The sequence below is a fragment of the Harmonia axyridis genome, chromosome 5 (genome assembly GCF_914767665.1).
Source record: "Harmonia axyridis chromosome 5, icHarAxyr1.1, whole genome shotgun sequence".
NCBI lineage: Eukaryota > Metazoa > Arthropoda > Insecta > Coleoptera > Coccinellidae > Harmonia > Harmonia axyridis.
This window is the reverse complement of record NC_059505.1, coordinates 42260397-42374356: the sequence shown is the minus strand read 5'-3', so window position 1 is coordinate 42374356 and position 113960 is coordinate 42260397. Positions and strand designations below refer to the sequence as shown.

Sequence of the window (113960 nt, the reverse complement as noted above, 5' to 3'; positions counted from 1 at the left end):
CGAGCTTGATTTTCGAGTCAAGTATATAGTTGGCTAAAATGTCTAGCTACTTGGCTTGATGAATCCCTAACGGTAATGTCCATTTCATCCATAGATGAATTGTTGTATTGTAGCCGTTTGTCGTTCAATGCTCGGTTCCAATGCATTAACTGCGTTCGACTACGATCGCCTGTGATTGTTCAGTCGCTTTCAACAACTCATAATACACTACTTCGAGCTGGTCCCACCAAATACTGACCATGAGCTTGGAACCGTGAATATTCGGTTTGGCCATCTCCTTTCTTCACTGTCTTACCAATTGTACGTTCAGATGAACGATTATTTCGACCAAAATCTGCCCATAATGTACAAAATATAGGTACTTACTACAGAATCATAATTTTTGAAGTCAGTTTTCACAATTTTCACACATTCAACAGTAGATGAAAGATCCGTATTTTTTAATGGCCAAACTTCAACTAAACATATGACGCTTCGGATGACAGTTCTAGTTGACATATGTCATTGAAAGAGGGCTGTAAACTCCGTACTACGACAAGAATAACTCAGTATCACAAAGCTTTTCCTAATCTTCAATTGAATTCTCCTAGCTATTAACCTATCCTAAGCCTTCAATAATGAAACTTCGGACAAATCTTCATCCATCAGCCTCGTATAATAACTTGTTATTAGTTCCTCAAACACAGACCGTCCATCTACAATTTCCAACGTCTGAATATCTAAAAACGTAGAACAATCACGATAAGTCAATTCTCCCATTATCCATTAATCGAAAAAATATCATCCTACCCTGCATGTTTCCCAAGCAGGTGTATTGCCGCACACAAACGTAGAAATTACCTGAAATTGAGCCCTATACAAAGACAATCGAACAAAACGTCTAATGAAGAAGACAGATAATTTGTGCTCGTGAGTGGATTTTCCCCCTTTTTTGAAAATTGAATGCATTAACGAGTTATTTCATCGGCATTTCTGACCTATCGGGTTCTGATCGTCCCCAGGACGTTTTTTTTTACTGGCGACAGGCATTTGTCACGCGATTAAAAGACAGACGTCGAAATTGGTCTCGGTTGTGCGCTATCACGACACAGGAAAGTTCTTCGATATGATGATGTGAAATGTCGTTCATTTAAATTTTATTGGTCGGATCTAGGAATTGTAGACACGCGGATATCGATCCTATAGTTGATGGGTTTGCTGATATGTTGATTATGGATGATTTACGTCGCTGGATAGAACGAAACTTCTTCGAAAGTTGGATAATTCAAAGGTGAAGGGTGTTTTTTTTAGAGTTACAGAACTTTAAATTGCAATAAAACAACGATGGATTATTCGAATGACATGAATTTTATTCATCCGCAGGATAATCTTGTGGCATTACATTTTAAATATGATTTCTGGCATATGACCGCCACGGCTGGCTCGGATGTAGTCCAATCTGGACGTCCAATTTTCGATGACTTTTTCCAACATTTGTGGCCGTATATCGGCAATAACACGGCGAATGTTGTCTTCCAAATGATCAAGGGTTTGTGGCTTATCCGCATAGACCAATGACTTTACATAGCCCCACAGAAAGTAGTCTAGCGGTGTTAAATCACAAGATCTTGGAGGCCAATTCACAGGTCCAAAACGTGAAATTAGTCGGTCACCAAAAGTGTGGCACGAGCTGTGTGACATGTTGCGCCGTCTTGTTGGAACCACATCTCCTGGACATCATGGTTGTTCAATTCAGGAATGAAAAAGTTAGTAATCATGGCTCTATACCGATGACAATTGACTGTAACGTTCTGGCCATCATCGTTTTTGAAGAAGTACGGACCAATGATTCCACCAGCCCATAAAGCGCACCAAACAGTCAGTTTTTCTGGATGTAACGGTGTTTCGACATACACTTGAGGATTAGCTTCACTCCAAATGCGGCAGTTTTATTTGTTGACATAGCCATTCAACCAGAAGTGCGCTTCATCGCTAAACAAAATAAAATGGACGTAGTGCGCGATACGTATTCCGCACAGAACCATTATTTTCGAAATGAAATTGCACTATTTGCGAGCGTTGTTCAAGCGTGAGTCTATTCATGACGAATTGCCAAACCAAACTGAGAATAAATCACTTGACAGCTGTTAAATCGATCGCCATCTTGAACAGTAATGACAACTTAAAGTTATATACCTCGAAAAAAAAACACCCGTTAGATTATAGCTAGTAAAGATGTTCTGCTGAAACTGAAAATTCTAGTTTCTCAATTTACCTATACATTCAGCCAGCAAAGATCACACAAAAATTTCGTCTACCCACTATTTCCAAATTCAAAAACATCGAAATACCACCCAACCTAAAATAAAACCTTATTCAAACTCTCTCCTCATCCCCACGTGAAGGACCAAAACTGATCGAAAACGTGTCAATTAAACTGCTGTAAAAGAACAATCGGTCCCAAACACACCCCAAATAATTGGACTTATGGCAATTGCGCCCGGCCTACTGCAAATCTCTGGGGCATTTTCAAACACCATAAGTTCATTAGAAGGCAATCGGCTAAAGCGTGAAATCCAGCGTATGACCTCTCTCCCGCCCCCACTTCAATTCGAGGCAGACCAGCTAGCATCCCTCTGGACCATATGCACACCCCAATTGTGATTCAATTTCTCTATCGTTTCATTTATCACCGATGGGGTGGTTGTCTATATTATATGACGATTATGTTCGTGTTTTTATGGTGGTTATTGTTGTTTTCATATGGAAAGAAGAGATTTTTTAGTGCGCTGCTTATCTAGTTTAGGATTTTCGAATAAAAGGTTTCATTTTTATATTCAAAAAGGGGTATATTCTAAGAATTATTAATGGATGTTTTTTTCCATGACCACAATTCGCAGATTTTCAGTTTTGTGTCCTTGATAACTTCACGAATTCCATCTTTGAGGTCTTGAATCGATTGTGGAGCATTGACTTGGCTTGAGCTTGACTTGATTTCTAGTTAAGCTCAAGTGAACTAGCTTGAAAATCAAGCCAAGCACTAAATCCCTACTAGATAGTTTCTTTGGTTTTTCAATCTCAAGTCGAGTCAAGTATTTATTTATCAAGTACTTGATTAATATCAAGCTTGATTTTTAGCAGTTTTATTGTGTAGTGTCATGACAATAAAAAAATGATGAAATGAGAAGGAACCTTGCAAAAAACAGTTTTATTTATTAAACTTATTGTATAAAAGAACCGAAAATATCAAGTTTTTTTAAATAGTAACATAAATCAAATCACTATAAATCATAAAAAAATAAAAAATAATAAAAAAATAAAGTTTCTTAATATTGAGAAATGAGAAACCTCCAGGCTTTGTTTGATTTCATAATTTGCCATCCAGGATCTAAGACACTTGAGGTATCTCATATATTTGTCGCCTAACCTATTGCGGGTTTTTGTAACTGTAAGAGCAGCTCTGGAAAATTGTCTTTCAACAGTAGCTGAAAATGCTGGCGTTGATGAAAAATCCTTGGCAATTTTGGCCATGTTTGGAAATATATTTCTGAAACTACCAAAATCTACCAATAGATTTCATAGAAATGTGAGAAAACTATTAATAAAGTCACACTGGCGAATGCTTCAGTCTCTCGGCAATCGAGGAATCCCCTTATTTAGTCTAAGCGCGCACGAGATTGCAGAAATATATGCCATGCGACGCGTGCATATCAAGCTCAAGTAATATCAAGTAGCTGGATATCAAGTAGAGCAATAAATATCTAAATCAAGTCAAGCTCAAGTAAGTAATTTTTCACGAGCTTGATTTTCAAGTCAAAAAATGTCAAGCTACTTTGCTTGATGAAGCCCTACGTGTATCGTTTTTTATAATTCTTTATTGCAATTTTCAGTAATGGCTTAGTTTCTACTTGTCATATCTCAAAAAAACACCTCTTCAAAAGTGCTAGCGGGATATCCAAAATGAGAAGTCTCATTGAAAAACCCCTTTTTGTAAAAGGTGAAATTCATTGGTTTTCCTTCCTTTTTTTTCTGAAAAACGGTAAATATTAATATTTCCTCTTTAATTCCATTCATTGATTGATAAGAGTGAAAAAAAAAATTTTCCCGATAATATACTGTTTAATAATATAATATAGGTAATCATTTTTGTTAAAAACTGCTGTTTCAAGGAAAAACAGTAGATTTCGGTAGAAGATGATAAAATGTGTACAACTTCCGTTTGTGTAACTTATGAATCGATAATAGACAGGGTCTTCGATTTGGAATAGGAAATATTCTAAAAATTTCCATAAAAGAAATTTGGCAGGCTGTTTTTTCATATCCTGTGGCCTGTATATCACTGTTCCATTTCAAATATACTAATCGAGACAATAATTCATGTTTAATATTCTACTAGAAATGAATTCCAATAGGATTCACCGCAACTTTTGTGATATCAAATACCTACCTATTCCAAATGACTAATACATATTAAAAAAACCTGTTATGCTAAATATCTCGAAAACCGACAATACTGTCGAAGTGATTGGTATGTATTACATTTTATTTATCATGTAGAACCAAAAAGTGAAAAAAAACAGGTTTTGAGCGCAAAAAATTTAGAATTCAAGCTATATAAGAAACATCCGGATACTTAATCTGGAAATTAGAAACATGTATTATTACAATGATACTGAATACAATGTGTTTACGCTTCCTATTATAATTTCAACAAATTACGAAGGAATGTATAGCTTTTAATTTACAAAATCACCCAATTCTTGTCTTTTTCTTCTTTGTGAATGTGTCTCCCTCTTACGGATATCTAATGGTACTAATTGAAAGTACACTAAATTATGTGATACATCAAAAACTCCATGTCCACAAAACTTTAGCTTCTTAAACTACAACCTTCAAAGTAATATATATGAAATTGTAAATAAACTGAACAATTTATGCAATTAATCGTATTTGATTTTCTTCAGAAAGTGATCTTCCAATATCAAAACTTCAATGCAGAAAACTTATCTAATTCAAGCTATCAAACAGAAACCTGTAGTTCCCCTACCCATTCAACTTCGAGTTCTAACCGCTAGATGACTACCTCCCAGTATGACATCCTTCACGGCTGTCACTTTTCAAGCGATATCCATATATCCATTCATTCTATCAAATTATATTTTTCGTGACTCATTTTATCTCATTTCCGAGTTTTCCTTTGGTGTAGTGCTTTTTTTGAACGTCAATCTACTTTTCTCGGACATCATTATCTTTCACGGTAACGGTAATTGTTCCCAAACAATGACCGATTCTTTAACGACGTGGTTCTCGAAGTGTTCCATTTATTGTTCGTGTGGGGAAATACACAAGATGGTTTCATTCGGTAGGAACCAGTGAAATATGCACGTAATTGGTTGTGATTCGAGACTAGAGATTCATTTTTTCGAGAAGTAATGTTTCCCGATTGACAGTGGAATTATGGAATCAATAAGAAAATGGTTTTACAGACCTAAGGTCAGTATCTTGTAGGAATGTTCATTGTTTATTGAATGTGTATGTGTTTCCGGACTTGAATGATTTATTACTTTTCCACTTGACATTGCAATTTGTGTTGCAGGTACTTATACTCCAAATTTGGTTAATGTTAAGATTAGCATAATTCAAGCGTATCTCGCATCATTCAACTCTTTTAACCCAATTCTCAACTTGAAACAACTTTCTAAAGTGCTGAAAACGAGGAAACCATCTTATATGATAATTCAGATGATCAAATTTAGTGTTTTCTCCTCTTGGTTTCACTAGTTAAGCGGTTATCAGTGAAATCATGCCCCGAAACTCTGAAAAAAATATATTCAACACTATCTGTGTATCAAAGTATGCGAGATTATAACTCGGGAGATTTCCTATTATCATAATATCAATAGAGCGATAGTTATCTTTTGAACTGTGTATGTTTCCGAAATTATCTCCTGCTTTGTTATTGTTATAACCCTTGTTTTTGAGATGAATATTATCTTCAAAACAGGAAGGAAATATCCAGGCTGACCTTAGAAAACAGACGTGTCTTGAGATTGTTTCTTTGTTCGCTCATTCAATATTATCATTTACATGTGTGTTTGTCGCTCCAATAAACATAACACCTATTTTTATCTGCCATAAGGCATGGTGGTTAAAGTTTTGATTAATGTCTTGGGTTCACTGGTCCAATTCAGTTTATATTATTGAAAATGCGTGACTAGTGGTCACATGTTGTGGGGATACTGAACTTGATCCACCTTGATCGAAAACATCTGAATTTGAAGTTATCAAAACACAATAAGCGGTAATGAAGGTTGATTGAAAATGAAATTATCAGCTTTCAACTCTCGGTTCAATCTGAGGTTGAGTAAACAATCCACAGTTGAATGGATCGAATTGCAATAACCTTCGCGATTTCTACTATACTTCAAAACCCACCCAACAGAAATAATTTGGCAGAGATTTCAACGAAAATAAATGTGCGTGAAGAGACAAATTGTACGGAATGGAAAACAACTGTTAAAATTCGCTTATTAACGTTGCCAAGTTCATCGACACCGTTGTTTTTGTTTGAGCAATAATTAGATTCGTTAATGTGCCAGTCTCTAATCAAACTTGAGATTACGATGTTTTAAATCTGGTCAAACTTTTCTTAATGCTCTAAGGTCGAACAAGATAAAAGTATCAATTTGAAATATTCTGGAAACAATGTCTCTTGATTACTCAAGATTGCACAATTGACGAGATTTTGATAATTCAGCTAAATATCTGCAATAAAAGTTGATGAATTTAATCGTGTTCTTGTGCAAACATCTGGGCGATTAGTTACGCTGTAAAAAGAGAGAAATTGATGGATATTGTAAGCAGTGTAATCGCTGATTACATATCTTGCATTGTAATTAGTGTTATTAATAAATGTAATCATATCCAATACTGTTGAATGAATACCTTGCAACGCATGGCGTAAATGCAAGGATATGACGAGAATATTGCCAGATTTTCTGTGATTGAAAGCCTGAAAATGTGAAAAATAAATCGTAATATTTGAATGACTAGGTTTTTCTTTTCTTTTTCTTTAATTTCACAAATGTTTATTGACTCATATTGTTCATAAAAATGTAAAATGATATAGGTAGGATGATGTTGTTCTTTTACTGAAACACGCAATAATTTTCATTAGATTATAGATCTAAATGAATAATTTTGAACAATTTTTCACAAATTGTCAACTACTAGTTTTTTAAGGTTAGGCAATCATAGAATATTTTTGACATAAATCACTGTTCTAGCAGTTTTTCTTCTTCATTTGCATTTTTAGCCACAGAGTTGTGTAAATTGTCAACTAGTGGTTCAGTGATCATAGAATCTTATTGACGCAAGTAAATCAACCATTGTTTTCGCACCTTTTTCTTCTTCTTTTCATGTTTGGCCACAATTTTCTGTAAATTACTCTTTATTTCTTCGCAGAAGGATGACACGTCCCTCTTGGCCCAGTTTTTCTACGCCGACGAGGCCTTGAACATAATCGCCAACGAACTGGACAGCTTCGACGGTCGCAAGGACCCTGAGCGATGCACCACGTTGGTGAACCAGCTGAGGCAGTCGCAGGACAAGGTGCTCACCATCACCAACGCCATTATGGACGAACTAATCGGTGAACAGAGGGCGGACAGGGACTTCAGGGTCAAATTCCCGGAGGACGTCTTGCAGGAGAACCTGGCAGGGCAGCTTTGGTTCGGAGCTGAGGTAAAGAGAAAAACACTGTAGATTTTACGCGTTTTTCTTCATCTAGTGATATTTGGTGAGCTCGCCTGTAGTCAGCAGTTTCTGAGCTCTCGTTGGAGAATAAATAACTGTATGAAGGTATACAAAAATTACAAAGTGTGCCAAGTTCTCCTCTAAAATAAAGGGTGTTTTTTAGAGCTATAGAAATTTAAATTGCAATAAAACAACGATGGATTATTCGATTGACATGAATTTTATTTATCCGCAAGATAATCTTGTGGCATTACATTTTAAATATGATTTCTGGCATATGACCGCCACGGCTGGCTCGGATGTAGTCCAATCTGGACGTCCAATTTTCGATGACTTTTTCCAACATTTGTGGCCGTATATCGGCAATAACACGGCGAATGTTGTCTTCCCAATGGTCAAGGGTTTGTGGCTTATCCGCATATTCCAATGACTTCACATAGCCCCACAGAAAGTAGTCTAGCGGTGTTGAATCACAAGATCTTGGAGGCCAATTCACAGGTCCAAGAATTAGGCGGTCACCAAACGTGTCTTTCAATAAATCGATTGTGGCACGAGCTGTGTGACATGTTGCGCCATCTTGTTGGAACCACAGCTCCTGGACATCATGGTTGTTCAATTCAGGAAAGAAAAAGTTAGTAATCATGGCTCTATACCGATCACCATTGACTGTAACGTTCTGGCCATCATCGTTTTTTAAGAAGTACGAATTAATGATTCCACCAGCCCATAAAGCGCACCAAACAGTCAGTTTTTCTGGATGTTACGGTGTTTCGGCATACAATTGAGGATTAGCTTCACTCCAAATGCGGCAGTTTTGTTTGTTGACGTAGCCATTCAACCAGAAGTGCGCTCCATCGCTAAACAAAATGAAATGGACGTAGTGCGCGATACGTATTCCGCACAGAACACTTATTTTCGAAATAAAATTGCACTATTTGCAAGCGTTGTTCAGGCGTGAGTCTATTCATGATGAATTGCCAAACCAAACTGAGAATAAATCACTTGACAGCTGTTAAATCGGTCACCATCTTGAACAGTAATGCCAACTCAAGGTTATATACCTCGAAAAAAACACCCGTTACTTACTAAGATATCTTTCATAAGGTGTTATTTATCTTCCAGTGCCTTGCAGCCGGCTCCTCGATCATGAACAGGGAGCTGGCCAGCATCCTGATGCGCCCGCTGGCGAAGGCCGTCACCAAGAGCCTGGAGCACGTGCGCAACCTTCTACGGCAGGCTTGCCTGCGCAACAACACTCCCAACGGCCCTTTGAGGCTGGACCAGAACGACCTCATCACCGAGATGCTGACCGAGAGCCTGAAGATCTTCGACAAGTTCTTCGCCGACTTCGAGCTAGCCTACGTCAGCGCCATGGTGCCGGTCAAGTCGACGTACGAGTACGAGCTGCAGGAGCTGATCAGCGTGCTGTTCTCGGAGACGCTCCAGAGGGCGCTGAGGACCAAGCTGCTATCGCAGGATATGGTGGATTCTTGCGACCCGGCCCTCATGTTCACCATACCCAGGCTGGCCATCGTACAGGGGTAGGTTACTGAAATCTCTGTTTCTCTTTTAGTTTCTATCTCAAATACATATTAAAAGTTCCAACGTTTTCTGACTACGCTGTTTTTCCAGACTGGAGAGGGTCTGTACCACTAAAATACTTAGGAATTCTAGTCAAAATAGGAGCCTAATCTCAAACCAAATTTAGTCTATTGCCCTCAATTGAAAGTCCAAAGGTTATTTAAGCCAGCTTAACATATTATTATTATTATTTTTTCTAACTGGAAAAGGTCTAAAACGCAGTAATAGTTAAGTGATTTCAGTCAAAATAAATGAAAAACCTGTAACTGTATTAGGTGAAGCTAAAAGTCAGCATAGCTGTTCTATTTAGTTCCCTCAACAACATATTCAAAGTCCGAAGTTTCTCCAAGCCAGCTTATCATTTTCCTATCTGGAGAAGGTCTAGAACGTAGAAATAGTCTAGGGATTTTAGTCAAAATAAAGGAAAAACCTCTGGCTGTATTATATAAAGCTGAAAACCAGCATAACTGGTCTATTTAGTCCCCTCAACAACATATTAAGAGTCCGAATGTTCTCTTTGCTGGATTCACTGTTTTCCTAACTGGAGAAGGTTTGGAACGCAGTTATAGCCTAGGAAGTTTAGGCAAAACCTCTTGACTAAATTATGTAAGGTTAAAAGTCAGCACAACTGGTCATTAAGTGTTCTCAGCATAATGTCTCACAATTTTCTAAGCAAGCTTCATTGTTTTCCTGACTGGCGAAGGTCTGGAAAGCTAGGAATTATAGTAAAAATGAAGAAAGAACCTCTGGCTTAATTATATAGAACTTAAAGTCAGCACAGCTGGTCTATTTAGTGCCCTCAGCAACATATTGAAAGTCCGAAAGTTTTCTGAGCCAGCGCTTCATTGATTGCCTGACTGGCGAAGGTCTGGAAAGTTGAAATAGGCTGAGAATTTGTAGTCAAAACAGAGAAAAAACCTCCAATTGAATTATTTAAGGCTAGAAGTCAGCACAGCAAGTCTATTTAGTGCCCTTAGCAGCATATTGAAAGTCTGAAAGTTTTTTAAGCCTGCTTAATTGTTTTCCTGACTGGCAAAGGTCTGGAAAGTTGAAATAGGCTAAGAATTTTTAGTCAGAACAGAGAAAAAGCCTCTAACTGAACTATCTAAGGCAACACAGAAGGTCTATTAAGACCTTCAGCAACATATCAAAAGATCTCAGATCCTTTCATTGATTCTTAGACTATTATCAGAATTTTCTTCATCTAATCGCCGCCATTTTCACAGGTTACTGTCGCCCCACGACCAACCCCTCCACCTGGACAGGCCACCGGAGCAGATGAGCGACATGTTCCGGCCTTTCAGGGTCCTTCTGCGCCGCATCAGAGAACTGATGTGGACGCTGGACAAGAAGGAGCTGCACCTCCTCGAACGCCTGCTCTGCGACAACGAAGACCTCGATCTGAGCGACGTCCGATCCGTCACCGACATGACCTTCGACGACGACCCCTGCGTCTACCTGGACCGTTCCGCCAGACTGCTCCGCGACTCCTACCTGGACCTGGGGGAGTCCGACCGGACGATAGACATACCCTCGACCTCCCAGACCCTCACCGACACCTCGCCCATCCAGCACCAGTCGCCGCCCAACGAGGACTCGCTGAAGACGATCTCCGAGGCTGCGGCAACCCTCTCGTCCATCCTCACCAAGGAGGAGAGCGGAGGCGAGAGAGAGGACAGCGACGAGCGGGAGGTCGACTCGCCCAACGACTCGGGCATATCGACGGAGACGGCCAGTCTGGAGAGGTCGCCCACTCTGGAGGGCGGAGACGGGAAGAAGTGCTGCAAGTCGGCGACGACGTGCAGGTGTCGCAGAAGGTCTCAGGCTGCCGGGAGGAGGGCCAAGAGGGCGGGGCCGCTGAAGACGTCGACGGAGGTCCAGGACGTGGGGGACTCTTCGAGCGAGGAGAGTTCGGGAGGGTCCTCCAGCGGGGCGTACGGGGACACGGAAGACGTCGCCACGGCCATTAGGGAGGCTAAGACGAGGGTCAGGGCGAAGTACAGGTGAGTCTAGGTTCCTTTTAGACTGTCATTTCGGTTGTCAGTTGCGCTGGTGGAAGAATATCAATGCCTTCTGCATTTGTACATGGGCGTACAAATTTGCTTCCGCCGTTTTTTTTCGAAATTCGTTGCTTTATTGTAAAAAACTGGTTAAACATTTATGATTTAAAGTATTGTCCATCTTTGGCCACTACTTTCTTCCATCTTTCGGGCAGCGTACGAATCCCGCGTTGAAAATTGTTCATCTTTTGAAGCGATCCACGAATCGATCCAATTTTTCACTTCTTCATAAGACCGGAAGTGCTGGTCAACCAGGCCATGTGTCATTGATCGAAACAAGTGATAGTCCGAGGGAGGAATGTCTGGAGGAAACGGCGGGTGGGGTAGAACTTCCCATTTAAACGTTTCCAACACTTTCGCAACAGGGCGTCGAGAATTGTCATGCTGTAAAATCACTTTATCATCTCTCTCGTTGTATTGCGGTCGTTTGTCCTTCAATACTCGGCTCAAACACTTTAATTGTGTTCGAAAACGATCGCATGTAATTGTTTCAATTGGTATTAACAACTCATGATACACTACACCGAACTGGTTCCACCAAATGCTGAGCATGATCTTGGAACCGTGAATATTCATTTTGGCCGTCGACGTGGAAGCATTGCCGGGATGTCCCCAAGATTTTCTGCGTTTTGGATTACCGTAATGAACCCATTTTTCGTCTCCAGTCTCAATGCTATGCAGAAATCCCTTCCGTCTTTGCCTTGCAAACAGCTGTTCATAAGCAAACAAACGCCGCTCAACATCTCTCGGCTTCAACTCGTACGGCACCCAATTTCCTTGATTCTGAATTATTCCCATGACTTTCAGGCGTTTGGAAATGGCTTGTTGCGTCATTCCCAATGATCTTGCCAATTCTTGTTGCGTTTGACACGAGTCTTGATCAAGTAATGCCTCCGATTCTGCATTTTTGAAAACCTTCTCTCTTCTACCGTCATACTGGTCTTTGACGTCAAAATCATCGTTCTTGAAGCGTTGAAACCACTCTCGGCACGTTCTTTCGCTAATAGCGGTCTCACCAAAAGTATTTGAGAGCAATCGATGAGCTTCAGCTGCAGATTTCTTCATATTAAAGCAGAAAATTAAAACCGACGAGAATTTGGCTCGTAAGCTGACATGTTCAATCGAGAAAAACTTTATGACGCAGACATAAATCGACTAATATTTCGATAGCGTTATGTTTTCAAATACCTTAGCTTATTGTATGGCATCTACGATCTATTTATTTCGACTACCTCTTACCGCTACAGCCATTTATTGCAAAACAGCAGAAGCAAAGTTGTACACCTAGATTAAACCTAACGATTGCCTTTCAGTTATTCTATAAAAAGTTACTTCCAAATCACCTGACATTTACCAATTTCTCCCTTGCAGATCGAGCGAGGACCTGGTGCACCGCCTCTTCGTCTGCGTGGCCGGCGTCGCCGACCAGCTGCAGACCAACTTCGCCAGCGACCTCAGGAACATCCTCAAGGCCGTATTCCTCATCAACACCACCTCCGACACTCAGGATCTCCAGTCGTCGACGACGACGACCACCACCATACCATCGTGCCTTGAAACGTCCACCACCTCCTCGTCCATCGAGTACCACCCTCCAGCCTCTGACGTGGTGGAGACGAACGAGTTCAGCGTCGACCCCAACATACTCGCCCAGGAGGCTCTCTTCGACACCAACGTCTACTTCCACCTGGGGGACGCCGGTGTCGGCGCCGAAGGCAGCTTCACCAACCGTCCGAGACGCCACCAGCAGGAGGAGACCGAGGACGGCGTCGGCGTGGACGCCGACGTCTCCGCCATAGAGGAGGGTCTGTTCAGGATCACGTTGCGCGACGACTATGGAGTGGACAACGAGGGCGGGGCTTCTGGTGTAGTTTTGAACCCGCCCATCTGGGTTCCGGACGTGGAGGCGCCACGTTGCATGAGCTGCGGGGCGAACTTCACGGTGGTGAAGAGGCGGCATCACTGCAGGAACTGCGGGAAGGTTTTCTGCGGCAGGTGCTCGAGCAACAACGTGCCCCTGCCCAAGTACGGTCTGAACAAGCCGGTCAGGGTGTGCAACAAGTGTTTTATCTACAATCTGACAACGCCGGTAGGTTTGATGCTGGACGACGCGTAGAGATTGTTGGTATCGGACAGAAGGAAAAACTGATAGATGTGGCAACGTGGTTCGTTAATGCCCAAGTTATACCTTCGAAACGATCGTGGTCATAACCTAACCTAAAATTCGAAATTCTATGGTTCGATACAAGAGCACAGACAAAGAGAAAGGACCAGAACAACCGACAGAAGTATTTTGTAATGTTGCGAAGGTGAGATAGTGACCAGACTTGGATGAACTGAATGTTTTCGGGAGTCCAAAATTCATCAATGCAGTAGTTGAAATAACCCGATAGTGGCTTAACTTTTACCATCGATATCCGAAAGTTTTATTATTAAGAGAAAAGTTGCGGTAGACTAACTGCTTTTCTGTATGAGAAGTTTACGTTTCTTATTCGATGGCAACTTTTACCCTCCTCCTTCTTGAGAATTATACGACGATGAACAGGATTTTTACATTCTTAAAGGATAGCCGGTTTCTTAGGTGTCCTATAAATTCTAGACGATACCACAAAATACTCCAAATGTTGTAAGCTTTTCATATACCGAACATATTCGTGCTAATCGAATTTTTGTCTCAAAAACTATCACGAAACGTCATAAGTTGAAAACAGCTAACCTAATTTAACCTCAAATTTTCAAATTGACATTTTGTATGTCATTTGTGAATTTGTTATGAAAGATCTTCAACAAAACAAGTGGAAGAATGCCTTGCGATTGTTATTAAGACAAAAAAGCGATTAGGATGGAAAACTTGTGTCTTATCCATTCAGTAGACTGAAATGCATAAGTACACGAAAATATTGTTGTAATTTTTCTGCTAAATACGTTTTACAACATTGAAACAGGTTGACCCTGTATAATATTACCCAATTGTGGCTTAACTTTTTATGGATCCACTGAAAATTTTGTAGTTTTATTATTCGTCATATCCAGGCCAAATCTAAAGCGGAGATTTTTGTTTAAGACTAAATTTTGTTATTGAGTGGTCTGCCTTTTTTTAGCTTTGGATGTTTTTTTTAATGAAAAAGGTAGTTTGAGTATATTCGATTGATTTTCAAATTTATTTGACGAAATATTCTATTTTGTAGTACTTTGGGATGACTATAATAAAATTTTACTGATTGACTCGAAACAAAGCAATTAAAATCTGATTTTATTCAAGAAAAACAGATATTCATAATGATTCCTCTCAAAAAAAAGAAACACTTGATGAGTCGCATAAAAATAAGAAAAAACACTTGATTCATGTTAACAGAAATTTGAGTTGCGTCAGAATATGATCCAAAATCTGCTCGAAAAAAGTGTTCATTCTGAATTTCTGTGTAGTTCAACAAATAAAGAAAGAACAATTCTTGAATTTGACTCGTTTAAGATTGAAATACTGAACTTCAAATTCATTCTTTTTACACCATTAAAGTTTTCTGTTAAGAAATTATAAATCTTTTTAATATTGATGCAAGACTTATTCTCTATCACTTTCCAGAGTTTCACACACTTTATAGTCTATGTATATTTAGCAAATATCTTTTCCTATATTCAGTCTAACCAAGACCGTTCGATGATTGTGTTCAGATATGTAAATAACGTGTGTGAAGTGTAAATACGTAATCGACATTAAAGGTTTTATTTTTTTAATGCCTATTAAGAAGACAGATGTTTAGTCTGACAAAGTGTGATTTCGGTGTTCTCAAAATGTTTCCATTGACCTCCTGATTTCTGATCGTACGGTAACTAATGTTGAAAATTATTTTTTGAAATATTGTACCGGAGTCTTGGAATTTTTACAAGAGTCTGTTTATGGACCTCGAGCTGGATGCTGGGAGTTTCAAGGCTCCGAAAGACTAGTATGGATATTTTAGCTTTGGCTGAAAATTATACCTAGGGTATGGTTATTTGTAATATTTTTGCAGTAAGTACAACGAGTGACTGTTTTGTCACTTTGTGTACTGAAATACTTTGTGATAAACTTGTACATTTATTTTAATCGGTTTTGGGATTAGCCATATCTCTTATCTTGTAACTAATAAAATCTATTTTCAATTCAAGATTGGATTTTTATTTATTTCCAAAATTTACCCCACCTTATTCTCCTCATACTTTTTTATTACTCAATAAATAAAAAAAAATACTTAAATTATTTTCCACAAATGACTGACATTGAAAGTAATACTGCAACTTAAGTAATTCGTGCAAATACTTTTGTTTTATTTTATTTATAATGAATTTCCATCAAATAAGGACGAAATTCATTAAATAAAGAACAAATTCAACCCTCAAAAGTTTTGAATATTTAATGAATAATTAACTTACTCTAATTTTGCAAAAAAAAAATTAAAGATCTGCTATCTTTCAGAAATAATAATAAGAGCTTACATTATATTTTTATGTACAACACAATAATTATATTGTGAACAAGAAACAAATATTCAAGATGCAAAATATAATAAAATGAATCCAGTGTTCAAAACAAAAAAAAATGTTTTGAAATCTCAGCAGTAGGAATCAGAAAAAATAAAGTAAAAAATAGGTATATGAATAAAGGAAAGGGAAGAATTAACATCAGAACTGACTCAAGAGCAAATAATATGATCTCAACATTTTTTCATATCATATAAGAAATTATAATATATTGTCCAATAAATCTGAAAAGAAATAACACAACTTCCAATGATATTTTGTAGCTTTCTCCCTCTAAATAACCAGAAACACAATCATAGAATTCGTTTGATCAATTCCATTTCTGTATCCAAGCAATATTATCTAACAAACTTCGAAAACTGATATTTTTCTTCTATTTACTGTCATTCAATTTTCACATATTTATATCGTTTATACTTGTAAAGAGGTCGAAAAAAAATGGAAGAAGACGTAAGTTTTATTGAAGATAATGAAGGCATTGCCGACGAATCAAGTCCAGATCCAGAAGACCCAGAATATGCTTTCGTTATTCTGGAAAGAAAATTTAACAAGGCAAGTAAGAGTTGAAAATAAAAGTAACTAGAGCAAGAACGACTATAGTAGGTATAGAATCTTCGGAGAGAGGGTCATTTTATTATTTGGTGCTTGCTAGAAATAAAACTCTTTAAATGTTTTCATTTTTTTTATTATTATCTTTAAATTCTTCAATAAAATACCTGGAGAAGTTCAGAGTTCTGATAATTATACTATGCTCTCCATCATGAGTGCTTACTACTTTTCGCCAGGTTGTCTCCGAGATGGAACAGAACCCTGCGGCAGCCCAGTATGCCGAGGAATTCACCAATCTCTTCGACGCTCTCTACAAATCCCACGAAAAAGAGTCTATGCTGAACGAGAGGTGCCAAAATGTGGAGTATGAACTAGAGATCAAGATGAGGAAGCTTGAGAGCGCAATCAAATTAACAGAAACCGACCAGATGGTGATAGACGACCTCAAAGATCAGATCCAGAAGGCGTGGAAGATGGCGGATGCGGCCCACGCTAGAGAGCAGACTGCTCAGGAGATAATAGAGAATCTCAGGAAGCAGGTCGAAAGCCTCAATACTGAGATTGAGCTGCGTAACAAGTTTGCTGCAGAACAGGCGGAGGAGTAAGTTTGTTGCCTTTGTTTTCAAAACGCATAACACCATCCTGTTGATGATACCTCTGAACGGTCTCGATTTCGTTTGCTAGTACTGGCGTCATGGGCAAGAAGAAGGAAGGTCTTCAGCGAGAGAAGGAAAGGCTACAAGGAGAGGTGATACAGCTGTCCCAAAAGTTGCAGAATGCCCTGGGTTATCAGGAAGAACTGGAGCACAAGAATTCGGCTGCTGATATCAAATTGAACGAGCTTACTACACAAGTAGAGGTTTGTACTAACTATTTTGAGAATCGTAATGACTAAAAGAATTGTAGAAATCCTCCTGGTGATTAAAAATAAATGTGTATGACCTTAAGTTTTATATTGTGCTCCCATCATCAGAGCTGTTGTCGCCAATGTAATGTATATCTCCTAGAATATTTGTCACTGACCCCTCGAATGAAAACGTTTTTGAAGATCGAGCTCTGATCTACATCATAATGAGGTTTCAAATCCGTCTCTTGCGTCCATAAAAGGTGGTAGCCTCGTAGTACCTAGAATTGCATCAAGAAGGTAACATCTTCACTCCTTTACTTGCAATGGTGAGGCTTTCTGTGGGCAGGTGATCACAAGAGCAGGAGGAAGAAACTCCTCTTTCTCTCAGGATCTACATTTGTCGATCTCTGGTAAACATTTTCTGATTAGGTGCACCTAATCCTGTAAGGAAGCTAGTGAAGATGTCTAGCATATTCTCACTGAGATCCATATACTTTTTGGATCTTGCAGTATTAAAACACCTTCCGACTACAAGTATGTTTGATAAAAAATACTTGAACACCTTCAGCATCTTGGTACTTTCTCAATAAAACCTATAACCTAACCAAAACAAAATGTTTACTTCTGATCTAACAGGACCAAACCTCGGAGATAGACAGGCACAAGCGCCAAACAGCCAAGCTAAACCAAGATATCACGGAAATGAAGGAAAAGCTATCTGAAAAGGAACTCCAGCTCAACGAGCTCACCGAGGTAGTTGGCTACCACATGAAACAGATTGCCAGGCTGGAGAACCAGGTCAAAGACGAGAAGACAAACTACGACAGGCTGTACAAGGAACACGAATCTCTGAACTCGAAGCATTATAAGATGTACGAAGACCTCCAAGTTGCGCAGAGCAACTATGACCAAACGAGGAAGACCCTCAACAAGAAAGAGCTGGAACTGAAGGTAAGATCTCTCTTTTGGGTCAAAATGGAGTTTATATTGTTCCTCCTGTAGAATTCCGAAGATACGGTTAACCATCTGAGGAACGACGTTACCAAACTGACCAAGATGAAAGATTTGTACGACAAGAAGCTATTGGCGATGGACTCGGACAAGAACGATGTCATCCAAGAGAGGAACAAGCTGCGACAACGTCTGATCATAATCGAGAAAGAGGTGGACGACATGAAGAAACAAGCTGACTCTGAGAAGAGAGCGATGGATTCAATTGCCAGGGAAAAAGATATAATGAATAAGAGCATCATGCGACAGCAGGGTAACAGATAACTCAATTTTTAGCTTACTTGAAGGCTCTAACTTCAAACTTAGAAAATACTTAATTGGTTGCAGGTTTGGCACAGGAACAACAGAAGCTGATCAAAATCCAAGAGCAGCAGAAGAAAAAGCTAGAGGGCGAATTGGACATGTTCTACCTTGAGACCAACAAGCAGAAGAAGGTGATCAGTCGTCTTGAGAGAGAAAGAGAAAGACTCGCAGATGAGCACTTGGACATGACCAGGCAAATAGAGGAGGCGATGGAGCAGATAAAATTGAAGAAAGTGGGTGAAACTAAATATTAACATGATTGTTACATATGTAATCGCTCCTTTTCGCTTTCAGACGCAAATATTCGAACTGAAAAAGATCCAGAGCGAGCAGGTGAACAAATACAGGATGCAACAGAATCTCTTCGACATCACGAGAGCGGAAAGGAACTCTCTGCAGAAACAGCTGCAAGAATCGAACGCCGAGTGCAACGAGTTGAAGAAGAAACTGAGAATTATAGCCCACCAAACGGAGCAGCTCAAAGAGGATATATCCATGAAGGAATCCACCTTGGTGAAGGAAGAAAACGTGCTTAGGAAAGCCATGAAGGACAAGGAATATCTGAAGTACTTTGCTCTATAATTCGGTAGAAGTTGAAGGGATTAACGCTGATATTTTCCAGAATGGAGCTGACCAACACGCAAGACCAGGTGAAGAAGCTGAAGGAAGAGATACAAATGATGTCCGAGGAAGAAAGGAGGCTGCATCAAAGTTTAATGGTGAGATTGAGGCAATGAAGTATAACCTAACTTAACCTTACAATTTCAGAACAACGAAAAACTTATCCGAGAACAAGCCAAGGACTTGGAGCAGCTGTTGAATGAAAGAGATATACTAGGCGCTCAGCTAGTCAGGAGAAACGACGAAATAGGTCTTCTACACGAAAAGATAAACATATTTCAGTCCACTCTTGAAAGAGGTAACCTAACCTTCATCTACTAACTACCGGACTTTGAAGTGAATCTCTCAACTTTTAAACAGGGGAGACTCAATACGATCAGAGGCTGGACGACATCAAGCTGTTGAAGATCGAGATCAAGAGGTTACGGCAGGAGAAGATCCTGCTTACTAAATCTGCAGATAACGTGTCGGATCTAAGGCAGGAGGTGTTTCACTTGGAGAGAGACCTGACAAGAGCTCGTTTGAAATGCAGAGCCTTGGAAGAGGAGGTACAGAATCCGTTGAACGTGCACAGGTGGAGGAAGCTTGAAGGCTCAGACCCAGAGGTCATGGATCTACTGCAGAAGATTCAACTTTTGCAGAAGTAGGTTGAGATGAGTATTTATCAGAATATTAAGGATGAAGATGTATACACATTATAAAAAGCTGGTGATTATTGTTTTGGTATATTTTAGGCGTCTCTTGCATCAATCTTCAGAAGCAGTTGAACGCGAGAGGCAACTGAAGGAAGTTCAACGTCTTTACCTGAATTTGAGACAGGTTTTAGCGCAGCAACCAAGTCCTAGTGTAAAAGAAGAGCTGAACAAGACCCAAAAGGCTCTAAGATTAAGGGGAAATAAACTCAAGGTTAAAATTTGAATTTATTCGAAAAAAAATTTTTTTTTTCAATATTATCGTTTACAGTGCTTGGTATCGGAATTGAATATGGCCGAATTTCAAGCAAACGAATACAAAGTGAGTTTGCAGAAGGTAACGGACGAACTGAAGGCGCTGAAGAAGAAGTATCTGACCGAAAAGAAAAAAGAAGAACTTCGGGCGAGCGCGCAGAACTCTGTGCGGGAAGAAAATGTCATGAATCAAGGTCAAACAAAATTCACCGGTGGCGGGTTCCGAGTGAAGTGATTTAATTCCGATCGAAAACGAAAAAATTAAAGCAGAAATAAGCACTGTGTCGATTTGTGTTCATCAGTATTTGTGTGGTTTGTAAGTAAAGTCTTGTTTCTGGCGAAATCATGTTGATTCTGTTCATTTTTAGGGGTATAATCTAATAAGCTATAGGTTAGAAAATGTCAAAGGTCTTGGAGGTTTGTGTTGATTCTTTGGATAGCGCGACGGCCGCTGTTGCTGGTGGCGCTGGTCGCATCGAGTTATGCGCCTCTCTACTAGAGGGCGGGCTGACGCCGACTCCCGGTTTATTGATCCAGGTTCAAAATTTGAGCGGGAATAAAGTACCTATATACTGTATGTTGCGATGCCGCCCAGGCAATTTCATTTACAACCGTCAGGAACTGGAGGTGATGGTCGAAGACGCGAAAATTTTGAGAAAATACGGCGCCAATGGCTTCGTTTTTGGAGCCCTAGACGAGAATGGCGCAGTCGATATGAAAATGTGCAGGGAGATCGTCAAGGCTTGCTATCCATGCCCAGTAACATTCCACAGGGCGTTCGATTTCTGCGAACGCCCTTCTATAGAGATAGAGGTGATTATCGACTTGGGTTTCGAGAGGGTGCTAACCAGCGGCAAGCAATCGAATGCCCAGCTTGGAGTGAAGCTGATCAAAAAGCTGATGGAACAGGTTGGCAGCAGGATAATCATAATGCCCGGCGGTGGTCTAAACAAGGAAAACTTCAAATTCATAATGGAAAACACGGAAGCGAAAGAATATCACGGTTCTTTCAGAAAACTGAAAAGTACGATCGAACAAGACGATTGCAATACAACCGATGTAAAAATTGGAGAGCACAGCGGACCTATGCACGTTACCGACAAGGAGTACGTTGCAGAAATTGTACATATGTTAACGAACTGTTGAGCCTTTTAATTGTATATTCTCTGACTGAATACCTATGTATCTAATATTTTGATGTTATTTGTGAAGATAAATTGTTATCTAAGAAAATATCAAGACTTGGAATTTCTCAAGTAGTTTGTAGGTGTTTCAAAGCAATGTTCAAATGTGTCAATGTTTATCTTGTGATTCAAGTGTTTCCATAGATCAATAAATTTATTTTAAGCAATGTACTTCTTGAATATTCCTAGATTAGCAATTCACTACCGAGAAAATGATGGGAAGATCAGTAAAGCTTAATTATATTTATTTCAAAAAGCTATTGGTAATTCCTCATATATATTGTTATAATTTATTGGATATATGTAATTCTCACTTACAAAGTAGATTTTACATCGATTATATTGAGTTTACTGCTAAATTTAATATTCATTCAAATAAAAATATAGTCGCCTCTTAAACCACCTAGGAGTGATTCTCTAAACTAATTTGAAGTACTCGATAATTTTTACAGATTACTCTAATCGTCTTAGAACACTATGCTTTCAATATTCTATGCGTATGTCAGATGTAAACATAACCTAATATCACAGACTAATTTGTACTAATATTTGAATTTTGTGTCAGTATCTTGTGTTGTTTTCCCATAAAATATGAATAATTTGGAACTCAAAGCAGAAAGTCCACCTGAAGATACTTCAGGGGACGAGACCAGTTTGTTAGTGGTAATTTTCGACAGTAATCCCGGCCAAAAACTACTCAGAGAAAACCCTCATATGTTGACCCATTGCTTAGATTCTATAATAGCATTCTCTAATTCACATTTGATGCAGAAGGCTCATAACAAATTAGCAGTAATGGCATGTCATTCCAGAAAAAGCGATTTTATTTATCCAGGCACAGGAAAACCTTTGGATTTAAGGCAAATCGATGGTCAATATGAAACTTTCACACTGGTAGAAAAAACGATTAAAAAGAACCTTGCTAAACATTTAGCGTCAGAAAGTACTGTTCTTAATACTGAATCTCTCCTAGCTGGTGCTATTGCCATGGCCTTATGTTATATTGCAAGGTTACAAAGAATAAAATCAGCAGGTTGCAAAGTAAACTGTATTTGACCACAAATTATATTCTTACTAACAATTTTTGATTTCAGTTAAATTGTAGAATATTAGTCGTAACTGGAAGCAACGATTCTGCATCACAATATATGAATTACATGAATGTGTTTTTTACGGCACAAAAATTAAATGTTGTTATAGATGTTTGTGCGTTAGATCAACATTTGAGTTTACTACAACAAGGATGTGATATTACCGGAGGATTATACTTGAAAATACCACAACTTCAAGGTTTATTACAATACCTGTTGGTTAGTATTTATCAGCTCAAAGATTTGGTTTTTTCTAATTCAATTATTTTTCAGTGGGTTTTCTTAGCAGAACCTCCCATTAGACAAAAACTAGTACTGCCACCTCCCACAAAAGTTGATTATAGAGCAGCCTGTTTCTGTCATCGAGAATTAATTGATATTGGTTATGTTTGTTCAGTATGTTTATCTAGTGAGTATTTCATTTTATTGGAAAATGTCCTTGAATCTAATCTTTTTTTTTTTTAGTTTTCTGCAAATTCAGTCCAATATGTACAACTTGCCAGTAAGTAAAACTTCATTTCGATGAAGGCAATATTTTCATAAATTTATCACTAATTCATTAATTTTTTTCAGCACTGTATTCAAGATTCCCCAGCTAGCCGTAAAACCAAAAAAGAAAAAGTTCAAATTACAAATGTAAACTTATTTTGTTGACAATAAACAATCGTAAATCTAAGTTGGGCAATGAATGAAACAATTAACAAAGAGGTACAGTATCAATGTCAGTAATAAAGTCATCATCGGAACTATCGAAAGTTTCTTCAGTAGTTTCAATATAGAAATCGACAATCAGACTATTGGATTTCACGCAGCAAAATTCTGTACAGTTTCTGTTAGTAAAGCCTATCCCACAATAAGGCCTATCTTCATTCTTCACCTCATAAATGCAGTCCCACTAGAGAAATTCAGTAATATGAATTATTAGAAAAGTAAAAATTGAGACAACTTGCCGTCCTCTGAGATTCGTTCACTTTCCATGCTCTGAAAAACAGATCTTCGGCAGCTGTTAACAAGATTTGTTTATTGGAGGAATAGTCGATAGCAAGGATTTCTCCGTCATGCATTTTCTGCTTGATTATAACATTTAGATTGGGGAACGACATCAGGCTCAATTCTCCTGTATGGTGACCAATGAAAAGATTGTCGTCGAATATTTTCAGCACGCTGTATAATCTGAAAAGACCGCCTGTGTTGCTTCAAGATATTTGTGAATTGTTTTAAAGCAGTTTCCTTCAAAGAAAGCACTTTTTGAGTGCTTGTTCCATCGTTAGAACCGAAATTTTGAAATTGGTCGCTAAATAGTGAATTGATCAATTAATTTAAAATTCAGCTATGTAGCTTTCAGAAAGTTAAGAAAAATTGAGTTATTCTGAACTGATAACTCTTGTAAGTGAAAAAATGGATACGAATTTGAACAATTACGCAAAAGCTCATGCTTCTTTCATATGAATAAAGAGCCTGTTTTCTCTGAAGCAGACTGCATAAAATCATTGATTTCAAATTGCATACAAGAGACTCTCCTTCAAAACAGCCACCGGATTCAATTCTCCATCCTCTACTTTGTACGATTTCATCTCTTCCCTACCAACCGTCACGAGACAATCATTCGCTCCTTCGAGATACAAAAATGGGGACACTTGCAAATGATTTGTCATTTTCACACAATCGTCCATACTTTTGAACATCACTATCATCCCCATCGCTGTTCCTACGAACAGTGTATCACCAAGGACGCACGCACCTAAGGGCAGGGCTGAAGGAAGGAATTTTTTTTAAATTTTAGGCTTCTATTTTCAAAAAAGCAGGAATACTCACATAGTCTACCATTGAGTTCTTTGAAATCGAACTCAAATTGAACATCGGTTAGTTCGATATCATAAAATTGAATTCCGATAGTCGATAAACAAACAAAGTAGGTATCGTTGTTTATTTTCACCCATCTCATCTGGAAATTGATTATTTTAAAATGGGGCGGAAAAGCTTTTGGTTTTTTTGGAAAACAATGTTTTTAACTTACAACAAATTATTGTATACCTTTGCGCAGTATTTGAAATTGAATATATTAATTTTGTAATATATCAATTTTTCCTTGTTTTAAAAATTATAAGTCTTGGAATCTGTATAGTTTGTTTTTTTTATTTATTATTTTCACAATTTACATTTGGAATGTTTTGAATCTAAAGATCAGATAGAATAGGAACTATTGGTGCTTTTTGCTTGAAATTTTGTACAAAATTGTAAGTTATAGGATACAAGCCCTCTAAAAATATTCTAATTAATTAAATAGCTCTAACATTATCGAGAGATTGTTATCTTTATTCCTGAAAAATCTGATTTTAAAGTTTCTTTTCTCTCTCAGAGTGAATTTCAGTCCATTTTGAACAACTTTTGTTTGGCGTCTGTCTGTGTGTCTGCAAACTCTTGTAACGGTCATAACTTCTACAACTCTTACTCGATTTTGATAGAATTTGTTGTGGACATCCTATTTGGGCTGTAGATGGCCCCATACGGATTCAAGCACTTTTGAATATAGTGTATTCGTGAAATTCACGGTGTTTCCATTTTTTTATTGATTTGCGTATTTTACGTTTTTTTCGCATAAAAAGACGTTTTCGAATACTTACCCATTTGATTATTCCTTTACCTCTATCACAACCACCGCATATAGGAACATACTTGCACCTCCTCAACGTGTTCACCAGAGGAATATAATTTATATGACCCTCGTGCGCCACTGCCAAACAGTCAGCTTTAAAGTAGTCTTCCGTATTCAACAGAGCCAAATTTTGTGTCAAATAAGACGCATTTGTAACCAAACCGACGGTATGATTGTATTTGTAAAGCTCGTCGTTTTTCTTTTCAGACATTTCAGTTTTCAATGTCAAAACAAAAAGTTTTTGTTTTACCCGTTTCCTATTGAAGTATATTATATTTGTTTTTCCTCCCGGAAGGGGGCGCTCCAGGTTTACATAACCTCAATCAATTTTCTCTGTTGCTTGAAATTATTGAACAATAATATGCTGATAGGCAGAATTTTATTGTTGCTACCTCATTTTTGCGATAATCGAGAAAAAATATGAGTATTCATAATTATCTTAAATGATTATTCCACACATCATTAGCGCCACGCTGTGATATAGCGGATTCTTGTGGAACTATAACACTGAAGGTCAAGAGTAGCTTTAGCTAATCTTCGCCTTTTCAGGGCAAATGTATGTTCATTTGTTGAATAAAGTCGATTTATCCTATTGAAGTATATCATATTTATTTTTCCTACCGGAAGAGAGCGCTCTATGCCTACATAACCTCAATCAATTTTCTCTGTTGCTTGAGATTATTGTAAAATAATATGCTAATAGGCAGAATTTTATTGTTGCTACCTCATTTTTGCGATACTCGAGAAAAAATATAAGTATTCATAATTATCTTAAATAATCATTCCACACATTATTAGCGCCACGCTATGATATAGCGGATTCTTATGGAACTATAACACTGAAGGTTAAGAGTAGCATTAGCTAATCTTCGCCTTTTCAGGGCAAATGTATTTTTTTTTTAATAAAGTCGATTTACTATTATTATTTCAAGTTGAGAACGCTGCACAATTTTGTTGTCTCACAACTCTTCAGATTTTCAGCTACAAACCAAATTTACTGAGGTAGCAGTCCAATATTCTAAATAAGCTGAGGAAAACTAACACAACTTGATATTGTTGAATCAAGAGAAGGAAAATGTTCAGCCAATTTTGAAGCTAAAGCCTTCTCAAGTGACATTTTTGAATGATATATTTTTTTGTGTAGCATGGGAAGCAAAGGAATCGGTAGAAAATCAGCATCTCCACCTTTTTGGGCTTCAAGGTTAATTCAAACTCCATCTCTTCACAATCATGTAATCAACCACATCACAATATCGTGCAAGACTCCAATCAACTTCTCTTTAACATATTTAAAAAATAAGCATATTACAAGGATATATCCAAGATATTTCCAAGGGTAGTATTAAGATTACTTTGCACTCTATCTAATTTGATTGATATTTAGGAAATTCCACCCTTCCTTGGATACACCCCTGTCACAAATGTATGTAGTGACTGCTAGTTCACCCTCAATATAAATGTCTCAACTTTTTAAGAAAGTTGAGAGCCTATTATTGCTTGATAACTTTGAAAAGTGATTTTCACTAAGATAAATCTGTCGCTTTGTCACTGTGGTGAAGATTTTCAGAATATGTTTAAGAAATCTTCCAGTACTGATCTTGACAACCAAGAGAGACTCGTTGAGTTCTTCAAGTTGATGGTGTTTTTCTTCGGTTTCAGTTGAAGCCCAAAGTCTTGATCTGAAGTCTTCGACCAGACCAATATTCTTTCTTCAAAAGAGTTGATTAAAACACTCTTGATAGTTTGCGTAGCCGATTTCAGAGAAATAAGCTTGGGGTTTCAATTTCTTAAACATACTTCAAATTTCAATCCCAAGATCTTGTTGTAAAGCCTTTTAAAGAACAAACAAAACAGTGTTAGTTTTAGTTTACTATTTATTACAACTTAAAATAATATAATTTGTCATATTCAAATGCAAAAATTTACAAGAAGTCTAAACTGAACATAACTGATCTTTTCCCTATCATGATAGGAAAAAAAAAAAAATGATACAAGGTCAAAAAACAGAAAGGAGAACATCTTCATCGATATGTCTCGAATGTTTCAATGAACGAAATATTTCCAATAAACAAATAATCAATCACTTGGTGATCATGTATCAATGAAGGACCTCCTCCTGAAACTTAACTCTAGAATTATGAACCGCCGCAAATGACTTCGTTCCAACTGCCTAATAACGACCTGAAAGTAACATTAAAAAAAAATTGAATTAAGGCAACAGAAAAATCAATGCACTGTGTGTAGGTATTAATTCCAAATTTGACAAATGTTAGATACAATTCCCTGAAAAGGGCAACCTTCTTATGTGATTCCATTATTTCCTACCGACAGATGTCGCGTTCGAAAAAGATGGAAGGTTAGTAGTCATGGCCTTCTAGATTACAAGCCCGGAACACGATGAAATGGGAGGTTAAGGTTAGGTTAAATCAATTAGGTTAGAAGTTTAGGGGTAAAGTTTTAGTACATTTTCTACGGCAATAGATAGCCCTACACCTAATGGTTCTTTGTGAACAATTAATTGATTAACAATTTAAAAAAATCCTCTCCGATTCCAATTTTTTTACGAGATTATTGTGCGCTCAGATAATTAATTTATCTGACTAGGTAGGATTCTTTTTCTTCCAGCAAGAAATTGAAGACTAAATTGATGATTTGAACTACTACTAAATCATGATCTAACGCACCGAAACATAACACCTATCGTTAATGTTGGAATGCGACGTTGCCAGATTGTTATGGTGAGTTATCTTCTGAACGTTAAAATGGTTGAAGTGTTTTCATTGCAATAATAATAGTATATTCTAAAACAAGTTGCAGAATGGGCTCCTATTCCAACACGAATGCGAAAGAGTGTCGGAATTGCCTTCTGCAACGAGTATTAGACGATATTTTCTCTATTTCAGTCAAGCTTTGTGAAATATTGTCGGAATTCAATGAAAAATTCAAATTATACATCCTAGTGACTTTTGTATTGTATCTTGGCAGTTGGTAACTGTTACGAAAATTGACAGATTACGGAATTTGAATTGTACGTTTTGAATTTTCAAATAATTTTTAATTACGTATTAAATTCATGAATTATATGTGACGAAATCGATTAAACACCACCTGAATTAAGAGAAATTGCGAATAATGCTGCAAATCATTTCACTATATCCAAATTATACATTATGTTGACAATTATTGACGTTTGTTGAAATTTGATAGGATTGGAAGGCAGTAGAGACAACCACAAAACGAAAAATATTACTTGATAACGATGCTGTAATGAGTTCATTACAGCACTGTTTTTAGAACTGTAATGATCTCATTACGATACTGAAATAGAGAAATGTATTTTACCTCACCTCTATCAACAGTTTCATCTACAAAATCTATAAATGAAAAGTGACAGTACATTTCAAGACATTTTCTAAAATTCTTCGATTTCTTATATCTTCGAGCAAAATAAGACATTAACAAATTCTTCGATTTCTTATATCTTCGAGCAAAAAAGAACTTAACAAATTCTTCGATTTCTTACATCTTCGAGCAAAATAGACACTAACAAATTCTTCGATTTCTTATATCTTCAAGCAAAATAGACATTTTCGCAAATTCTTCTATTTCTTATATCTTCGAGCAAAATGCAAATGTTTGAAATACATCTTCCTTGAATATACCTTATCTTCGTAACCTCTTCAGTTTCTAGATAGTTTTCAAGGTAGCGAGCACCGAATGTGAAAAAAGTCGATTACCGAGTATTTTTCTCAGGGAGGGGGGTTATATTTTCTATTTTCGCTTCTTGAAAAAACAAAAAAAAGGGTTCAACGTCTTGCTATAAAAATTTCGTACTTTTTTCTATCTTGAAACAACCACTTTCTTCCTTTACCATAGGAAAAACGGAAATTTTCAAAGTCTAACACCTGTAATTATTAAAGGGTCTTCAATGAAATTACATAAGAATAGATTACAGTGGAACAATGGAATCATAACAATATAACGAAAAAAAAAAAAAAATATATATATATATATATATATACATATATATTTTTTTAATATATAACACAACACAAATAAAAATGAATAAAGTTTTAAAAACATAGAAATGCTAAACAACTCCAAGACAAGAGTTCTGCCCATTTTGCAATAGGCTGTTGAAAGAATCTTTCGGAACAAAAACTTCGGAACCCAACTTAAGGGTACATTTGTCCCAGCATCCTTCAACGAAGATGGAAAAAACTGAAACGAAAAATGTAAAAGCTACTTACGAGGACTGTAAGAACGAGATCTAGATCGATCAAAGCGCCTCCGCCTGAAGAAGGGCGACGAGGAACGTTTGTGTTTTCTGGATCTGCTGCCATCATAATGATCACTGAGGAAAAAAAAATACATTTAATATAAAAAAATTGACACAAAGATATTTTTTTTGCTTACTCTCTGTCTCGATGATCTCTTCTTCTTTCGTATCTGTCGTATTTTCTAAAAACAGAAACGAAAAAATTTTAAAAACATAACCTAAAACGATTAGACAAACAGCGAAGAGAGCATCGAGAAATGGTCAGTTGAAACGTTCGTTATGTCATTGTAATTTATTGTAGCAAAGTTGGCACAACTGCCTTTGAAACTCGAGTCAAGTTCAGACCAATTCCCGTTGCTTTCTCGACAATGCGTTAAGAAAAAATTCGAATCAATCGGCATGCTTATGAAGATTATTTAAAAATTCTCAGGGTGCACATCTGCTGGAGGAGAAAAAAGACTTACTACTAAATTCTTATTCTATAAAGGTGAGTCAGTAATATTTTCGTCAGTTCATCATCAGTTTCTTCATATAACACCTACATAGACGACAGATAAAGTATATTGGTAACACCGAAGTTAGCAAGCAGAAATCCTACAGCAGCAGAAGAATTTTCTTCAAATATCCCTAATAAGTATCTTCTCTTTTTCTTTTTTGATCATTTTTCGAAACATTAGCTCCGAAAGGAGCTAATGTTGGAGCTGTAACATTGGACATTTAATTTCGAGCTGTACAGGATGTTCCAGAATAACTTCTGGAAAATTTCATCAATTGCTTTTTCCCGACACAATCATGAAAGAAAAATTCACGAATGTACCCTCAAATACTACCACACCACCAAATAAATTCATTTTGAAAAAAAAACATTTGTTATTAGTATCTTGGAAAGTGCAAGAGATGTTAAAAACTATCTTCGAAGCATTGTTATAACATTTCAAACTAGTGTTGAAATTCTTCCAAATAATAGCTATAACTAGTTTCCAAGTTATTAGTTTTTTATTCTCAATATTTGAATTGTACCATTTTCGATTTATCATTATTTTACATTATCTTCGAAACAATGTTCAAATAGCTTTTTATACTTCATATATATAATTATGTTCTCGAATTCACTGAATTTTTATTGAAATTAATGTAACATTTCCATCAATATTGTTTAGTGATTTTTACATTGAAAAATGTTGGTTAGGAGTAAGATGTATAGAATCCCTAGTGTGTGTACTGATTCCATTTTGTTTCAGACTTTCCGAGATATCCACCTGTTGCTTTGGTGCTCTGCTTCACCGGAGTTCTGTAAGGTGGCGCTCTTCAGAAATTTTCGAATTCCCGCTATCTGCCTGTCGCCGTTTAAAAGTGAAATACTGATTTTAGGCTTCGCAAAATTTCACAATAAATTACAATTCAGTTCCTATCGAATTTTTAATGAAATGAATGGAATATAATGACAGAGTATAGAAGATTGTTACGAGCATAGAATATGAAATATTTGTGTTCTATACTCAAATGTCACGTGAGCCGAGAATCGAGAGAAATGTCAAATAAATACGATGTATGCGCCATCTGAAACAGACGCGATCCCTCGAAATCAAGTAGGTATAAATCTGAAAAATCTCCCGTTTTGTCTGAAAGTTTCACAGGTATAAGTAGACACACCAGGTTTTCTATGCATCTTAGTTAGGCGAACTACTTTTTGTGTCACAAATATGACAGATGATAGATAAATCCGTGACAGGAGAATTCCAAGTGCCAACATATAATGATGAAATGTAACCATGAAATCTCTGTGAAACCTGCGCGATTTAGTTTCTACCAAGCATGGCAGAATGTCATATGAAAATTGTGTCGGTGGGTCGAAACTCGATCAAATAGGTACAAATGCAAACCATTGAGATTAGAAATAATGTACGGAAGGCCCTTTGCACATAACTCTTCTCTTCACATCATGTACCACTAACCTTTCGCTGGGGACGTATTCTCGACAAGTGATCTTTCAAAACGTATACGTGCATTCAGTGTTCGAAGCACTGAAAGTACGTATACGTTTTGAAAGATCACTTGTCGAGAATACGGTCCCTGGTTCCCTGTACCAATCGCAAATATTTCAAGTTCCACCGGTCTTGGAAAATGAAAATTTTGCAATTGGAGTCGAAATTTCAAGAAGTTTTACACCAAATGAAACACTTACGTTGTTGGTTTTCCCATGTATATTCCGGGTGTGGGAGTATGAGCCCTTTCGGTAATGGAATAATCAACTCTGATATTTTTTCCGCTTATTTTCATCCCGGCAAGTTGCTCCTTTGCCTGTTTGGCGTCGTCTGTATTTTTATAGTACACAAAGGAAAAGCCACGGGAACGTCCGGTCTGAAAAGGAAATAGAAAAATTTTCAATTTCAATAATGCTCTTCGAATTTCGAACTGACAGCGGTCTCAATGATGAAATAATTGAAGAAAAATCTAGGGTCGGAATCAATTCTGTCTGTCCGTACATCTTGTCCACAATAACTAACAAAAACAGCACGCTAAGTTTAGAATATATCTAAAAAAACCCACTGTCATAACGCAATTCATTCATAAAAAAAACTTTCGGGACTCACCTTTGCATCAATCACAACTTGAACTCTCTCAATTGGTCCATATTCAGCGAAAATGTGGAATATTTCTTCCTCTGTTGTGTGGACGCTGAGGCCAAATACACCCAGACAACGGGAAGGCTTAGGATTGTCACGAGTGCCAGTGTGACGTCTACGACTAGACATGGGACTGCGTGAATGGCTTCTATCTCTTCCATAACCACCTGACCTGGACCTACTACGAGAGAATCGCGAACTCTTATATCTTTTCCCTGAACGGGATCTGCTTCTAGACCTGCAATAACCATCAATAAAATATGCACTGAACGTTATGAAACTGTTTCAAAAACAGAAAATATATCCCATGAAATTAAATAATAGATACATATAATGAACATCTAGCTTCTTTCAATTATAATAGATTATTTATTAACCTTACAACACTTTTAACACAACAACACTTTTTTAACACACTGAAATTCAGCTTAAGGCAAACTTACAATCAATCAATTTGTTTTAATCTATTTCAAATGGTTAAAATAGCTTACCTGTTTCTATTGTCTCCTTTGTCTCTACGCCTGTCATCATCTCTAAACATTTTTCCTTTGCGGTTAGATGGTGGACTCCTAAATAAAAAGCAATGAAATTAAAATTCAAGATACCTAATAATAACTTTTTCAAAACAACAAAATTGAATACACTTTCCTCATGATTCTCTGAAACAATAGTAAGGCTGTGTACTGCAAGAAGGACAACACCATACAAAATATCAACAGTAGTTTCCTAAGAAAATGGTTATATTGTCACTTTCAACAATACACACAAATATGTATTGATTGGAAGGATCTGTACCACCTTGTACCACTTACCCCTATACTTCCGAACCCCGAGATTCAAAATGAAAATAATAATTAGTTTGATCAACCAACCAATAAAAATGATCTTCGTTCATGTGATATTGAATTCAACATTTGACAAACATTTTAGAGGTTAGGAAATAAAAAATATTCACTGAGAACCAGTGTTTGGTGTTTTTAATGAGATTATAAGTAAAAAATGTATCCTCATGTATGCTAACTGCATTAACATGAACAAGACATTATAACGTATTTCTGACTTACCTTGAAAAACTTTTGTCCTTGTGGTTCCTTGGAGATTCTTCCCGCCTTGCGTGTGGTGAACGATCGCGAGCCATGCCTTTACGATCTATAGAACGACTTCTCTGAAATAAAATATTTAAATGAAATAAGCTACTTTGGAGAAATGCCACTCTTGGCAATATATAACGAATTTAAGGGAAATAAAGTTGGCTCTGCCGGTTTAATTTTGACATAAAACTATTTTTATATTCTTACCTCCCTATCACTCATAGTACGATAAAAAACAAGGGTAACAACTAAACTCAGGAACTAGAAAATAATCGAGAAAAACAAATGTTTTCAACCGTAGACAACTCAGGTCGAATAATGTACCTTACTTACTGATAACAGTGATACTGATAACACAAGTATCAAAATGGCGTTCGTAAGAGATTTCGATCACAGAGCTAATTGAATTTTGGATTTGTGTATACATAGAGTTTCATAATCGAGCAACTTATTTTAGAGCAAATGGTATCAGTAAAAATTATAAATGAAAATTAATGAGAAGAAAATGATATACAAATTTCAGTTCTTCATGTGATAATATTTTTCAATATCCTGAAAGATATTTTATCATTATTATTATTATTATTCATAAGTGATTTTTATATTAGTAATCGCAACTGCCGTTAGGGGCGCTTTAAGCTATGTCGTTGTTTTTCACAAACATGTCTGACATAATCGTGGTAACGTTTTTTATCTTGAATGTGAAAAACGTTCTTTAATAAAGGAACATCAATTCTATATACCAATTACGGATTTATTAGGTGGTTAAGAAAATGATTACAATTCAAAACTAGAAACGCTATGCTTTTAAACAAGCTGTTTGAGCAGACCACTAAACTTCACAGTGAAATGTATGTTTCAGGAAAAGAATCCTCACAGAAAAAATTGTGTACTAATATTTATGTGAAACATAATTAATATGAACGTGGAACAAACTTGCAATATGATCTTTACTTATTAAATTCTTAGTTAATTTGTGGTAGTTTCTGAGAAGTGGCAGCACTGTAGTTTCCGCACTGTAGTTACTTTCTATCTATAATAAAATTACCGTTTATTTAAAAAAATATCAGCAGATACATGAATAGATATCAAAATATCGCAAAATTAAATGATATTATTCAATGAAAGTAGTCTAAGTAGAATAATTCCTTTCAAAATTTAATGTTGGCAGTTCTTACTGGTATGGCAGTTAATTCCTAGCTAGCCAAGTCACCTATTGGAAAATTGTTGTTAATCTTAAAATCCTTTTTTCTTATCAAATGTTTTCAGTGTAGAATTTTATGTAAAAGTAACATTAGTCGAAATGGAAAACTTTTTTAGTATGTGGAAAGTGCGAGAACTCGCAGACAAGGTGTAAGTAATATCCTTGAGATCTCATTACCAAAACAGATGGTTCATTTATTAATTCAACCAGAAAAATGCAAGATTCTTATCATTTTCTGGATAAAAATCAATTATCAATTGGCTCCTTCCTAATTTCAGTACAAATGTTGTTATGAATTACACTGAAATTGAAGCCAAAGTAAGAGAAGCAACTAATGATGAAGCTTGGGGCCCTACTGGCCAAATTATGCAAGAACTTGCTCATTCCACTTTCACCTATGAACATTTTCCCGAAGTAATGTCTATGTTGTGGAAAAGAATGCTACAAGATAACAAGCAAAACTGGAGACGAACCTATAAGGTGTGGTACTCATTCAGAGTGATTTTTTTATTCACTAATCCATTTGACTTGTGAAAGTTAATTTGGTGAATTTTTTAGTCACTTCTACTACTGAATTATCTTGTTAAAAATGGTTCAGAGAGAGTTGTCACCTCCGCCAGAGAGCATATTTATGATTTAAGGTCATTAGAAAATTATACATTTATGGATGATAATGGAAAAGATCAGGGAGTTAATATTAGGCACAAAGTCAAGGAACTGATTGAATTTGTTCAAGATGATGATAGGTTGAGAGAAGAAAGAAAAAAAGCCAAAAAGAACAAAGATAAATATACTGGAATCAGTTCTGACACTTTTGGCATGAGATTTGGTGAGCAATTTGTTCATATTGAATTCAGTTATGAAATATTTCACTTTACATGGTTGCAATAGTTATTGCTATGATTGCAGTAATAATTATAGGTTTGGATTTTAATGAAATTATGTAACATGTACCTTAACTCATTCATTTTATTTTTAATGGAATATTCTTTGTATATTTGGGTTATAAGGCATTTAAATTATGAAAAAATACAACTAGAGTATAGTTTTAGATATAGATATGATAAAGTTTATTTCTGACCTGAAATCAGTTGTCATTTTTAAATGATTTTACTTCTATCTGGAATTCACAGGCTCTCAAGAAACTTGGGATGAAAAACCCTCCTATAATAAATCTCGAGAAGATTACTCTGGCGAGAAGGAATGGGATGACACATCAGGGTATCCAAATAGTTACAGAGACTATAACTATGAAGAAGAAGCTGAGGGCAGAGGTGATAGCGATACAGAATCACAAAAGAATCAGAATCAGAGGCATACGCCTCCAAAAAAATACAGTGATAACGACTTGAATGCCAGTCAAACGAAGGTGGAAAACAGAGTGAATCTGAATTTTAACGCTTCTATAGTTACATCACCAAAGAAAATAGCTAAACCCATTAAAAAGGTACCTATTTATTTATTAAACTCTGCTTCAATTTTTGAACCTTTCCGCACAGAAAATTCGAGTTTTATTGATTTCCCTGAAATTCTTAGGTCGATTTAGGTGCTGCGGCAAACTTTGGTAGGGAATCTGTCCAGAGTCCGATAACCGTGAAAAATACCACTTCCGATGATCTTCTCAACGATGATTTCGATCCTAGGGCAGAGGAAACGACAACATCCGTTAAACCGGCTTCGGATTTGTCTGATTTGGAGAGTGCTTTTGGGGGAAACACTCCTCTGAGTACTACCGAAGAATTTGCGGATTTCACTTCGGCTTTCTCCACGCAAACCAGTACAGCTCAAGGTGGGGATTTGTTTATGCCAGGCAATAATTTCACTTCCTTCGACTCCTTAACTTCTCCAACAGGTAAGATTAACTGATTTAAACGCATTTTTACCGATGCACTTTGAGCCTGCTTAATTCACAATTAACTTTAACTTATTTTGGAAGCACTAGTGTCAGTTTTTCAATTGATCTGATAGTTGGCAACAATGCGCCTATATTTTAGAAGTGTTCTGTTTTGACATTCGGAGGTTATGGAAGTTTAAAAAGAGAAATATAATCTTTTATTAATTATTATTCCAAATGTTTGCATCAAATAAAAGATGCATTTGCCAAAAGTAACATGAATGTTTTTAAAAATTCGCGCCAATTAAATGAAAAAAATTTTCTCAATTTGAAACTGTCAAATAAAAAGTCTTTATCTATCAGTGTTGCCAATTTACTTTATCTGTCAGATATGCGACTTTCATTGGTCAACAGTCAAGGTTCAAGTTAAACTTAACTGACAGCTAGGTTATTGAAGGATTCAAATGAATATTGTTAAATTAGCTTGAATGGTAAATCCGTTGTTCTCGGATTCCTCATTTTGACTTTATCTCTGCAGTATCTCAACCTATGATCTCGCCTCTCGGTCAACCCATGCCGTCTCAAGCTATGGTGCCCCCGATGTCTCAAAACTTCATCCCACCTGTGATACCCACCGCCCAACCCACGATGCCGTCCATGGTTCAACCTAACCTGTTCTCGTCTACCACCGGTGCTGCTCCTTTGATGGGTGGTTCTTTCGTCCCCCAAGGCAACGTTATGGGACAGGGTATGGGGGTGCTTCCTGCCCAAGCCGCTCCCAGACAGAGTAATAATGTTAACGATCTTCTGAGTGACTTTGGAAACTTGGATCTAAATTCGGGGACTCAGAACAATAACCTACTCAATAGTGGTGAGTACTTGATGAACTTTATTTTAATACCGCTTGATTTATTAAAAACAAAAAAATTGCGATAAAAGTTGCCACATTTTTTTATACTATCTTCTCTTAACCCCTTATTACACTATGTCTTTTTGGTGTCTATTTTAATCTTTTTCTATATATTTCTTGGATTTCTCATAGACGTCTGGCATGCTTTTTTTTTAAGTTGTCAGCAGTGCTAATTTCGGAGCTATAACCTCAATAAATTCGACAAATTACTTTTGAGGTTATGTTTATGTTCTGAAAGATTTATTCTTATCAACTTTGTCAAATTTAAATCTATAAACACGTTTGTGGAAGAGAAGAAACTTATAAAACCTTATTTTTTTCTCGAACCCTGATAAAGTAGTAGTGTAATAAGGGCTTAGCATATATGTCATAACCTCACTTTACCCCATCTATTTTACCTTGCGTACAAAACGCCTTTTTGGCGCTTTAAAATGAATAATATTAAAACCGAAACACATTTCAAGTATTTACAGCGAAACCTCGGGTGAAAACTCCCTACCGACAATAGAAAATTTGACAGGGGAAACTCATTCGAGATTTCCCGTTACAGATGGCAATACCGGAAAGCCGGATAGAAGAGAATCCAAATTGGGAAAGGAAATTCGTAGCGAATTCTCGAAGGCCTTGACCGAGTTGCAACGGATCGAAAAGATCACCAGAGACATCGACATACGGAAGATCCTGGATATTCTGGGAAGACTGTTGGTGTCTTTTCCGGGAACCTTGACGGTACAGAAGGTTCAAGGGATCGACGAAGTCGTCGAGTACCCTACGGATTTGTACGGTTTGGTTCTGGAAGATCTGATGTCGAAGTTCGACGAGAGTTTCCCAATTTTAGAGGGAAAGCTGTACGAGCCCGTGCTGCAGGTGTTTGTCGTTGAAAACGGGGAGTTTTTCACTGTTGCGCTGAGTAAAATCCTGGAGACGATCAAAACCACGAAGGTGAAAAACAAACAGTCTGTACTTGTCATTTTGGAACATCTGCTGAGTAGCGAAGGAGTCTTTGCGGCAGCTCTCGGTTGTATCATCGAAAACGAGATGCTAGAGTACAGGGAGAAATTCGAAAGGAACAACGAATGGAATCTCATCGTTACAAACTTGATCTCTGTTCCAAATCGCGTGGCTAACGCTTTCGAAGGACAAGTACAGGACTTTTTCCAGCCTAAGAACTACGTTGGATTCCTATACTTCAACGTTGTGAAAATTATCGAGTTCTTGACCGATTCTCCTAACTTTAACGAATTGAAAATCTACTACAAGAATTTCGGGATTCTCCTAAACAAAGTTTTGATCAGTTTTAACGAGCAAACTCAAGAGGACATGTTGAAGGAGTTCTTACGCATCTTGGCCATCCTCACCAACAAAGCAGGACCCAAAACCAAATCTTACAGAAAAGTGATATGGAAGCTCCTGGAGAACTTGGAAAAAACTGGCGTGGAAGTTTTAGGAAAGGCTCTTTTGACCAAATTAAATCCCGAAGAATTCTACTTCCCCTCGGTTGTCGGCCTAGAACTAATAAGAGATCCCAATTGGAAATTCTTCCTCTGCGAAAGAATCCCCCTGTTTACCATGGTTCCAGACAACGAGTTCCTGATAAAGAACCTGGTAGTGTACTTAAGCAAAGTGTCAAGGTTCCACTTCCTAGAACTGCTCACCAACCTGATCCAAGCCTGGTCGACCAAATCATCCGTGAACTACACGAGTGTCGAGCATCATTTATACATTTCCAAGATGATAGTGTTGTCCTTCAATTCCCTGAGGAATATATTTTTGGAGGAGCAGGAAAGAAAGAGATTCGAAGAGAAAATCTATCTGGGACTTCCGGTTCACTTGGAGTGTTCTACGGAGGTCCTCAGAGCCATAGGAATGAAGACCGGGGAGATTATGTTGAACGTTTTGAATAAAGAAGCCGCAGGAAAAGAAGAGATAGAACTTAAGTTCGACTACGAGAATTTCAAGGAGGAAACGATGAAAATAGTGAAGGATCTTACGAATTTGGCAGGTTTGAACATGACAGCTTATTATAAGGAAAAGGAGGTATCCGAGGAGGTCTACAGCCATATCGAAGCTCTAGTCGGTGAGAAGAAGTGTAAAAACAGCGTTTACATCCCTCCAGAAAGGAAATTCAGGCCTAGAATGTCCGAAAAAGTTGTGGCTAACGAATTGGTAGCACCTAGTTTGAAAAGTAAAACTTACACCATCACAATCTTAGACGGGGCCCCCGAACTGGACTCCGACGACGAATTAGAGCCCTACGACACCTCCAACGACATCGAAGTGGCCAAGACACAGCCACCGGCTTACTTGAGAGACCTTCGGGATGGGCTTTTGGAAACTGAGAACCCAGACGTTTTCAACGTGAGCCTAGAAAGTTGCGAAAAAATCGTCGAGCAACAGTTGCCAGACGATGACCCTTCCATCGGCTTGGAAATCCTGCAGATTCTGCTAACGTTGGAGCCCAAATTCTACAACGAGAACTTCGAGAAGTTGGTGTTTCGGAACTGCGTGGCGGTAACCTGTGTTTATCCAGCTATTTACGCTGAATATTTATGCAGGGAGTTTCACGCCAAGATTGGCACTTACGCAATGTGTCACAGGATCTTGATGCTCAACGTATTGGCCGAAGCCGCTAGGAATTTGTCCAGCTTGAGGCCGGAGAAGAAGGAGGATACGAAAGTGATGAAGAAGGGCGGTAAAGAAAAAACTAAGTTGGAAAAAGCACAGGAGGTGATAAAACGGAGGTTAGAAACAAAGACCAGGTACTTTGGATCGTTGAAACACAGGAAAATAGAGAACGTTAACATATTCTGCGACTGCGCTGGGTATTTCTTCTTCCCTCTCATATACGGCTTCAACAATAACAAACTGCTGATCGAAAACCCTCTGAACGACAGCGACTTTATAATACTGATCAGTTTTCTCCAAACGTTGGGTTCTATCATTTGCTCTTCGCAAAACTGCCCGATAGTTCCGAAGATGGGAGTGGAAGCGTTGAAGCTAGCCTGGTACCTGAAGGGCCACAAGGAACCCAAAGTGAGGATCATGTCGATATCTCTGATAGCTGCTGTGCTGATCAACGTGCCCAAGCAGATCTTGATGACCGACTTTGTGGACCAGATATTGAAGCTTAAGTTGTGGTTGTTCGATGTGCTTAGTTTTAATGTGGACATTGGTGAGGCGAACAGTGAGTGTAGGGCAATAGCGACCAGTTGTTCCAGGCTTCTAGATTCCGTTATTAGGGTTGATGCGGAAGATGATGATGATTGATTCTGTAGAATTCGTATGGCTTTGTTTACTTGTATTTTTCACTTTTTATTTTTGTAAGAAAAATTTGTCAGTTCCTAAATTATATGATATGATTGATATTGTTATTTCTTTCTTTCTTAATTCTGTGTTATAACTTGAATATGAAATTTTGTAGAAAGTTTTGGTTTTCATCATTATTCATTTCCATTTCCCCTTCTACTTTTCAAGGTCATCTTGCAGTGCAACTAATTTAGGGGTTTTTGAATACAACCGAAATAGTTATTTATAATACAAGTATCGAATTCAAAATTCAAAAACTAGACACGAAGTGGCTAGTTTTTGAATAAGCCCTTTGTATGAGTATTATACATCATTTTCTCTAATTTCCTGAATTTTAATTTAAAATAATGGAATATTTCCATAGATATCCTTTAGTGATTTTTGTATTGTAAACTGTTGGTTGGCAGAACTGTTTACTGTATCACAAATTTGACAGATAAATAGCTCTGTGAAAGGAGAGTTCTGAATACGCTCTATTAGTGATGACGTCACACACCGACATTTTAGTCTCCTGTCAGTATTCGGAATCCAAACAAACAAATTGTCATTCAAATTAGTACGTTGTCGTTGAAGAAATTGGCTTATTTTGTTAAATAAGGTTATTTAAGGAACGATTTTACTATTAATTGATAGACAGAAGGCACAAGATTAATGCCAGTAAGTTCGAACTTGAAGTTCAACTAATAAACATGGCTTTTTACAAAATCTGGGGAATGATACAGGATTCAAACTTACTGGTATTAACCTCGTTCCTTCTGTCTATCAATTTATACTGAAATCGTTCCTCAAATACTCTTATTTATGAAAATAAACCAATTCCTTCAACGACACCGTACTAATTTGAATGACTATTCATTTGTTTGGATTCCGAACACTGACAGTAGAACTAAAAATGGCGGTGTGTGACGTCACACTAATAGAGCGTATACCAACATATAATAATGAAATATAACCATGAAACTTGTGTGAAACTAAAATAATCTCTCACGTTTTTTTTCTACAAGGTATGGCAGAATGAACGGATTTGCCATAGAATTAGAGAAACATATGTGCTCTTGAAACTAAGAAATAGCAACAATTATTCATAATTTTTTGTCCATCATTCTTCAAACGTCTTGTTAAGTTAGGTTGACATTGGGCAGTCCTAACTTAAAATATCAGCTGAACGAAAACAAAAAGTTTTGTAGCTTTTCATGCAAATGAGGCTAATGATTTAGTAGTCTATGCAGAGAATCAATAACTTTTATACAGTCATTCGCATAAACATGCTAAGTTTTTCTTTGGTTGAATATTTTCTATTTCTTGTAAATCAGCCATTTATGTCTCATTGTCCCTCCTCTCAATTCAGTCTGATACTTACATTTAATTTCAAATTTTAATGTACACATTCGGAAAACTCCACTATATAAACAGATCAACCTCCTGATTTGACAGCTGACAGCCCTATATAAGCTTCTAACCTAACCAAACTAAGTGTTTCGCCCATCGATAGCAGTTCAAAATATCCCTGTTTATTTTCAGGGTCCCTCCTAATGCCAACCTCAGCTCAAACATTGCAACCGATGTCTTCCACAACAAACAACAACAGTGATAAGCCCCAAAAGTCTCAACCGATAGGCCAGACATGGACTAATTCCGGAAACCTGAAGATAGACCTCGACAACCTGCTGGTCAGCAAACCTAAACAGGGTCCTTCGCCCAGCATGAATCAGCTGGCGAGCAATCCAACGTCTCCAGTCAACCAACCTAGGATAAGTCAGAAATCTCAAGCGTTCGAAACCAACCAATCGTTGAACAATCAGAACTTGTCGGGTTTCAACCAGCTGAATAACGATCTATTCGCTAGCTTTAAATAACTGAAGAGGGGGTAACTGGGTGTTATGTCTTATCTACACGAAGAGGAAAAGCTCAAATGAACTACTGCCAGATTGAAGTGATTGGTTTTGGTGGAATAAATGTCAAGTTTGGAGGTTATGTCTTCTGACAGTCGCAGTTGATTCGTTTGAGGCTATCTGTTGTATTTGGAGGAAATTGTTGGTGTATTTTACTCAAATTTATTTACTTTTTTTTATAATGAAGAACTAGAAGATTTATCAAGACTGGATCCAATTGTTTTTTGAAAATTTGACACCGTTATCTATGAAGAAATTTTATTGGTTTACAACATTCCGTTTACAGCATTTATTTGAATATATTTTCTATGTATTGATTAATTTTAATAGATATTGTTTTACAAATTGCTGCTAAAGTTTCTGGATGTCGATATGTACAATTACTGAACGAGCGTTTTGGGAATATTAGGGATAAGTCTCTTGAAATACAAACTTCTTAGGGTCTATCAGACTTTTTCAGATATAGAAAATAATTTGATGTGAATAAGTAAACTTCCTCTCGGTTCTAATGAGTGCGTCTTCATAAAGACTGATAAATTTTATGAAGATGACGAAAACATATCTGTCTTTGATGTTTGTATACTATTTTCGTCGATTTCACGATACTTTTGTGATTTTGATCGATATGAATGTTTATGGATAGTTTTCTTATTGATCAAGTAGGCTTTTCTTCCTCTCAAACTGCTACTAGAAACTACTTCGAATCCTACTGAACTATTTTATTTTTTGTACTTGTGGAAAAAGAACACAATGGAAAATAATAAGTAAATTGGGGCTTGAAAAATCCGATACTTTATTTTCGTTAGTACTAAGATGCATAGAAAACCTTGTGTGTCCACTCAAACCTGTAAAACTTTCAGACAAAACGGTAGATTTTTCAGATTTATATCTACTCGATTTCGAGGGATCGCGTCTGTTTCAGATGGCGCATACATCGTTTATATTTGACATTTCTCTCGATTCTCTGCTCTCGTGAACTTTGAGTATAGAACAATAATATTTTATTTCTATGCTCGTAACAATCTTCTACACTCTGTCACTATATTCCATTCATTTCATGAAAAAATTCGATAAGAACTGAATTGTAATCAATTGTGAAAGTTTGCGAAGCCTAAAATCAGTATTTAATTTTTAAACGGCGCCAGGCAGATAGCGGGAATTCGAAAATTTCTGAAGAGCGCCACCTTACAGAACTCTGGTGAAGCAGAACACCAAAGCAACAGGTGGATATCTCAGAAAGTCTGAAACAAAATGGAATCAGTACACACACCAGGGATTCGATGCATCTTAGTCAGTACTATATCAATCTACTCTGCAAACTAAGTAGATTTCACACATTCTTGTTTTATTTATTTTTTTGTTATCTTCTATTTCCGATCTTCATTAAAGCTTTAGTCAAATGGTAGTTGTTATCGTAATGTGTTGTATTGTTAATTTAATTAGATATTCAAACATATTTTCAGTGTAACAGAGTTAATAATGGGTGTAGTAACGTAACCTCAACTAACCTAACAATCCTGATAATGCAGTTTTTTCAAATCGGAAATAGAAGCTGAAAAATTTTATTGCTCTTCGAATATTACAGCATCTGTGTGATTTAACCGATGTGAATCCGTACTAATCCGAATTGTAAACCTTTATCATAATAGCTTGAGCCAAATGAAAGAAGTGTATAAGACATAATAAGTACCCAAATTTAAAAAAATTTAGTATTTTGCACATATTGTATTATTTTGTCAATAAATCAATGCTCATTGAAAGGTGCTGGGTAATATATATTTATTATTTTTATTTTCGAGTTAGGATCAATTTTGGCAAACAAGGTTAATAGCAATAGTTCGTTTTACTTAAATTTTAAAACTTGTATCAAAATTGAATAAATAAGTTAATCCAGAAAGACACATGTGCCTTAAAGTCATTTCGAAAGTTTGGAATTGATGTTCCAAAAAAAAATCTACCCTATTTGTAATTGTAAAAACTGTGTTGTAGATATATTAATGAATAATGAAAATTATTAAATTGTATATAGAACATTCTCTTTATGATTGTCGATTTCATCCTACAAACTACCTTACCATCGGACTGGTTATTAATAGGATCTATAAATTGAAAAAAAAAATGAGAAGAACACCGATGTTGATAGCTTTAGCGATCTTATTTAAATTTCGCATGAGAAAATTTTTTCTTAATCTTTGATTTCGCTAACATTTGTTCCATTATTTTGTATATGATTCCTGAATTTCTATTCAATTGGATGGATTTTTTTTTATTAATGAGCAAATGGAATTTCGAATAGATATAACATTGAAAGAAAAATTCTGACCCTTTACCCAGAAAATTTCAAGTTAGCGAATTGTCAAAATTTCATTAAGTCTATCTAGTTGATTTCTCTGAATCTTTCTTCATCAGAAGATAATGCTCTATTCAAAATTGTAAATAAATACTAATTTTAAATTTTTGTTTTGGATCTAGCATCACTTTGTCCTGAGCTTTATAATCGAACTGACGAACAAAATATATAGTAGCTCTAAGTTCTTTCAGGAAACATCTGATCCTGTATAGGTGATCAAGATTGAAGTTATATCAAATTTGATGCTGAGATGAACAGAAATTCATTATAGTTTTGTTGGAATATACCATTTGCCTTTTAGGCGGATGCGCTTAAATATAGCGCATCCACCAGATTTTTCTTCTAGGATTTTACTGTGACTTGTTTTATCAAGTATATGATAAGGGGAGGTACCTCATTACAAGATTTTATACACGTTTGGCCGCGGAAAAAATTAGTACAGTGAAATGCCGATAAATGGCTAACGCTCGATATCTTGGTTCACAGTGCTCCTAGGAATTATCTGATTGCAAATCGATATTGAGCATCGAGATTTCGTCATTTAATCAAATTTTGAAGCAGATCCGGCCATAAAATCTCCTAGTAAAATTTTCCCAAAAGGACTTTTTTTTAGGACTCGGTAGTGTCATCTGCGAAGAATAGCTCAAACAAGGATTTGGTGAGGGTAGCTAATTACAGGTTTCTATCTAAGTTCGGCCGCGGAAAAAAAATAGTTCCGTAATATGCGGACAGAGGGCAGACTAAACCCCCTTGATAATGTTACTACAAAATTCGAAATTACTCAATTTTGGGGGCGTCTAGGGTGGAACTGATTGCAAATAGGAATTCTGCATGGAAAATACTTCATTACATAAAATTTTGGAGTCGATCTGAATCAAAAACTTTTTTTGGCGAAAAAATATCCAAGGTTATAGTCTTGGTTTTTTCGAAAAATACGACCGATCGAATTTGAACTTTTTATGGTGTATTTAGATAGTTTCGAGGATGTTCATTCCGAATCAGACATCGATTTCGATCAGAAAAATTCTTATACACATTTAAAGCACTATTTTTCTACAAAATTGGCCATATCTCACCTCTGGGAAGTGTTAGAAAGAAACCGATGGTAGATGTATATTCAGAATCGAAAATTCTGCATGTAACCAAATTTTGAATGTCCTCCGCAGCCAATTTTTTTTTCAAGATAACTCCCTTAAAACGCTCGATATCTAGGTTCACAGTGCTCCTAGGAATTATCTGATTGCACATCGGTATTGAGCATCGAGATTTCGTCATTTAATCAAATTTTGAAGCAGATCCGGCCATAAAATCTCCTAGTAAAATTTTCCTAAAAGGACTTTTTTTAGGATTCGGTAGTGCCATCTGCGAAGAATAGCTCAAACAAGGATTTGGCGAGGGTAGCTAATTACAGGATTCTATCTAAGTTGGGTCGTGCAAAAAAAATAGTTCCGTAAGATGCGGACAGAGGGCAGACTAAACCCCCTTGATAATGTTACCACAAAATTCGAAATAACTCAATTTTGGGGGCGTCTAGGGAGGAACTGATTGCAAATAGGAATTCTGCATGGAAAATACTTTATTACATCAAATTTTGGAGTCGATCTGAATCAAAAACTTATTTTGGCGAAAAAATATCCAAGGTTATAGTCTTGGTTTTTTCGAAAAATACGACCGATCGAATTTGAACTTTTTATGGTGTATTTAGATAGTGTCGAGGATGTACATTCCGAATCAGGCATCGATTCCGATCAGAAAAATTTGTATACACATTTAAAGCACTATTTTTCTACGAAATTGGCCATATCTCACCTCTGGGAAGTGCTAGGAAGAAAACGATGGTAGATGTATATTCAGAATCGAAAATTCTGCATGTAACCAAATTTTGAATGTCCTCCGCAGCCAATTTTTTTTTCAAGATAACTCCCACAAAACGCTCGATATCTTGGTTCACAGTGCTCCTAGGAATTATCTGATTGCAAATCGCTATTGAGCATCGAAATTTCGTCATTTAATCAAATTTTGAAGCAGATCCGGCCATAAAATCTCCTTGTAAAATTTTCCTAAAAGGACTTTTTCTAGGATTCGGTAGTGCCATCTGCGAAGAATAGCTCAAACAAGGATTTGGTGAGGGTAGCTAATTACAGGATTCTATCTAAGTTGGGCCGCGGAAAATAATAGTTCTGTAAGATGCGGACAGAGGGCAACTCGATTAATGCCCCACAACTGAGGTTGTGGGGCAAGCATATCCATATGAAAAATCTCAGATTTATGCCACCAGAGGGCAGACTTAACCCCCTTGAAGATGTTCCCACAAAACTCGAAATATATCGAAATTGAGACCTTTTAGAGGCAAACCGATTGCAGATCTGTGTTCGCAGTGGTCGAATGCAACTTCTATCAAATTTTCAGACCAAAAAATTTTTTTTTCGAAATTCATCTAAGGTTATAGTCTTTGTTTTTTACGAAAAATACGACCGATCGAATTTGAATTTTTTAAGGTGTATTTAAAGGGTTTTGAGGATGTAGATTCCGAATGAGGCATCGATTCCGATCAAAAAAAATTGTAAACACATTAAAAGCACTATCTTTCTACAAAATTCGCAATATCTCAGCTTTGTGCAGCGTTAGGAAGAAACCGATGGTAGGCTAATATTCAGAATCGAAAATTCTCAATGTTTCCATATTTCGAATGTCCTAAGCAGCCAATTTTTTTTCAGAGAAAATTTCACAAAAATCCCGGTATCTCGGTTTACAGTCCTCTTAAGAATTATCTGATTGCGCATCGGTATTAAGCATCCAGTTTTCCTCATTATATCAAATTTTGAAGCAGATCCGGTCATAAACTCTCTTAGTGAAATTTTCCTAGTTAAATGAAACTACTAATTCACCGATCAACCTACTTCATGAATCATAATAACTCTAGTTTATATATCTATTCTCCTGAACCAAGTGCGCAAAGACAGCCATCTCTAGAAGAAAATACTTTTTTCAAACGACTATTCTTGAAAATTCCATCAATTTTTATCGTTAATTGATATCGACAGTATCGACCTACCAGCTAGATCAGTAGATCTATGAATTCTTTAGACCTATTGGTTGGTTGAATGAACTACTAGTTAAATGGAACTACTGATTTACTACTGATCAACGTACTTTATGAATTATGACGACTCCAGTTGAGATATCTATTCTTCTGAATCAAGTGCGCAAAAATAGCCATCTCTAGAAGGAATCACTTTTTTTTTAAAGATCGTCCTTGTAAATTCCATCAATTTGTTTTATTAATTGATCTACCAGCTATGTAGTTCAGTAGATCTATGAATTCTTTAGACCTATTGGTTGGTTGAATGAACTACTAGTTCAATGGAACTACTGATTTACTGATCAACCTACTTTATGAATAATGACGACTCCAGTAGAGATATCTATTCTTCTGAACCAAGTGCGCAAAAATAGCCATCTCTAGAAGGAATCACTTTTTTTTTTAAAGATCGTCCTTGTAAATTCCATCAATTTGTTTTATTAGTTGATCTACCAGCTATGTAGTTTAGTAGATCTATGAATTCTTTAGACCTATTGGTTGGTTGAATGAACTACTAGTTCAATGGAACTACTGATTTACTGATCAACCTACTTTATGAATAATGACGACTCCAGTAGAGATATCTATTCTTCTGAACCAAGTGCGCAAAAATAGCCATCTCTAGAAGGAATCACTTTTTTTTTTAAAGATCGTCCTTGTAAATTCCATCAATTTGTTTTATTAGTTGATCTACCAGCTATGTAGTTTAGTAGATCTATGAATTCTTTAGACCTATTGGTTGGTTGAATGAACTACTAGCCCAATGGAACTTCTAATTATCTGATCTACCTACTTTATGAATCATGATAATTCTAGTTGAGATATACAATCGATATTTGTATGGAAATTTCTCAGAAATTCAGCATTTGATTATCTTTTGAGTATAAATACTCTAATAACACCTGCAGGGAGGGGCATTGAATAAAAAACAAAGTAAAATTTACAAATTTCCTATACTAAAACAAAACATCACATTACCATCTATTAACAAAAATGTCATAAAATTAAACTTTTTTTTGAGCATACGAGTCTGAAACTCCCAGAAACTTAATTTCCAGCAGTCCCAGATATTGCTCTCCTTAATCCCAGGGCGAGAAAGAGAACTGTACAGAGTCATCAACTATCTTGAGCAACAGTCAGAAATCATTTGGTATACAAAAAAAATGCGGATAAATCTGAAGGTGGTGCTTCTTCTTTTTTTTTTTAGAGGCAAGTTCCGATATAAATTATGACTAAAACAACCTCACGAGGTCTGGACATCATTCATTCGCTTCGATCGGAGTCGACCTCCGGCAAATAAATAATCACATACAACGGTTCTGGACGAGTTCATAGAGCACTATAAGTTCACTGAGTTTGGGTTCCTCTTCTTCTTCACCCATCTGGTCTCATCAACCCCGCTTGAATCTGAGCACTATTAAACTAATTGTCAAGAAGAGCACTATCCAGACAATGGTGGAGATGAAGCCGTAGTAGACGTCGGGTTCGACCATGCTCCAACCCCTGGTGAGCATCGCCCTCAGGGAGGTGGTGGCCAGGGTGAGAGGCAGGAAGGTTGATATGTATCTGAGGATGGTCGGCATGCCCTCTATCGGCCAGATTACGCCGGATAATAGGAGGGTTGGGTAGAAGCTGCCCAAGGCCAGTTGGATGGCGTTTCTTTCCAGTTCGCAGATGGCGCTGATGACGAAACCGAAGCACATACCGCAGAGACCTTGGAGGATGGTTAGGATGACCACCCAGATTATGTCTCCTTTGCATTGGACGCCGAAGACGAGGATCATGAAGCTTAACACGAGGGCTGTTTGGCCGCACATGACCACGAATTGGGTGACCACGTGGGAGAAGAGGATCTCACCTGGAGATACACCTGTGGAAAGAGAGAAGACACTGTCTAAACTGTTCTGGATATACAAAAAATAATGGAAGCTTGTCCAATATCAATGATGAATGGTTTCGTTGATTGCAATGATGTTATTTTTTTAACTGCGTTATTAGTTTTTTTATTCTCAATATTTCAATTGTACCATTTTCGATTAATTATTATTTTACATTATCTTCGAAACAAATAATGTTCAAATAGCTTTTGATACTTCATATATATAATTATGTTCTCGAATTCACTGAATTTTTATTGAAATAAATGTAACATTTCCATCAATATTGTTTAGTGATTTATACATTGAAAAATGTTGGTTAGGAGTAAGATGTATAGAATCCCTGGTGTGTGTACTGATTCGATTTTGTTTCAGACTTTTTGAGATATCCAACTCTTGGTTTGATGTTCAGCTTAACCAGAGTTCTGTAAGGTGGCGCTCCTCAGAAAATTTCTAATTCCCGCTATCTGCCTGGTGCCGTTTAAAATGAAATACTGATTTTAGGCTTCGCAAACTTTCACAATAAATTACAATTCAGCACCTATCGAATTTTTAATGAAATTAATGGAATATAATGACAGAGTATAGAAGATTGTTACGAGCATAGAATATAAAATATTATTGTTCTATACTCAAAGGTCACGACAACCGAGAATCGAGAGAAATGTCAAATATAAACGATGTATGCGCCATCTGAAACAGACGCGATCCTTCGAAATCAAGTAGGTATAAATCTGAAAAATCTCCCGTATTATCTGAAAGTTTTACAGGTATAAGTAGACTAAGATGCATAGAAAACCTAGTGTATCTACTTATACCTGTAAAACTCTCAGATAATACGGGAGATTTTTCAGATTTATACCTACTTGATTTCGAGGGATTGCGTCTGTTTCAGATGGCGCTTACATAGTTTATATTAGACATTTCTCTCGATTCTCTGCTCTCGTGAACTTTGAGTATAGGACAATAATATTTTATATTCTATGCAGAATTTTAATTTATTGTGAAAGTTTGTAAAGTCTAAAATCAGTATGTCATTTTTAAACAGCGCCAGGCAGATAGCGGGAATTCGAAAATTTCTGAAGAGCGCCTCCTTACAGAACTCTGGTGAAGCAGAACACCAAAGCAACAGGTGGATATCTCAAAAAGACTGAAACAAGATCGAATCACTACATCCACCAGGGATTCTATGCATCTTAAAGAAGACACTCCAGGTGTTCTATGCTTTTTATTCTTGTCTATGGTTTGACAGTTGAGAATGTCAAATTGTGTTGACATCTCTGTTCATTAAGGTTAGGAATGAATCATTCAACGCTTTTAAATTGTAGAAATTAACTTTGAAAGTAGTAAATAAATGACATAAAACTATCTACCAGATGATAAGAATAAAACATTAATTCCAACAACAATATGTCAGACCTGTATTATTATTTAAAGTTCTCAAGATCTTAAAAAAGACACCCATCACATAAATCTGCCAGCAACTGCTTAATTATGACGTCATCAGTGACGTTAATTTATTTTTCAACTTACCAGCTACCCAAGACCTGTCCAAGAGACCTTCCATCCTTTCTATGATGAGAGCAGACGAAGTCAGAGCCACAGCCAAGAAGAACACAATCCTGTAAACGGTAAAGACAAATATTAACCTTAGAAAGCTCCACAAGCACCAGAACTCACGTTAGAATAACACCGGGTGCTACGAAATCAGTGAAAGAAGGCGTTTTAGATCCGTATATAGGTTCTTGAAAAGATATCGGTATCTCTGCCAGATCCGGGTTTTGCTCGCAAGACCCTAGCAGGTCCTTCGCGAAGTCCTGATACGACAGCTGTAGATCCCTCTGGAGAATTACACCTATTTGCTGATCTGAAAGGGTTAGATTGTGGTTAAGAGTTGGTAAATTTAGAATCAGCAGCTAGTGATGCAGAGGAAAGTGGATTCTTCTCTACTCTGATCATCCAGCAGTTAAGAGCGACGCATAATAAAACTGATGTGTAGGAATTTGAAGGTAAATGAAAGAGATAACAAAGTACACTGCGCAAAAGAATTAACGCACATTATGGAAATATCAAATTTATTCTACAACTGAAGGTGTTCTAAATGATAATTATTTTTATCAGAATTATGCATGCATGTGTTATCCACTTTCAACGTTTTTCTTCAATACAGATGTTTTTTCCCAGCAGGAATAAAAAGAGATGAGATTATCCGATTTTGAATGTATTGGCTCCATTCTGAAATCAGTTGTTCTCGATCAATTCTAGTGATCAATAGTTTTTCTTTCGTTTGATTTTCTACACTCGATCGCTATGCAACGCGAAACACGCAATTTGGCCCAAGAGGAATGTGCCCAAGCGGTAGTTTTGCGAGAAGAAGGGTGGACATACACAAGAATTGCAGAAAGGTTTGGAGTTTCCCATACAAGTGTGTCCAGAATGTTGCAGCGATTCAGGGAGACAGGTATGAATGTCCGAAGACCAGGACAGGGCAGATCACGGGTAACAACTGCCATTCAAGAACGTTACTTGAGTGCATTCCCAATCAGCCTCTTCCCAATGAATATGCTCTCTCGCAAAATCCAAACGCGCCATTCGATGGGCTGGGGTAAGAGCTGGGCCTCTTGCCGCGACACGAGGCCTCAAATCATATTCTCTGAGGCGATTTCTTATTGTCTGAGTGCTAATTTGCACCCCATGAGTTTGCTCAAGCTGATTTTGAAGGAGGCAAGCGGTTGCAAACCGTTGTCTCAACGAAGAAACTCTCAAGTAACGTTCTTGAATGGCAGTTGTTACCCGTGGTCTGCCCTGTCCTGGTCTTCGGACATTCATACCTGTCTCCCTGAATCGCTGCAACATTCTGGACACACTTGTATGGAAAACTCCAAACCTTTCTGCAATTCTTGTGTATGTCCACCCTTTTTCTCGCAAAACTACCGCTTGGGCACATTCCTCTTGGGTCAAATTGCGTGTTTCGCGTTGCATAGCGATCGAGTGTAGAAAATCAAACGAAAGAAAAACTATTGATCGCTAGTATTAATCGAGAACAACTGATTTCAGAATGTAACCAATACATTCAAAATCTGCTAATCTCATCTTTTTTTATTCCTGCTGGGAAAAAACATCTGTATTGAAGAAAAACGTTGAAAGTGGATAACATATGCATGCATAATTCTGATAAAAATAATTATCATTGAGAACACCTTCAGTTGTAGAATAAATTTGATATTTCCATAATGTGCGTTAATTCTTTTGCGCAGTGTATAAAGCAAGAATACTCACTAGACATGTCCAGCCAAACCCTGACCTCGCTCTGGTCCAAAGTCTCAGCGTCAGAGTCCTTACCAAGCGCCATACGGGCAACCAAGGCGTCAGTAAAGTTCTCCGTGAAGTAAAGTGCCCCCCAGGCGTCTCCTTTCCTAACAGCTTCCACAGCCGATTCTGGATCCGGGTAATACAGCTTGTCTATCGTTGAATTCTTCAGGTTCTGCAGGTACCTACAGCTCAGGTTGCTGAACTTGCAGCCGTAGGGGAAGTCACACTCTTGGTACGTCATGTTGGTGTAGTTCTTCTCGTGGTTGACGATGGCCAGCTTCAGACCCTGCGGGTCTCTACCGATGGCGAGGCAGAAGAGGATGACCTGCATGACCGGCAGGGCGAAGATGAAGAGCATTATTCCCACGTTCCTCCACATCCTGAGGAAGTTCTTCTGGAGGAGGGCCTTTATCTTGCCGCTGGTGGTCCAGTCCGAGCATCCGGTGCAGTCGTCGCAGGCCTCAGAGAGGCCGCTTTTGGAGGAGGATTCTTTTCCCAACTGTAACAGGATAGATAGAAGGTTTTGAGGATTTCATGGATAACTTCTTCAGGAGGTGAAATATTAATGTGTTGGGCCTCTAGAATGTAGAAGTCCAAGACTACAAATCAACTTGGTTGTCTTCACCATAGACGTAATTTAGGAGTATTTCTGGGCGCTTGAGAGATCTTGAAGTACCAAGGTTAGGTTTTTCCAATATAAACCTTGGTATCTTTTGTTTTCTTTCCCAAATGATCGTTTGATAAAAGACTGAGAAGATACAATGGTCAAATTCACTCACCTCAATATGTCCATTCGTTCCATCGTGTATAAGAACCTCTTTGCTCTGATGGAAATTCAAACCAACAACTCCACTCTCTTCTGTTACAGATATGGCGTCTTTCTTGTTCCAGTTCAGCGACGCCAAACTGATGTTGTTGCTGATGTTAGCGTCTGGTGGCACCTGGACGCCACCTATCTGACCTTGAGCCCTCGATAGCAACAGGAAGACCTCCTCCAGCGATTGACAACCGTACATGGAGAGCAAGACGTGAGGGGATTCTTCAGCCAATAGCTTACCACTCCTCATCAGCCCGATCTTTGAGATAAGGGATGATAAGTATACAAAAAAGGAAAAATAGACACCAAGAAAACGAACAGAGCAAAGTTAAAGTATAAGTAAAAAGTGTTTTTTTTCGAGGTATATAACTTTAAGTTGGCATTACTGTTCAAGATGGCGACCGGTTTAACAGCTGTCAAGTGATTTATTCTCAGTTTGGTTTGGCAATTCCTCATGAATAGACTCACGCCTGAACAACGCTTGCAAATAGTGCAATTTCATTTCGAAAATAATGGTTCTGTGCGGAATACGTATCGCGCACTACGTCCATTTTATTTTGTTTAGCGATGAAGCGCACTTCTGGTTGAATGGCTACGTCAACAAACAAAACTGCCGCATTTGGAGTGAAGCTAATCCTCAAGTGTATGCCGAACCACCGTTACATCCAGAAAAACTGACTGTTTGGTGCGCTTTATGGGCTGGTGGAATAATTGGTCCGTACTTCTTCAAAAACGATGATGGCCAGAACGTTACAGTCAATGGTGATCGGTATAGAGCCATGATTACTAACTTTTTCATTCCTGAATTGAACAACCATGATGTCCAGGAGCTGTGGTTCCAACAAGAAGGCGCAACATGTCACACATCTCGTGCCAAAATCGATTTATTGAAAGACATGTTTGGTGACCGCCTAATTTCACGTTTTGAACCTGTGAATTGGCCTCCAAGAACTTGTGATTTAACACCGCTAGACTACTTTCTGTGGGGCTATGTAAAGTCATTGGTCTATGCGGATAAGCCACAAACCCTTGACCATTTGGAAGACAACATTCGCCGTGTTATTGCCGATATACGGCCACAAATGTTGGAAAAAGTCATCGAAAATTGGACGTCCAGATTGGACTACATCCGAGCCAGCCGTGGCGGTCATATGCCAGAAATCATATTTAAAATGTAATGCCACAAGATTATCTTGCGGATAAATAAAATTCATGTTAATCGAATAATCCATCGTTGTTTTATTGCAATTTAAAGTTCTATAGCTCTAAAAAAAACACCCTTCACAAGTTAAAACACCATGGAATTGATTTGAACTCACCGTGTGTGCTTGTCTGGCCTCTTCAATGTAATGGGTGGTGATGATCACAGTCTTATTTCCGTCCTTGGTGATTTGTACAAGGTGATTCCAAATACTTTGACGCAGCAAAGGATCCACACCTACTGTGGGTTCGTCGAGGATCAAAAGTTCGGGATCGTGCATTAGAGCCACTGCGAATGATACTCTCCTCTGCTGACCACCACTAAATAACGAAAAATTGATATCAGCACAAGGTGAAACAAAGATATTTCTTTGCTTTGTGATCACTATTGGGATGACATTGTTACAAGGCAATCTAATGTGAAGGGCTGACTGTTTAGGAGCAAGAAAGAAAGAAAGAAAGATAGAGTATTTTTTTCGCAGATATTTATAAAAGTACCAATCTGACCCAACCCCAAAACGTGAATTTCACTGTTGGTTTAATTTTCCTTGAAATGATTTGAATATCGATTACGTAAGTGAAAATATCGAAATTTACTGGTGTGGAAAGAGAAAACTATATCAACGAGAAAAGCAGACAGATGATCTTTTCAACAATAATATTTCACTTCATTATGTAGAAACCGATGATAATTGGCGATAATATAATGTGCATTTCTCATTCTCTGTTCTGATTATTCCAAGTTATGAATTGTAAGAACTAGGAAGCCTATGAAATTCTAACTTATAATGGAATAGACTAAATGAGACGAATGCTAATGAAAGTTTTCGCTTTCAACCTTATTCTTATCTTATTATCTCAAAACATTCGCGATTAGTTTTACTGTGTTGGATTTTTTCGAGTTGCATATAAAGGTTTTTCCAATAAGAGGTTTCATTTTGATGCTATCTGGGCAGCTATCACTTTTGAAGCTTCTTTTGACTCTTTACAAGTAGAAACTAGGTCATTACTAAAAATGGAAAGATACACGATTCAACAACGCAGTGAAATTTCTAAAACTCACTGTAATAATGGTGAAAATTTTCAAATTTAAAGCAATTTAGGGTTGTTGTGAAGCACCCCTTTCAATGATGATGCCCATATTCACCTTGGAGGCTACGTTGATGAGTAGAATTTTTGCATTTGAAGTTTGGAAAACCCAAGAATGATTGTTAAAAAGTCCTTCCATCCTCAACGTGTCACTATTTGGTGATGGTGGTGGGATTGGAGTGGTTGGACCTTATAATTATTCGAAAGGCTGGTGCAACTGTTAAGGTGAATGGATTGCACTACCTAGCTATGATTTTTTGTGGCCAGACAGACAACGAAACAATGTCAATTTTACAAGAAAAGTTTCCTGGTCCGTGTTTTTTCTTGAAGAGATAATCACAATTGGCCACTGAGATCGTATGGTTCACACCTTTAGACTCTTTTCTTTGGCTACGTGAAGTATAAGGTCTATTCCAAAGTTCCTCGATCGATTCAAGACCTTAAAGCGATATGGTGTTGTAACAGAAGCCTAAGCAGATTTGTCTGATATCGTTTGCCATCATTAATGGCATACCTTCCTCTTCAAAATGAAATAAACATCCATTGATTTCTCTCAAAATATACTCGTTTTTTTATATCAAAATGAAACCTCTTTTTGGAAAACCTTTAATATTGTAGTTGGTTTGTAGTTTTATCTATTCGCGCAACTAAACTGATTTTATAAACGCCATCGGCATCCCAAGATTTTTTTGAATTGGGTGAACATAAACTAGCCTATATTTTTTTTCTAAAACAGCCCGGTATGTTATCTATAATGTTCACTAACCTGAGATTCTTAACCAGCCTGTTTTGGCTCGGCAAGTCCAAGAAGTTGAGTAAAAACTGCAGCCTTTCGTCGATTTCTGGAGAGAGCATACCAAAGATCCAACCGAAGTACATCATGGTCTCTCTGATCGAGAACTCACCATACAGGGCGATCTCTTGAGGCATGTATCCCACTCTCTTACCGGGAACTCCAGAACCTTTGGTGCCCGGTTTGCCTCCAAGTACCCAGATCTCTCCTGAGTTCAGCCTTCTCCTGCCCACTATGCAGGACAACAGGGTGGTTTTGCCACAACCAGAGGCTCCTAAAAGGCCGTATCTGAAAGCATGAAGTTTCTTTAAAATGTTGTTAAGGAGAAACATGGTCGTAATAACTTTTCATATTTTTTTAAACTACTAGAAACATATCATCCTGTAGATTTGCATTCAAAATTAGCAGATCACATGATAAAATCTTAAAATTGGAATGTTTATGGCAAATTTAAGTTAAATCTTTTGTTAAGGGAAGGTGTTATGACTTTTTGTCCAAGCGATGAACTTTGTGAATGTCTTGGACAAAGTCCTTTTTATGGAATACCGATGGAACAAAATCTAAAAGAGGCGCAGGTATTGAGATATATGAGCCTAAATCTAGGATCTCTAGATCCCTGGGAAGTGAGCCCTCTATCTTGCAAAACCGAGACACTAGCTGTCTACACTTGCGCCCAAGAGTGTATCAAAAGAAACTTCAAAGGGGCGCATACTTACACCACTTCGGACAACCAGGACACGCTGAGATCCCTAGAATCATATAGCCAGGGGTCTCTGCTGACATAGGAGTGTTGAAATACTATAAAGCAACTGGCCAAAGGAAATGAAGTAACTCCACTGTAGGCACCAGGGCATTGTGGTATTGAAGGAAACAAAAAAGCCGATGAACTTGCAAAAAGGGAATCAAGGTTAGCACCTGTTGGTCCTGAGTCCTTCTGTGGGCTTGGAAAAGACCAATGTAAGACAGCGGGCCAACAATGGGAGTGAGACAATAGAAAAACTCTCTGGAGGAACACTCTGGGACTTGCTCAGGCAAAGAAATTTGTGGTGCTTTCATCGACCTATAGCAGGAAGCTCCTGAAGCTACCACGAGCTGAACTTCTGGTAATAGTGGGAGTGCTGACAGGACACCGTCAGTGCAAATAACTTTTGTACCGCATGGGTAAGTCAGCAGATCAGATCTGCAAGCTATGTGGAAAGGAAATAGAAACAGCCGAGCACATAGTGTGCAAATGCCTGGAGCTGACTGGCCTAAGAATCACTCATATGGGAAAATCAGTTCTGGATACTCAGGAAGTAATAGCCAAGGCTCCTAAGGATGTCGTATCGACCTGGGTTTGTATGAATAGATAGGGTTAAGAACAGAAGATCAAATTGGTTGAAGAATAACAGAGCCGCAACAACAATACAATTTTTAAGGGAAAAATTATAATAAAGTGCTATGAGAAAAAAATTGAAAAAAACCAAACTTTTTTTCTTGAAATGATCTGAGGAATGTGTTATTTTCGTTTGTATCTCCAATTTAGGAAAATTCTATATGTATATACGAAATTGTATTTTGTCGGCTTGCTTGAGTTTAACCTCTTCGATTACGATTTTTGTTGAGATTTATTCGTTCTAATTGAAACTACATGTACATTAGCACTTAGTTATAACTATTTTATGTTAAGCCGTAATATATAAAAAAAATTAAAAATGTAAAATTGGTAAGTATTCATCATTTTCATATAACCTTTTCGAGGAAAACCAAGGTTGTTGAATCACATTTGTTAATAATTGTCCATTATACATTTCGTTTGAGTGGTTTCGATAATTAATTTTTTATTAAATTGTAATTAGGTAGAAACAACCATTCCAAACTTCATGCTCAGGAATCTTGACATTTTTTTTTTAGTCTTCCCAAGTATAAAAGAGTTTTTAGGTGGAAAATAATTGAAGGATAACAAAAAGGTTGGACATTGAGCTCTATAATTTTTTACTTACGTTTAGTAGCAGGTAATTAAAAATGTTTGGGATAATATGAATTCTTATTGTTTGAGGAACTACCTATGTTTTTACCACTGAAACTTTTTGTTTGCTCATTCGTTGCTAATATTCTAAGATGCCATCTGAGAGTTAGTTACATGATTACATGGATACTACAATTCAACTACTTTTCTAGGAGTTAATGTCAGGCGGGGTTGTCATTTCGAGAAATAACTAACCGTACGAACAGAAATCCAACTACTGTCATGAGATGTTGTCAAACGTGATTTGATAATGCCCAAAATCGAAGAAGAGTAAGCATCATCGGAAGTTGAAGGGGCACAAATGAAGTTCAAGATCGACGTCTAAGACTCATGGCCATTAGAGACCGATTTGCGACAACTCGATCTTTGGCTGATGAGTGGTTAGGAGAACAAGAGCATCCTGTAACTACCCGAACGGTTTACCGCCGGATAAAGTCTTTTGGACTGCAGCATTATCGACCCCATCTTGTGTTACCTCTGACGGTTGAGCATCGCCGGCAACGATTACACTGTTGCAGAGAACGTCAACACTGGAATGTGAAATGGCATCAGGTCGTCTTTTCTGATGAATCTCGATTCTCCTTGGGTGCACATGATGGCCGAAGAAGGGTTAGACGACGTCGGGGAGAAAGACGTGAACCCCAGTTTGATGTTGAGCGTCATGTACTCCGGACAGTAGGCGTTATGATATGGGGTGTTATTGCACATGCAAATAGGTGATCTTTAGTCTTCATTCGAGGTAACATAACAGCGCTGAGTTAACTTCAAGAAATAGTGGAGCCATATGTTCTCCCTCGCCTCAACCGGCTCGAGAATCCAATATTTCAGCAAGATAATGCTCGACCTCATGTTGTCAGAGTTAGTTTAAACTTTTTCGAAGCGACCCATGTGGAACTTTTGCCATGGCCGCCCAGATCCCCCGATCTTTCGCCCATAGGGCATGTTTGGGACATCATGGGTAGAAGGTTTTACCCCAGCCCCCATGGACTTTGGCGGCTCTGAGACATGAAGTACAGGCAGCTTGGGATAGTATCCCTCAAGAAGAAATAGACCATCTTATTGCATCAATGCCGAGACGTGTTGGGGACATTATCAACAAATTTATTAAAAAAAAAATTGAAAACCCTTCGTTTTTATCTCCAAATATCATTTGCTCCTTGCTATACTCTCTATGTTTCACCAAAAAAAATTAAAATTGAACCAGCTCCTTCTGAGTGTTGCAGTTTCTTTGTCAGTTAGTATACACATCCTAAATTGAGTAATTGCGATTTTTACCCACCTTATTAGACGTTTTAATGAAGGCCGCCAAATTACTTAACCAGGGCTTTCTATTTTCGCTTGATGGTTATCCTCATTCGATTCTTTCATAACTTTGTTGGTCTATCTGATTTACTTATGTACGTTTAAATGCCTTCATTCTCATTCATAATTCAACATGTGAATATTGTTGGCTTGACTGGATCCACAAGGCGTGTATTATAAAGAAGTCAGGGATATATTAAAGCATCAGTTGTAGGTTTTCATACTACTAATGGTGTTTACCGAGTATAGTTTTCGCACAAATTGCTCGGTTATTACTTAATTGGAAAATCACGAAGATATAATTGTGTAATTGGACCCTCATAAATCTTTCCGTGAATTTGAGGTTCATATTTTTGTACTCTATACACATTGCCGGAAGTCTAACAACTGATTTTGAATGTTTTCATGTGCTGATTTCAGAAACGTTACCAGATCTTTTCTACTAGCTTCAGTTTTTGAGATACAGTTTAATTGATATTGGATCTGATACTAGCCGAAATTGAAAAAATGATTATATCTTCAACAGCTCAAAAAAATTCCGATTCAAAATAAGAATTTAATAAGGCAAGTATTATAAATCGAAGAATATAACTTTGACACAATATTAGGCCAATTGAAAAGTCCTCGGTCTGATGCACAGATGGCGGTGCTAGTATCATGTCCATCTGATTTTTAGTTAGTACCAACCTTAAAACGATATGTGTCAAAATCTGACAGCAGTCTGACCATTAGTTTGTAAGATATTGCATTGTGAGTGTAGCTACTTCTGTTATTTGTAAAAACAGGAAAAAAAAAAGAATTTCGTGTGCTGATAAAATATTGCTTTTTTAAGAGCAAAAATACAGTTGAAGCAAAATCTTGGCATGATAAAGAGTTTCCGGGGTCTGCACCAGGAAAATCAACCATTATTGATTGGTATGCTGAGTTTAAACGTGATGAAATGAGCACCGAAGATGGCAAACGCAGTGGAAGCCCAAAAGAGGCTGTCACCGACGAAAAAATCAAAAAAGTTCACAAAATAATTTCGAATGATTATAAAGTGAAGTTGATCGAGATAACAGACATTGTGAAGATATCATCTGAACGTGTACATCATATCATTCGCGAATATTTGTACATGAGAAAGCTGTGTACAAAATGGGTGCCGCGCGAGCTCACAATCAATCAAAAGTAAAACGTGTTAATGATTCTGAGCAGTGTTTGAAGCTGTTTATGTGCAATAAACCTGAATTTTCGCGTCGATGTGTGAGAATGGATGAAACATGACTCTATCATTTCACTCCGGAGTCCAAACTACAGTCAGCTGAGTAGACTGCACACGATGAACCGAATCCAAAGCGAGGAAAAACACAACAGTCGGCTGGCAAGGTTATGCCATCAGTATTCTGGGATGCGCAAGGTATAATATTCATTGATTACTTCCAAAAGGGCCAGACCATCAACAGCGATTATTATATAGCGTTATTGGATCGTTTAAAGGATAAAATCGTTGAAAAACGGCCCCATTTGAAGAAAAAAGGTGATGTTTCATCAAGACAATGCGTCGTATCACAAATCAATGAAAACAATGGCAAAATTGCATGAATTGGGCTTGAAATCGCTTCTGCATCCACCGTATTCGCCAGATCTGGCCCCCAGGGACTTTTTCCTGTTCTCAGAGATCAAAAGAATGCTCGCTGGAAAAAAATTTAGCGACAATGAAGAAGTTATCGCCGAACTGAGGCCAATTTTGAAGCGAAAGACAAATCGTAATACAAAAATGGTATCGAAAAGTTGGAAGATCGCTATAATCGCTGTATCGCTTTCGAAGGCAACTATGTTGATAATAAAATCGAATTTTGTCAAAAAAAATTGTTTTACTATGGTAAACCGGGGACTTTACCATTGGCCTGTTACACACATGACGATTGGCACCTTTTTATTGATAAAATCTGAAGGCTATTTCCGATTTTACACAAACATATTTGTTGGCTTGAGTAATTTGATAATTATTTGTTCTTTGCGCTACTAGAATCGATCAATCAGATCCATTTGAAGTAGGTATTTATTCAATTTTTGGCATTATCGACTCAAAGAGATTTTTTCCGAATAAATATTCCAAAAACCAGCATTCTGAGGTCTTACTTACATTGTACCCTTTGCTACTGTCATGTTAAGGTTGCTGAGGACGTGGTTTGGCTTTTTTTTCGACCCATAGTGCTTGTAGGCGTGCCTGACACAAACAGCCTGTTTCCTTTTGCTCCATACTGTAGATTGTTGGTGGTTTAGAGGCGAAGGTTTTTCCACGCTAACTCCTACTAAGTCCGGTCCTGGAACCACTGGTTCCACCTTCTCACCCATCGCTGAACCCTCTCTGTAAAAAAACAAGAAATAAGAAAAATTGAAGAGGATTTGTTTTTTAAATATTCAAAATTAAGTTGAAAAAATGAGTAATTTTTTTTTAAAACGATATCGTTTTGATACCCTGTTGTGGAAGTTCAGATAATTGAATTTCCCTAATTCAATCAATTATTTCATTTCTTATCGTTGTATTTTGCATAAATTACGATGGCACATGAATATAGCAATGAAAACATTATGGACATAAAATTGCTTGATTGGATAATGACGATATCGTGTTTACATATTAAATCCATTAAAGTTATTTTGGAATTAAGTCGGCAGAGAAACTTTTTATGGGATCCAAGTCCGAATGAAGATCCGTAAAAAATTCTATAATGACGTATTCGATTAAACAAAAATTGATGATGGAAGTCTATCCATCCATTATTTTAGAATTTGACTCTTCATAAAAATTGGTCGGTTTTCAATAGAAATGGTTCTGTGCGGAATACGTATCGCGCACTACGTCCATTTTATTTTGTTTAGCGATGAAGCGCACTTCTGGTTGAATGGCTACGGCAACAAACAAAACTGCCGCATTTGGAGTGAAGGTAATCCTCGAATGTATGTCGAAACACCGTTACATCCAGAAAAACTGACTGTTTGGTGCGCTTTATGAGCTGGTGGAATCATTGGTCCGTACTTCTTCAAAAACGATGATGGCCAGAACGTTACAGTCAATGGTGATCGGTATAGAGCCATGATTACTAACTTTTTCATTCCTGAATTGAAAAACCATGATGTTCAGGAGCTGTGGTTCCAACAAGACGGCGCAACATGTCACGCAGCTCGTGCCACAATCGATTTATTGAAAGACACGTTTGGTGACCGCCTAATTTCACGTTTTGGACCTGTGAATTAGCCTCCAAGATCTTGTGATTTAACACCGCTAGACTACTTTCTGTGGGGCTATGTAAAGTCATTGGTCTATGCGGATAAACCACAAACCCTTGACCATTTGGTAGACAACATTCGCCGTGTTATTGCCGATATACGGCCACAAATGTTGAAAAAAGTCATCGAAAATTGGACGTCCAGATTGGACTACATCCGAGCCAGCCGTGGCGGTCATATGCCAGAAATCATATTTAAAATGTAATGCCACAAGATTATCTTGCAGATAAATAAAATTCATGTCAATCGAATAATCCATCGTTGTTTTATTGCAATTTAAAGTTCTATAGCTCTAAAAAAAACACCCTTCAGAAGAACCAAGATTGAATAAATGTTTGTACTAAATCCTAGTAGGAGTTTTAACTAAACCCGCAGGCAGATTTTTTTCCATGATTTATTTTATACACCCATCCTGAATGCTTACATTACTGCAGGAAATAAACCAAGGTTTTAATAGCATTTTCTATTCGAGCATTGACTCCTGAAGAGGCAGCCCTAGGCTAAACATTACCCAGATAATCTTGAGTGATGTATAAATTCACTCCTGGCAGTAGTTGACACTTACTGAATGGGGTCATGAGGAGCAACTTGTTCCTGGGTTTAACACCATTGAAAAAACCGGATCTTGTTAGTTGCCAACCCTGAGCTTGTGAAATATTCATATTAGAAAAGTCCAGGTGACACCGATTATGTTTGAGGAACTGTTTATGGAGACAGGGAGCATAGATAATAATCTGACGTTCTTCTTCTTTTTTATGATATCTGCATCATATCTATTCCAGTTTTATATGAAGTATGAAGTCTGCGAAATCTCAGCATAAAAGCAAGTCGAGTTTTTTAGTTAGTACCAACCTTCAAACGATACGTGTCAAAATTTGACAGCGATCTTAACATTAGTTTGTGAGATATTGCGTTGTGAGTGTAGCTACTCTTGATATTTAAAAAAAAATGAAAAAAAAAAAAGAATTTCGTGTGCTGATAAAATATTGCTTTTTGAAGGGAAAAAATACAGTTGAAGCAGCAAAATCTTAGCTTGATGAAGAGTTTCCGGGGACTGCAGCAGCAAAAATAATCGCTGTATCGCCCTTGAAGGCAACTATGTTGAAAAATAAAATCGAATTCTCCAAAAAAAAATGTGTTTAACTATGGTAGACCGGAAACTTTTGAATTGTATTACGAAAACGAAGCTTGTTAGGATATATGTTTATAGAAATTCTCTTTATCGATTTGTGCTCTTTCTATACACGTCACAAACCATGAAAAATCTCCATGGGAGCCTCCAGACAACTGAATTTCACACGTTTTCCCAAAACCATTCATATCGGAAGAAGCCGATTATTGAATAATACCCAACTAAGTGGCGTTCGAAAAGTATCACAATGGACAAATCGGTAAACAAACAATGTAAACAATCGCCACCGGTAAGACAACCTAATCGTATCTGGTGATAATGTTAGCCGACTATTGTTGTTACTTCATGGTTTTACACACGAAAGTAGGCCAAGAAACGTCCTAGAATCGAGACTGACAGTTGAAGAAAGCGAAAGTCTAGAGAACAGCAGGTTGTCAATGAAAGTGATCTTGGGAGATTCGAGGAATCTCGATTCGGTTGATTTATGTGGAAGTCATCATCATCGATCATTCGTAATCATTTCTTCAGAGATGGAAACGACATTGTTTGATTTGTTGCGAGAATCGTATAGTTGTTGTAACAAAGGAACTACATTGTCTCGTCTGTAATGATTTGCGACGTTGAAATAACAGGCCAATTGAAAAGTCCCCGGTTTACCATAGTAAAACACATTTCTTTGGCAAAATTCGATTTTATTATTCAACATAGTTGCCTTCGAGGGCGGTACAGCGATTATAGCGGTCTTCCAACTTTTCGATACCATTGTTGTAGTACGATTTGTCTTTCGCTTCAAAATAGGCCTCAGTTTTGGCGATCACTTCTTCATTGGCGCTTAATTTCTTTCCAGCGAGCATTCTTTTGCTCTCTGAGAACAGGAAAAATTCGCTGGGGGCCTGATCTGGCGAATACGGTGGATGCAGAAGCCATTCGAAGCCCAATTCGTGCAATTTTACCATTATTTTCATTGAATTGTGACACGGCGCATCGTCTTGATGAAGTAGCACTTTTTTTTCTTTAAATGGGGCCGTTTTTTAACGATTTCATCCTTTAAACGATCCAATAACGCTATATAATAATCGCTGTTGATAGTGTGGCCCTTTTGGAGGTAATCAATGAATATTATGCCTTGCGCATCCCAGAATACTGATGCCATTACCTTGCCAGCTGACTGTTGTGTTTTTCATCGCTTTGGATTTCATCGTGTGCAGTCCACTCAGCTGACTGTCGATTGGACTCCGGAGTGAAATGATAGAGTCATTTTCATCCATTGTCACATATCGACGCAAAAATTCAGGTTTATTGCACTTAAACTGCTTCAAACACTGCTCAGAATCATTAACACGTTGTTGCTTTTGATCAATTGTGAGCTCACGCGGCACCTATTTTGCACACAACTTTCTCATGTACAAATATTCGAGAATGATATGATGTACACGTTCAGATGATATCTTCACAATGACTGCTATCTCGATCAACTTCACTTTACAGTCATTCAAAATTATTTTGTGAACATTTATGATTTTTTCGTCGGTGGCAGCCTCTTTTGGGCGTCCACTGCGTTCGCCGTCTTCGGTGCTCATTTCACCACGTTTAAACTTATACCAATCAATGATGGTTGATTTTCCTGGTGCAGACCCCGGAAACTCTTCATCAAGCCAAGATTTTGCTTCAACTGTACCTTCAAAAGGCAATATTTCATCAGCCCACGAAATTCTTTTTTCAAATAACAAAAGTAGCTACACTCACAACGCAATATCTCACAAACAAATGGTCGGACTGCTGTCAAATTTTAACACGTATCGTTTGAAGGTTGGTACTAACTAAAAATCATATGGATTATTCATTGACTATCTTGACAGAGGTGAAACCATCAACAATGAATATTAGATAACGTCAATGGATGGATTGAGTGCAGAAATTGAAAAAAAACTTCCTCAAATGCAAAAGAAAAAAATCTCTTTCGCCAAGACAATGCCCCTTGTCACAAATTGATGAAAACCATGGTAAAATTGAACAAATTGCGCTTCCAAATGCTTACTAGCTTTTTATAGACCTCTAAACAATGCCCCAGAGAAAGAAATTTGGCTTCAATAAAGAAGAGATTGGCTAGGTTGAAGCCTATTTAGAAATCAAAGACTAATCTTTCTTCAGAAAAAGTATTAAAATTTTAGAAGTTTGTTTTGTAGTCATTCAAAGCCGTATACGTTTAAGGGTCATAACATGTATCAAGAAGCTTCTATCAAACTGACCTATTCCCTTCTAACGCTACCAATTCCAATTCCCTCAGTGACAATTGCATTCATTGTTCTGGACATTTCCGAATCGAAAAAAAAATCCAACCAACCGTTCGAACGACCAGTGACTTTCTAATTTTAATTGCAAAATGATAGTGAATAATCGATCCAAGGTTGAATTCCTTGCAGTAGCAATATTACATATGCTCCAAGAGTCAGGCATACCAATTAGCAATTCCCAAGAGTGGCTATGCGTCTGCCATATTGACACACAGACGTGGATGGAAAACGAAACAGCCACTATGAGTGTGTCATATCGGAATTGTGTGTGGGTGTCATCTTTCAGCTGCAGATCAGATAGTTAATTGATGAACCATTGAAGGAATGACAACATTTAATGTCAGACGTTGAGAATTTCCCAACGAGAGGTTTAATTTTGAATAGACTGCTATCTGGACATCTACCCCTTTTGAAGCTGTCTATTTTTTACACTTGATAAGTAAAAACTACGCCATTACCAAAATGGAATGATACACGCTTCAACAATGCACTGAAATGGTTTAAATTCACTACTAGGGATTCATCAAGCCAAGTAGCTTGACATTTTAACCAACCACTTCACTTGAAAATCAAGCTCGTGAAAAATTACATACCTAAGGTTGACTTGACTTGATTTTAGATATTTATTGCTTGACTTGATATCAAGCTACTTGATATTACTGGAGCTTGATATACACGCGTCGCACGGTATATATTTCTGCAATCTCGTGAGCGCTTAGACTAAAGAAGGGGATTCCTCGAGCGCCGAGAGACTGAAGCATTCGCCAGTGTGACTTTATTAGTAGTTTTCTCACATTTTTTTGAAATCTATTGATAGATTTTAGTAGTTTCAGAAATATCTTTTCAAACTTGGCCGAAATGGACAAGGATTTTTTTATCAACGCCAGCATCTCCAGTTCCTGTTGAAAGACAATCTTTCAGAGCTGCTCTTCCAGTTAGAAAACCAGCAATAGGTTAGGCGGCAAATCTATAAGATACCTCATGTGTCTTTGATCCTGGATGGAAAATTATGAAATCAAACAAAGCCTAGAGGTTTGTCAATATTAAGAAACTTAATTTTTTTATTATTATTAATTTTTTTATGATTTATAGTGATTTAAATTATGTTTCTATTTCAAAAAAGTTGATACTTTCGGTTCTTTCAAACAATAAGTTTAATAAATGAAAGTTGTTTTTTGCAAGGCTCCTTCTCATTCAATAATTTTTTATTAATGTGACACTACACAATAAGACTGCTGAAATCAAGTAGCTTGATATAATTCAAGTACTCGATAAATAAATACTTGACTTGACATTGAAGAACTACTAATTGACTTGAGCTTGACTTGAAATCAAGTCGAGCTCAAGCCAAGTAGCTTCAAAATCAAGCCAAGCCGTGCATCCCTAGTAGATAGTTTCTTAAATGCATTTCTAAGATGCGTAACCAAAAAAATAGAGACACAACAATAATTAAAGAAGCTTCATTTGATCATCATTTCTTGAATCGATTAAACGTTCAAGAGAAAATGAAAATATCGAATTGAATTAGAATTATCAATAAAATTCTTCGTTGCTCGCTTTTATCCAAAGCTATTCAGGAAATTATTCAGTCGTATATCTATCACACGACTCATAAAATCTATTGGACTGAAGTATCGAAATATTTTTGCATGATGATTGTGTTATTTGTCGAAAGTTTCATTGAGTTGTTGATAATAACGATCGAAAAAACAATTTTTAATCGATTATGTGAAGTTCCTTCAGTTTGAAATCTTCTTTAGTTACTGCGAGCAATTTTTCCTCAAATCTTGTTAATTTTAACTTCTGATTTTATGGATGTTATTTTTAAAATATTTAGAGCCGTTCTTTCGATTTTTCATTTTTTCATGTTTTTTAATAAAGGGTGTTTTTTTTAGAGCTATAGATCTTTAAATTGCAATAAAACAACGATAGATTATTCGATTGACATGAATTTTATTTATCCGTAAGATAATCTTGTGGCATTACATTTTAAATATGATTTCTGGCATATGACCGCCACGGCTGGCTCGGATGTAGTCCAATCTGGACGTCCAATTTTCGATGACTTTTTCCAACATTTGTGGCCGTATATCGGCAATAACACGGCGAATGTTGTCTTCCAAATGGTCAAGGGTTTCAGGAATGAAAAAGTTAGTAATCATGGCTCTATACCGATCACCATTGACTGTAACGTTCTGGCCATCATCGTTTTTGAAGAAGTACGGACCAATGATTCCACCAGCCCATAAAGCGCACCAAACAGTCAGTTTTTCTGGATGTAACGGTGTTTCGACATACACTTGAGGATTAGCTTCACTCCAAATGCGGCAGTTTTGTTTGTTGACGTAGCCATTCAACCAGAAGTGCGCTTCATCGCTAATGGACGTAGTGCGCGATACGTATTCCGCACAGAACCATTATTTTCGAAATAAAATTGCACTATTTGCAAGCGTTGTTCAGGCGTGAGTCTCTTCATGATGAATTGCCAAACCAAACTGAGAATAAATATCTTGACAGCTGTTAAATCGGTCGCCATCTTGAACAGTAATGCCAACTTAAAGTTATATACGTCGAAAAAAAACACCCGTTATCTCCCTATGCTATTGATTTAAGATTCTCAACGAGACAGACGAACATAATAAACTATTTTATATATTTTTCGGCATTTTCCCAGAGTGTTTTCAGACATCAGGCATTATTCTCAGATTGAAAGTTAGAATTAGCACATCCTGTATTCGGGTTCAGAAAACTACATGTACAAACAATATACGGTTTTGCTAAATTTGAGGGATATCTCACACCACGTTGATAACGGGATTCCGCTATCTGGAATATTCGAACGAAAAAGCACACTTGAATAGTATCGCAAAAGAAAAACTGTAGTCGGTTCCCGATACCTTTCAATGGCGTGGAACAATTTCCAAATTGTATTATTACTCAATAAAAGACAACGGATAAGGATACTAACACAAGTCTTACACGGTTTTATCAATACGCTTTTGTGACTGTACCTCCTATGCGTTCAGACAATCGAGTGCGAATATGAAATCCATAATGTTAGATGCCAATTTGAATACGTAACACCCTGAATGTCTGGGGAGAATCTAAAAATATGACAAAACAAGTCGACTTGAGTTTGAAGAGACATTCTTGGAACATGTTTATTTTGGAGTCAAATCAAATTGTATAACGTCCAAGTTCTTGATCTTCTTATAAACACCCTGTATGTTTTTGGCCCAAATCGCAAACAGTCTCATAAATTTTGTATTTGCAGAATCGAAAAAGAAGAAAATTTTTCGATAAAAGCTTTCTCTGCCAAAAAATTCGTAAAAATGTGAGTCCTCATCGCTACCATTTTTTTCATAAGAATCCCATTAACTCTTGAACGGTTGAGTTTTCACCCAAGGTATGGCATATTGCTGAAATTGTCATCAAAAAAGCTATATAATAATGCAATAATATACTGGGTGTGCCATTTGAAAATAGGAAGTAGTAGTATGTTTCCGGTATAACCGGAAGTTGTGACGATCTGAAAATATTTTAGAGAGAAAGATCATTGTCTCAAATTCCAAAATGTAAATTTTCAGTTCAAAATTATGATAAGTTTTCCATAAACGCCTAATAGGCCATTCTGTATTATCCCAACTCGTTCAGAATTTACAAAATAAATAAGAAAGAAAATTAAGTTTAACAGCCTTTATCTCCGAAGGTATTCAAGATATAAAAAATAATCAGTTGAGAGAAGTTCTTATTTTATTATCCTTAAGTTATAACCTGGACTTTTGAATCACCCTGTAAATTTTACGAAAACTGTAAAATATAAAATGAAACTGATTAAGATGATTTCATAAAATACCCGAATTTAATTACAGTTTCCGAATCAATTCGAGTATGCAAAATATTTATATAATATTATTATAATCAAGATGCCTGTCATGAGACTCATATTAGATATTAGATTCTAACTAGTTTCTCTACCAGATCGATCTTAAAATCCTCCCAGTGGAATTTGTTCAAGGTGTATCATTAATAACCTTAACTCAACAACCGTCGTATGAAGAGGCATTCCTTTTCCTTCATGCTTCCCGTTAACCTTGAACTCGATTTTTAGACTTGGGTACACATGAACTTAGTCACGAACTGAAGAATTTTTTCTGGACATCAACACTGCCCATATAACCTTAGGTTAGTTATCTAAGAAGTCATTTGCCACACTCTGCTGAAATATAGGGTGGTTATATAGAATTTGAGTTATAAATATTTCAGACAGCTATAACCCCAAAACCAATTAGCTGATTTAGCTTATGAATGAACGAAATTTACACACTACTTGACTTGAAAATCAAGTTCGTGAAAAATTACATATTTAAGCTTGACTTGGCTGGATTGTAGATATTTATTGCTTGACTTGATATCAAGCTACTTGATATTACTTGAGCTTGATATGCACGTGTCGCACGGCATATATTTCTGCAATCTCGTGCGCGCTTAGACTAAATAAGGGGATTCCTCGAGCGCCGAGAGACTGAAGCATTCGCCAGTGTGACTTCATTAGTAGTTTTCTCACATTTACATGAAATCTATTAGTAGATTTTGGTAGTTTTAGAAATATCTTTCCAAACTTGGCCAAAATGACCAAGGATTTTTAATCAAAGCCAGCATCTTCAGCTCCTGTTGACAGACAATTTTCCAGAGCTGCTCTTACAGTTACAAAAACCCGCAATAGGTTAGGCGACAAATCTATAAGATGCCTCAAGTGTCTTAGATTCTGTATGGAAAATCTTGAAATCAAACAAAGCCTGTGGTTTTCTCAATATTAAGAACCTTTTTTTTATTATTTTTTATTCTAGGATTTATAGTGATTTAATTTATGTTTCTATTCAAAAAATATATATATTTTCGGTTCTTTTATACAATAAGTTTAATAAATAAAAGTGTTGTTCACAAGGTTCTTTCTCATTTCATCATTTTTTATTGACAATAAACTACTTAAAATCAAGTGGCTTGATATGATTCATGTACTTGATAAATAAATACTTGACTTGACTTGAAATCAAGTCAAGCCAAGTAGCTATGGAAATTTCATTGGAGTTTGAACACACTTCTTTTCAGTTGATACCAAATGTTTAATGTTTGAATTTTGGAGTACTGATCAGAGGATTTCCAATATTTTCATGTTTTGTTGAATTCCTACAATGCCAGAGGCGTAGTTTTTAGGGGTATCGTGTCTTCAGTCGCCATTAACATCTACGCCAATGATGATAGGGACTATTCACAGCCTGATTTTTCCAACTTTTCTCCACAAAAAAGGCGACTCTCTTAAAAGCCGCTAAGACTAGTGTTTTCGAGAAAAATTATTTCAATATTATCGAGACAGCAGTAGTTTCAAAGAAAACATTCAATATATTGCAATAAGAAAGATCGAATAAAAAGTATTGATTACTGTGTCTCTAGAATATTGAAGTCATTTTCTCTAAAATGAGGAAAGTGTCAAGAAAAGTCGGGAAAACCAGAAAATGACAGTAAATATCATTTATCCTCATTGGTGTAGAGGGGTTTTTGAGGACATAACTCCCATTGATTAGAAGAAATGAAAAAAATTATAAAAAATTGCAAGATTTTGCTTTTTCAAAGTGGGGTAACTCCCCTCATGAGTCAACTCTAGTTACGCCAATGCTCATCAGGATATTTTCCTCCATTTGCGATATTTTGCGAGATTCTCCGATACTACAATGAACCTGTGTGAAAATTTGCACCGTTTTCCAAACTAAACCTCCCACAGATTACATTCTACAACAATTAACACACAACTCTCAAGTATTACAATCTTCAAAGTACAATGCCTGTTATAAATTAGCTCCTTATGAGTCTGTTAATGACGGGATCATCAAGGTCGTTGAAGCAATTAAGTCTGGGTCTTTGCATTTTGATGATGGCACTGTCGAAATAACAATACCAAGGATGTTGATACACTTCAAACTTACAAAATTCTTGGACGACGAAAGCGCTAACGGTAGCAAACCACAATAGCCGCAGTCCGGTCAATTAACATCAAATTGGTTTCGTATTGTATTCGATATTATACTGAGGTTCCAATTTCAGAAATTACACGAAGAATCATTACCTACTACATTACTTATGGCATTGAAATGAGAACATCTAATGATATCTAATTGGGATATTTCGATAATTTTTGGCATTCGTGTTTCATATGATAAATTAACTAACAATATATCTGCAGAACATCGATAGTAATTACAATGCACAAGGATATATTTGGCAGAGAAAAAATTGTCTAATTTATTGGTATCTTCATGAAAGAATATAACTGGGACAAAACAAAACGTTATTGAATATACTAAAAGTTCTAAAAACCCAAATAATGCATAACTAATATCAAGTGAACTGCATTGGATGATTTAACGATGACGCAAGCGATGACGTCAATTTCAGAATCTGAATAGATTCGAAAAGGTTCATTCAAACCCTAAGAAATTTTAAACAGCATTAAATTATAACTTCAAATATATTACTTTAGTAAGAAAGTAATGAATCAAAGATGAAAATAGTCTTCACAATGAAATAATATTAAACTAACGGGTGTTTTTTTTTCGAGGTATATAACTTTAAGTTGGCATTACTGTTCAAGATGGCTACCGATTTAACAGCTGTCAAGTGATTTATTCTCAGTTTGGTTTGGAAATTCATCATGAATAGACTCACGTCTGAACAACGCTTGCAAATAGTGCAATTTTATTTCGAAAATAATGGTTCTGTGCGGAATACGTATCGCGCACTACGTCCATTTTATTTTGTTTAGCGATGGAGCGCACTTTTGGTTGAATGGCTACGTCAACAAACAAAACTGCCGCATTTGGAGTGAGGCTAATCCTCGAGTGTATGTCGAAACACCGTTACATCCAGAAAAACTGATTGTTTGGTGCGTTTTATGGGCTGGTGGAATCATTGGTCCGTACTTCTTCAAAAACGATGATGGCCAGAACGTTACAGTCAATGGTGATCGGTATAGAGCCATGATTACTAACTTTTTCATTCCTGAATTGAACAACCATGAAGTCCAGGAGCTGTGGTTCCAACAAGACGGCGCAACATGTCACACAGCTCGTGCCACAATCGATTTATTGAAAGACACGTTTGGTGACCGCCTAATTTCACGTTCTGGACCTGCGAATTGGCCTCCAAGATCTTGTGATTTAACACCGCTAAACTACTTTCTGTGGGGCTATGTAAAGCCATTGGTCTATGCAAATAAGCCACAAACCCTTGACCATTTGGAAGACAACATTCGCCTTGTTATTGCCGATATACGGCCACAAATGTTGGAAAAAGTAATCGAAAATTGGACGTCCAGATTGGACTACATCCGAGCCAGCCGTGGCGGTCATATGCCAGAAATCATATTTAAAATGTAATGCCACAAGATTATCTTGCGGATAAATAAAATTCATGTCAATCGAATAATCCATCGTTGTTTTATTGCAATTTAAAGTTCTATAGCTCTAAAAAAAACACCCTTTATAATAAGTTCATTACTTACATCATAGTGATCTTCATGAAAGAATCAATATCAAAAACAAATTCTTTCGTGTATGGCCCTTGATTTTGACGTCACTAAAGCTACGTTGCGTAAAATTTCATTTAAACTTCCACTTAGGAGTTTATTTTTTAGTGTAATGTAGTTCGATACAATTCACACAAATTTCATGTTGGCATCGGTGAGGAATTCCCAAAATACGATAAATTGTACATCGAACTAAGTCAGGTTGAATACACTTTGCATAATCCTGCACTCTCATAAATCCAATACAAATATAATAATTTGCACATTGCAGAAAATGCCATTAATTGCCTGTATATTTCGTTTTCTGCTCAATAAACCAATTCTGAATAATTACATTACACAAGATTTACTGCACTTTCACTGCCAGCAATTTGCAATATTGCACTTAGATCTCTTTCAGTTTCTGATCACAAAAGAAACTTCGGTATTGTAGTCGAAGTAGGTATCATGTCACATTTGGTAGTAGTCTTCGGTTCAGTGTTAAAGAATTGCTTTACGTAATATTTATATAACAACGGCTAACTGTATACTGGACGAAAATTTGATTAGAATAGTGAAATTTAGACGTTTCATCATTTCTCGGGGTTTGGTTATTGGGAAATAAAAATATTTACAATTGCTGGATTGGCAACAGTGTGGAAAGTTATTTAGCTCCTTCTGAAGGCGTATATATTATTAGGAGCCAATTTGGATCATTATTCTCACTTCAAGAATTCAATAGAAAGTTCGTTATTAAAAAATATCAGAACTAGCTGAACATACATGTACATGAGACAGAAAATAGTTATAATGGCAACAATGTTTTTTGACATGTCTTATGTCATTTGTGTTCAGGAGGTTATGCCATTCAATAATGCAAAGATACACTATTCAACAATGTTTGCAATTTGTTGAATTTTTTCATAAAATTCAGTGCTCATTCATGAATATGTACTGAGATAAATATAATAAGAATTCATGACTACAATACAACGAATAGTGAGTCGATTATCTGAATAATGTTGTTCTTTCAAATTCGTCTTAAATTTCTATCAGTATTCACAAAATTGTATGATTTTGATAATCAATAAACAATTTCTGAACGTTGGTGAAGATTGTATTTTTCTATGATGAAATGACATAACCTACTAAACACAAATGACATAAGAAATGTCAAAAAATAATAACCAGTGTTGCCATTATAATAATTTTGATTTGTGAAATGGTTCTAAAATGCTTGTTTATTTTTTTTTATTATGCTATCGAAATGAAAGCTGAATTTCTGACGAAGTAACATCTGCTGAGTCAACTAGTTGGTTATATATTAAACCATGAAGATGTGCCTATTGAAATGTAAATACCTTGCAAAACATTGCAAGTTAATAGAATATAAAGTAGAAAAAGTGTTACTAATTCAACTCTCCGAATATTCTTCTGTAAAATTTGTGTTCCAAATAATCATTGGTGTTCAACGATTGCTACCAATTTCTTTTGGTACCAACACGAATTGAAACAAATATGAAGATCAAGATGAAAGGAGGTATTCCTCAACACTCAACTGTAACTCAAAGTAGGTATATTTGTTACAAGACTTAGGAAATTGAGCAACTTCTCAAGTAGAGCAAGGATAACTTCCAAAAGAGGCAGACTACAATCGCAAGTAGATGTTACAAATTGAAGAAGAAATTCAAAACACATACGTACATCGAATATCATTTTGCAACCCGAACTTGCCACATTTGTCATACTTGTCACGTCTTGAGTTATTGTGTTATTCATCTTTTAAATTATATTGTTGATCTTGGAATGACTCCAGAATGTTTCTTTTGACATTTCTGCACTGAGAGTAATTGCATTCTACTTGTAAACATGAAAAAAACAGATGTGAGAAATAAATGCTCTTCTTGAAAACATCGACGTGTTCATTAATTATATAAATAATCATGTTTGAAGTCTTAATAAAAGTTTCCAAGAGATGGAAGGATATCACGGTCGAACCAAGTTCACACTGTACCGGTTTTGGGTGGTTTTAAATTCGATGTTCCTCCGAAATTTGTAATAAATTAAGAGAACTTCGGTAAAAGGAAAAGCCCAATACTTATAAATACCTGATGAAATTCTGAAAGGATATGGAATTGCTGAATTTGGAAATTCTGATGACTAATATTTGAACTTCGAAAGTTGACAAAACAAGCAATAAAATTTCATAAGTTGGTGTCAATGTCAACTGATTGGAATGATTCTTTAATAAATACCAGGAATCGAAAGCGCTAACGTTTCCACTATTTTTCTCATTTTCAACCTTTGATTATCAATAACATATAGTAATTTCGAAGCAACACTTATAGTTGACGCGCAAAAGTTATTTTTTTCAAATTTTATAGCTAATCAGGTCTTATTAATAAATATGATAAATATATTAAAAATCGATAAAATTGTTGTTTGAATAATTCATAAAAAAATCCAAATAGAATAAATTCGTCTTAGTATATATGAGGAAGTGTTTTTTTCGTTTCTGGTATTCCAAGGATCTTCTTAGTCATTATAATTCCGCTGGTTTATAGTTATGCTTCCATGTACTAATTGTTATCATTATACAGTTTCAAAAGCTATCAATTTTAATGAATGCAGATGATCACCTCACCATTAGGTATTATACTTATGCTTGTAGGTGAGAAAATCATTAAAGAAGAATTCGAAACTACTGGCTATTTGGATAATGCTTTTCTGTACTTCAGGAAATCATTATAAAGAAATTTCGTTGAATCTAGTAAATTCATACGTTTTTCTTCCAGTTTTATTTTTTTTGTGTTTCAGATTTTTATAATCTATTTTCTGTATTATGTATCCCTTCTGGGGTTTTTTGTAACCTGTAATTGTAATATAGATTTTTGTACTTTTGAACATTTGAAAAAATGATAATAAGAAATTCTCTCAAACAGATAAAATTTTGTACGAGAATTATGATATCGAAGAACTCTGCGATATTGATAACATTTGTTGCATATATTTGGAAGTGACCTATCTTTTTATGAATAAACCTTTGAATTAATTGAAAAAAACATGCTGAACATCCTGATTTATTCAGAATTTAAATTTAAAATGATCCGAAAATTGAATAAAACAAAATCATTAAAACTACGAGATATAGAAGCATGAAAATATTCTTCATATCATTTTCATAGCTCTCAATCATAATCATAAATTTCAGAAGATAAAAATTGGGATATCAAATTAAAAACCGACAAAACAAAAATCTTGAAATTTGAAGTTGTGATGCTACAAAAAGGAAAATACAAGGGAATACACGCTGGGGCGTAAACTATGCGATTTCATCATGTCTTTCTCTTTCTCCAATAAAAACAATAGAAACTATAAAAGAATTCAATTTCGAATCACAAAATCCAGAACTTCCTAAAAAGCATGATGGTACTCAAAATAATACCCAAAATAAGCTGAAGTCTTTTTCTTGTTCTAATTAAATGTCAAGAAATTCATAACACAAAATTAAAACATCCGAAAACCACTCAAATTCCCTCATAAAAACAACTCTTTCAGGAAACATCCACCGATACCCCTATCGAATCCGGCTCGAAGGACCAAAAAATCAAAATAATCCCCAACTTACGGAAACTACGCAAAAATCGGCAACGACGCACCGGAAAAAGGGCACATAAAACAAATCCACTTCGGTTCTGGGGTAGAGCGGGCGCGCGGCACTCTAGATCGAACAGCACTCAACGATCGCGGACGCACTTCTCGGCACAGACTTAAGTCGTATCGGACAAACACCGGCTGACGACAGTGTGTACTGGCACTGACGCTCACTACCAAAAATCTTCTTGCTCGCGACTCCCCTTCCTAGCTTCGACCTACTGGTGACCGACAGGTGGATTTCGATACCTTTATTCGAACCGCGACGTGCCGGTCAAACTTTGACACCTGACCGTGGATGGGCCACTTAAGCCTAATCGTCTTAGGATGAACAATGAGGCTCCAAATGGTTTTCCGGTAGACGGGAGGTTATGCAGATGATGATGATAGATCCATAAGGTTACTGGTTGATGGCTATCGGATGGTCTTACTTTCACAATATCAAATTTCGATCGAGAAGATGCTTGAAATGTAATGATCATTTCAACAAAGTTGAAACAGTAGCAATGAAAGTTAAAATATATATTAGGCATCCAAATATCAACCAGCCACGTAGATCTGCCGTCTTTATAGATCTGCCTCCAAAGTAGACTTGTAGATTATGAATATCTGTCGTCTATATAGATTTGGCGTCTTTTTAAATCTACCAGTCATATTAATCGGTCATCTCTATAGATCTACTGCTCAAGTAGATCTGTAAATCATGTAGATCTGCAGGATTTCAACAATGTTGAAACAGTAGCAATGAAAGTTAAAATATGTATTAGGCATCCAAACATCAACCAGCCACGTAGATCTGCCGTCTATATAGATCTGCCCCGTAAGTAGACTTGTAGATTATGAATATCTATCGTCTATATAGATTTGGCGTCTTTTTAAATCTACAAGCCATGTTAATCGATCATGTATAGATCTGCTGATTGAGTAGATTTGTAAATTATGTAGATCTGCCGTCTAATCTGATCTACCAGCCACGTTAATCAGTCGTCTATGTAGATCTGTCACAGAGTAGACTTGCAGATTATGTAGATCTGCCGTCTATGTAGATCTATCAGCCACGTTGATCTGTAGTCTATATAGATCTGCCATCTAAGTACACTTATAGATTTCCGTCTATATATAGATCTACCAACGATATGCTTTTTAAGTAGATCTGCTTCTAAATAGAGCTGCAGATTTCGTAGATCTTCGTCTAAGTGACCTACAGGCTATGTAGACTTTCTGTCCATGTAGATCTACTACGTTTACTATCGACTGAAAACAGTTGATTCAAACCTGTATTTTGTGATTGATTCTTTTTTAATTTACTGTTATCCATCTCGATTTGATTCAATTACAATTCCATCAACAGTTATCAGGATGATGTTTTTTTAGATAGATTTCAAATTACTTATCTTTATATCGAATCACTAGAAAGAATTTCTTTTACCTGAAATTCTACAGATATTGTGGAGAACGTTTCAAGCTCGTTTTGGGAAAGATGAAGTAAAATTCAGAATAGTAAAATTGTCCTTATAATGATTTATATTTAGTTAGATCTGCCGGCTATGTTGATCTACCTTCTAAGTAGACCTGCAGGTTTTGTAGACCTGCCGTTTAAAGAGGCTATCCATGCAGATTTTCCGTCTTTGTAGATCTACCAGCAAGCACAATGTTTCCTATAGACTGACTGAAAACAGTTGACTCAAAACGGTGCTTTTAGTTCGACACATAAAGAGTAGATATTAATGTTTTATGATTGATTCCGCAGATATTACAAGAATCGCTTCACCCATTCCTTTTCAATTTAATATTTATCTGTATCGAATTGGTTCCATTACAATTCCATCAGCAGTAATCAGATTGATGTTCTTTTTTTAGACATATTTCGAATTATCTATCTTTATATCAAATTTATCGCTGGAAAGAATTTCTATTACCTGAAATTTTTCATATATCGGGAAGAACGTTTCAAGCTCGTTTTGGTGAAGATGAATTAAAATTCTGAAACGTTGCGCAGTCCTTATATTAATTTATTTATTCAGATCTGCAGGTTTTGTAGATCTGCCGTCTGATTAAACCTACAAGATATGTAGACTTGCCGCCTATTCATTTGGTTTGCCTGCTACTGTCTTTAATTTTTTTTCTTTTGACTAAAATATTGTTGAGAAAGAAATGGTATTACAAGGCGAATAAATAAATATGAATACCTATGTATCTACTGTCATATCAATGTAGGTTAAGTATATGTATACAGAATTTGATTCAGTGTTTTTGAATTAAATGCCCAAAGCACGATTAAACATGAACTTTTGAAGAAGAATCCTTCAACCTATAAATATGGTAATAATTCACGAATAACAAGATGATAATACAATTTCCGTATTAGTGAATATGGACAAGATAGTATATTTGGATCACGTTCTCGAATACAACATCCATTCAAGATGAAAGTTAGTCATCCTCTCAACCTACATACAATATTTCATAAAAAATGCGTATTTCACCTCATACATACAAATTTCAACCACAAACAACTTCAGAATATCAAAATGATTGCGAGATGTCTTGAACAAAGAAGACTTATACATGACATAGATGGAAGCCTTGGAGCAAATCTCTTATTTTGAATTATGGCCTATACCATCTCGGTTGTGGGTTCACAGAAACATGTAAATTTTATGATTATCTTCTTTGGTAACCTTGGATTCGGGAGAATTTGTTCTTTAGGAACTCGATATAGCTCTTTATGGCAGGCAAGTGAAGTATCATTTTACAGAGTTTATCTTCTTGATATGAATCGAGTCGTTGAATCGATATGAAATCATACTTATGAAATGTTTGATGGTTGTTGTTTGGATTTGGTAGGTGGATATTTCACCTTTGTTATTGTTCTGGTTCAACATTTTCGATAATCGACATTTGCAGACAGGAGTTTACTACTGTGGTAGCGAGGAATGTGAAACCATTGCAAATATAACAAAGAGCACTATTATTTTCATCCACACAAAGAATATTTCAACATTGAACTGGGATAAACCCTGAAATATGTACAGGGTGGGCAAATTTCGATGTTTTAGCACTACAACTTTTGAACCAGAGGAGATAGACAAAATCTGATACCCACTTCTCGATCTCTTTTTCTGAGAAACTAACAAGGGTAGTATTCATTTTTGGCCACCTTCTTTTGTTTTCGAGTTATAAGCGAAAATTGGAAAAATGGCGATATCGAAAAACATTTATATCTCCGCTAATACTGATGATAGAGCTCTGAAATTAATACATTATACAGGCACTTTTTTACGTAGAATCCAATGGCGTGCTCGTTTTTTCAAAAGGGTTTTTAATGACGAAGCTATGACTCAAAGTTTTGTTTTTTCAAACGGGAACACTAGATTTTTGTGTCATTTTCTGAAAGCTTTGAAATCAGGAAAAATCCTGATTTCAAAAATATATAATATCGTATGATTCGGATCAATATAAATAATAGAAAATGGCCAAAAACCTCTTTTCACCTAAGAGTCTCAATATTTCTATGGTTTCAACTGTTGATGAACACAGAAAAATTGAGCTTTCTATAACAAGAGCAGTCCTTCCGTCAATCTGATTATTTCTATTCTTTTCACTTATTTCTACAAAATTCTCCTCTGGCTCAAAAGTTGTAGTGCTAAAACATCGAAATCTGCCCACCCTGTACAGGGTGTTTCATGTAAGCAGGTCACTGGATTTTTTGGCTTTGTTTGCTATTGGAAATCCCTTTATAAATAGGTACATATTTCAGGGTTTATCCCATCTCCATCTAGATGAATAAACAAACAAACGTGACAGCTTAATCTAGTTCAAACGTCCTGTAGAAAGTACAACCGCCGAAAGAAAAAAAAACCAATCCAATCAACTAAACCCAAAAGATCAATTAATCTCAATCGAGATTTGCGCAGGAATTCGTTAATCCGGTCCAATGAGAAGATACCAGATCGTCTTGGAATTTCACCGCCAGCACATATACCTATCTCTTTCTCTGCTTTCTGCCTATAAGTGTTACATGATGTTAAAAGTGAAATTTCTCCCATCTAGATCGAAGTCAGCCGATACTACTGCATAATAAGTGACCCACTTTACGTAATAGAACCTCAATATGGAATTTATAAGTTCGATTTCCGTCCTTGCTTAGGCTTTGGAGAAATAGCTGATTTTTTTCTTCCGATGACTGAAAACGTCGATCTTGAGTGAGATTTTTTGAAGCTCATGGTTTGTAATAATATTGTGAACATCTTTTGCCAACAATTTTCGAGATCATAGTTAGAAAAATACGTTTACGTTTCACTTACACCTACAACTGCGGTTGGCATCTTTTGATTTTAGCATCAAAAATTGTAATTAACGCTGGAATTCTCTGATTGGCAGATACACATTTGTGGCCGTATATCGGCAATAACACGGCGAATGTTGTCTTCCAAATGGTCAAGGGTTTGTGGCTTATCCGCATAGACCAATGATTTCACATGGCCCCACAGAAAGTAGTCTAGCGGTGTTGAATCACAAGATCTTGGAGGCCAATTCACAGGTCCAAAACGTGAAATTAGGCGGTCACCAAACGTGTCTTTCAATAAATCGATTGTGGCACGAGCTGTGTGACATGTTGCGCCGTCTTGTTGGAACCACAGCTCCTGGACATCATGAGTAATCATGGCTCTATACCGATCACCATTGACTGTAACGTTCTGGCCATCATCGTTTTTGAAGAAGTACGGACCAATGATTTCACCAGCACATAAAGCGCACCAAACAGTCAGTTTTTCTGGATGTAACGGTGTTTCGACATACACTTGAGGATTAGCTTCACCCCAAATGCGGCAGTTTTGTTTGTTGACGTAGCCATTCAACCAGAAGTGCGCTTCATCGCTAAACAAAATAAAATGGACGTAGTGCGCGATACGTATTCCGCACAGAACCATTATTTTCGAAATAAAATTCCACTATTTGCAAGCGTTGTTCAGGCGTGAATGTATTCATGATGAATTGCCAAATCAAATTGAGAATAAATCACTTGACAGCTGTTAAATCGGTCGCCATCTTGAGCAGTAATGCCAACTTAAAGTTAAGAAAAAAAACATCCGTTATGAATTGTTCTCCAAATGTTGTATCAAAACTGGAAAATATTGGGGTACGAAATAGTTGTTGTGATATCCACCCTGTTTATTAATATTGTGAATTTCATGGAGCATTGAAAAAATTTCTTGCTCTTCCAATCCCAAAGGTTTATCAATGGAAATTTACATTTCGTTTATTATTTCTAATGTTGAGTAAAAAGTCCGGAAATCGATCTTTGAAACGAAAAATATGTTGGGAATGACATTTTCAAATTATCACATAATATCGTATATTTCATTCATACAAATGTCAAAAAATAAAACAAAATTTTATGTGTTAAATATTTTTCATTCAATAGAACGGTTCTGTAAGCATGTTGTCCAATCAATTTCGAACTGATAATTCCAAATTTTTCATTTCAGTCTCTTTGTTCAACAAATATTATCGATTCGAAATAGTCATTATTAGAAATGCCTAATAAGAATTCGACTCGTAAGAGGCCAATAAAACTTAAATCTCCTACCGGAAAATAACCTATCAAAGAAACGAATAACGTATAGCTTTATCGAAGGAGTTCAGCTTGTTTTATATAAGAGTTAATGATATTTTATTATATCTGACGTAAAGCAGCTGAAAGTTCGATTACAATATGGAGATATGAAATCATCGATTCTACTACCTATATATTGTTTTTTTTTTCTATTGCATGTAACATATACACGAGGCGTGCTCACAGGTGAATTACATCCGTTTGTGAATGCGATAACTCACGAGAGAAATGACCTAGAGTCTTGATTTTTGAGGATACGTTTAGAGAATACCATTTCAATCGAATGGAATTTCTTTTTAATATCGAGTTGTGCCTGAAAATACACAGGGAAAAAGAATCCAATCCCGGCTATGAAATATCATTAATCATAGCTCGTTAGCGTATTAAATTCACTGTAACAGTTGCACCAGCCTCATTTACGAATAAGTAAGGTCCAATCACACCACCATAGTCCAAAAACCTCACCAAACAGTGACATGTTGAGGATGGAGAGGCTTTTCAACAATCATTCTTGGATTTTCCGAATTCCAAATATAGGGTGTTTTTTTTTCGAGGTAAATAACTTTAAGTTGGCATTACTGTTCGAGATGGCGACCGATTTAACAGCTGTCAAGTGATTTATTATCAGTTTGGTTTGGCAATTCATCATGAATAGACTCACGCCTGAACAACGCTTGCAAATAGTGCAATTTTATTTCGAAAATAATGGTTCTGTGCGGAATACGTATCGCGCACTACGTCCATTTTATTTTGTTTAGCGATGAAGCGCACTTCTGGTTGAATGGCTACCTCAACAAACAAAACTGCCTTATTTGGGGTGAAGCTAATCCTCAAGTGTATGTCGAACCACCGTTACATCCAGAAAAACTGACTGTTTGGTGCGCTTTATGGGCTGGTGGAATCATTGGTCCGTACTTCTTCAAAAACGATGATGGCCAGAACGTTACAGTCAATGGTAATCGGTATAGAGCCATGATTACTAACTTTTTCATTCCTGAATTGAACAACCATGATGTCCAAGAGCTGTGGTTCCAACAACACGGCGCAACATGTCACACAGCTCGTGCCACAATCGATTTATTGAAAGACACGTTTGGTGACCGCCTAATTTCACGTTTTGGACTTGTGAATTGGCCTCCAAGATCTTGTGATTTAACACCGCTAGACTTCTTTCTGTGGGGCTATGTAAAGTCATTGGTCTATGCGGCGCAACATGTCACACAGCTCGTGTCACAATCGATTTATTGAAAGACACGTTTGGTGACCGCCTAATTTCACGTTTTGGACTTGTGAATTGGCCTCCAAGATCTTGTGATTTAACACCGCTAGACTACTTTCTGTGGGGCTATGTAAATTCATTGGTCTATGCGGATAAGCCACAAACCCTTGACCGTTTGGAAGACAACATTCACCGTGTTATTGGCGATATACGGCCACGAATGTTGGAAAAAGTCATCGGAAATTGGACGTCCAGATTGGACTACATCCGAGCCTGCCGTGGCGGTCATATGCCAGAAATCATATTTAAAATGTAATGCCACAAGATTATCTTGCGGATAAATAAAATTCATGTCAATCGAATAATCCATCGTTGTTTTATTGCAATTTAAAGTTCTATAGCTCTAAAAAAAACACCCTTTATTTGTTTAACTTAATGCAAAGATTCGGATTCTATTTTTGATGGTAAAATACGGTTGTAAATTATTGACCATTTATTTTGAGACATCCTTTATATTTCAATATGAACTGTAGAATTCATATCTCCCAAAATTTATCGCACAGAATAACTAATTTCGAAAACTGCCATACCTTTGGTACGCAATCAATTATCCAATATATTTCATCTTTTATATTTTTTTTATTAGTCGGAAATAATTCCCGAACAATCGATAATAATTGATTCAAGTGTACCTCAATTGTCGATGGCCATTACTCGAACACAACAATTCAAATGGCACATCATTAAACTTTGGAAAAGATGCCAAAAAAAAAGAGTGGCATCAAATTCGCTTTAACCTACCTACTGTTAATTATTCGTCTTGAAGGATCTCTCACATTTATATTAATGACAGCTACATTGCTAATGTTGTTTTACACCGTAGTCAGGAAAACGTTCGCCATTCTTAGATGGTTCTTTTTTAGATGTGTTTTTTTCGCATCGACCTTCGATTGATAATGGTAGGCAGAGGAAATTTCGTCAGAATTATTCGCTAAGTAACACCAAGTGACCTCCTCATTTGCCAAAATATAATATCTAATTCGGTGGTGGATATCTACGTTTAGCATTAATAACAGAGATATATGGATCTAAATTATATAGCCATGCGTGTTTCACCTGATTCTGAAGGTGAGGAAGTATTTTCAATAACATATAGGTATTAAGATACAGAAAAAAAAATGAAAGCACTGAATTCACATCAATACTTTCTTCATTTTTTCCATATTCTGCTTGAATTTTCGATGATTCTGATGAAGCTATCAACACAAATTTCTGCACAAGCTTGGAATAGTTATTATACAGGGTGAGTCAATAGTGCTAAATCGCTAAATAACTCTTGTAAATTTCGGGCTAGGAGAATGATAAAAATTTTGACGAAATTGTCAGTAACAGGTCAGTTGAAAAGTCCCGGATCTACCATAGTAAAACACTTTTTTTTGCAAAATTCGATTTTATTATTCAACATAGTTATCTTCGAGAGCGATACAGCGATTATAGCTATCTTCCAACTCTTCGATACCATTTTTGTAGTACGATTTGTCTTTCGCTTTCGCTTTTGGTTTGGCGATTACTTCTTCATTGGCGCTTAATTTCTTTCCAGCGAGCAGTCTTTTGAGGTCTGAGAACAGGAAAAAGTCGCTGGGGGCCAGATCTGACGAATACGGTGGATGCAGAGGCAATTCGAAGCCCAATTCATGCAATTTTGCCATTGCTTCCATTGATTTGTGACACGGCGCATTCTCTTGATGAAACAGCACCTTTTTTTCCTTCAAATGGGTCGTTTTTTAACGATTTCATCCTTTAAACGATCCAAAACGCTATATAATAATCGCTGTTGATGGTCTGGCCCTTTTGGAGGCAATCAATGAATATTTTACCTTGCGCATCGCAGAATACTGATGCCATAACCTTGCCAGCTGACTGTTGTGTTTTTCCTCGCTTTAGATTCGGTTCATCGTGTGCAGTCCACTCAGCTGACTGTCGATTGGACTCCGGAGTGAAATGATGGAGCCTTGCTTCATCCATTGTTACATATCAACGCAAAAATTCAGGTTTATTGCACTTAAACAGCTTCAAACACTGCTCAGAATCATTAACACGTAGTTGCTTTTGATCGATTGGGAGCTCGCGCGGCACCCATTTTGCACACATCTTTCTCATGTACAAATAATCGTGAATGATATGATGTACACGTTCAGATGATATCTTCACAATGTCAGCTAACTCGATCAACTTCATTTTACGGTCATTCAAAATTATTTTGTGAACTTTTTTGATTTTTTCGTCAGTGACAGCATCTTTTGGGCGTCCACTGCGTTCGCCGTCTTCGGTATTCATTTCACCACGTTTAAACTTAGCATACCAATCAATTATGGTTGATTTTCCTGGTGCAGAGCCCGAAACTCTTCATCAAGCTAAGATTTTGCTTCAACTGTAGTTTTTCCCTTCGCAAAGCAATATTTCATCAGCACACGAAATTCTATTTTTTTCCATCTTTTTTCAAATAACAAAAGTAGCTACACTCACAACGCAATATCTCACAAACTAATTTTTTTTCTATGATTTATACATTACATAATATCCCTAAATGGATATTAGAAAATACAAAACGTAAAATGTTCAACCATTTTTTCTATCAATAATTTTCTATTACAAATCATGCAACACTTTCATTCAATGCTTATCATCTACAGATTCTAAGAATAATTTAGGCTTATCATAACCTAATTCTTCAGGGGTATTAATTCCAAGTTCATCCAAAGTAGGTCTGATTTCTTGAAGAAGATATGGATAGATTTCATTGACTCGTCCTCCACACTTATCCTTCATAGTTTGCAGTATCCTTACAGTCAATGCAAAATCGTTAACCCTACGACAGGCATGTAAAGCAGCAATTATAACCTTTGGTTCTGGAACCATATCATGACCAACCAAATCGTTGATACCTTGTCTAATTTGCCAACCGTCAATATCTTTGTTATTGAAATATTTTTCGTATCTGGTATCGAAGTCATCAGCATACATTTCCTCTTGTTTAGAAGACATATTTCTAAGGGAATTACATATAGCAGGATTAATAGCTCTCTTGAAAATGCACGAGAGACGAGATGCTGAGAAGCGCAACATTTTTCACAATATTGTCAGACTGCTGTCAAATTTTGACAGTTATCGTTTGAAGGTTGGTACTAAGATGCATAGAATCCCTGGTGTGTGTACTGATTCGTTTTGTTTCAGACTTTTCGGGATATCTACCTGTTGCTTTGGTTTTCTGTTTCACCAAAGTTCTGTAAGGTGGCGCTCTTCAGAAATTTTCGAATTCCTGCTATCTGCCTGGCGCCCTTTAAAAATGAATTACTGATTTTAGACTTCACAAACTTTCACAATAAATTACAATTCAGTTCCTATCGAATTTTTAATGAAATCATTGAAATATAATGACAGAGTATAGAAGATTGTTACGAGCATAGAATATAAAATATTATTGTTCTATACTCAAATGTCACGAGAGCCGAGAATCGAGAGAAATGTCAAATATGAACGATGTAGGCGCCATCTGAAACAGACGCGATCCCTCGAAATCAAGTAGGTATAAATCTGAAAAAGCTCCCTTTTTGTCTGAAAGTTTTACGGGTATATGTAGATACACCAGGTTTTCTATGCATCTCAGTTGGTACTAACTAAAAATCTTATTGATTTAATAAAAACATCGTCATCTGTGCAACATACCGGGGACTTTTCAATTGGCCTAATATCACTCAAGAGGTGGTCCAAAAGACACGGCGATTTTTAGAAAATGACCTTAAAAAATTGTTTATAGAATACCCTAGTGAATATAAGTTTTTCGTTGAGACATGTTGTGCCTAAAAATAATTTAATAATAATAATTTAGGGGAAAAACTAATCGGGAAGAAATGGACTTATTGACATTTTTTGAAGGTAATTTCCCAAAAATCGCAGTGTCATTCGGACCACCTGTAGAGTGAAGTGTTGCAGAAGAAGTGCATAATTTTCGAGTATCCAATAAAAAATGTTCTGCTATCTATCTATCAAAGTCTGTCGTAGAAAACACCTCGTATAATAATAATATTATAAAATCTTAACAAAATCATCGTTCGGTATTAACATACCTACAGAATAACAACAAACTGTGCTATTGATATGAATCTTGCCTTCTATTTTACTGGCATAATGAAATGAGAAACCGATAATAAGGATAATTGGCAGATCTACACAAAGCACACAAAGTAAAAGTGTATTCATGTGATTCATAGATCGTGAAGTGCACAATTATACACACATTATGTAGACCTGTATTATTCTTTTAAAACCGTCCAGACAACAATCAACGTGCACAGAATTATATAGAATGAATAGTCACTTTAGATCTGATATGAAGAAGTTTGCTTTCAGATGAATTTTTTGTTGAATGTGGAAAAAGAGTCGAGAAAGATTTTTTCAAAAATTTTTAATTGAAGTTGAAATGAAATGATACAATTTGGAATGTTCTTTTCATCTTTTTGTTGTCAGAAGTGCAGGAGGACCAGAAGATTTTTTTTTCTAACCGCATCTCAATCTTCAAGAATGGACAGCCTTTCCTTTCTTTCCTTCAACTTCTCGGAACTCTATTTCTTTACGATTCCAAGGTGAAAAAATCCCAAAGTGACTTGTTAGTGCCTCTTACTTTTCAATCCCAATGTGCTATACATTCACCACATTATAATGACATCAATACCAACGGTCAATTCAATGTTACGTGCAACGATTTTGATGAGATTTAAATTCGGTTATCATTTACTTCTTCCATTAACATCTAATTATGTAATATCAATTTTACAAGTTGATCTATCTGTGGGAACAGGTTTCGACTAATTTGTAGGTAGCAGATTTTCTAGCTTTTTCTTCCGGAATTTTAATTTAAGATATTGTGGCGTGATTCTGTGTTGTTTTTGACATGAATGAACGAATGACGCTGAATTTAACTTTTCCTGAGGATCAGAAGCAGATACGACAAAAGCACAGGAAATAAAAAAGGGTAGTACTGGAACAAAGTTTCTTTTTACATTATCCTAAACTACCAGTGGTACAAAAAAAAAAAAGTTCTGGAAGAAAGAAGCGGCCACTGTTCCAGAAAAAATAACACCCTGTAGACTGCAACACCCAGAAGAAGCTGTTAATTTTTTTTTTTGGTAAAGCATTAATTAAGGGTGTTTTTTAGAGCTATAGAACTATAAATTGCAATAAAATAACGATGGATTATTCGATTGACATGAATTTTATTTATTCGCAAGATAATCTTGTGGCATAACATTTTAAATATGATATCTGGCATATGACCGCCACGGCTGGCTCGGATGTAGTCCAATCTGGACGTCCAATTTTCGATGACTTTTTCCAACATTTGTGGCCGTATATCGGCAATAACACGGCGAATGTTGTCTTCCAAATGGTCAAGGGTTTGTGGCTTTTCCGCATAGATCAATGACTTTACATAGCCCTACAGAAAGAAGTCTAGCGGTGTTAAATCACAAGATCTTGGAGGCCAATTCACAGGTCCAAAGCGTGAAATTAGGCGGTCACCAAACGTGTCTTTCAATAAATCGATTGGGCACGAGCTGTGTGACATGTTGCGCCGTCTTGTTGGAACCACAGCTCCTGGACATCATGGTTGTTCAATTCAGGAATGAAAAAGTTAGTAATCATGGCTCTATACCGATCACCATTGACTGTAACGTTCTGGCCATCATCGTTTTTGAAGAAGTACGGACCAATGATTCCACCAGCCCATAAAGCGCACCAAACAGTCAGTTTTTCTGGATGTAACGGTGTTTCGACATACACTTAAGGATTAGCTTCACTCCAAATGCGGCAGTTTTGTTTGTTGACGTAGCCATTCAACCAGAAGTGCGCTTCATCGCTAAACAAAATAAAATGGACGTAGTGCGCGATACGTATTCCGCACAGAACCATTATTTTCGAAATAAAATTGCACTATTCGCAAGCGTTGTTCAGGCGTGAGTCTATTCATGATGAATTGCCAAATCAAACTGAGAATAAATCACTTGACATCTGTTAAATCGGTCGCCATCTCGAACAGTAATGCCAACTTACAGTTATATACCTTCAAAAAAAAAACACCCTAAATAAAAAACTTTAATAGTCGAATGAACTAAATTCATAGATCTTGTGATATTACATACGAGTGATGCATTTTCAGAAATGCAGAAGATGCCGTGTTGCCAAGTTGAAAGAGACGTCAGGTATAGCCGGAAATGGAAACATTCGAAGCAATCATCGCAAAGTCCATCGTTTGGACCAAGTTAGAAAAAAAGAACGAGGAAGACCACGGAACAATCATTAACCGCATATTTCGACAACGGAATCATAAAACCAAGTTCGAAAACTTGTTCCACAGGTAATTTATAGGTACGTGTTTTTCGGGATGCCAAACACATAGGTGTTATTTTTCGTGATATTAGCGGCGTTTGCGTCTATATATAAGTATTTCTTTCTGAATTGCGTCGTTGCTTCTTGTTCTTTGTGGCTGCAGGATGCTGACTCTCTGTTCGGTAATTAATTATAATTACTGTCATTAAAATTTTCGTCTATATCTACCTAAGAAAATATGGGGTATTGGCTTTTGCATAATTGATGAAATGGAGAAACTGCTGTAGAGTAGGTCCTGTTTTTTCTTGTAGTCCGAGGAACAAATAACATAGAATATTTTCTTTCAGTTTGGTTCAAATGCTGTGAATTTGATTTGGACTGGATTTGATATTTCGAGATCTTAGATTAGGTATAAATCGATTTAACCATCAACATGTTTTGAGCATGATTCTGCTTGGAGAATCAATCAATTCAAATTCGCTTTCACAGGAATGTTAAGCATTTTTTTCCATTTTTTTTAGGAAAATATTGAAACATATCATAAATATTGTATAACAAAACTATTGAGGTTTTTCCAATAAAAGGTAACAGCTGCTTAGATGGCGTACAATTCAAAATGAAACCACTTATTGCAAAACCCTTTAGAAACGATACTTGTCAAAATTTGACAGCAGTCTGACTATTAGTTGTGAGATATTGCGTTGTGAGTTCAACTACTTTTGTTTGGAAAAAATTAAATTTCGGGTGCTGATAAAATATTGCTTTTTGAAGGTAAAAAATACAGTTGAAGCAAAATCTTGGCGTGATGAAGAGTTTCCGGGGTCTGGACCAGGAAAATCAACCATCATTGATTGATATGCTAAGTTCAAACGTAGTGAAATGAGCACCGAAGACGGCGAACGCAGTGGACGCCCAAAAGAAGCTGTCACCGACGAAAAAACCAACTAAGTTCACAAAATAATTTTGAATAACCGTAAAGTGAAGTTGATCGAGATATCAGACATTGTGAAGATATTATCTGAACTTCTACATCATATCATTCACGAATATTTGTACATGAGAAAGCTGTGTGCAAAATGGATGCCGAACGAGCCCACAATCGATCAAAAGCAATAACGTGTTAATGATTCTGAGCAGTGTTTGAAGGTGGTTAAATGCAATAAACCTGAATTTTTGCGTCGATATGTGACAATGGATGAAACATGGCTCCATCATTTCACTCCGGAGTCCAATCGACAGTCGGCTGAGTGGACTGCACACGATGAACCAAATCCAAAGCGGGGAAAAACACAACAGTCATCTGGCAAAGTTATGCCATCAGTATTCTGGGATGCGCAAGGTATAATATTCATTGATTACCTCCAAAAGGACCAGACCATCAACAGCGATTATTATTCAGCGTTATTGAATCTTTTAGAATGAAATCGTTAAAAAACGGCCCTATTTGAAGAAAAAAAGGTGCTGTTTCATCAAGACAGTGCGCCGTGTCACAAATCAATGGAAACAATAGTAAAATTGCATGAATTCGGCTTCGAATTGCTTCTGCATCCCCCGTATCCGCCAGATCTGGTCCCCAGCGACTTTTTCCTATTCTCAGACCCCAAAAGAATTCTCGCTGGAAAGAAATTTAGCGCTAATGAAGAAGTAATCCCCGAAACTAAGGCCTATTTTGAAGCGAAAGACAAATCGTACCACAGCAATGGTATCGAAAAGTTGGAAGATTGCTATAATCGCTGTTTCGCCCTCTAAGGCAACTATGTTTAATAAATCGAATTTTGCCGAAAAAATGTGTTTTACTATTGTAGACCAAGGACTTTTCAATCGGCTTGTTAGTCTAATCAGAAGTCGAATATTTTCTTATTAACATTCTTAAGTGTGCCTGCAGAAATAGAATAGCTCCTTCCAAAAATGCGTTGACAAAAAACGATAATTCAGTTTTGCAACTTTCTTCTTACATAAGAAATGGACATGTGTCATGCATTACAGCAAGTAATGAAATAACATCATCTTTGCTAGTGGTACGTGTCGAGTGATTTAAGTACTATACGAGTGATCTTGACATACTTTTATGAAGATCAAAGAGCTTTTAAATGGGTGAAACTGAAATTTCGAAGATTACAAGTGAATTTCTTCGATTTTTAATTCCTCATATGCCTTTTCCATTAGTTGGTGATCGTTCATTGTAACAATTTTTTGAATTAGGTACTTCTATTGTTCTCGACGAATTTCATCGAAATAGCTCTCTTTTTTCAATTATTAATTGCATACTGTACTCGAGTTGAACATTTGCAAGTAGCTTCTGAGTTTATAGTTGAAAAAAATAAACCAATTGGTGACTTCCATTCAAATGATTGGAGTTTCATAACAACTTTTCCATTGTTATATATCTCATTTATGATTTAATATTTTCCTGTCATTATTTATGTCTATCTAATTGGCATCTTATAGTTATGCCAGCTGTCCGTTTATCTTATATATATTTGAATTTACAGAAGGACGCACATTTCAATCTTTTGTTCAAGATAAATTGACGTGGAAAACTAATTGCAATATAGCCATAAATTTTCGTCATTAAAATTGTTCTAGTGTACGTACTTCTACATGGGAATCAATTACCTAATACACTATTTGGATACGACAGCATTGAATGCATCCTCTTATTAAAATTTAAAGGTGTCCACACTAATGGTGAAAGTTCAGAACTATGTCAAGGTTAACGTGACATTTCAAACCTACGTACAATCATGAAATAGATCTGATTGAACTAGAGTACAAAGTATTGGACGGTGCTGGTCAGAATACAAATTCAAGATCAAAAGTTACAATGTGTTTTCACGATTCGCTAACAATAATTGGATTAACTAATATTCAAAAGATGTCTATCAAAATTTCAAAATTGATAAAACACTGTTTTCTGATGGGAACAAATACTGCTCCTTTGACAACTACGGTCAAAAGGTGCTCTAGGGAAAGGAAATTAGCTCTAATTGAGAAGAAGAGAAGAAAGAAAGAAAAAGAAGAGAGAAGAAGAAGGCAGAAAAAGATTACTGAAAAAAAGTTTGGTCTCTGATTTGTTAATTTTTTCAAACCCAAAAAGTTTTTCAAACCATCCTGAAAAACTATGGTGTCTTGTTTAGCAGCCTAAACTTATACAATTCTCATCCCACTCTATTCAAATTTTCAACAAAAATCATCCTTGGGAGCTTAGGAATTTCACCCCTTTCAGATAAAGTGTTGGCATTGAGCATGCTCAAACTTGAAATTCTCTATAACTATAGTTCCGAGTGAGCTGAATTTGGTCCATCATTTTCTATAATAAAATATAAATCTATTTGCATGAAATTTCCTCAGTTTACATTGTTGAATGTGTAGAATCCAAAAATCGATGAAAGATATACGAAATTGAGTACAACAATCAATTGAGGAAAGGATGAGGATCATAGTCCAACACCCATTGGCAGAATGTTTTTATGACGTATTAAAATGTTGTATTGATTGAATTCATTTGATAATTAAGTTTAATTGGATTCCAACTTGGTTTTAATCTAGAAAATAATATACAAATCATACTGCATACTTCTCAAACTGATAATCATAATTTCGTGTGACATCTGACAATACAACGACTTTGGTCAGCAGAAGGAACACTTTTATTGGCACAATCTCCCTTACATGATGTCACTAATGAACAAATCGATCCTGTTTTTTTTTTCGAGTGGGCAAAAAAAAATCGCGACCTTGTTATTCATTGAGAAATGTAAATTGGCCACGGTGAACTAAAGTAATACCTAGTTGCATTAGCAATGGCAATAGTTATTATACCTATACGCAGTCTTCATGACAAATAAACATGACACGGGTATTGATATTGATTACATTCTCTTTTAATTGACGTTTAATTGACTAAGAATAGTGGAGTGACTTGACCACAGCTGGTCTCTAGTTCCTGCCAGTTCGATAACAATGGAATAATGCCATTAAATTGATTTTTTTATTTTGTTTATATATTTTTATATCTTAATTCCAGAGATAAATATCCAATAGTTCAAGGAAATACAGAATCTCTTGCGCTCTTGTGCTCATTCGTGTTTTCTGAGAGTTGTACTTTAGCCATCTTATTTCTCAGAAGTTGAATTTGTCAAGAGCTTTTATATTGGTGAATATTAAATTTTTAGGACTATTACAAGAATTTTAACCAGCAGTTGTCTTGTTGAAAATAAAGGGTGTTTTTTTAGAGCAATAGAACTTTAAATTGCAATAAAACAACGATGGATTATTCGATTGACATGAAATCTTGTGGCATTACATTTTGAATATGATTTCTGGCATATGACCGCCATGGCTGGCTCGGATGTAGTCCAATCTGGACGTCCAATTTTCGATGACTTTTTCCAACATTTGTGGCCGTATATCGGCAATAACACGGCGAATGTTGTCTTCCAAATGGTCAAGGGTTTGTGGCTTATCCGCATAGACCAATGACTTTACATAGCCCCACAGAAAGTAGTTTAGCGGTGTTAAATCACAAGATCTTGGAGGCCAATTCACAGGTCCAAAACGTGAAATAAGGCGGTCACCAAACGTCTTTCAATAAATCGATTGTGGTACGAGCTGTGTGACATGTTGCGCCGACTTGTTGGAACCACAGCTTCTGGACACCATGGTTGTTCAATTCAGGAATGAAAAAGTATGTAATCATGGCTCTATACCGATCACCATTGACTGTAACGTTCTGGCCATCATCGTTTTTGAAGAAGTACGGACCAATGATTCCACCAGCCCATAAAGAGCACCAAACAGTCAGTTTTTCTGGATGTAACGGTGTTTCGACATACACTTGAGGATTAGCTTCACTCCAAATGCGGCAGTTTTATTTGTTGACGTAGCCATTCAACCAGAAGTGCGCTTCATCGCTAAACAAAATAAAATGGACGTAGTGCGCGATACGTATTCCGCACAGAACCATTATTTTCGAAATAAAATTGCACTATTTGCAAGCGTTGTTCAGGCGTGAGTCTATTCATGATGAATTGCCAAACCAAACTGATAATAAATCACTTGACAGCTGTTAAATCGGTTGCCATCTTGAACAGTAATGCCAACTTAAAGTTATATACCTCGAAAAAAAACACCCGTTATATGTCGTCCACATCAATATCTTCAGCAACAATATTCTCAGTTGTTTTTCAGAGACACACACTGTTCGAATTCTTCACATCACTAACTTGCCCCAACTGCTCAAATTTTCAACCAGATTCACTATTTTTGACCGAGAAGGTGCTTCACGACTACCCGAAAGTGCTTCAGCTTTGTGAACTGTAAGTGTGAAATTTTCACCATTTTTGAACTTCCACAGTTTCAATGCGTTGTTAAAGCGTGTATCGTTTCATTTTTAGTAGTGGCGTAGTTTTTACTTGTCAAATAGCTTCAAAAGTGACAGCTGCATAGATGGTGGGGTATTCAAAATGAAACCTCTTATTGGAGAACCATTTATAACTAACAAGCGTTCATTTAAATTCGTGGTCAAGAGTGCTGTGGAGGAATTATAGTGGATTTTCTATGATTACAATAGCGCTTAGCTTGTTCCCAAAAGTATGTAAACAAATATCAGTTTTTACACCACAAGCTGAGCGCTACTTGTAATCACAAAAAATCCACTCTAATTCCTCCACAGCATTCTAGACCACGAATTTGAATGAACGCTCGTTATTTCAAGCTTCGTACAAAATGTAGTGTTTATAGTGTTATATCAAAGAAGTTTGGACGAAAATTTTCCGTATGTTGTTTTCATCGAGAATCCAATCGAAAAAAAATTGTATGGACTACGTCATGTTCAAAAAAAAAAAAAAACCAATTAGTCAAGAAGAAACAGAACCTTGGCCAGGCTAAAGTGATCGATTAAATAACACAGTCGACTAATAATTTATTCGTGTTCCTTCAGTAATATCGATGTTCTCTGTCATCGGACTTAAAATACCTCGAATTCGATGTCACAGAATAAAAATATCGACGTTGCTATAAATCTATGACGAGAGTGACTTTGAAAATACGTCAATCAAATTGTTTTTTTTTAGGATTTATAGCGTATTATCGTGAAATGTCATCATTTCAATTGGTTTCAACATTAGGAAGGAGTCATTCCGCACAAATTGTAAAAATTAGCATACACGGTGCGTCAATTTTAGACCAATTGAAAGGTCCCCAGTCTCAAGCAAAGATGGCGGTGCTTGCATTGAATCCATATGATTTTTAATTAGTACCAACCTTCAAACGATATGTGTCAAAATTTGACAGCAGTCCGACCATTAGTTTGTGAGATATGGCGTTGTGAGTGTAGCTACTTTTGTTATTTGAAAAAAATGGGAAAAAAAGAATTTCGTGTGCTGATAAAATATTGCCTTTTGAAGGGAAAAATACAGTTGAAGCAAAATCTTGGCTTGATGAAGAGTTTCCGGGGTCTGCACCAGGAAAATCAACCATCATTGATTGGAATGCTAAATTTAAACGTGGTGAAATGAGCACCGAAGACGGCGAACGCAGTGGACGCAAAAAAGAGGCTGTCAGCGACGAAAAAATCGAAAAAGTTGACAAAATAATTTTGAATGACCTTAAAGCGAAGTTTATCGAGATAGCAGACATTGTGAAGATATCATCTGAACGTATACATCATATCATTCACGATTATTTGTACACAAGAAAGCTGTGTGCAAAATGGGTGCCGTGCGAGCTCACAATCGATCAAAAGCAACAACGTGTTAATGATTCTGAGCAGTGTTTGAAGCTGTGTAAGTGCAATAAACCTGAATTTTAGCGTCGATATGTGACAATGCATAAAACATGACTCTATCTTTTCACTCCGGAGTCCAATCGACAGTCAGCTGAGTGGACTGCACGCAATGAACCGAATCCAAAGCCATGAAAAACACAAAAGTCAGCTGGCAAGGTAATGGCATCAGTATTCTGGGATGCGGAAGGTATAAAATTCATTGATTACCTCCAAAAGAGCCAGACCATCAACAGCGATTATTATATAGCGTTATTGGATCGTTTGAAGGATGAAACCATTAAAAAAACGGCCCCATTTTAAGAAAAAAGGTGCTGTTTCATCAAGACAATGCGCCGTGTCACAAATCAATGAAAACAATGGCAAAATTGAATGAATTGGGCTTCGAATTGCTTCTGCATTCACCGTATTCGCCAGATATGGTCACCAGCGATTTTTTTCTGTTCTCAGACCTCAAAAGAATTCTCGCTGGAAAGAAATTAAGCGCCAATGAAGAAGTAATCGCCGAAACTTAGGCCTATTTTGCAGCGAGAGACAAATCGTACTAGAAAAATGGTATCGAAAAGTTGGAAGATTGCTATAATCGCTGTATCGCCCTCGAAGGCAACTATGTTGAATAATAAAATCGAATTTTGACAAAAAAAAACGTGTTTTACTATGGTAGATCGGGGACTTTTCAATTGGCTTGTTAGTCGTTTGAGACTGTGAATCAAACAAAGCAAGCATTAAAACTAGTAAGTAGGTAAGTAATAAAATAACTAGAATATGTATCAAACTCTTTCCATAATCAGGAGAATTCATTTGGTAATTAGATCTGTGTGCCAAAAAATAGATGAACTACACGAAATACCCTTTCAAAACTCTTAAACACGAACTTTAAAGTTCATCCAACACAAAACGATCTTCTCGTATCTAGGTAGTAGGTATATAAAATATAAATGTCTCGACTCGACTACCAAGATATGAACTCTTGAGAAGGTCGTTCAACAATTTGTTTGGGTAACTTCTTGTGGGTAATCCCCAGAGCCAATTCGAATGACGTAAAAACCTGAAATCAACTGGGTGAGTCGGAACCTGATGGACAAATGCTTTGACGAAAGTTTCCATGGGAATTCTGATCTTACCAATGTTTTGGTTTATTTCTGCTATAATATCTTGGAAAAGAGGTTTTTTGTTGTTTGTACCGTTGGTATATGTTAATAGTTGTTGGTTCTGGATTCCTCAATGTCTTTTTATTGTTGAATCTATGACACTCAACAGTATTTTATTGGCTTACAAGTTCCAATAAGCAAGTAACCTTTGGAAATCGCCTAAGAAATAAATTTCTAGAAAAAACCGTCTGGGTCTGGGTCAGAAGAGTCTGAGGATAACTTTTGAATTATGAAATTCGTATAAAACTTGGTAACACTATGTTTTTAAGTCCGTTTGTTAGGAGTCAAATTGACTTCACGTCGATTTTGACTATGAATTAGTCACCAATAAGTTAAACACAATTTTCCTTTCAAAATTCGAAAATTGAAATGACGAAATGATCAAGAGAGTGAAATATTTTGATTTTCTGCTTACGTTTCGAAGATAAATTTCCAAATGTCTACGAACTACTGTGTTTTTATCACTTAATTATCACTTACTCAATAATGAATTTTAAAGTCACAACAACAGACGTCAAGACACAAAACTATTTCCTTATTACTTTCAATAATGAAATTCGAAAATGTTGAATCAAAGTAATATTATGAATATCTATTCAACATCCGAATTCAAGTAAAACAGGCAATTCTGGAAGTGATAGTAAAATTGCCTCAAATAAATGTTGTTTCTCGTTTCATTGTTTTAGTTTCAGGTTTCTGTCAGAAAAAATAGACTTGTAAGATTGATTCCATGCGGTTCACCAAAGCTCCAACTTTTTCATGCGAAATCGACTCAAATATAAAAAATTATCAATATATTATGTACTCAAAATAAATTGAAATACCCTATTGAAGTGTTTTCCAATAAGAGGTTTAATTTGAATTGCCTGCTATCTGGCCAGCTGTCACTTCACTGAAAAACTACAGATTTTACGTCAATGCTTTTTCATCTCTTCTATTTTGGCACCATCTCATCGAAAAATAATAATATTCTTCAAAAATCAGCTGGTTTTTCATGGGTTGCTGATGCCAGCACTCTTCGTACTGCAGCTTTAGCCTTGGCTTTTTCTGCTGCTGAATACTGTTGTTCTTTTTGGATCAACAGTGCTTATGTTCATAAAATTGATGCACAGCTCAACGTTTCTATGAGAATTATCAGTGGAACTGTTAGATCTACATTGGTTACCAGTGCTATAACATATACTTCCACCTCATATTCGTAGATAGGTTGGAGTCAAGAAATCTTGGGATAAATTTCATTTCTACCCGAACTTATTTCCAATTGTATCTTACCTCCCAGATACTAGAACTGCCAGATTAAACTCACGCAAAACTTTATGGATTAATACCTTCCTTCAATCTAATGAAAGTGACAAGGAAATTTGGCGTTCGGAATGGAGTTCTTGTAATGTCTTCAACAAAACTCTAATCGTTGATCCTTCAGAGAACGTTCCAGGCTGCAATCTTCCTATTAAAATTTGGTCTATTTTGAATCGACTTAGGACTGGTCATAGTCGTTGTAATAGTATGCTCTTCAAATGGCATTCTGTTGAAAGTCCACTATGAGAGAGTGGTGTACAAGAAACCATTGACTACTTGGTGAATACTTCTCTAATATATATATTTCAGGTGGTTTCCAAGCTATCCATTCAGTTTCAGATTATTTTTTAGAATGGGTCACTAACTTCAAACCAATATAATGGAAACTATTATATTTATCACTCTTTTCTGGTTCTTTTCTTATTTGATTTCAGATTTAATTAAAAGATATTTGTCGTCAACTTTGGTAAAGGGGGAGGACGGAAAATATTTTGTTCGGCTAAAGAAGAAGCCCTTCAATATAAATATGTCAGCTTATTCTGTAAACAAATACACAAACCAATCACTACACTTATACAGGAGACAGATTTTTCGCTGTATCTTTCGCTGAAATGATTGATGCTCCGTTCACATTTCCAGCGCTAATACTGAGATTTCATCTACACATGCTTTAGTGTCTGAAGTTGATAATTTAGTCTATTGCTCTACCTTAAAAGAAAAATCCGAAAGATATTCCCAATTAATAACACATTTCCATAGAACTATTCATTGAATTATTCAATCTCAAGAACAGTCTCAGCGCGAAGAACAGATATAAGTTAGATTTGACCTCCATCTAGTGGTCGGAATTTCAGTAACATAGCAATACGCGGAACTTGGTGAGATTCTTAAATTTCGTAAAAAAAAACCGGAGTGAGCAAAGATCGAATTAGCAGGAACCAGGACAGAAAGTAACTATTGTGCAAGCTCATGAATATATGTTACGAGTGTAGAGAACTGTTCCGGAGGAGATCGTCTAGAACTTGAAGGTCACCATTGGATGTCCATTTGATGTTAATAACGTGAGAAGGAAGGAAGAGGAACTGATAGTCGTGGATTTAATTATCATGGTCGACTGGAATGCAGAGGAGATAATCGCAAAGTAGACGAAGACTTATGTAATTTGGAAATTAATTGGTGCATTCTTAACAAAAACTTTTGAGGCCATTTTTTGCCCAAAACAACAAATAATGTTCTACAAAGGCGACTACGTCACTCAATAAGTCCCAGACTTGGAGCACAGATGACACTGCCAGTACCATAACACTTTTTTCTCTCGTTAATATCAAGCTCTAAAATTTCGGAAGATTGAGTCAAGTCTAACTCGAAATTTCGTGTATTGATTAAACATTGTTTTTTGATGGAAAAAATACTGGATTAGCAAGGCAATGGCTTTGTCATCGACAACAAAGGTTAAATAGTGTTCCAGGAAAAGAAATTTGAATTTCACGAAAAATTTATATTTTCCGAATGGACTAGTTAAGTGATGTTGATAATACTATATTTGACACGATAGAATTAAAATATAGAGCAAAACTGATAAATCAGTGAAAAAGTTTTGAAAATCCATCAATAAATGACTGAGAAATAGATTATTTAAATTTACGTATTTTAGCGCGGAACGTCTTTGGTCGGTGACGTCATGGCTCTTGCCTGTGATCGCTAAATTACGTTTAAATACTTAGCCGCGCCAAGGCTCTCGCGCCGTTTGTAGTTGTACAGTGTAGTTTTAACTCGAGTTTTGTTTTTATGTCACCATAATGGAAGAAGGCTTTGTGAAAGGACAAAGTGACAATTTGCCTAAAATAGACATATTCGCAGTGATGGAGTTTTTTTCTTCAAATCCATCTTATGTCAGTGCAAAAATAAAAGGAGTTAAACTTTTCAAGTAAGTATCTACTTTTGAGTTTGCTTGATCATGGTTCAACTTATAACGATGATTTATTTAAAAAACGTTTCATAAACAGTTTGTAGTTGAGTACTGGTTGTTGAAGTCTATCAATGGCAAAACATATTTATGTGAGGAGTAAAAAGTAAAAAGAGAAAAAAGTAATTTATATGTATGTATATAGTAAGTTATTTCAGCCATCGTGTAACGAACAAAACACGACACGAACGGCACAAGTGATTGTACACCAATGAATTCGTAAGCACTCTGCGTATACCAGTCGTCTAGTGTGTGACGTCACGGCACTTACACGTACTATGAAATTATTCTTCCAAACGCAACTTCAAAGTCCCATAACTTTTCATTTCTAGAGATATTTCAATGATTCTTCCACATTTTTGTTTCATTTTACTTAAATTTTTAGAATTAATCCTTAACAAAAAAAATGAAAACTAGTCCATTATACAAATATACACCGTTTTTTGCATTTTTTCAATGTTTCATCGCGAAATTTTGGTGGCAAACCTCAGGTCCGGATTCAGCATCCCAAAAAATATCAAAAAAATCAAAACTACCCCAAAACTTTTCTTTAGTGTAAAAATTGAGAAGATTATCTAGTTAACGACCAAGCTGGTTTCTATGTATGTCCACAACTCAATGAAACACTTAAAAAAAATCACCATTAAACGTCGTATTTCTATTCCTACACTCGGCTAATGGAAGAATAAGATGTTTCGCCAGCAACAATTACTACGCGAGAAAAGTCATCAAAGTAGTTTACGATGTCTTGCCATTGTACTGATGATCCTGTCGACAAAAAAAGCCCATTGCTTTTTTTTTCCGGATAATGAAGTTGTAAATTTTCATTACCGCAATCCACAATTTTTACCAACGTCACCCCGACCTCTATTTATTTTACATTTACAATGCAAATATAAAATGTTATGTGAACGTGGACTTTTATGTAGCTGTGTCAATTGATTTTTCAAGGTGGGACCCACGGGAGAAAAATTAATGATCTTAGACCATTGTCAAATAGAAGATTATCGGTATTCGTTTGTTTGGAGTTTTTCTCCAAGGACGTTCTGGATTTCTGTGAGAAATATCGCGAATTTTAACATCGGAAGGACAAAAACATGATAAATTCTTCAAATTAGAATATCTGTGACAGATTTAAATTCAGTATTTTGTGAAGGGAAGGTGCTATGAGAAAAATACTAGAAAAAAATGAAACTTTCCTTCCTATATCTCTAGGACAAAGCGTTTACGGGCCCATACTTATAGGACTTTTTTTAAATGATCCGAGAAATCTGTCATTAGTCTTTCTCAGTAGGTATCAGCAAAGGAACTGTGAACGGAGCATCAAATATTTCAACGTAAGATACAAGAGTAGGTACAGATGAAAACATCAGCAGAAACTCTGTCTGTCCATATAGGTGTAGTGATTGGGATTTTTCTTTATCCAAACAAAATCTTTTCCATTCTTCCTCTTCACAAAAAGGTGACGATATATATCTTATAACTAAATCTGAAATTACAAAAGAAAAGAACCAGAGAGGAGCAATGAATTATATTATATTAATTTGAAGTAAGCAATAATTCTAAAAAAGAATATGAAACTGAATGGATAGCTTAGAAACCACCATAAAATTTATAAGTTAGACAAGTATTTGGTGAATACCAATCGACTACATGGTTTCTTCTACACCACGCTCACATTGTTGGCTTTCAATAGAATGTCATTTGAAGAGCATGCTATTGCAACTACCATGACCAGTCCTAAGTCGATTTAAAATACACCAAATTTTCCTAGGAAGATTGAAACCTGAAACTTTCTCTGAAGGATCAACGATTAGACCTTTGTTGAAGATATTACAAGAATTCCATTCCGAACGCCAAATTTCCTTGTAACTTTCATTAGATTGAAGGAAGGTATTAATCCATAAAAGTTTGCGTGACTTTAATCTGGCAGTTCTAGTATCTGGAAGGTAAGATACAATTGGAAATAAGTTCGCGTAGAAATGAAATTTATCCCAAGATTTTCTGACTGCAACCTGTCTACGAATATGAGGCGAAAGTATATGTGATAGAACTGGTAACCAATGTAGATCTAACAGTTCCACTGATAATTCTCATAGAAACGTTAAGCTGTGCATCAATTTTATGAACATGAGCACTATTGATCCAAACAGAACTGTATTCAGCAGCATAAAAAGCCAAGGCCAAAGCTGCCGTACGAAGAGTGCTGGCATCAGCATCCCATAAAAAAACAGCTAATTTTTGAAGAATATTATTATTATTTTTCGATGAGATGGTGCCAAAATAGAAGAGATGAAAAGCATTTAGGTAAAATCTGTAGTTTTTTCAGTAAAGTGACAGCTGCCCTGATAGCGGTTATCTTATTGGAAAACCCTTCTATCTATGTTCATTACTCTGATTATTTACGGAACCCCTGGTCAGATTTTAAACATCAAAAAATTCAGCCGCGGTTCCTAAGATCCAAACCTACCCTGCAAATTCCAAGTTTCTCGCTCCATTCATTCAAAAGTTATCATATTTACGGACGGACGCACCGAATCTAATTTAAAGCCATTTCTATGGTGGAATTAAAAGTTACGTCTGTCTGAGATAACGTATGGAACGATTATCGACATTCTGACGCGGAATGCAATAACTTTCATGTGTATAGGATGTATCCTAAGGTGTTTTTGAGAGAAAGTGAGATTATTTCCTGTTATTTGGCTTACATAATCGTTAACCCACTTATCTACGACGTTCGCGCAACTTTTCTGTGTTGTGCTGAAAGATCAAAGAACTGCATGGCACGCTCTCAGAATAGGCTCGAAACGATTGCTGCGCTATCTGATGGATAATCACTTAATCTGCAGCACTCTTCTTCGGTACACGTGTACTTGTGATGGTTCGGTCATTTAAATTTTTATGGTTGTATATTTCGCCTCTTTCTGTGCTATTTTCATGGTCTCATCGCACTACGTTCATTTTAGCGATGAAGCACACTTTTGGTTGAATGGCTACGTCAACAAACAAAACTGCCGCATTTGAAGTGAAGCTAATCCTCAAGTGTATGTCGAAACACCGTTTCATCCAGAAAAACTGACTGTTTGGTGCGCTTTATGGACTGGTGGAATCATTGGTCCGTACTTCTTCAAACACGATGATGGCCAGAACGTTACAGTCAATGGTGATCGGTATAGAGCCAAGATTACTAACTTTTTCACTCCTGAATTGAACAACCATGATGTCCAGGAGCTGTGGTTTCAACAAGACGGCGCAACATGTCACACAGCCCGTGCCACAATCGATTTATTGAAAGACACGTTTGGTGACCGCCTAATTTCACGTTTTGGACCTGTGAATTGGCCTCCAAGATCTTGTAATTCAACACAGCTAAACTACTTTCTGTGGGGCTATGTGAAGTCATTGGTCTATGTGGATAAGCCACAAACCCTTGACAATTTGGAAGACAATATTCGCCGTGTTATTGCCGAAATACGGCCACGAATGTTGGAAAAAGTCATCGAAAATTGGACGTCCAGATTGGACTACATCCGAGCCAGCTGTGGCGGTCATATGCGAGAAATCATATTTAAAATGTAATGCCACAAGATTATCTTGCGCATAAATCTAATAATCCATCGTTGTTTTATTGCAATTTAAAGTTCTATAGCTCTAAAAAAAAACACCCTTTATTTGGAATGCACCTTTATTTGGAATGCAAAATCTAAGAAAGGTACTTCATTGGATATTTTTATCCATTGAAAATTTTCGGTGCACACGCAAAAAAGAAACACTGTAATTAAACCAAATAATAGATAGCGTTTAAATTACGCGTGAGTATAGATTAGACAGTTCTAGTCTCAATTCTCGATGTTATCTTGATTTTAGCTACGTATTCGACTAAAAAATTTCGCCTTATAGAATTCGTTCATTTTACTGAAATTTTTTGTCAAATTTCCACTCACCTCATAGCATAGTTGCTCCAACCAAACATTTTCTTCACCTTATCGTCATCAGTTTTCACCTCCTCCAAATTCGCTCCTTCTTTGTCGATGCCCATCTTTTCTATAATAATAAAAAAAATACAATTAAAATACGTTCAACCACCTCAACGATGACATCGGAAATGACTGGTATATATTTTCAGGAAGCAATGTAATCCACCTGAATAATAAATGTATCAGTTCGACAAACTCTTGATCAATTTGTGGTCTATGTATAAATGATGAGTTCTTATAGATTTCTGAGAAACATGTCATTTCATTGTGGAATAGTCTTGTTGAATATTCATCTCCTTTTTTTATCAATTGGCAATCCCAATAGCAAATTTCAATAATTCAATATTAAATTCAGAATTTCAAGTCGATTGAGTTCAGTTCGGAGCAGCTCAAAATCAGTTCGGTCTAGAATAATTTCCTCCTAGACATTACTGATAAATGCAATAATTAAATATACAGGCTGTTCCACAATTGACAGTTAAACGCAATTTTTTTTTCAACCCAGTATCATATAGCTCCATTTGAGCTATATTTTCAAATCATTTGGAATACACAGGGTGTACCAAAAAAAGTGTAAATGACCAAACATATTAGGCCAATTGAAAAGTCCCCGGTTCGATGCACAGATGCCTAAAAAACCCTAAATTTAACATTTTTTTTTACCCAAAAGTCTGGCTCTACCTCCAACAAACATAAGAGCAAAATTTTGTATTTGACGAATATCGGTCAAATATAGTTATTTAAAACAATTATAATACAAATACTTATTCTTAACGATAGTTATGTTATTACCACAACTTAATATTGATTTATTATAAAGTGCAGAAGGCAATGATTCTTCGACTTCAAAATTCAAAAACGAGCCTCGAAGTGGCGAGTTTTTGAATGAACGAGTGGTGGAATGAGCCTTCTGTACGAGTATTATACATTATTTTCTCCAATTCTGTGGTTATTCCGTTCATTCTTCCACATCTTGTAGAACAAAATCGTGCGAGAATATATCAGAAACGCACAGTTTTCATGGTTACATTTTATTATTCTATGTTGGCACTCCGAACTTTCCGCTACGGCTTTATCTGTCAATTCATCAAATTGCCTTAAAGAAATCAGTTCTGCCAACCAACATTTTTCAATGCAAAAATCACTAAATTATATTTATGCAAATATTTCATTAATTTCAATGAAAATGCAATGAATTAGAGAAAATAATGTATAATACTCGTACAGAAGGCTCATTCTACCACTCGTTCATTCCAAAACTCGCCACTTCGTGGCTCGTTTTTGAATTTTGAACTCGTGGAAGAATATCAATGCCTTCTGCACTTGTATTATAAATAACTATTCTCTAATTCATCGTATTTTTATTGAAATTAATGAAACATTCGCATAAATATCATTTAGTGATTTTTGCATTGAAAAATGTTGATTGCCAGAACTGATTTCTTCAAGGCAAATTGATGAATTGACAGATAAAGCCGTGGCGGAAAGTTCGGAGTACCAATATATAATAATAAAATATAACCATGAAAACTGTGCGTTTCTGATATATTCTCGCACGATTTTGTTCTACAAGATGTGGAAGAATGAACGGAATATAACAACAGAATTAGAGAATAAAATAATTACTAAATTGTTTAGATAGAACTAGTATCGAACTTAAAAGCACTTGATTCAATCAACAAGAAGAATATTCGCTCTTAGAAATACCTACCCAAAGTTTTTCTACTTTATGAACATCTGTTCATAACTAAATAATCCACTTACTTACGATGATTCATCTGTTTATCAGGTTGAAGAATTCAATTCATTTTTCACGCAATCGCCCCTCCCCCAACAGGTGTTTGTTTACCCAAATTGGTTGAAATTTTCTGCGTTTTTGTTTCAAGTGACAGGATTTTGTTTTCGTTTCCAAGATACGAATGACGTTGAATGTATTCCAAATGAATAAACAAATTCTCGATATTTTCGAAACGGTTTGAGATATTTGAACGAGATTTTGTGAAAATGGATAACTCTAGGTGGTTCTTCACATTGAAGACCTCGTCTTCAGCAACTACAGTGGCGTGCGTACTGGCATTGATTTTCATATTTTTTTAAAAAAATACTACGAGAGTGACTTTTACATAAATAAATTCATTTCTACAATTCTTGTTCAATTTAGAACGAGAAGATATTATGCGCTTTTTCTCTAGAATACACCACTTTTCATTTAAAAAATTGAAAACCGTTTGTTGTTCAACAAAATACTCGAGTAGAGCAATCGATCAATAAATTTTTTCTTCAAAAAGCTTTTGAAATTACAAGTGATGAAGTAATTGACAGAAAATTTTGTACGAAGCTTAAAATAGGTATATGCGAAGAGCGAAGAGGTACACCAAATTTGTATAGGGTGGGCAAATTTCGATGTTTTAGCACTACAACTTTTAAACCAGATGAGATAGACAAAATCTGATACCCCATTCTCGGTCTCTTTTTCTGAGAAACTAACAAGGGTAGTATTCATTTTTGGCCACCTTCTTTTGTTTCCGAGTTATAAGCGAAAATTTGAAAAATGGCGATATCGAAAAACATTTATAACTCCGCTAATACTGATGATAGAGCTCTGAAATTAAAACATTATATAGGCACTTTTTTACGTAGAATTCAGTGGCATGCTCGTATTTTCGAAAGGGTCTTTATTTACGCAGCTATGACCCAAAGTTATGTTTTTTCAAATGGGAACACTAGATTTTTGGGCCATTTTCTGAAAGCTTAATTTTTCCTGATTTCAAAAATATATAACATCGTATGATTCGTATTAAAATAAATAACAGAAAATGGTCAAAAACCTTTTTTTACTTAAGACTCTCAATATTTCTATGGTTTCAACTGGTGATGAGAACAGAAGAATTGAGCTTTCTATAACAAGAGCAGTGTCCTTCCGTCAATCTGATTTTTTCTATGCTTTTCACTTATTTCTACAAAATACAAAATCGCCCAACTGCAAGTATTTTTTATTGATCTACGTCACCATATAAACTTCCCATGAAGGAAGATTCATATCTTTGGCCATTTTCACTCTTTCGGTACAACCTGTGTATATTTCCATACCTTTTGAAATTGTAGCTCTTATGGAGCCTAATGATACTGTGTCGAAAAAAAAATTCGTAACTTTCAGCGCGTAAACATAAAAGAGTAGAACATCCTGTATATTCCTTCAATTTGAATTTTCAAACATAAATATTGCAGGTTGAAAATTCGTGAAATATACTCAATATAAAATAAAATCACCAGTGCTAGCCATGATTTCACGTAAATTACTTAATTAAAGAGAAAATATTCGGAAATGAGGCAGGTATGTTTATGAGATAAGTAGAAAATTTATCAAATTTAAATAAAATGCAACTAGGAATGTGCTATAGTTAAAATAAAAACAACTCAAAAAAAAGAGATTATGGGCCCAGAACCGACTATGCCGCGCCCAGCAATAAGAAACAGCAGTTTTTCATAGTTCCTTAATTGAAATTTACAATATTATTCGATTTCCTGAGTCGCCACTGATGTCTTTCATCAAGGAGATCGAGGTTTTTATCCACTCTCAAATTACCAAAACAATCCTTAATCTTCGATCTCCTCAAATTCTAGTCGTCTCCCCGTATTCCCAAAATTCTCGATGCTCGGCGAGTTGTAAAAAAAAGTTGACCAGCCCGGAATATAGGTAGTTTTCAACATTGGCGTCCTTGTACTTTGTGCCTGCATTGACGTAAAGTGATTGGAGACCGATTTCAAAACAATGTATGTATACCAACACCTTACAAAGAATATAACAGTAATTCGATCAAATTGATTATTTAAAATTGCATTTGGTTTGACTTAATTATCGTTATTATGGTCGATTCTTCGATTGAGCAAATGACGGTATTTTTTTTATATTTGTGGTGTGGAATCACTCCAATATACAGGATGTTCTAAAGGGTGTTTTTTTTAGAGCTATAGAACTTTAAATTGCAATAAAACAACGATGGATTATTCGATTGACATGAATTTTATTTATCCGCAAGATAATCTTGTGGCATTACATTTTAAATGTGATTTCTGGCTGGCACGGCTGGTTCGGATGTAGCCCAATCTGGACGTCCAATTTTCGATGACTTTTTCCAACATTTGTGGCCGTATATCGGCAATAACACGGCGAATGTTGTCATCCAAATGGTCAAGGGTTTGTGGCTTATCCGCATAGACCAATGACTTTACATAACCCCACAGAAAGTAGTCTAGCGGTGTTAAATCACAAGATCTTGGAGGCCAATTCACAGGTCCAAAACGTGAAATTAGGCGGTCACCAAACGTGTCTTTCAATAAATCGATTGTGGCACGAGCTGTGTGACATGTTGCGCCGTCTTGTTGGAACCACAGCTCCTGGACATCATGGTTGTTCAATTCAGGAAAAAAAGTTAGTAATCACGGCTCTATACCGATCACCATTGACTGTAACGTTCTGGCCATCATCGTTTTTGAAGAAGTACGGACCAATGATTCCACCAGCCCATAAAGCGCACCAAACAGTCAGTTTTTCTGGATGTAACGGTGTTTCGACATACACTTTAGGATTAGCTTCACTCCAAATGCGGCAGGTTTGTTTGTTGACGTAGCCATTCAACCAGAAGTGCGCTTCATCGTTAATGGACGTAGTGCGCGATACGTATTCCGCACAGAACCATCATTTTCGAGATAAAATTGCACTATTTACAAGCGTTGTTCAGGAGTGAGTCTATTCATGATGAATTGCCAAACCAAACTGAGAATAAATCACTTGACAACTGTTAAATCGGTCGCCATCTTGAACAGTAATGCCAACTTAAAGTTATATACCTCGAAAAAAAACACCCTATACAAGCTCTATGGATAAGTTTGGCAGATGATAGTTGTGCTCATCCTGAATATTTTTTTTGTCCATTTCATTTTCGTTTAGACTGCATCTATGATCTATAGCTCAACATTGTTGAAGTGAATATATGCACGATGATAGACCACCACACAGAGGGAGACAAGTAGCTGCTTCGTTAAATGGAATGCCATGGCCACCTAGTTCACCGGATCTCAATCCTTTAGATTTTTATTCATGGAGACATATGAAGTAGCTTTTTTATCTTGTTGAAGTCACATCTTATCAACAATTACTTGATGACATTCAAGATAAAGCGATCCAAATCTGATCCACCAAATGAAGAAATCTTCAGTTTTTGATGTGAGTCTTACGTTTGAGACGAGGGTGGACATTTCGAACAATTTTGATTGATTAGGAAGGTTGATATTTTCTGTCATTAACAAGAATTTTCTTTTTAATTCTTGTAACTTCTGAACGAAAGTGAATCGAAACTATGTCCATAGGAAAAAATGTCCAGAATTAGTGTATCTATCATATGTCACAGTTTGTCATAGAGCTTGTAGAACATCTTGTAAACACTTCCGGTAATGAATTATTCAAAATGTGAATATATTGAATTCACGTATATATCAATATCACGTTTTGAGAAGTCTAGAATCTGAAAATCGAGATTTATCGACGTGAAAAGTATTTAAAGTAAAAACTCTGTTATTGGACAATTTCATTTTGGTATTCAACAGAAAGAACGCAGATGATTCAGTCTTCTGTGGTTTCAATGAACAAAATTTTTGCTTCGATTTTGAAGGCTCAATTATCAGAGATCGAATCTTAATATTTATATCAAACAAAGTCTAAGTTATATAATTTGTAACTTTTAATTACTCAAAGGAATAAAAAAATCGAAGAATTTTATCATTAATATCAATAGAGACAATAGGTTATGGGCCTGGCAAACAATGTCAAGTAGCAGCATATTAGGCAATCAAGTGACCTGTCGAGAGTAAAATCCAATATGGCGGCGATTGGCATGTTGTTGTTAAGAGTACATAACGGTATTATTGTTTGCATTACTATTTCCTCTGTATATTTGAGTTGATATTCTTCATCTGTGTACAATAATTCGAGTTTTAACTCGCGGTGTATCTCGTAATGACAGAGTCAGTGTTCATTTTCAATGATTCAAACAGCTCAAAACCATAGAGTAATAAACATAGATAAAGGGAATATACGAAATTTTTACATGTCCCCAAGATGGTTAGATTACGTTGTCGGATTGTGATATATTTTCAAATCCACAATTTTACTTTATCGTTATGAATGTATATTATATTGAATGAAATGTATTTATTTGAGTGATTCCCGATTACATATGCAAATTTGAATATTTGGAATCCGATACTTTTCCGATAATAAGCAGAATATTTATTTTTTTCTCTATCTACCTGCTGAAATCCAAGGTTTAGCAACTTTTGCTCTCCTGGTGTCATCGGTTGTTTCACATCGTTTGGCGCGCTTAAAGTTTGTTTTTTGAATTTCTGATATATTTAGGTATTTATTTCAATATATTTTGAGTTGATATGAAACGTTGATTCACTATGGGACATAGGAAGTGCGTTCTTTGTTGAGAAACTCGCGAATTGAGTGAAATATCGTATCATTGATATGTTTTCATTTCCGCGCGCTTAATGTCAAATTTGATAGTTCATGTTGGGAACAAAATTTGCTTACCGAAAATGACATATGCCTCTATCTATGTTTATCACTCTGAGGGACTGTCCAATAGATTGACGTAAATTTGACAAGTTTGACGGTTAGCAACTATAGAATGGCGTGAGATTACAAATGGATCAGAAAGTTTGATTTGTATTTGAAAGAAGATGTCAATAAGAATTCTGGGATCTCAACTGGAAATAAATATTGTACAAATTTGTTCAAAATGATGGAATTAAATGCCACCAAAACGAATGCTGAATTTCTGTTGGATCCACTTGTTAAAAAAAAATGTCTAATAAGATCAAGGAAATTGAGGCTACAGAATTCCATCCCCTCTCCACGCACCACTACTAGGAGGGGGGGTAACTATACATTCCTCAAACGATATCAGTACGAAAAAAATACTCACCGGTGCTGAAACTATCCAATTTGCGCAGCAACTTATGTCACTTATCCCACAAACAGCGTATGAAAATCCCGAAAACAAAAAAATTACCTATATTATAAAACCTCGTGGTTGAACGAACTGAGCTGCAAAATTACGAAATATGTTAACAGATAAAACTGGTCTTGTGCGCTTTCCGCAAAGAATTCAACACTTCAACTTTCGTTCTCACTGATAGAAAGTGAAATCCTTTCTCTGATTCTTGACGGCGCTCTGGTGGTAGTACTAAAAGGTACTGCACTGTGAATTGTCGCGTGCAGAGAATGATCTTCGCGCGATCAAAAGAAAGTTCTTTTCTTGGGAGAAGAGGAGGATCACTCTCGTTTTCAACGATTATCGTATCGTGGTTTATGGAGATTCGGTTTTGCAACTTTTCTCGAGCTTAGATTTATCGAATGTTTATCATATAGGTACCTACGAAATTCTAGTCTATGGTGTTGCGTTTCATTCCATTCTCAAAGTAATAAACATAGATAGAGAGAGTATATGTCATTTTCAGTAAGCAAATTTTGTCCCCAACATGAACTATCAAATTTGACATGA

The 113960-nt window shown here is 36.4% G+C and overlaps 9 protein-coding genes across 13 annotated transcripts; 5 read left to right on the top strand and 4 right to left on the bottom strand.

Moving 5' to 3' along the window:
• Positions 1–5084: 5084 nt before the first annotated feature.
• On the top strand, positions 5085–15520 carry LOC123680993 (lateral signaling target protein 2 homolog). The gene is made up of 5 exons (XM_045619146.1): positions 5085–5472; positions 7444–7722; positions 8857–9275; positions 10542–11318; positions 12747–15520. The coding sequence occupies exons 1-5, from the start codon at positions 5437–5439 to the stop codon at positions 13489–13491; spliced, it is 2256 nt and encodes a 751-aa protein (XP_045475102.1). The 5' UTR covers positions 5085–5436; the 3' UTR covers positions 13492–15520.
• A 711-nt stretch (positions 15521–16231) lies between these two features.
• LOC123680992 (cilia- and flagella-associated protein 58-like) lies at positions 16232–21522 on the top strand. 2 transcript variants are annotated; one of them, XM_045619145.1, is made up of 13 exons: positions 16232–16445; positions 16679–17043; positions 17127–17301; positions 17926–18240; positions 18292–18553; positions 18628–18836; positions 18898–19169; positions 19226–19322; positions 19372–19522; positions 19585–19867; positions 19959–20130; positions 20188–20483; positions 20540–20681. In XM_045619145.1, exons 1-12 carry the CDS (start codon positions 16332–16334, stop codon positions 20404–20406), a joined length of 2634 nt encoding a protein of 877 aa, XP_045475101.1. In that variant the 5' UTR covers positions 16232–16331; the 3' UTR covers positions 20407–20483; positions 20540–20681. The 2 variants fall into 2 exon arrangements, with proteins under 2 accessions (XP_045475101.1, XP_045475100.1); XM_045619144.1 differs by having other exon boundaries at positions 16233–16445; positions 20188–20487; positions 20540–21522.
• On the top strand, positions 20571–21317 carry LOC123680942 (copper homeostasis protein cutC homolog). Its single transcript, XM_045619065.1, has one exon. The coding sequence runs from the start codon at positions 20571–20573 to the stop codon at positions 21315–21317; it is 747 nt and encodes a 248-aa protein (XP_045475021.1).
• A 333-nt stretch (positions 21523–21855) lies between the features above and the next one.
• Positions 21856–23122, top strand: LOC123680991 (general transcription factor IIH subunit 3). The gene is made up of 5 exons (XM_045619142.1): positions 21856–22396; positions 22450–22665; positions 22720–22855; positions 22912–22948; positions 23020–23122. Exons 1-5 carry the CDS (start codon positions 21947–21949, stop codon positions 23084–23086), a joined length of 906 nt encoding a protein of 301 aa, XP_045475098.1. The 5' UTR covers positions 21856–21946; the 3' UTR covers positions 23087–23122.
• Positions 23123–23143: 21 nt separating this feature from the next.
• On the bottom strand, positions 23144–25344 carry LOC123680941. Its single transcript, XM_045619064.1, has 5 exons — positions 25071–25344; positions 24262–24391; positions 23956–24199; positions 23397–23619; positions 23144–23341 (listed from the first exon to the last, which is right to left on the bottom strand). Exons 1-5 carry the CDS (start codon positions 25311–25313, stop codon positions 23144–23146), a joined length of 1038 nt encoding a protein of 345 aa, XP_045475020.1. The 5' UTR covers positions 25314–25344.
• Positions 25345–26321: 977 nt separating this feature from the next.
• On the bottom strand, positions 26322–33485 carry LOC123680990 (transformer-2 protein homolog alpha-like). 2 transcript variants are annotated; one of them, XM_045619140.1, is made up of 9 exons: positions 33424–33485; positions 33307–33360; positions 33073–33173; positions 32500–32577; positions 31976–32246; positions 31567–31742; positions 29519–29563; positions 29353–29456; positions 26322–26933 (listed from the first exon to the last, which is right to left on the bottom strand). In XM_045619140.1, the coding sequence occupies exons 2-9, from the start codon at positions 33319–33321 to the stop codon at positions 26908–26910; spliced, it is 816 nt and encodes a 271-aa protein (XP_045475096.1). In that variant the 5' UTR covers positions 33322–33360; positions 33424–33485; the 3' UTR covers positions 26322–26907. The 2 variants fall into 2 exon arrangements, with proteins under 2 accessions (XP_045475096.1, XP_045475097.1); XM_045619141.1 differs by lacking the exon at positions 26322–26933 and adding an exon at positions 26959–27283 and having other exon boundaries at positions 33424–33484.
• A 774-nt stretch (positions 33486–34259) lies between these two features.
• Positions 34260–40460, top strand: LOC123680988 (telomere length regulation protein TEL2 homolog). Its single transcript, XM_045619139.1, has 7 exons — positions 34260–34452; positions 34582–34783; positions 34862–35132; positions 35437–35750; positions 35840–36155; positions 36676–37008; positions 37598–40460. The coding sequence occupies exons 1-7, from the start codon at positions 34403–34405 to the stop codon at positions 40312–40314; spliced, it is 4203 nt and encodes a 1400-aa protein (XP_045475095.1). The 5' UTR covers positions 34260–34402; the 3' UTR covers positions 40315–40460.
• Positions 40461–48611: 8151 nt separating this feature from the next.
• On the bottom strand, positions 48612–113658 carry LOC123680984 (ABC transporter G family member 20). 3 transcript variants are annotated; one of them, XM_045619132.1, is made up of 10 exons: positions 113382–113658; positions 106360–106459; positions 62204–62428; positions 56739–57053; positions 55003–55204; positions 53646–53942; positions 52834–53365; positions 51235–51421; positions 51088–51176; positions 48612–49547 (listed from the first exon to the last, which is right to left on the bottom strand). In XM_045619132.1, the coding sequence occupies exons 2-10, from the start codon at positions 106452–106454 to the stop codon at positions 49069–49071; spliced, it is 2421 nt and encodes an 806-aa protein (XP_045475088.1). In that variant the 5' UTR covers positions 106455–106459; positions 113382–113658; the 3' UTR covers positions 48612–49068. The 3 variants fall into 3 exon arrangements, with proteins under 3 accessions (XP_045475088.1, XP_045475090.1, XP_045475089.1); XM_045619134.1 differs by lacking the exon at positions 106360–106459 and having other exon boundaries at positions 113382–113657; XM_045619133.1 differs by lacking the exons at positions 106360–106459; positions 113382–113658 and adding an exon at positions 74336–74355.
• LOC123680987 (cytochrome c oxidase subunit 5A, mitochondrial-like) lies at positions 87446–88007 on the bottom strand. The gene has a single exon (XM_045619138.1). It carries the CDS (start codon positions 87955–87957, stop codon positions 87505–87507), a length of 453 nt encoding a protein of 150 aa, XP_045475094.1. The 5' UTR covers positions 87958–88007; the 3' UTR covers positions 87446–87504.
• Positions 113659–113960: the final 302 nt, after the last annotated feature.

Coding starts and splice junctions, on each gene's coding strand:
- LOC123680942 (XM_045619065.1), top strand. CDS start 20,571: ATGTCAAAGGTCTTGGAGGTTTGTGTTGATTCTTTGGATAGCGCGACG.
- LOC123680991 (XM_045619142.1), top strand. CDS start 21,947: ATGAATAATTTGGAACTCAAAGCAGAAAGTCCACCTGAAGATACTTCA. Junction 22,666..22,719: donor GTTTATTACAATACCTGTTG/GTTAGTATTTAT, acceptor ATTATTTTTCAG/TGGGTTTTCTTAGCAGAACC. Junction 22,949..23,019: donor CCAATATGTACAACTTGCCA/GTAAGTAAAACT, acceptor AATTTTTTTCAG/CACTGTATTCAAGATTCCCC.
- LOC123680993 (XM_045619146.1), top strand. CDS start 5,437: ATGGAATCAATAAGAAAATGGTTTTACAGACCTAAG. Junction 5,473..7,443: donor AATGGTTTTACAGACCTAAG/GTCAGTATCTTG, acceptor ATTTCTTCGCAG/AAGGATGACACGTCCCTCTT. Junction 11,319..12,746: donor AGGGTCAGGGCGAAGTACAG/GTGAGTCTAGGT, acceptor TCTCCCTTGCAG/ATCGAGCGAGGACCTGGTGC.
- LOC123680990 (XM_045619140.1), bottom strand. Junction 32,247..32,499: donor AAAGGAGACAATAGAAACAG/GTAAGCTATTTT, acceptor TGGTTATTGCAG/GTCTAGAAGCAGATCCCGTT. Junction 29,457..29,518: donor AGAGATCATCGAGACAGAGA/GTAAGCAAAAAA, acceptor TTTTTTCCTCAG/TGATCATTATGATGGCAGCA.
- LOC123680941 (XM_045619064.1), bottom strand. CDS start 25,313: ATGTCTGAAAAGAAAAACGACGAGCTTTACAAATACAATCATACCGTC. Junction 23,620..23,955: donor GTTTTGAAGGAGAGTCTCTT/GTATGCAATTTG, acceptor CGGTCTTTTCAG/ATTATACAGCGTGCTGAAAA. Junction 23,342..23,396: donor TGAACGAATCTCAGAGGACG/GCAAGTTGTCTC, acceptor GAATTTCTCTAG/TGGGACTGCATTTATGAGGT.
- LOC123680984 (XM_045619132.1), bottom strand. CDS start 106,454: ATGGGCATCGACAAAGAAGGAGCGAATTTGGAGGAGGTGAAAACTGAT. Junction 57,054..62,203: donor ACAGTAGCAAAGGGTACAAT/GTAAGTAAGACC, acceptor TCATGCTTTCAG/ATACGGCCTTTTAGGAGCCT. Junction 49,548..51,087: donor GGACAGGTCTTGGGTAGCTG/GTAAGTTGAAAA, acceptor CTCTTTCCACAG/GTGTATCTCCAGGTGAGATC.
- LOC123680988 (XM_045619139.1), top strand. CDS start 34,403: ATGGAAAACTTTTTTAGTATGTGGAAAGTGCGAGAACTCGCAGACAAG. Junction 34,453..34,581: donor CGAGAACTCGCAGACAAGGT/GTAAGTAATATC, acceptor TCCTAATTTCAG/TACAAATGTTGTTATGAATT. Junction 37,009..37,597: donor CAATAACCTACTCAATAGTG/GTGAGTACTTGA, acceptor TTCCCGTTACAG/ATGGCAATACCGGAAAGCCG.
- LOC123680992 (XM_045619144.1), top strand. CDS start 16,332: ATGGAAGAAGACGTAAGTTTTATTGAAGATAATGAAGGCATTGCCGAC. Junction 19,170..19,225: donor AAGGACAAGGAATATCTGAA/GTACTTTGCTCT, acceptor GATATTTTCCAG/AATGGAGCTGACCAACACGC. Junction 19,523..19,584: donor TCAGTCCACTCTTGAAAGAG/GTAACCTAACCT, acceptor ACTTTTAAACAG/GGGAGACTCAATACGATCAG.
- LOC123680987 (XM_045619138.1), bottom strand. CDS start 87,957: ATGTTGCGCTTCTCAGCATCTCGTCTCTCGTGCATTTTCAAGAGAGCT.